We start from the raw sequence: 144,179 nt of genomic DNA on the forward strand, positions 1-144,179 counted from the left end.
CCACCTTTCTCCAAGAGCAGATGGTATCAGTTGCCTGGAGAGTCTGGCCATATCATACAGGGTAAAGGCTATCATCCAGAACCTTTTTTGCCTCTGTAACATGCCTCCTGAAGTGCTGACCCTCATGGATGGGGAGCTCGTACAGGTTATTGAGGTGTTGTATGTTCACTATCACGTACCCCAGATAGCAGCAGCCGTACCATCTAGCAAGAAGCCATGGGTAGGCCCGGGTGCTGCATCATCCTTCAAGGCACCATTTGCCATTGACACAGTCGTCCCAGGGTGCTGCTCCCACTCACACTGTCTGTGCCTCACTGATTAGTTGGACCCGTGCTCATCATATCATCTGCACTAACACTCCTTCCACTTCACTGTTGGCAGAAGGACTACTCTCTGAGTCAGGACTTTAGGATTAGACAAATCATATGCAGGGAAGTACCAGCCCTTAAAACACTTACTCCACTGAGGTTACTGAGACTAGAGTTCTCTAAGGTCATTCCTAAACAATTAGCTGGCTGAAATTATAACCATATAACCATATAACAATTACATCACGGAAACAGGCCCTCTCGGCCCTTCTAGTCTGTGCCGACGCTTACACTCACCTAGTCCCACTGACCCGCACTCAGCCCATAACCCTCCAATCCTTTCCTGTTTAGATTAGATTAGATTAGATTCAACTTCATTGTCACTGTGCCGAGTACAGATACAAAGCCAATGAAATGCAGTTAGCATCTAACCAGAAATGCAAAGAATAGTGTTATTTAAAAAATAACTGTGAATAAAAAGTGCTACAGCATACAAATATAGAAGTACTGAGACAGTACAATATGGGTGCAATACTGCTTAGCGCTGTGATGTGAGGTTCAGCAGGGTCACAGCCTCAGGGAAGAAGCTCTTCCTGTGCTACTGATGCGGGAGCGGAGGCCCCTGTAGCGCCTACCAGATGGGAGGGGAGTAAAAAGCCATGGTCAGGGTGAGATGCATCCTTGATAATGCTTTTCGCCCTGTCCGGGCAGCGTTTATGGTAGATGTTCTCGATGGTGGGAAATTGGGTGCCGATAGTCTGCTGGGCAGTTTTCACCACCCGCTGGAGTGCTTTACGGTCCGATACGGGACAATTGCCATACCACACTGAGATGCAGATGGTGTGTATGCTCTCAATGTTACAGCGGTAAAAGTCCATCAGTATCCGGACCCAGAGCGATAGAGCAGTGAAAGAAGTGCATGGAGTAAAGCCAGATCTAACATATAGAGAGGCTTTGAGGAAAGAGCAGCAGAATAAAGGGTATAAAGGTAGTAAGGTAGAAGGGCTAAAGTGTGTGTACTTCAATGCAAGAAGCATCAGGAACAAAGGTGATGAACTGAGAGCTTGGGTACATACATGGAATTATGATGTAGTGGCCATTACGGAGACTTGGCTGGCACCAGGGCAGGAATGGATTCTCAATATTCCTGGATTTCACTGCTTTAAAAGGGATAGAGAGGGGGGAGAAATGGGAGGTGGGATGGCATTACTGGTCAGGGATACCATTACAGCTGCAGAAAGGGTGGGTAATGTAGCAGGATCCTCTTTTGAGTCAGTATGGGTGGAAGTCAGGAACAGGAAGGGAGCAGTTACTCTACTGGGGGTATTCTATAGTAGCAGCAGAGATACCAAGGAGCAGACTGGGAGGCAGACTTTGGAAAGGTGCAAAAATAACAGGGTTGTTATCATGGGTCACTTTAACTTCCCTAATATTGATTGGCACTTGATTAGTTCCAAGGGTTTAGATGGGGCAGAGTTTGTTAAGTGTGTCCAGGATGGATTCCTGTCACAGTATGTTGACAGGTCGACTAGGGTGAATGCCATACTAGATCTAGTATTAGGTAACAAACCGGGTTAGGTCACAGATCTGTCAGTGGGTGAGCATCTGGGGGACAGTGATCACCGCTCCCTGACCTTTAGCATTATCATGGAAAAGGATAGAATCAGAGAGGACAGGAAAATTTTTAATTGGGGAAGGGCAAATTATGAGGCTATAAGGCTAGAACTTGCGGGTGTGAATTGGGGTGATATTTTTGCAGGGAAATGTGCTATGGACATGTGGTTGATGTTTAAGGATCTCTTGCAGGATGTTAGGGATAAATTTGTCCCAGTGAGGAAGATAAAGAATGGTAGGGTGAAGGAACCATGGGTGACAAGTGAAGTGGAAAATCTAGTCAGGTGGAAGAAGGCAGCATACATGAGGTTTAGGAAGCAAGGATCAGATGGGTCTATTGAGGAATATAGGGTAGCAAGAAAGGAGCTTAAGAAGGGGCTGAGAAGAGCAAGAAGGGGGCATGAGAAGGCCTTGGCGAGTAGGGTAAAGGAAAACCCCAAGGCATTCTTCAATTATGTGAGGAACAAAAGGATGATAGGGGTGAAGGTATGACCGATTAGAGATAAAAGTGTGAAGATGTGCCTGGAGGCTGTGGAAGTGAGCGAAGTCCTCAATGAATACTTCTCTTCGGTATTCACCACTGAGAGGGAACTTGATGATGGTGAGGACAATATGAGTGAGGTTGATGTTCTGGAGCATGTTGATATTAAGGGAGAGGAGGTGTTGGAATTGTTAAAATACATTAGGATGGATGGAATATTCCCCATCCCCAGATCCCTGGGGCCTGATGGAATATTCCCTAGACTGCTCAACGAGACAAGGGAAAAGATTGCTGAACCTCTGGCTAGGATCTTTATGTCCTCATTGTCCACAGGAATGGTACTGGAGGATTGGAGGGAGGTGAATGTTGTCCCCTTGTTCAAAAAAGGTAGTAGGGATAGTCCAGGTAATTATAGACCAGTGAGCCTTACGTCTGTGGTGGGAAAGCTGTTGGAAAAGGTTCTTAGAGATAGGATCTATGGGCATTTAGAGAATTATGGTCTGATCAGGGACAGTCAGTATGGATTTGTGAAGGGCAGATTGTGCCTAACAAGCCTGATAGAGTTCTTTGAGGAGGTGACCAGGAATATAGATGAGGGTAGTATAGTGGATGTGATCTACTTGGATTTTAGTAAGGCATTTGACAAGATTCCACACGGTAGGCTTATTCAGAAAGTCAGAAGGCATGGGATCCAGGGAAGTTTGGCTAGGTGGATTCAGAATTGGCTTGCCTGCAGAAGGCAGAGGGTCGTGGTGGAGGGAGTACATTCAGATTGGAGGGTTGTGACGAGTGGTATCCCACAAGGATCTGTTCTGGGACCTCTACTTTTTGTGATTTTTATTAACAACCGGGATGTGGGGGTAGAAGGGTGGGTTGGAAAGTTTGCAGACGACACAAAGGTTGGTGGTGTTGTAGATAGTGTAGAGGATTGTCAAAGATTGCAGAGAGACATTGATAGGATGCAGAAGTGGGCTGAGAAGTGGCAGATGGAGTTCAACCCGGAGAAGTGGCAGATGGAGTTCAACCCGGAGAAGTGAGAGGTGGTACACTTTGGAAGGACAAACTCCAAGGCAGAGTACAAAGTAAATGGCAGGATACTTGGTAGTGTGGAAGAGCAGAGGGATCTGGGGGTACATGTCCACAGATCCCTGAAAGTTGCCTCACAGGTAGATAGGGTCGTTAAGAAAGCTTATGGGGTGTTAGCTTTCATAAGTCGGGGATAGAGTTTAAGAGACGCGATGTAATGATGCAGCTCTATAAAACTCTAGTTAGGCCACACTTGGAGTACTGTGTCCAGTTCTGGTCGCCTCACTATAGGAAGGATGTGGTAGCATTGGAAAGGGTACAGAGGAGATTTACCAGGATGCTGCCTGGTTTAGAGAGTATGGATTATGATCATAGTTTAAGGGAGCTAGGGCTTTACTCTTTGGAGAGAAGGAGGATGAGAGGAGACATGATAGAGGTGTACAAGGTATTAAAAGGAATATACAGAGTGGACAGCCAGTGCCTCTTCCCCAGGGCAACACTACTCAGTACAAGAGGACATGGCTTTAAGGTAAGGGTAGGGAAGTTCAAGGGGGATATTAGAGGAAGGTTTTTCACTCAGAGAGTGGTTGGTGCGTGGAATGCACTGCCTGAGTCAGTGGTGGAGGCAGATACACTAGTGAAGTTTAAGAGACTGTTAGACAGGTATATGGAGGAATTTAAGGTGGGGGGGGGGTTATATGGGAGGCAGGGTTTGAGGGTCAGCACAACATTGTGGGCCGAAGGGCCTGTAATGTGCTGTACTATTCTATGTTCTATGTTCTATGTTCTATCCTGGGACAGAGGTGAGCTTTCTTGATGCTCCTCTGGAAATAAAGGTTGCGCCTTTTTGATCAGGATGGTGGTGTTCAGGGACCAGGTGAGATCATCGGAAATGTGGACACAAAGGAATTTGAAGCTTGATACACGCTCCACTACAGCTCCATTGATGTAGGTGGGGACTCCTCCTCCAGGATCCCCCAAAACATAAAACCCAACAGCCTTGCTCTTCATCATTAAAGGAGATCAGCAGTGTCACTTCTGCTACATGGGCTGGTGCCCTCGTGCTGACTCAGCAGTCTGAAGCATTTGGTGTGGTTTGCATACTTGCTTGCCACCTGTAGGTTATGTTGTAGGATCTCAGATTGCCCGTCGTCATCACCACTGCCATCAGCCTCCACCAGTTACCTACCAATCTGTAATGTAGGGAGACACAAACTCTCTCCCTCCTAGTTAGTTGATGGGTAGTTAGACACGTTATTCCCAGTTTCCCTGGTTACGCTACCCACCGCATATTCCCCAGTCGTCCCGCCCCAATCTCCCCCCATCCCTTATGGTTGCTGCACCCAGAGCTTCCCTGATTTCTCCTCCAGCGTCGGAAGGTCCAACACTGTTGAATGCCAGGACATTGGGGACCCACCCAGACACACTGGCCAGGAGTTCAGGAGATCCACCGCTTGCTGCAGCACAGCCAGCCACCCCTGAAGGCTGCAGGTCAGAGTCACTAGCTTAAATCTGTTGCTTCAACAACCCGTTAAGGCGTTCAATTAGCCCTACCGCCCCTGGGTATTAGGGGATGTGGAACATCCATAGAACGTCAGACTTATCTCCCTCCAAAAACAAATATAATCCATGCTAGTACTTTCCTTCTTTCAGAGCCTTCACAAGTAACTGTAAAAACAATTAATTTCCACAGTGGAAAATTACAACACATTTTCCAAAGAACAAAGAGAAAGAATAGATAACCGGGTGGGGTACTGATCAGTGAATACGCGGTGGGTACATGGGCCACCCCTGACACGTTAACACACTCACCACCTCCTTAAAAGATAAGAGCTCCTGCAAATTCACCTCACCGAGTAGCAAAACGTTTCAATCGGTCATCTATTCTTTGCACTCACATACACACTCTCACTCAAGTGAACTCACATGAGGCCACACTTCACACATTTTTAAAACTCAAACCATCCACACTCTGTTATGGGAGTGGGTACAGGATGAATGACACCCTCCCTACGGGGTCGGGGTGGGAACAGCTGCTGCTGAGACCCACCAGTGCCTTTTTCAGAGCCTCCAGCAAGGGATATAAGGAACCCTGAGTGGAATGTGAGGAATTATGCGGAGTGCAGAAGTTAGCAGGGGTTATTATAGGAACCTCCGGCAGGCTGTCACTATCGCCATATAAACATGGCGACCACTGGTGAAGGGTTCTGTTCCCTTCCTTATTAGGAACGAGCTTGGAGAAGGACCCTTCTCCCTAACTGGCCTCTTGCCGTCTCTTGCCCTGGTAGTGCTGTGACCACATGGTACAGAACTGGGAGTGGGCACCCCATTTACCTGCTCCTTTGGGACCCTGGCTCTGAGCAATGCCAAAAACATTTCCTTACAGGTCACGCGGGATCCCCCACTCCCCGTTTGCTTATCCAACTTCCATACCTGACTACGCGCACCTTCTCCAGTGTACTCCAATCTACAAACAAATGAATGGCTGCATTTACAGTATGCCCAATTGCTGATCCCATTCAAGGCAGTACCATGCCTTCATGTGGGAATCGCTGTCATAACCAAATGCCCTATCATAGCAGGTGTTAGTTTAGGATCCTCTAGTAGGCTATCATTTTCGCCATATAAACATGAAATTGGAGCCCATTGGAGAAGGGCTCTGCTCTCTTCCTCTACTCAGCAGGGGTGTCAAACTCATTTGAGGTCACGGGCCGGATTGAGCAAAATGAAGCTTCATGCGGGCCGGATCAGTCGGACGCGTGCGAACGCAGCTTTCGTTGCCTCCATTTTTTCAGCCTGCTCTCATGTGTCTCAGTCTCTGCTATAACTACAAAGTGTTTCACTTTACAAATTCCGTTTCTTATGAAGAAGACTGCCGAATAAACACTAAAAACCCTGAAAACCTGGTACCTGAATAAACTCAGCATTATCCATATCATACGCCATAGGCACTTCGATTACTGGGGCCAGCTTTTTAATAGTAATTAGATATTATCTCGCGGGCCAAAGATAATTCCACCGCGGGCCAAATCCGGCCTTGAGTTTGACATATATGTTCTACTGTGTTTCATTCTACCCGGGATTTAAATCTCACTCAAGAAGAAAAGGTACCTGACTTTGACTTTGTCTCTGCCACCTGATCCCATAAGGATTTATTGCCTTCATGGGGAACGAGTGGCATCCTCAGGGCGTGTTGATCATGTGTTGGGATGACATCCCCCCCTAGGATACCAATCTCTCTACTAGATAAGCTCACTCTGGTACCTCCTTATCTCATATCCTCAACAACCATGTGGCCAGAGGTTCTTCCAGCTTCTGCCTCTACCTATCCCCCAAACCCATCAGTTCCTTGGTGGAGAACTTCCTGATCTCTATCGTATCAGAGGAACCTATTGTACTCCCGCTCCCCACATTCCTTGTCCTCCTCCAGTCCTGTGAAGGTCAGGGAGGCCACAGGCTGAAGCCCCACCCCCCTATTCCAGGTAATGGACCGCATGGTCACTGGTCTGGCCTGAACTGCCTTGGGTGCATAGGAGCAAGGCCAATCATCTCAAGGGATAATCATAGGACTTACTCTCTCCTACTGTACTCTCTCCTCCATCTTCACTATCCATCCAGATATCCCCATCCCCATGGGACCATACCATGGGTAAGTTGGCTAATTTATTTTCCTACCTGACAGCAACAACTACATACTTCAATGTTTGCAGTCCTTTTGGTTATAAAAGGCACCATAAAAGGGTGTGTTCTTTTTTCTTTCTCAATGTGAAAAAGGCTTCAATGACAAAGAACAGCTGATGAGAAAAGATCTATCCCATATGGTTCACATCAAAGTTCATTGAAATGGTTATTATATTACAATGCTTGAAGCAATATGCCTCACTGTAATGAGTTGTATTTTATCAGTCCCAAAATATTCAAGTTGCTAGCAAGATGTTAGCAATATGCTGAGACATTAAAAATAAAGTTGTTTTAAGTGACTTAAGATCTTAGAAAGTGAGGTCCTGCTTCAGCTGAAAACCCCTAACATGTATTTTTCAGAAGTTATTTGAAGACTGCTGAAACCCCTGAGGACTGAAAATGGGCTAACGTTCTCACAGTATATAAGAAATTTAAGAAGGGTTACCACACTGACCCTGGTAACTATAGACCAGTAAGCCTAACATGTATTGCAAGCAAGATAATGGAAACAATAATAAAGAATGAAATGGAAAAGCAGCTGATAAGAACAGGTATGCTAGCAGAAAGCCAGCATGAGTTCAGAAAGGGGAAACCATGTTTTACTAATATGCTTTAGTTTTATGAAGAGGCAACTAAAAATTTATGTTAACAACAGAGCAGTTGACATAATTTACTTGGACTTTCAGAAAGCTTTTCACAAGGTACCCCCTTGGAAGTTAATAATCAAATTACAGGAGGTAGGGATTCAGGGTAAGCTGTGCTAATGGGTGCAGAATTGGCTCAAAAACAGAACACAATGAGTTATGGTGAGAAGATCATTTTCACACCCAGAAGATGTTAAAAGTGGGGTTTTGCAGAGATCTGTTTTGAGGCTGCTGCTGCTTTTACTTTAGGCTAATGACTTGGATAAATACATAAGAAATAAACTAGTAAAGTTTGTCGATGACACAAAATTAGCAGGACGGGCTGATAACATTCAGGCAGCAGAATCAGTACAGTTAGATCTAAACAAAATCCAAATGTGGACAGCTAAATAGCTGATGAAATTTAATGTAAGCAAATGTAAAATATTACATATAGGAAGTAGAAGTATTTAATAGACAATTAGGGATCTTGAGTTAGAAAATGCACTGTATGAGAAGAATTTGGGCACCCTGGCAGACTCATCATTATCAACATTTCGACAATGCATAGAAGCGATTAGGAAGGCTTATAGAATGTTGGGTTATATAATGCACACAGTGGAGTTCAAGTAAAGAGACGTTCTCCTTAATGCACTTGTGAGACCTCACCTTAAATAGTGTGTACAATTCTGGTCTCCAAATTGTGCGAGGGACGTGAAGTCTAGAGGAGGGTAACTAAACTCATTCTATGTCTGTAGGTTATGAGCTATGAAGAAAAATTGAAAGAATTAAATCTTTTTAGCCTAAGTAGACGTAGAATGAGAGGAGACATGATAGAAGTGTTCAAAATCATTATGGGTATAAGTAAAGTGGATGCCAAATGCTACTTCAAAATTAATGCATCATCAAGGGCCTGGGCCATAGGTGGAGACTGGTGAAGGGGAGATTTCAAACGAACATCAAGAAACATTTCTTTACACAGTGAGTTGTGGACACATAGAACAACCTGTTTTGTAGCTGATAGTAGCTGAGAGTAAACACGAGGAAATCTGCAGATGTTGGAAATTCAAACAACACACACAAAATGCTGGTGGAACACAGCAGGCCAGGCAGCATCTATAAGGAGAAGCACTGTCGACGTTTCGGTCTGAGACCCTTCGTCAGGACTAACTGAAAGGAGAGATACTAAGAGATTTGAAAGTAGTGGGGGGAGGGGGAAATGCGAAATGATAGGAGAAGACCGGAGGGGGTGGGATGAAGCTAAGAGCTGGAAAGGTGATTGATTGGCGAAAGTGATACACAGCTGGAGAAGGGAAAGAATCATGGGATGGGAGGCCACGGGAGAAAGAAAGGTGGGGGAGCACCAGAGGGAGATGCAGAACAGGCAGGGTGATGGGCAGAGAGAGAGAAAAAATAACAAACAACTAAATATGTCAGGGATGGGGTAAGAAGGGGAGGAAGGGCATTAACGTAAGTTAGAGAAGTCAATGTTCATGCCATCAAGTTGGAGGCTACCCAGCCGGTATATAAGGTGTTGTTCCTCCAACCTGAGTGTGGATTCATCTCGACAGTAGAGGAGGCCATGTATAGACATATCAGAATGAGAATGGGACGTGGAATTAAAACATTGACTTCTCTAACTTCCGTTAATGCCCCTTCTCCCCTTTTTACCCCATTCCTGACATATTTAGTTGTTTGTTTTTTTTCTCTCTCTCTGCCCATCACCCTGCCTGTTCTCCATCTCCCTCTGGTGCTCCCCCCCTCCCCCTTTCTTTCTCCCGAGGTCTCCCGTCCCATGATCCTTTCCCTTCTCCAGCATTGTATCAGTTTCGCCAATCACCTTTCCAGCTCTTAGCTTCATCCCACCCCCTCCGGTCTTCTCCTATCATTTCGCATTTCCCCCTCCCCCCACTACTTTTAAATCTCTTAATATCTTTCCCTTCAGTTAATCCTGACGAAGGGTCTCGGCCCGAAACGTCGACAGTGCTTCTCCTTATAGATGCTGCCTGGCCTGCTGTGTTCCATCAGCATTTTGTGTGAGTAGCTGAGAGTATTACCTTAGAGAACTTTAAATCTAAATTCAATAATTATTTCAACACTATGTGAATAGGAATTTGGCAAGGTTTGTTGAGCCAAATGGCCTGTTCTTGTCAAAAACTTACTAATGTTCCAATAATTGTCTAGGAAAGGTTGCAATAAGCACACAAACACAACAAAGTAACTTAAGCTTAATTTATTACCATAACATAAATAACACAAAGAAACTGCACAAAGTACTATGTAGCAAGTCACAAAGGTTTCCACAAAGCACAAAGATTTCAAGGCTCACAATTCTTAGTCACCACCCGATTGTTCAAGTCGGCAAGGCAAATGGAAATTCCAACTCACTTGTGAAACCACTGCTGGGTCCTAGGAACTGATCACAATAGCCCAAGCAGGGCTATTATAGGGGTATGAAGGAACTCCACCCCCCACTCCCAAGACTTAAGAGGGACTCAAATGTTTCATCAATTTCCTATGCCGTCCTGGGATATGAATGATAATATGATGGCAAGGATATAAAGGTAGGTTCCCATTTTTGTCTTTCCAACTCGAATGGACAGCTACCTAATACCAAAAGCAAATTTGCCAAAGGGTGCTGTGATAGAGGTTCTTGTTAATTCCAAAGCAGAAATCTAATTGTAAGAAAAGCACCGAGCTGGGAGATGCATCTCTTAGTTTTGCTTTACTTTAATGAGGCACACACATATGATGTGGTGACATATTGAGATTTGCCATTCACATCTTTTGCATACAACCTGTAATTAATTATTTAAACAAACAAGGAATGCTTAATGAAACTATGTATTTGCAATATTACTGAAATATTGAGTACACACTATTCCCATTATCAAATCAATTCCCAAAGTGTTTTCAGGTGACTGGGAAATGACCACGGGTCAGACCAAAGAGTGTCTGTCGATAATAGCAAAATGGAGCTTTGTTCATACAGCATCTGTAACTGAACCCCCATATCTCTGAATGCATATTTGCTCCCCTGTATATAGATCTGGCTTCCTATGTAATAAGGTGACCTCAGCCACAGTGTCCCCCAGGGCGATTCACTGCTGCTTAATGCCACGTGATCGCCAAAGGGTAATAGATACGTGTGGCCTCTGGTCTCCCTCTGGGATGCCAGGAATATGAATTACCCTTATAGCAACAGTGGAAAACTGGAGCTATGGCTGTTCACCTAGGCAACAGGCTGAGTAACACGCCATCCAGGATCCAGTCCACTCAAGTCTGCATCTAACCAGGGAACATCCTGCTTTTTGGGATTAAAGTTACATTCTGATTCAGGGGCCCGAAGGGTGGCCAGTCCATTGGACTGGGTTATAGAATGCAACCCACCAGAATCACAATGCTGATGGTATAATACATGAAGAACACCAATAGGTACACAATCATTTTTTTCCTTCTCCAACCCTGCCTTTGGCAGGGACAGGATCACTTTCTTTCTACTAAGATGGGAAGAGGGGCTCTTTGATACCAACTGCTGAGGCAGTTGTTAGCTGCTTTCGAGTAAAACACCCCAGTTTCCTCGGCTGCATGAATCTAGGGAAGACAATCTCCAGCCCCGCCAAACTCGTGAGACTGAGGCGCACTCGATCCCACTTCAAACGCCAGTTTGCGTGGATGCTGTGTAATTTGCTACCTGTTACAAATTAATGTCACAAAATTACAGACAGTACACTGCATACGATTAAAGGAATTATATTTATGAATCTTAACTAAAGGGCTAGCAAAGATTAAAAAAAAGAAAAGGGCCCATTCTAATTAAACAGACAAAGGTGCACAAGTTGGAGCTCATCTTGAACTTCTCTGTCACTCACGTGCCGGGCCCTCGGTCAGCGTGAAAGCACACACCACCTTCCGAATGTCACTCACAATTTATCTTGAACAAACGGCTCTCCCACTGGTTGTATGCTATGACCGATTCTCTCCAGCATCTTCTTTCTTCATTTCCTCTCGAATAAAAGAAAACCTGAAGCCCAACCTTATTGTCCCTCACCAAGAAAACCTCCCGTTAATTGGATGGCACACATTTCACATCATCCCTCATCTTCAACAATAAACCAAACAGGCTGAAAGCAGAACAGTAGCTCTTACAGAGCTGTTAAATGAAATATCTACAGCATAACAGTGAAGATGTGAACCAGGGCATTCATTCCTATTTCCATTCATTATGCGCTGAGGTCGCCGATTTTGCTGCCGTAATTCAAAAGCGGACTTAACTTGCACCCATTCCCGATCTACGTCTCACCCTTCAAGTTGGGCCTATAGTCTCTGCAACAGCCCAATCCTCATCTGGTCCTAACAGAACCAGAAAGACACCTCTCCACCATGAGGGACCCCCATTCCATCAATCAGGAGGCAGATTGTGTTGCCATATTGTGAAGATGTGAAATAGCCTCCGGAGGGGTTTTCCGGAGATAAGGACACATCCCAGTCCAAAGGGGAAGGATAGCAGGCACTTACAGCTCATATGAGCACTGCCCACGGCGAGTGTTCAGCTCCGTCAGTCTGATGAGCCTGCAGTTCAGCCAGGACCACTGGGTCCATCATTAATTACTCTAATTGAATCAATTCATGCACATTTTAAAACAGTTGAGAGACTCCTAAATCCATAAGCAGGTGAGCCAGCCGGGCAAGTTTACTCCTGGCTGCTGGGCTAAATCCCGTAACTTGGTGGTAGTGTAGTTACAGATAGTGATCTCAGTGGTGGTAGGGACAGCCGCTGCAGCTTGATTTTGTTCATCAGCTCTGTGTTCCTGTTTAACTTTTACATGACCGAGGGAGCCTTGATTACATTGTTTTCATCTCCATCTGAATCATCACCATCATACTAGATATCACCATCAGTCGGTTTAGACTCTGAGCGTTCAGCGTGCACCCACCCCGCCTGTGGCATGATACTTAAAATAGTGTTCTGAAAACTCAAGGAGGCCAACTCACACTGCTTGTTTCCCTCAGAGAGCTCAGCTGTTTCAATACTCAATCACCACAATGCAATCATAAAAATTCACCCTACCTGAGGCAGAGAATCCCTCTCATAAGGAAAAGCTATAACGCTATGTGCTTAATGCATTACAATACTACACACAAATTGTTTTCTCCCAACATTCGGAGGACCTCATTTACTCAGTACATTAACCGGCAATCCAAAACCTCAGAATTATCCGTCCATCGAGAGAACTGATAAGACTCAGGTACGGTATCACTCGCCTTGCTTGTCCGTCACCACATTTTCCTGGACCCTGCTCGCAGAGCAACAGGGCTGGATTAATCTGTTCCAAACTATTCGAATGTCTAGGAAATGTTGTAATAAGCATACAAGCACAGTAATGTAATTTAAGGCTAATTTGACTGCCCTGTTATCAAAGACTATTGGAGGGGGATACACAATGCCCTACAAGACATCTTTAAATGTGAAATACCCTTAGAGAGTAAGACCATATATTTTGGGTATATACCTCACAAATGGTTGAAAAGAGATAAATATTTAATGAATATACTATTGGTGGCTGGTAAAAAGACTCTTACTAGGAAATGGTTATCACAGGAGAGCCCAACTCCAAATGCATGGATGGAAATTACAATGGACATTTACAAATGGAGAAGATAACAGCATCTGTTAATCATAAACTGGAACAATTTGATTCATACTGGGAAAAATGGTTTAACTACATAATGCCTCGTAGGCCTGATTTTATTCTCACAGATCAATGAATATGTTGTAAAAAAAAAGAGATCACTCCCTACTAGTACATCGTTTTGTCCTTTTGCTTGTTTTTTTTTCCACTCTTTTCTATAAATGTATACCTCAGATAAATACTTTGTGGAGATTTTGTGATATATATGATTATAAGATATATATGTACAATGTCTGAAATACATCTTATGGAAATGTTTGATGATGAACTTCAATATAAAAAATAAATTACAAAAAAATAAAAAAGAAAGCAAAAATATACAATGTACCACACAGCAAGCCACAAATATTTCTACAAAGGTTTCTTCAAGGCACAAGTAGTTCAGGGCTCTTAGTTCATAGTCACCACTTGATTGTTGCTGTTGCTGGGAGAATTCTGAATTTCAATTTTCTCAAGAAACCACCACTAGGTCCTAGGCACTGATCACAATTTCTAGTCTTTGTTTGAAGTTGAACAAATCTGTGAAAGACAACCTCATAAATCTGAATTTCACAAGTGCAGAGACACAAGGGGACAAGCACTTTGATTATTTGTCTCGACACAGCCTGTCTTTTTCACAAACACACCCTGTGTCAATTAATACAGCGTTCAGCATACCCTCATGAATCAATGAAACATTGTAATGATCACTCCTCATCCATTAGTACTCCAATGTTTTCGACACAATATTCCTCAGATAGTTCAAAAGAAACAGTAAGTTCAAATGCAGACACTAAGAAAGAATTCATCAACCTACTTCTCAAAGTGACAAGCAGACATTAACAGGCCTGCAATATTTACTGTGTACAGACACTTAAGAGAAAAATTACCCATTAACAGATCCCACATGTAAGAAGATCAGAAAGAGCTAAATTATCATTTTTTCCTTCCAGACATTCTACCATTGTTTTACAAAACTTTAAATAACACACTCGGAAAGAACAGAATAAAACATGGCACAGAAAACCTCTGATAATATGACACCCTTAGGACTTTGGTAGAAACAGACTTGCAGATTTTCGCGACAATTATATGTTACTCCAATTGATATACAAACACACATTTAACCACGGATGCTGCCCAACCTGCTGAGTTCCTCCAGCATGTTGTGCATGTTACTTTGACCCCAGCATCTTCAGAGTATTTTGTGTTTACATATTTAATTCAGGTGCTTTTGTTATTGTAGAGTAGCATAATAAACCCTTTAGTGAACCAGAGAACTTTAAACACAGGAATAAGTCTTGACAAGTTTTAGGTACTGCTGACTTTAAGGGGAGCACAAGAATGAAATCCCAGAGTGTTTAAAGGGAAAAGGACTCCACTGAGTTTAAGGAGGGTGCAAGAATGGGGATCTGGTGAAGCAGCTGTCAAATTATCAGAATTCTAAACAAAAGCTGGGCAGCAGATTAACTGTTTTAATGTAAAAACACATCTACCTAATGGCCTGACTTTAAACAGAAAGAAGTTGTATGTACATATCATTTGTGAATCTAAAAATCAATTTTGTTGTCATAGATTTCATAGTCTAACCACAAAGGAAAGAACAGGACACCTTTCTCTGCAATTAACTGATTTTCTATACTTCAGACTCTGAAAATCCTTCTTGATTTGGGCTTTCAAATAAAATATGTATGGAATAATTTATCACTGACTGATACCAATCAGCCTATGAAATGCCAGCATGCATATAAAACAGCTGACTTTCTCTGATAATTGTATTTAGTTTAGCGATGAATACAGAAGCAGATGCTATATAAATTGAAAGTAGAAGAGGTAATTTTGAACCATGGCCAGCATAATCACTTTCAATGAGATAAGGTAATAAAAACGAGTTAGGGAAGCCAGTCATGATGAAGAGGAAGTAAGAAGAGGATAATCATATTTTGGCAGCAAATTCACAGTTAGTAAAAAAAACAAAAAGTCACGCTGTAATTAGTGCTGATTTACAAATGATGTTAATTCATTAACATTGATTGCTAATTGCAACTGTAAGCTTTTTCTTCCTACTTCAGGATATATATTCTTTACATTATGTGATGAATCATAAACAAGTGCTGTTTGAAATGGCTGACAGCAAAAGGTTTGAGGGATTGATTCTGGAGTCGGGCACTCCACCAAGTTGACAGTGCACCTGGCCAAGCGAGCCTGAAGGGAGGCTGTGACAACCTTTGCTGAAGCAGAACCTCTGACAGTTTTATGCATGATGTCTGGAGGCAATGCACACAATGTGTACAGCGTCATTAGCATTATTATAAATTTTGTTGTGACATATTCAGCCAGGGCCAGCTCTCAGAACATTCCCATCAGTCCCTGTAACCAATCCTCTCCCACATGACCATCTGCTCTCCATTGTTCACCTTTTAACTGTCTACAGTAACCATTTAATCTATCAACACAATGGCAGTTCAAAGTTCAAAGTAAATTTTATTATCAAAGTACATATATGTCACCATCTACAACCCTGATTCATTTTCTTATGGGCATACTCAATAAACCTATAAAATAAAAATCATAACATAATCAATGAAAGACCACTCAACTAGGCCTGTTGACACCTTGTATGCACAAGCTATGTAGTAAGTTCAAAGTCAAAACCACCTCTAGGACTTTCCACTATGACAATGTGGTTCTCATGCTACAATCTGTCTTACTGATTCAATTTGCCTTAAGTAGCTAGGGAGGGTTTTGTGCTTCGTATGCAGCTCGGTTTGATATGGTGATCTGACTTCCCCAGGAAAGAAAGATTAATCTAATTGAAGAATGACACCTCCCACAAGCAGCAGCAAAGAGTGGGAAAACATCTTTCATGTATTGAAGTGCATGTATACCTCCAAGAACTCTCAAGAACAGTGATTGCTACATGCTTTTTCCCTCACACAAAAAAAACAATTGAAAGAGTAACGTTAATCATTGATCTTTTGGTCCCAGCATTCTTATGGAAAACGCAATTGAATAAAAGGGAAGTTCAATTGCTTTGAGAATTAAAGCATTATGCAGAATGATTGAGTTTCAATTGTCAATCATCTTCTCTGATCAATTCCAGTTCATGTGCTCTCAGCTTTGCGGGTGCTGGAATCATTGGGAAATTAACTGGTTTGCATTTTCTCAGCTGGAAGGATAAATGAAAGTCATTGTGCTTAAGGAGGATAATGCTTGTTTTAAAATAAGGGGAATATGCACTTTGTTCCCTCACTTTACTCCCTGACCATCTATCTTCCTTATTTTCTTCCCTATCCACTTGCCAAAGTCACAGATCTTTCCGTTGAAAGGGGTGCCTTTGAGCCATCACAGGTTTCAGGTAAACGGTGCAGCCCACTTCATCATGTTGCTTCTGAAGGTCATTCAATTTCCCTTTACGTCGCAGTCAATTAATTACTGAGCCCATGAACAGCATGTTAATTATGAGTCTAATGGTATAAACTACAAACACAGTGGAAAATACAGAGGAGGTTAAGGTTCTTCCAGGTGGTCTGTTTTTTTGTCACTGAACATCTAGGACGCTGCTTCATCATCTAATTGGCCATGCCAACTCTTGTTAAGTTGTCCAAATTGTGCCTTCTGGGTGGTTGTACTAATGGTACTATTGGCTGCACCTATGGTCATGAGGAAGATTCTGAGTGACTTCAGACACCTTTTTGGGCTTGTTCATATCTTACAGGCTTGCTTATGAATAATGACAGAAGAATTAGTGTTAAAAGGAAATAATAAGGCAACAATCTGAGCGCTCCTGTTGTGATCTTTGCATGAGATCATATATAGCAGGTGTAAGTCCTTGTGACTCTATTTATTGCTTTGCTCATAAAAATGGAGTGTTACAACAATTCATTAGGTATAACCTCCACCAACTCAGAAAATGAAAAAAGATTCAAGTGTGCCATTCCCATTTCGCATTTTGAATTCTTAGTAACCCATATCATGAAGGATTCAGAATGAGGCTTGCAAGTTCTCGTGTAGAATCAGACCAAACATATGTGATACCTTGAGTATGGTCTGCATGTAACTAATAGCAAGCACCTCCAAGCATTGATCCAAAAAAAACTGCCACTTCTGCAGGTAATTCAATCTATTGGTGTCAATAAATTACAATGCTGCTGAATACCATGTTAATTATGACTCTTAATACATGCATATAAACACTGCTGACAACATACTGAACAGTTTTCAGGATCTGGTGGAAGGGTATATTGTTGCATATGTGGTTTGTCGGTGACTTCATTCCGTTTTCATATCCTCCTATGGTACATAAAAACAAGAAAGGAGATTGGTAGTTATTTTACTTCATCTAATCCTGGCATTGTAAGATGGACCATTGGGCTAGAAATAGTTCTCAGCCTGAAAAAAGGCAGACCAAAGTGAAGAGGATCCACTTTGGATTTATGAGGAACACTTAAGTACCAAAATAACGTTGAATAGAATTTGGGTTGTCCACTTGTTACAAGCTCCCATGGTAGGGAATTATCAGAGGAGGTCAGGTGAGCAGCAGTTTGAAGAGATATATCAAGAGGGATGTTTGAATGGTAGAGGGTGTTGTGGTTGAGAGGGTCAGGTTCGTAGATTTAGAGAGGATTAGAAGAGGGCTAGAGTGTTTCAGCTGATAGAGAGTATTGATGGTATCAAGAGAGTTGAGAAGGATTGTGAACCAGGAGAGGATTAGCCTACATTTTAGCAGGGGAAACATTGGGCTGGGGTAGTGGTACGTTAAGGGTGTTCAATGTTGAACAAGAAAGTACTGGATACCTGGGTGAGGATTGGGCAGGAGGTGATACTGGCAAGGAAGAAACTGAAACTAGTTAGCTAGGTGACACTGAGACCTTAACTCGAGTTTCTCTATCCAGAAAAATACCATCATTTGGCAGATACACAAAAATGAATAAAACCAAATGAATTCAACATTACCTACTGAAGGGCCGTCTCCTCACAATTCACAGAGCAAATCCAAAACTCACTGCAAACTGCTCAAACTAACAAAGAATGTGCTTTGGACAAGTTAACTAGTAAAGAGCTCATTTTAATAGCTGCATTCAAAGACCATCTCTCCTAGGATGGTGAGGTACTGCCCCTAAATGGTTGTCTTCCTATTTCTGACAATTTCAATCCCATTGGAGTAGATTCTCTTTTACTTTTCGATTCAGAACATGGAAGACCATATTACCATAAGACCAGAAGATACAGGAGCAGAATTAGGCTATTTGGCCCATTGAGTCTACTCTGCTATTTCATCATGGCTGATTCAATACCCTCTCTGCCCTAATCTCCTGTCTTCTCCCCGTAACACTTCATGCCCGATCTAATCAAGAACCTATCAACCTTTGCCTTAAATGTATCCAGTGACCTGGCCTGAAAAGCTGCATGTGGAAACAAATTCCGCAGATTCACCACTCTCCGGCTCAAGAAATTCATCCTCATCTTCATTCTGAATTCTGTTGGAAGTTCTATTCTGAAGCTGTGCCCTCTGGTCCTAGACCACCGCCCCCCACCCCACCCCCCGACCATAGGAAATCTACTCTCCACATCCACTCTCTCAAGGTCTTTTAACATTTAACACATCTCAATGAGATCCACCCACCCTCCCCATTCTTCTGAATTCCAGTGAGTAGAGGCCCAGAGGCTCCTCTTATGACAAACCATTCATTCCCATGAACTTCTCCTTTCTTGGAAAAGGAGTCCAAAACAGCTCACAATCCTCCAAGTGAGGCCTCACCAGTGCTTTATAAAGCCTCAACTTTACATCCTTACTTTTATATTCAAGTCAAGTCAAGTCACTTTTATTGTCATTTTGACCATAACTGCTGGTACAGTACATAGTAAAAATGAGACAATGTTTTTCAGGACCATGATGTTACATGACACATTACAAAAACTAGACTGAAATATGTAAAAAAAGCACAGAGGAAAAAAACACACAACAACGACACGGGACTACAGACCTACCCAGGACTGCATAAAGTGCACAAAACAGTGCAGGCATTACAATAAATAATAAACAAGACAGTAGGGTAAGGTGTCAGTCCAGGCTCTGGGTATTGAGGAGTCTGATAGCTTGCGGGAAGAAACTGTTATATAGTCTGGTCATGAGAGCTCGAATGCTTCGGTGCCTTTTCCCAGACGGCAGAGGGGAGATGAGATTGTATGTGGGGTGAATAGAGTCCTTCATAATGCTGTTTGCTTTGCGGATGCAATGTGTAGTGTAAACGTCTGTGATGGCGGGAAGAGAGACCCCAATGATCTTTTCAGCTGACCTCACTATCAGCTGCAGGGTCCTGTGATCCGAGACGGTGCAATTTCCGAACCAGGCAGTGATACAGCTGCTCAGGATGCTCTCAATACAACCCCTGTAGAATGTGATGAGGATGGGGGGGTGGGAGATGGACTTTCCTCAGCCTTCGCAGAAAGTAGAGATGCTACTGGGCTTTCTTTGCTATGGAGCTGGTGTTAAGGGACCAGGTGAGATTCTCCACCAGGTGAACACCAAGAAATCTGATGCTCTTAACGATCTCTACCAAGGAGCCGTCGATGTTCAGCAGGGCGTGGTCGCTCCATGCTCTCCTGAAGTCAACAGCCATCTCTTTTGTTTTGATCACATTCAGAGACAGGTTGTTGGCTCTGCGCCAGTCCGTTAGCCGTTGCACCTCCACTCTGTAAGCTGACTCATCATTTTTGCTGATAAAACCCACCACAGTCGTGTCATCAGTGAACTTGATGATATGGTTCGAGCTGTGTGTTGCAGCACAGTTGTGGGTCAGCAGACTGAACAGCAGTGGACTGAGCACACAGCCCTGGGGGGCCCCCGTGCTCAGTGTGATGGTGTTGGAGATGCTGCTCCCGATCTGGACTGACTGAGGTCTCCCAGTCAGGAAGTCTAGGATCCAGTTGCAGAGCGAGGTCTTCTAGTTTTCTCAAACTGAATGTTAACTTTGAATTTGCCTTCTTCACCACTGTCTCAACCTGCAAATGAACCTTTGAGAAATCCTATACATGGGCTCCCAAGTCCTTTTGATTTTTAAATTTTCTCTCCATTTAAGAAATAGCCTATGCTTTTATTTCTCCTATAACAGTGCATGACGATATACTGCCAGACGCTGTATTCCATTTGCCACTAGTTTGCCCATTTTCCTGATCTTTCTAAGTGATTCAGCAACCTCCCTGCTACCTCAACATTACCTGCACCTCCACCTATCTTTGTAATGCTTGCAAACATGGCCACAACGCTGTTAATTCTGACATCCTAATCATTGACATATATCTTAAAAAGAAGCAGTTTCAATACTAGTGGAACATCACTAGTCTCCGACAGCCAACCAGAAAAGGCTCCCTTTATTCTCTTTCTTTGCCTCCTGCCAATCAGCCAATGCTCTATCCATGCTGGTGTCTTTTTTTCTAATACCATGGGCTCTTAACTTGTTTTGCAGCTTCATGTGTGACACCTTGTTAGAACCCTTCTGAAAATCCAGTACACAACATCCATTGCCTCCTCTTTTTCTATCATCCTTAATATTTCTTCAAAGAATTCCAACAGATATACCAGACAAGCTTTTCCTTTGAGGGAACCATGCTGACTAAGGTGTATTTCATCATGTGCTACCAGGTACCCCAAAACCATATTCTAAACAATCAACTTCAACATCTTCCCAACTACTGAGGTCAGACTAACTGGCCTATGGTTTCCTTTCTTCTGCCTCTCTCCCTTCTAGAAGAGTGGGGGTGACATTTGCAATGTTCCAGTCCTCCAAAACTATGCCAGAATCTATTAATTCTTGAAAGATCATTACTAATACCTCCACAATCTCTTCAGCCACCTCTTTCAGAGCCCTGGGGTGTAGACCATCTGGTCCAGATAATTTATTTATCTTCAGGCTATTCACTTTCCCAAGCACTTTCTCCCTATAAATGGCAACTTCACTCACTTCTACCCCCGGTACTCTTGCAATTCCCCTGCACCAGTTCCTCAGCCGCACATTTATCTGCCAAATGCTCCTATTCTTACTTTCACTGGTGCCTGGCACAGGAGCCATCCAGAGATTACTACCCTGGCGATCCTGCTTTTCAGCTTTCTGTCTAACTCCCTAAAATCTCTCCTCACGACCTCCTCACCTTTCCTACCTATGTCATTGGTACCACTATGTACCAAGACTTCTGGTTGCTCCCCATTCCCCTTTAGAATGCCGTGGACCCCATCCGAGACCCTCGCACCTTGGAGGCAACATACCATCCTGGTGTCTCCATCATGTCTACAGATTCTTGTCTCTATTTCTCTAACTATGGAATCTCCTATCACTACTGCAGTCCTCTTTACCGCTCTTCTCTTCTGAGACACAGTGGCAGAGACCCAATCACTATGGCTCCCACTGTTATTTTGCCCCTCTCAACAGTTTCTAAAAAGGTATACTTATTATTGAGGGGAATGGCCACAGGGTATGTCTACTGAGTGGCCATTTCGCTTCCTTCTCCTGACAGTCACCCAGTTACCTGGCTCTTGCAACCTAGGGACGACTACCTGCCTATAGCTCCTATCTATCACTTCCTCGTCTCCTGACAGAGCCAAATGTCATCGAGCTTCAGCTCTAGTTCCCTAACAGTTTCTCTGAGGAGCTACAGTTTGGTACACCTGGTGCAGATGTGGTTATCTGGGAGGCCGTAGGTCTCCCAAAATTCTCACATTTACACAAAAAGCATAATGCTGCCCTGGATTCATTCTCCCTGCTCTAACTTTGTCCTAACTGACAAGGAATGAAATATAAAGAATAAGTAATGTTATGACCCCAGCCCCCTCCTTTGTGAGAATCGCAAGAAAGAGAGAGAAGCCTTAAGGTTTGGAATGTGGTCTGGCCTCTCAGCCAGACAAAAGCCATGGACATAGCCATTGTCTCTTGGAGACACCTTTGTGAAATGGGGACTGGACTACGTGCAAACCCTCAGGGCAATGTGGGCTGGGTGATGGGGAAAGATTGCCACACCCCACCCTGATTGACAGCTACAACCCTGCAAGTCCCGATAAAAAGGTGGGCTGCCGAGGCGGCCCCTCAGACGCACCAAGGAGACACGCTAAGAAGACACGATAGCGCTTCCCGTCGGAGCGGGAAGCCATTTTGAAGGAAGCCACGTGCGTTAGATTCCGGATCGGGAGTCTGTGGCTGAAACCAAAGGAAAAATCGTTTTTAACTAACAACAGGGATTTGCTTCGCAAAGACAACGGGCAAGTGTCCCCTTTTCTCTCACCAGTCTCTCTCTCCAACACGTGAAATGCCAGCGGTTCCAAAACGGAAAAGCCTGCAGATTTCTGGGTGACTTTAATATTTCCATTGGACTCAGTATTATCCCCTAGACAACGATAGAGCTTATTTCTGATTGATTATTACTATACCTGTGCTTTAGATTGAGTATTGACGACGTATATGATCTGAATGTTTTGTATTAACCATACATTTGTGCCCCTTTATAAATAAAAACGTTTGAAAATAGTACCATCAGACTTCAGCGGACCTCTCTATCTTTGCTGGTAAGTCACCCAGTTACAGGGAATGTAACAGTAAAAACTTACAGATACTTACCTCACTTGAGCCTGATGAGCCAAAGCCAAAACCTCAGCACTCTGACACTGGCCCACTCCACCAATGTCCACTCCACGTGTCCCTGTCTTATTTTTATTTACCCTTTATAATGAATTCCTTTCACTGATTGAGCGCAGTTCAAACTCCAAAAACTGCCAGAAAGTTCTGCTTTTTTAACCTTCAATTGTGGATCATTGAGAAGCCACCACTTCTCAAGCTCCTGGTCACTGAGTAGCCACAGTTGAAATTGCATGCTTGTGTTGATTGTAGAGGGGAGAACTTCCGTGTTGGGCTGTGTGAGACTGGATGAAGGTACTTGTGTAAGAGGGATAGGATAGAGGTGTGTGTGTATTGAAGTTCAGTATTTATAGAGCTTTTGAGATCCCTTTGATATATCTAGTGATGTCCTTTTTTGTAATATTGTTCATGTCTACGTGGGTTAGCTTTAAACATCTCAGTGCTTTCTCCCTGCTTTCTCTCCTCCATAAGAGACATAGTATACAGTATGTTATGCTGTATGGCCACCATGGGTAGTGTGCTTATAAAGACTGACACCCTTTGCTGATGAATGAAGTGCTGCAATAAATTGGTAGTGTTTCCACTGGGAACCATGATGGTCTCAACTGAACACTGTTGTCTGGGTTTAACAGCATTGAAACCTTAATACATTTGCTTGGACACGATCTTGGAATTTGGGGGAGATTTAGATCGCACAGCCGTGTAAATTTGGCAACAAAAATAGAGAACTCAACTTCCAAGCATGTATACCTCAGAAAATAAAACTCGAAGGATTAAAGAAATATTCAGTTTTCTTCTCGTAATAATAGAACTGAAGCTTCTGTCCAGGACAGTAGCTTCTCAGCTTCTGTACAAATCAGACTCAAGAATGCCAACAGAGGATCAAGACTAATTCTTCTGCTCTGCCAAGGAAGCTATTGATGTGTGTCATTTCCTTTCTTTTCTGTGATTTGTGTATGCAGATTTACCAGGAGGTAATAGCATGGTAATGCATAGAAATGTAAATCTAGAATAACTATTGCTTTATTTTTTTTTAAATGTCAGCTTCTTTCTTTTGCTTACCAAAGGGGAATTTTTCTATTTTAGGAAAAATATTTCCTGATAGAACTTGTCTTTACAACTGTTTCTAATACATTCCGCACTGTGCTACTATTAACTTTTAAGTCAAAACCTACATTACACTGTGGCAAATCTTTTTGAATAAAAGCTGATGTTATCGGTCATTAGTTCATTGCTCCTTGTGGGACCTTGCTGTGTGAAATTTTTAGCTACTTTTTTCATTAGTTCCAATGGCAACACTACATTGATTGGCCTAATCTCAAACAGTAACAAGGTGGTTTACAGGGAAAAAGTCATCTCTCTGACACAGTGGTGTTAAGAAAACAACCTTTCCCCCAATGTCGCAAAAACAAAGGAGCTGGTTGTGGATTACAGGGGGAATGGAGACAGGCTCACCCCTATAGTTGTGAACTTCCCATGATTCAGACATTTACGAAGACAGGTGTGAAAAAAGGGTCCGAAGGATTATTGGGGACCTGAGTCACCCCAACCATGGTCTATTCCAGCTGTTACCATCTGTGAAATGGTACCACAGCATAAAAGCCAGGACCACAGGCTCTGGAACAGCTTCTTCTACCAGGCCATCAGACTGATGAACTCATGCTGATTTGAGTGTATTTCTATGTTACATTGACTGTTCTATATATTATAAATTATTATATATCACTATGATTGCACATTGCACATTTAGACAGAGATGGATCGTAAAGATTTTTACTCCTCATGTATGTGAAGGATGTAAGAAATAAAGTCAATTTAATTCAACAGTGGCTACACTATAAAAGCACTTCAATGGAAGTGAAGTTCTTTGGGAAGTCCTAAGGTCATGAATGGTGCTATATAAACAAATGGTACACTGACTCTTTTTGCCAATGTGTATTTCATCAGTCAATCATATAAGGGGAACAGTCATTCAGTCGAGCCAAAATAATGTTTGCTTCCTTCTTATGACTCATTCAAGGTCAAAGAATATTTCCAAACCACTGCTTAAAATATTGGAAAAATACCTCTTCTTTCTGAGGAGGCTGAAGAGATCTGGACTATCCACATCAATATTCAAATTCTTCTACAGATGTGCAGTAGAGCGCATCCTAACATGCTGCATTACTGCATGGTACGGAAACTGCCCTACAATGCACAGGATGGCTCCACAAAGGGTCGTCAAAACTGCCCAGTGCATCACTGGCACCAGATTACATACCAGTAAGGACAAGTATACAGAAGGGTCCAGAGAAAGGCCAGCGATGTCATAAAGGATCCCACCCACCTTGCTCATGGACTGTTAGTTCCACTGCCATCAATGAGGAAGCTACATAGCATCCATGCCAGGCCTACCAGACTCAATTACTTGCCCCAAGCAGTAAGACTGTTTAACACCTCCACCTACTAACCCACCTCACTGAACCCCATCCCCACGACTACTACTTTATCATTTCCTGTCAGAGTCACCTTATGTACAAACTCCTGTTCCTAGTGTCAATTTATGTACACACAATCAATCAAAGTATACAAGTCATCTTATGTAGTTATATTCGTGAATTTTAATTATTGCACTCTTTATCTTATTGTCTTTTTTGTGCCGGACCAGATTAGAAGTAACGATTATTTAGTTCTCCTTTACACTTGTGTACTGGAAATGACATTAAACAATCTTGAATCTTGTAGCACGTATAAAAAATATGCTTCTTAACTCTAAGTTGAACTTGACAACAAAGAAAATGGAAAATTGCAGTCAGGTTTCTTCATTTATACTATGGAGAGAGAAGTAAGTGCATACATGATTAAACAAAGCTGAAGCCAGATTTGTAACATTGATCATTGCCAGATTTACTCCACTGGTCCAGTGACAGAATCTCAAACTGCTGCTCTCTCAACACAACACTGCCATCTGTTAAAACGTTGTTCTGCAATTCACTTCTCTCAGTTTCACCATTACTTCTATTCTCAATTAATTTTCCCTGGGTCTCTCACTTCCATTATCAATATCTAAATCCTAATTTAGAGTGCTCCACAACCTTGCGGTCTGAACAACAGTGCGTAATTACTCTGCCCTTAGTGGAACAGAAATCCAGTTAACCAGCTTGTTTTACCAATTTATGCTCACCGGTTCCTTTCATAGCACATCTTTAGATTTATGTGTTGATTATTTAAGCCATTCTATAATAGTGTCTAATATGTTTCAGGATCAGTGAGCAGGTGGCTTTAAAATAAATGTTAAAAGCTTCCAATTCCTAAATCTACTGCACACTGATACAAACATAGATGTATTTCAGGTAAAAGTCACATCTTGTGTGAATCAAGTTTCTACAATCTTACGCAGAAGAATTTTGAGGGAAATTGGCGCAGCTGCAGAAATGGCTAAAAAGCCTAACCACCACTCCCATTCCAAACTCCCAACACCAGCTTCTCAGACTGACTAATTTTATTAAAAGAATTCCTGCACTGCTTGATTTTACATGGAGTGGTTTTTAAATAGCCTTTGCAAAATTAGCACCAAGTTGAGGACAATTCGTATATACATCACTGATTGTGGTCAGAGCAAATCTTTGTCCATTCCAAACTCGAAATTTCTGTCAGTTTCATTTGATCATTATACCATCACTATTTTTTCAGTTTTGTGTCTTTTTTTCTCTCGATCTCATTTCAGTGTCAACGTTTCAAGAGAGAGAAAGCAAATTCTCTTCCACAGAATTTCTCTTATCTGCCTGTTCCCTAGTTTCTTTCATGAAGCACTTTCTCAGCTGCCAAACTATTTTCCCACTTTATCCATGGTTTGCCTTGTGTTGCTAAAGGTTTACTTTACTTCCCATATCTCAAGTTCAAAGTTCAAAGTAAATTTGTAATCAAAATACATATATGTCACCACATACAACCCTGAGATTCATTTTCTTGTGGGCAATCACAGTAAATAAAAGAAACACAATAGAACCAATGAAAGACCACACCCAATAGGACAGACAACAAACTGTGCAAATATAAAAAGAAAAAAATAAACTATAAATATTGAAAACATGAGATGAAGAGTCCTTGAAAGTGAGTTCATGGGATGTGGGAACAGTTCAGTGATGGGGCGAATGAAGTTGAGTGAAGTTATGCCCACGGGGGTCACGAGCCTGATGTTTAAGGGACAATAACAATTTCTGAATCTGATGGTGTGGGTTCTGAAGCTTCTGTACCTTCTTCCTGATGGCAGCAGTGAGAAGGGAGCATGGCCTAGATGGTGGGGTTCCCTGATGATGGATGCTGCTTTCCTCTGACAGTGCTCTGTGTAGATTTGCTCTGTGGTGGGGAGAGCTTTATTTATGACGGATTGGGCTATAGCCACTATTTTTGGTAGGCTTTTCCATTCGAGGGCATTGGTGTTTGCATACCATGTCATGATGCAACCAGTCAATATACTCTCCACCACAGATCTGTAGAAATTTGTCAAAGTTTTAGATGACTTGCCAGATCTTCATAACTTTCTTCAGACATGCTGGACCCAGGACAGATCCTCTGAAATGATAGTACTGAAGAATATTAAGTCAGTTACCCTCTCCACCTCTGATTCCCCAGTGAAGACTGGCTCATGGACCTTCAGTTTCCACCTACTTGGTCTTGCTGATGTAACCCCCTGGGTTGCCTTAGGCTCGCTCAGCTCGTTCTCGTCTAGGGGGAGCAGCCTTCGGCCCCGCCAAACTGGGTAATCAGCTGGTGTGAATGCTGTGTGATGTCCCCGCCTCGCCAAAGAACAGACAGGACATCATATACAATTAAATGATTACAATTTATAAAGATTACTATAACTAAGTGATTAATAATGATACAGTATATATGAAGGAAAAGAATTTAAAGAAAAGGCGCCAAACTTATCAAAGTCCAAACCACTTCATGCGCAACCGTTGGAGCTCAATTACTGAAGTCTTCTGGCCACCATTCGACCCCCTCCGAACTCCTCGACTCGCAGCTTAGGACCACCCAAAGTGGTCAAACAAGCACATCTATCCTCGTCTCCTCTCCTCGCCGAACCTTCTGGCTTCGGACCCCCGCCTGGGGTCCGTTCCTCACCCATCTTACAGCATCACGTCCTCTCTCTCTCTCTCTCTCCCCCTCGCACTGACTGCCCCAAAATGCCCGCCAATGATAGTTTACAGACTCAGAAGAAAGAACAACATTAATCCCAATTGGTTTACAAAGGAATACAATTCTCGTTATCAGTAAATTTTAACCCAAACAAGCTTTCAGCACTCTCTCGCAACAAAGAAGCATTTCTACTTTTAACAAAACAAAGAAGCCATTTTAATTAACATACGCAGTAACAAAGAAAAAGAAGAAACCCCGTTTACACTGACATTGAGTGAGAAGTTGTTGCACCACTCAGCTAGATTATCATTCTCCCTCCTATATGCTGATTCATCACTACTTTGATTCAGTCTGTGAATGTGGTGTTATCAGCGAACTTGAATATGGCATTGCAGTTGTGCTTAGCCACACAGTTATAAGTGTAAAACGCGTAGAGCAAGGGGCTAAGCACATAGACTTGTGGTGCACCTGTGCTGATGGAGATTGTGATAGAGATGTTGATGCCAATCCGAGCTGACTGGTGTCAGCAAGTGAGGAAATCGAGGATTCAGCTGCATAAGGTGGTATTGATCTTTAAGCTTATTGATTAGTTTTGAGGGGATCATTGTAATGAGTGCTGAGTTGTAGTGAATGGAGAACATCCTGATGTATGCATCTATGCTGTCCAGATGTTCTAGGGTTGAGTGAAGAACCAATGAAATGACATCTGATGTCGACTTGCTGCATCGGTGGGCAAAGTGGAGCAGATCCAAGCCACTTCTCAGACAGAAGTTGATATGTTTCATCACCAACCTGTCAAAACACTCTCTCACAATGGATGTTAAGTACTACTGGATGATGGTCTTTGAGGCAGGCTACTATGTTCTTCTTAGGCACAGGTATAATTGAAGCCTTCTTGTAGCAGGGAAGTACCTTAGACTGCTGAAGTGAGAGATATCGCAGTAGTTTACACATAAGTCATTGATTGACATGGAATTTTACAAAGTGCTAGGTTCATTGTCCATATTTACAAACCAGCAGATTGCTGGATGCCAATTTAACTGCTCTGTGCTCTGAGTTAGGAAGGCAGCTGCACTGCCTGAGTGTCAAGAACATAAAATAATAATGTTCATTTCTCAAATATACACAGATTTTGTTTTTGCAATAATATCACAGCCATATAGGTTGTGGTCCTATTGTCAAATAGGTCTTCTGATATAGAAGTGGGGTTTGATTAGTTTATACCATTTCAGTCAAATGCATTATTTTGATGGAGAATGTGTCAGACATAGAGTCTGAATAAATGTATTGTAGATTAATATATTTGCCTGACGATCATCTGTAACTGTTCAGTAGTCAGGAAGCGAAACACCCATAAAGAACTATGGTACTCTGCTATGCATTACCTATAAAATGTACAGAAAATTATTAACTTGAATATTGAAATTACATGCCCCAAGGTGATAACTACCTCTTTTGTGTTATTTACTAATCAGACATGCAGTCAATTCCTGTAGCCTCACATGATCAGCTGCTGCTGTGTTTGCATGAACTAAACTCGCACTTGAAGACTCTCCACTACAGGAAAGTACTGGTTGTTAAACAATGTTCCTAAAGACATTGGCTAATATTCCTTTAAACATCAATGCATTTACTAGATGGTATGCTTTGTGTTTAAATTTTACATATATTTTTGGTATTGGTTCATTATTGTTACATTTACTGAGATAGAGTAGAAGACTATTACAAATCTTCCAAACAGATAATTTTATATTTTTACTAAATTTGCCGACAATACTACATTGTCTAATCTCAAATAATAACAAGGCAGCCGACAGAGAAAAAGACATCACCCTGACACAGGGAAACAACCTCTCCCTCAATGTTGCAAAAACAAGGAGCTGGTTGTGGACTACAGGAGAAATTGGGGAGCCTAAGGTAAAAAAAACCCTTAGGAACCAGTGATCACAATATGATTGAGTTCAACTTGAAACTTGATAGGGAGAAAGTAAAGTCTGATGTAGCAGTATTTCAGTGGAGTAAGGGAAATTACAGTGGTATGAGAGGGGAGTTGGCCAAAGTAAATTGGAAGGAGCTGCTGGCAAGGGTATCAGCAGAGCAGCAATGGCATGTGTTTCTGGGAAAAATGAGGTAGGTGCAGATATGTATTCCAAAAATGCAGTAGACGTGCTGTACTTGGATTTTCAGAAGGCCTTTGACAAGGTGCCGCACATGAGGCTGCTTAGCAAGATAAGAGCCCATGGAATTACAGGGAAGTTACGAGCGAGGGTGGAGCATTGGCTGGTCAGCAGAAAACAGAGAGTGGGAATAAAGGGATCCTATTCTGGCTGGCTGCCAGTTACCAGTGGAGTTCCACAGGGGTCAGTGTTGGGACTGCTGTTTTTTACGATGTATGTCAATGATTTGGACTACAGTATTAATGGATTTGTGGCTAAATTTGCCGATGATACAAAGATAGGTGGAGGAGCGGGTAGTGTTGAGGAAACAGAGAGCGTGCAGAGAGACTTAGATAGTTTAGGGGAATGGGCAAAGAAGTGGCAAATGAAATACAGTGTTGGAAAGTGTACGGTCATGCACTTCGGTGGAAGATGTAAATGTGTAGACTATTATTTAGATGGGGAGAGAATTCAAAATGCAGAGATACAAAGGGACTTGGAAGTCCTTGAGCAAGATACCCTAAGGGTTAGCCTCCAGGTTGAGCTGGTTGTGAAGAAGGCAAATGCAATGTTGGCATTCATTTCTAGAGGTATAGAATATAAGAGCAGGGAGGTGATGTTGAGGCTCTATAAGGCACTCGTGAGACCACACTTGTAGTGTTGTGTGCAGTTTTGGGCTCCTTATTTTAGAAAGGATATACTGACTTTGGAGAGGGTTCAGAGAAGATTCACGAGAATGATTCCAGGAATGAAAGGGTTACTGTAAGAGGCACATCTGGCAGCTCTTGGGCTGTATTCCCTGGAAGTCAGGAGAATGAGGAGGGATTTCATAAAAACAATCCGAATGTTAAAAGGCCTGAACAGATTAGATATGGCGAAGTTATTTCCCATGGTAGGGAATTTTGGGACAAGAGGGCACGACTTCAGGATTGAAGAATGTCCTTTTAGAACTGAGATGCGGAGAAATTACTTTAGTCAGAGGATGGTAAATCTGTGGAATTTGTTGCCACGAGTGGCTGTGGAGACCAAATATTTGGGAGTATTTAAGGCAGAGATAGATAGGCTCTTGATTAGCCAGGGAATCAAGAAGTATGGGGTGAAAGCAGGGGAGTGGGGATGACTGCAAGTATTAGATCAGCCCATGATTGAATGGTGGAGCAGACTCAATGGGCCGAATGGCCTACTTCTGCTACTATATCTTATGGTCTTATGGTCTAAATACTCAAATGGTAAAATAGTACAGCTATGGCTGATAAGGGAAGTCAAAATTATTGTAAAAGCAAAAGACAGGGCATACAACAAAACAAAAATTTGTGGGAAAATAGAGGATTGGGAAGTTTTTAAAGACTTGTAGAGAGCAACTAAAAATATCATTAAAAGGGAAAAGATGAAACATGAAAGCAAGCTAGCAAATAATATCAAAGTGGATAGTAAAAGTTTTTTCAAGTATGTTAAAAATAAAAAAGAAATGAGAGTGGATATAAGACCGTTAGAAAATGAGGCAGGAGAAATGATAACAGGGGACAAGGAGATGGCTGATGAACTAAATGAGTATTTTGCATCAGTCTTCACTGTGGAAGACAACAGCAGAATTGGCAAGAAAGTGGCAAAGGAAGTACAATGTTGGAACATGCATGGTCATGCACTTTGGTAGCAGAAATAAATGTGCGGACTATTTTCTAAACAGGGAGAAAATCCAAAAATCTGAGATGCAAAGGGACTTGGAAGTCTTTGTGCAGAACACCCTAAAGGTTAACTTGTAGGTCAAGTCAGTGGTGAGGAAGGCAAATGCAATGTTAGCATTCATTTCAAGAGGTCTAGAATACAAGAGCAAGGATGTGATGCTGAGGCTTTATGAGGCATGGATGAGACCTCACCTTGAGTATCATGAATACTTTTGGGTCCCTCATCTTAGAAAAGATGTGCTGGCATTGGAGAGGGTCCAGGCAAGGTTCAAAAGGATGATTCCAGGAATGAAATGGTTATCATACGAGGAATGTTTGATGGCTCTGGGTCTGCACTCGCTGGAATTTAGAAGGATGAGTGGGTTCTCATTGAAAGCTTTTGAATGTTGAAAGGCTTAGGCAGAGTAGATGTGGTGTAACGAACCCCGTAACTGGGTCACTTACCAGCAAAGATAGAGAGGTCCGCTGAAGTCTGATGGTACTATTTTTAAATGTTTTTATTTATAAAGGGACACAAAAGTAAGGTTAATACAAACATTCAGATAATCTACGTCGTCAATACTCAATCTAAAGCGCGGGTATAGTAATAATCATCAATAAGAAGTGGCTCTATCATTTTGTCTAAGGGTTAAAAATATTGTCCGATGGAAATATAAAAGTCTCGCCAGTTCATGCAGGCTTTAGCCGTTTGGGGACCGCTGGGTTTCACTTGTTGGAGAGAGAGAGAGATTTTTGGTGAGAAAAGAAACTTGCCCAATCTTTAGGACGCAAACCGTTGAATCGGGAACGTGGGTTCCCCGTCGTTAGTTCGAAGTCCTTTTCGGTGTTATCAGCCACCTGTTCCCCAGGCCAGGGGAAATGGACCACACGTGGCTTCCGAATAGCTTCCCGTTATCACGGGAGCGATGAGTGATGGTGTCTCCTTCTGGTGCGTCGCTAGGGGACTGCCCCCGCAGCCCCTCTTTTATCTTGACTTGCAGGGTTGTAGATGTCAATCAGGGTGGGGTGATGCAATCCCCAGCCCACATTGCCCGAGGGTGTACACGTAGCCCTGAGAGCTGGCACATAGTATAGGATCGCAATCCACAAAGGTGTCTCCAAGAAACAATGGCCAAATCCGTTGCTTTGTCTTGCTGAGGATTCTCTCATTTCCTGGGTCCAAGACCCGAATTAATAGCAATCTTGCGATTCTCAAGAAGGAGGGGGCTGGGATCATAACAGTGGTAAGGATGCTTTCCATGGTGGGAGAGTCTATGACAAGTGGACACAGGCTCAGGATAGAGAGGCACCCTTTCAAAACAGAGACGAAGAAATTCTTTTAGCCAAAGAGTGGTGAATTTGTGGCCACATGCAGTTGTGGAGGGCAGGTTGTTGTGTGTATATAAGACAGAGATTGATAGTTTTGTAATTGGAAATGGCATCAAAGGTTTTAGGGAGAAGGCTGGGAACTGGATTTGAGGAGTAGAGAAAAAAAAGCAGACTCGATGGGCCAGATGGCCTAATTCTGATCCTATATCTTATGGTCTTACGGAATGGAGACAGGCTAACCCCTATTGAAATCAATGGAACTGGGGATGAGAGAGTGAACAGCTTTAACTTCATCTGCATCCACATCAACAAGGATCTCCCATGGTCATTACACACTGGCTGTGTGGTGAAAAAGGATAACAACGCCTCTTTCAACTCAGTCAGTTGAAGAAGTTTGGCATGAGTCCCAAAATCCTAAGCACTTTCTACAGGGGCATAATTAAGAGCATCCTGACTGGCTGCATCACTGCCTGGTATGGGAACTGTACTTCCCTCAATTGCAGGACTCTGCAGAGAGTGGTGTGGACAGCCCAGTGCATCTGTAGATGTGAACTTCCAACTGTTCAGGACATTTACAGTGACAGGTGGGTAAAAAGAGCCCGAAGGGTCATTGGGGACCTGAGTCACCCCAACCACAAACTGTTCCAGCTGCTACCATCCAGGAAACAGTACTGCATCATAAAAGCCAGGACCAACAGACTCTGGGACAGCTTCTTCCACCAGGCCTTCAGACTGATTAATTCATCCTGAATTGCATTTCCATGTTATAATGACTACCGTACAGGGCTACAGTGGGAAACTTTGTCACATGGTGCAAGCAGAATCATCTGCAGCTTAATGTGAAAAAGACTAAGAAGCTGGTGGTGGACCTGAGGAGGGTTAAGGCACCGGTGACCCCTGTTTCCATCCAAGGGGTCAGTGTGGACATGGTGGAGAATTACAAATACCTGGGGATACGAATTGACAATAAACTGGACTGGTCAAAGAACACTGAGGCTGTCTACAAGAAGGGTCAAAGCCGTCTCTACTTCCTGAGGAGACTGAGGTCCTTTAACATCTGCCGGACGATGCTGAGGATGTTCTACGAGTCTGTGGTGGCCAGTGCTATCAAGTTTGCTGTTGTGTGCTGGGGCAGCAGGCTGAGGGTAGCAGACACCAACAGAATCAACAAACTCATTCGTAAGGCCAGTGATGTGGGGGTGGAACTGGACTCTCTGACGGTGGTGTCTGAAAAGAGGATGCTGTCCAAGTTGCATGCCATCTTGGACAATGTCTCCCATCCACTCCATAATGTATTGGTTAGGCACAGGAGTACATTCAGCCAGAGACTCATTCCATCGAGATGCAACACTGAGCATCATAGGAAGTCATTCCTGCCTGTGTAAGTAATAAAGTCAATTCAATTCAGAAATATAATGACTTTGAGGTAGTACGAAGGGAAAAGCACTAACAGAACACTTCCTAATACTTGAAAACGAAAATGCCGAATAAGTTGATCCTTCATCCTTGACCCTTGAGAAAATAGCATTGCAGTTCCAATGAAGAAGTATCTTACAATTATATAGTGACCTTAACAATGATTACACCTCAAGGTCACAAGCACATTATCAGAGATATTTTGACACAAAATCTCATCAGTAGATATTACTATAGCTATCGAAACACAGAATCAAAGAAAATTAGTTTTAGGATCAATTTTAAGGATAGAGTGAATCAGCAGTTTAGGGCCAAAATGTGATAATTTAAAGTGTTAACAAGTCTTTCTTATCTCTATTAAAATTTTCAGCCCGGATTTATGTGCCATTTATAAATACATATTCACTTCATTGAAATAGGTCATGATTAATCCACTATGTAGATTGCTTCAGTAAAAGAGAAGGAATGCAGAGCTTATCTCTTCTGAAACGATAGGTTTGTAGAGGAAGTAAATACAATTGACCTAGAATCACCATCCATAAAGCGTGTATCAAATTCAACCTCTTGAGTTATCAATGCTTATACATACAGTATTTAGGATAGAAACTCAAATATGATGGAGCAAAGTGAGAAGGCTATTGATAAGTAATTTGTTGAGGATTTTGCTGCGCAGGTTGTGTACAGTAAAGCTTTTCTCAAGGTCTCCGTTAGTTACTGAGAGCTGATTTCAAAACTGATTCTGCAGCCAGTGAAGCTTGCCTTACTTTAGAAAATGTAACAGCTGTTCCTGCCTTCCAAGTTTCTAGCATATTTCACACCCCTGAAGATAATATTGCCAAGCTCAGCTAATCTATTATATACAGTATCACATTCTAAATCAGATGACAGATGCTTTGCTGAGGGTGGCAGATCACCTTCTCAAAATATTAAAAATATGCAGTTTCAAGCCACATCTGTTTTATTTAAAGTCTGTTGAATAGATTATGCTTGCAATTTGAAATATACAGAAACATCCAAAGTACAGTAAAACTCTACACTACATCCTACAAGCATGAAAATCGTCAGTGACCCTCGGAATATTACCAGCTATATATTTGCTAATGTTCCAGAATCTCAGCATGATCCTTCTATTCTGTGCCAATTGTTACTTACTAGTCACTTTGGGACAGATGGTAACTTATTAGTTGGCCCTGTTTTGTACATTGTTAGATTGTTGTTTATAATCAGTTTAAAGAAAATCTACTGAAAAACAATTACAGGAGCTCATGTTTTGTTCCTGAGATCTTAAAGTTAATCTGTTGGCTTTATTGCCTCACCCTCACACATCTACCCAGCAAAATGTTAATAATGGTAACGGAGAAGTCCAAAGCAGCAGAAGGATCAGATGTACGAACTAAAGACCTGTCACAGTTCTCAAATTTGAACTTGTTTTTCTGATAAAGAAAATTAATAATGGAGATATATTGCAACTCAGATTGTAAAATATACAATATATGTCAAGTAATTTAACTAGCCAATCCTGCCTTAACTTCATGTCATTTTCCAAAATATACACGGATAATTTCCAAAGCTAAGGTGTTGATTTTGAATGTGTTACAGATTTTGTTCAAGTGCCCTTCCCTTTTACAATAGATTTAATAGAACTAAAGATTTAACTGCTCTCTATAAAACTTTGGTTAGGCCGCATTCAGTTCTGTTGCCCCAGTGCAGGGAGGATGTGGAGTCTTTAGAAAGGGTGCAGAAAAGGTTTATCAGGATGCTGCCTTGATCAGTGTCCATGTCCTATGAGATGTTGATCGAGCTTAGGTTGTTTTCTTTGGAACAGCAGCTGTGGAGACACCTGACAGAAGTTCATTCTCCACATCAAAATAAATTTTATTCATAATAAATATAATTACAGAAATAAACTATGCAACACCTGTTCATTCTTACATTTATGGTCTATGCTTTTAGTACCATTTTATGACATTATTACATTTCTTAAAGCCAATAGCACTGTTGCCACTCATGTGGCTGCCTTGGGTGACACACTACTACAATAATAGAAGGGCTTCCTCACACAACGCAGCCAGTCTCTCTCCAGCGGTGGAAGAACCCCTCTACTGTGGTCATTTGCCACCAAGCCCTCGCAGGGGCTGCACCAAGCTTCAGAGTGAACCTGACCACATACTTCTGCAGCCTGGGATGTGACAGTCAGCAGCTTTGCTCTGCACAGAGAAGTTTATAAGAGTATGAGAGGCATAGGTGTAGTAGACAGTTTTTACCTTCTACTTAGTCATAGCATTTAATACTAGAGGGCATAGATTTAAGGTGAGTAAGTTCAAAGGAAATGTTTGGGACAGGACAAGTATTTTTACACAAAGAACAGGGTGCCTAGAATGTACTGATAGGGGTGGAGTGGAGGTAAATATGACAGAGGCATTTAAGAGGTTCTTAGATAGGCATATTTTTTTTGTTGAGTAGGCCCTTCAAGTCAGGCTGTTCAGCAAACCCCCAATTTAATTCTAGCCTAATCACAGGACATTGTACAATGACTAATTAACCTACGGTAATTAATTATTATTAACCAAGTCGGTCAGTCTTTGGACTGGTGTGGAAGGAAACCAGAGCACCTGGAGGAAACCCACACGGTCACGGGGAGAATGTACAAACAGCGGCAGGAATTGAACCTGGATCACCTCTTCTGTAAAGCATTGTGCTAACCACTATGCTACCATGCCAGCATGAATATACAGAGAATGAAGGAGTATGGACATTGCGTGGGAAGAAGGGATTAGTTTAGTTAGGTGTTTAGGTAGCAGTTTAATTAGTTCGGCACAACATCATGAGACAAAAGGGCCTGTTCTTTGCTGTACTGTTCTACGTTCTACAGTCTGGTAGCTGCTGCTATACTACACTGGGCATTTACCTTTTCTCTTATTGTTACTGTTTTAACTCAATCTCAGTAATCTGAATCAAGCCTTTTATACTGAAACATATTTCTGTATTCTGTGTCATACCTATTCATGTGCATTTATGTGCACATTTAGTCCAGTAACTTAGATGATGGCATTAAAAGAAGCTGTTATTCTATGTTTACAATCGCAGATTTTTAATCTTTACGGAAGGCAAAATAAAACAGGAGGGAAAAAAGCAGTTGACTCATCTCCATCAAAACCAACAGAGTCATCAGATATATTTCAATTAGATAGCCCCTATAAATGTTGAAAAATATCCCAATATGCCTCTCAGAAATATAATTAGTCAATTATTGGCACTGAACCAAAGGAGGGGATAATAGAAGATGCAAATAGATTTAGAAAGGGGAATCCAGAGCATGGGTCTGGAAGTGAAAGTCTGAAAGTGTACAGGCAATGCTACTGAAAGGGTCCAGACTTTGAAGACTTCAGGACTTCCTGGAGCTGCTGAACAGGGGGTTTGATGGGATGGTAAAATGGATAGAACAGTAGTGTGACAATTTTAAATCGAAGGTATCAAGAGACCAGGAGCCTTGGGAGCAGAGGATTGGACGTTACTTGGTACAGAAGATATGACCAGCACAGAAAATGTTTAAAACCAAACGTGAACAAGAGCAGCAGGAGCAGACTATTCAGCTGCCCAGCCGGCTCTGCAGGAGTTTAGATAAATGTCAGCTGATGGATTCGGAAGATATGACGCCTGCCAGAAAAGTTTTGAATATTTAAGTGTGGAGAAGGTAAAATTCTGGATGTTCAACAGAGCCGAAAGTTGGGCCAAGATAACCAATGTTATCATACTGGAAGTAAGTGACTTTGTGCTTGGAAGGATACAGGGCAAAGAACTCAATTCCTGGTCCACCACAATGCCACCAAGGCTGACAGCAACTTACTGTAGACCATGACAAAGACAGGGAGAGGGGCAGAATTGATGGCTTGATTGAAAATGCTGGCTTTTGTCTTCTTAATAATTAATGGGAAGAAGTGGAGTATTAGCTAGTTCTAAATACGAGATAAATAGGTTGACAGCATGAAAACAAACAAAAAGGGGCAGACAGGTTCTGTGTAAAGTTAAATATGCTTGGATATGTACACTCAGAGGCCACTCTTATACACCTTCTTGTTAATGCAAATACCTGATCAGCCAATCATGTGGCAGCAACACAATGTATAAATGCAGACTGGTATAAGCTGACAGAAAGGCAGCAGCAAATCAAATAGCCATGCATTACAATAGCGGTGGGCAGAAGAGCATCTTTGAATGCATAACACGTCAAAAACCCTGAAGTGGAAAGGCTACAGCAGCAGAAGACCATGAACATACAGAAATACAGTAAGTAGCCTCTTTATTCGGTATCCCCTGTACCTAATAAAGGGATTACTGATCATAAATGCCTTATGCTTGGATATTCCTATAAGAGGGCAGCAGAAAAGTGAGGAATAGAAGACTAAAGAGAAAACCTTTAAAGATTCCAAAGTTAACCATGCAATGGTGAAGAGTAACACCACTTTTTGAGACATTCAGGATACAGAAAGCCTGTAATTACATGGAAATGTAATGTCCTACCGTCAGACCCATTCTATTTATATACTGTCAAGTATTTTAAATCCCAGATGTGTAGTCTGATTGTACATGAAACTAGTTCCTTCACAATATCTTTTCAAAGCATGCGATTTTTTATGGCAGTCATACAGTCATTTTCCATTGCCAGGCAAAGAATCCAATGACACTTTACTCAGTAGGGTTGGAGAAGTCTCACAATTCATAAGGGCAACTGGGAGCAGTGAGCAGATGTTGTAGCCTGAACAATAATGAAATGTCTGCAACAATCCATTCTACATCCATCAATTAGGCAATGGAATGGTTAATCTCATGGGACAAGTATTTCTGCTAACATCCCATGATCAAATTTGCACGTCCAAAGCTTTCTATGGAGAAAGACGATGCTGATTCTCTGCAGTAAAAATATAAATCTATTTATAAATATGCTGGGAATAAATAGGAAATAAGGGTGTTATAATCTATCGAGAAATGGATTAATTAACGTAGGGCACAAATTCATAGCAAATGTCAAATGATCATCACTCAGCCCTCATCAGTGTGTAGGGATATGTTGACATTCCTATCTGGGTCCTAGATCAGCTGTAGCTCATTCCTGTACTACCTGTATCCATATGAACTTGTCTCTCCTGATAGCCTTTACCTTACTGTTTTGTTTGCTTATTAATTGAATATGATACTTACAACCTGGAGGTGCTTATAGAAATTATATGGAAGAAAATCGGGAAAATACATCATTGACTTCTAAGACACTCCAATTAAACCAGCCCCTGAAATATGCAGGCTCCTTGTTAATGAATGGATTATACCATTATAGTACCCTAGAGCTCTGATGAAACCCTCCCTCTCTCAGGAATTTTTCAATTTACTTCAGTAAATTCTGGCTTCCTTCCCTTCAGGGCTAAATTACCCTTGGACTGTCTCACACACCCGACCACCCAATGAGGGACATTCCTCCAGTATGGGGGCACATCCTCTGAGATGTAACTTCATTTTCATTACAAATTATTCAATTTGCATTGTAATTAAGGTTATTATCTCTGGTGTCCATTTTTAGCAATTTGCTATTGGTTTTAAATCATTGTAGTAATTAGGCCTCTTGTTCTGGGTCAGAAGGTTGTGTGTACAAGTCCCACCCAAAACAGGGTTAAAATTCTACTCTAATCATAATACATTTGGTCGCATAGCCTTTAATTATTTGATATTGTCCATATGAAATGGATTGAAATGAACAATTGATAAGATAATATTTGCCCTTTGTTTGCAAATGTTATTTTGGATGTGTGCCTCTAGGACCTGAAATTGTGTTTTACAATTGCAGTGTTTAAGAGGGTGAGTGTACTTTAAGAATTAATGACTCATTTAATATAATGTTTGATTCATTGTTGTAGCTGCCACTGCTGCAGGCTGAGTTGACCATTTTCAATAAGAGATTTATTTTCAGCAGGTCTGCCTTTGATATTTGCTTTTTAACGATTCCAAAGAAACAACAAACCCCAGATAGCCTTTCACAGCTGGCAAAACACTGTACCAGCTCTGTCACTGTATAAACAGTCAGTGGTTTTATTATTTATGAATGCTTCTGATATTCAAAATTATTTAAAAATCATTTATATTGAATTAAATAATTCAGATAATTGGAAATTGCTTTTTGAAAATAAAATATTAAATGGATTTTTAAAACACAAGGATAAATAAACTCATTGTGCTAAAGCAAAATCCTTTTTGAAAAAGTTACTTAACTTTCCTTTTGCCTCCTGATCCTTTGTCCAAAACTTCCCCGTGATTTTTATGGGCCTTGAATAGTTCAAGGCCTGACCTGACACAGGATCTCTAAGCTTATTTACTTCCTGATGATCAAAAAGAGAAGTAACAATAAGGGACACTTGAGGCTTAGAGAAACCTGGTGGCTTTGCAAATGAAAATGCTGTGGGATGCGGCATTTCCATCCATAAAGGGTTTTCTTGGAAGTTTAGTGGATGGGGCTTAGCTTGTCCAGATCCACCCTTGTAGCCTAATTATTTTAGGTGAAGTCCTGGTTGCATCACAGCCGGGTATTGAAACACCAATGTCCAGGAACTGAAAGATCTGCAAGATATTGTGAATACAGCCCAGTTTATTGCAGGACAAGCCATTGAGGATGTTGCCACAAGAAAGCAACATCCATCATCAAGGACCCCTATCATCCAGGCAACACCCTCTTGTCACTGCTACCATTGGGAAGCAAATAGAGAAGCCTTAGGTCCCACATCATCAGTTCAACAACAGTTATTATCCTACAACCATCAGGCTCCTGAATGAGCATGAATGACTTCACTCAACTTAATGCTGAACTGGCTCTAGAGCCCATAGACTGTCTTTCAAGGACTCTACAACTCATGATCTCTGTATTACTTATTTACTTTTTGTAAATTATTTGCACGACTGATTTTTTTTGCATATTGGTTGTTTGTCAATCTTTGTTATTTATAGATTTTTTCTTAAATTCTATTGCATTTATTTATTTTCCTGTAAACACCTACAAGAAAATGAATTTCAAGGTAGTATATGTATTTTGATAATAATTTTTTTTTGAATTTGAACTCTGAGTACTACTCCTTGTTGACCAGGTCCAAGTGGCTTTCATCATCAAGTTTTCTCTTTCCCGTTAAGGTAAGCGTTTAATTCAGGCAGGGTGCAAGAGGTGGAGCCATTCCCATACTCATTGTGTTTCTTTCTCATCCTCTCTCAACTTATCTTCTGCTCTTTATTACTCCCCATATTAATGTCTCAAGAATCAGGGAGTTTCGGGGAAACTTCTCTTTGCTCCAAACAAAAAGAAGTATTGCTTTAAAAATGAGTATGTCACCAGGTGATGGACAAAGTGGCCATAACAGTAAAGGCACTCTATCTCTGTGAATAGAGCACTCACGAACCATTATCTACTGAACCAATAGCATCGGCTCTTGGAGAACAATTGTTTATTCCATCAAGGTGAGAAGAAAGTGAATCCTGTTCCTGAGATTTGACTAGGTTGTTGCTTCAGTGGACTAACAAAGGGGTGCTATACCGTTGGCGATGTTCACTTTTCATAAGGGATGTTAAAATAAAGCCCCTTATTTCCTTTCAGTGAATTAAAAGGTCCCTAGTGTCTCTGCCAATATTCATCCCTCAACCAACATATCTGAAACAAATCAACTGGCTATTAATATATGTTGTTGTTTGTGGGATCTCAATGGGTAGAAATTACCTTATTTCCAACTCTAAAAATATTCTATTGGCTGCGAGGTGCATAGGGATATATTGAAGTTATAAAAGGTGATTATATAATTATAGGTCTTTTTTTCTTTTATGCATTTCTTCCTGAATTTCAATACTTCTGGAAGCTGAGTATTTTTACACTGTACCCACAGTTGGTTGCACACCTATGGTGAATATGTCAAACTATGTTTTTATTAGATGAAATAATCAGTGTTTATCAGATCATGTCACAATTTGATATATTTATAATTAGAACGATTGGTTTATGGTGACTGATTTTCTGAAATTCTGTCTGATTCCAGGGTTTCACTAGTACTTGGAATATCAAGCTCTGCTCTCTCATCTGCTTTGACAAAATTTGCAAACTAGCGACTTATAATTTCCTGCTGCTTTCAGACCTGCAGAGAATGAATCAAATCCAGCACATGAAGCCACAGTAAACTATTGCAACCAACAGTAGCCATACAAATTTAACATATTTCTGAATTCTATGTGTAGCCTAAAATACTTATTACCAACCTATTATACGTTGGGACTCCATGGTGTCACAGTGGTTAGCGTGACGTCATCACAGCTCGGATCATCGGAATTTGGAGCTAAAGAAATACCTTCTCGTCTCTGTTCTAAAAGGTCACCCCTCTATTCCGAAGTTGTGTCCTCTTCTCTTAGACACCCCACCACAGGAAACATCCTTTCCACATCCACTTTACCAAGACTTTTCAACATTCAATAAGTTTCAATGCGGTCACCCCTCATTCATCTGAATTCCAGTGAGTAGAGGCCCAGAGCCATCAAACATTCTTCATACAACAAGCCTTTCAATCCCGGAATCATTTTTGTGATTCTCCTTTGAACTCTCTCCAATGTCAGCACATATTTTCTTAGATCAGGGGCCCAAAACTGCTCTCAATATGTTGTGAGGCCTCACCAGAGCTTTATAAAGGCTCAGTGTTCCATCCTTGCTTTTGTGTTCTAGTTCTCTCAAAATGAATGCTAACGTTGTATTTGCCTTCCTCGCCACTGACTCAACCTGCAAAATAACCTGCACAAGGACTCCCAATTCCCTTTGCACCTCAGATTTTTTTAATGCTCTCTACATTTCAAAAATATTCTATGATTTTATTTCTTCTACCAAAGTGTATGGCCATACACTTCCTGACACTGTATTCCATCTGCCATTCCTATGCTCATTGCCCTAATCTCATAAAGTACTTCTGTTGCCTCTCTACTTCTCAGAGCTACCTGCCCCTCCACCTATCTTGGTATCATCTGCAAGCTTGGCCAGAAAGCCATTGATTTCATCATCTAATTCATTGGCATATAATGTAAAAAACAAGTGGTCACAACACAGACCCCCGTGGAACTCCACTAGTCACTGACAGTCAACCAGAAAAGGCTTTTATTCCCACTCATTGCCTCCTGCCAATCAGCCAATGCTCTATCCACGTTAGTATCTTTCCTGTAATACCATGGGCTCTTAAGTTGTTAAACAGCCTCATGTGTGGCACCTTATCAAAGGCCTTCTGAAAATCCAAGTAAACAACATCCAACAATTTTCCTTTGTCTATCCTGCTTGTTATTTCTTCAGAGAATTCCAACAGATTTGCCAGGCAAGAATTTCCCTGAAGGAAACCATGCTGACTAAGGCCTATTTTATTATGTGTCTCCAAGTACCCCCAAACCACATTCTTAACAATCAGCTCCCACATCTTCCCAACCACTAAGGTCAGACTAATTTCCATTCTTCTGACCCTCTACCTTCTTGAAGAGTGGAGTGACATTTGCAATTTTCCAGTCCTCTGGAACCATGCCAGAATCAATTGATTCTTGAAAGATTATAACTAATGCCTGCACAATCTCCTCAGTCACCTCTTTCAGGATCCTGGCATGTATACCATCTGGTTCAGATGACTTATCCGCCTTCAGAACTTTCAATTTAACAAGAACCTTCTCCCTATTAATGGCAACTTCACACACTTCTTCTCCCTGACACTCTTGAGCTTCTGGCATTCTTCTAGTGTCTTCCACAGTGACGACTGGTGCAAAATACATATTCAGTTTGTCCACCATTTCCTTGTCCCCAATTACTACCTCTCCAGCATCATTTTCCAGTAGTCCTGTATCTACTCTCCCTTCTCTTTTACACTTTATTCATCTGAAGAAACTTTTGGTATCCTCTTTAATATTATTGGCTAGCTTACCTTCATGTATGAAAGATGTTTCCACAGACTTCTCTACTGCTGACAATAGAAGTGATCATCTTGTGGTCAAAATTCACAGACTCTATCAGTAAACTTCAGCTAAAATGTAGGTTTGTTAATAGGTTTGAGTGGCAGTGGCAGTTACCTTCTTGTTGGAGACAGTGGTATGGAGGATGAAGACCCTAAATGTGGGCATATCAACCTAAGCTCTTAACAAATGACTTCTGAAGCTGAATAGCATGAAGAACAGGGAATAACATTATTAACATATCAGCACATTAACTTGTAACTTAAATTAGAATTATCCTTGATACACACAAATTTTTTTTGTATAAAAAAACCTACTTCATCCCCAATTTGTTAGTTATTTGCCATAGCTGTTCCTCTTTCTGCTTATTTGTTTTACTCATTAAAATATATTTGCATATATGTTTATTTTTTGTATTGGATTCTTAATTCTATTTATACTCATGATTTATTTTATGGGATCACACTCAATTGCCTCACCTTTTAATTTAAACTTGAATTGCAATTATTCTCTTTGCTCTAAAGCAACTTCTTGCCTTCCTTGTAAAACTCAGCAGGGATCCATGTGAGACTACAGTAGTAAAAAGTGGACGTGGGAATCAACGTAAGATCCCTCCTTTGGGATTTGTGTTGGAGTGTACAATCTTTCTAATCAAGACTCCACAAAACTTTCACAGTATTTATTGGACCTTAGAAAAAACAGCACAGAATATCTGCATGCAATAAGGAAAAACAGTATCTTGAATAATGTATTTGATAACAGTCTGCAACTAAACTGTGTAACTCTACCGATTACAAGGAAATTGAGAAATGAGGTGTGTAGTCTTTATCCTGAGTATCTTTGGGAATCATAATATAATTGTGAATGGGCCTGCATATGGAAGAGTACAAACTCTGAGCTAAGAGGATTGAGAAAAGAACATTCTGTATATTGATGGAAGCAATGGGAAACAGGAGGAAGAAGGGAACAAAAGATAAACTTGCAAGAAATAACAATATAAAAAGTGTAGCAGGTCGTAAGATGGCAAGGAAAATGGAAGCAACTTTGCAAAACTGGAAAAAAGGCTCTAAGTACGGGGGTTGGCCATTCAGGACATGAAGTTTATTTACTTAGTGTTACGTGAGTCTTTGGAATTCATTGACCAAAGAAGCTGTGGACTTGCTGAGGACATTGAATGATTGCTTTATGGATATTAAGGGAATCAACTATGTGGTCAGTGGCACTGAGGCAAAAGAACAGTCATGATTGTATTGAATGGAGGACGAGGCACAATGGGCTAGATCTCTCCTACCAGCATGCCAGCTCCATCTTGGGTATTAACCTAGAAAGTACCCAGGACATCTTCAAGGAGCGTTGTCTCAGAAAGGCAGCGTCCCTTATTAAGGAGCCCCAGCACCCAGGGCATGCCCTTTTCTCATTCTTACCATCAGGGAGGAGGTACAGAATTCTGAAGGCACACACTCAGCTATTCAGGAACAGCTTCATCCCCTGTGCCATCCTATTCCTAAATGGACATTAAACCCCTGAACACAACCTCAATTTTTAATTTCAATTTCTGTTTTTGCATGATTTTTAATCTATTCAATATACAGATACTGTAATTGATTGATTTATTTATTTCTTCTTGTTCTATATTATGTATTGCATTGAACTGCTGCTGCTAAGTTAACAAATTTCACAACACATGGCGGTGATAATAAATCTGATTCTGATTCACCCTTTGCACCCCCCAACCACGCCCCTGAGTTTGCTCTCTTAGGGTTGTTAGGGAAGTAAAATTTCAAAGCGTGGATAAATAAACGGGAAGTGACCTTAACACAAGTAAAGAATTGACAAAAGATTTAATTTGTTCTTTAAATTCAGCTCATTGTGATAGTTTGGGAGGTGCATCTTTATTATGGGTAATTAGTTTGGAGTTAAAATTAGATTAATTCTATCCCTACTAAATAAGAGCAAGATCTGCAGGACTATAAAACCCAGGTTTCATGTTCCAATTAACACTACACACAAACTACAATGAAACAAATGTGATGGATTTTTCTAAATAAGGCACTTCTCTTATTTTGTTGCAAACAGTTCAGGCAATTCAACACAAGCCTTCCCTTTGTCTGAGCCAACTCACAGCCAACTGAGAGCACACAATTGATGGTGGTTAATACGAAAGTGATGACTTCCATTTATCTTGACAGGCAAAAGAAAATCATATCTGAGGGAGCCAGAGACAACAAATGAGGAAAGGTTCTGACAAGATGCAATGAGCAGAAGGAAAAAAATACAGTAGCAAAGATTGTGGGAAACACAGATTTCAAAATTGGGAATCCAATTGCTTGCAAATGTATGAGTTTTAATTGAAATACTCAGTATTTCAATTAAAACTACAGGAGAGGTGAAGCATCCAAAATGAACTGCAAATAGGGATTTATTCAATCTTGGTAAGTAGAAACTGAGACTATGTTTTATTGTCTTTTGTTGATGATCCTATGATTGTGGACTAATCAAAAATGTGTATTTAACATGCCCAGTAACTGTATTATGTCACCCATCAGACAGATGATTATTTAACAAGTTGTTCACTGGAAAACAGATGAAGGAAGGTGATTAGTGGAAGAGATGTTTTATTTGCAATAATAGATGATTCAGTGGTATCTGGGTCACTTCTGTAGAGGATTGTCAGGCAAAGGCTTCAGGTTGTATCATAAAGAGCAAACCCCAATCCCAACCCTAGTATTTTATCAAAACAAACATCCATGGAGGAGAAAAATGTATTTAAAAAAAACATAATGCAACTCAATTTAGTACTCTGGATATTTACTGTACAGGTGACGACCACAAGACCTTTCAGTAGTATTTTTCAGTATTAGTAACCACAATCTATCTTCTAATGTATTCCACACCTACAATGTGGCTTATCCCATCTTCCCAATCCTCACTCTACCCCATTTCCACTAAGGTTCCAGACTTGGATCTTAATTTCAGTCAGATCAGTCAAAACTCCACACTCTCCTCTCCACCAGATATCACCATAATTTGATTATTGTTCTGACTGGTTGTTTCCATCCTTTGTCAGTCATTTCTTCTAATGAAAATGGGTGATTTGTATGCATGTTTGGTAATTAAATTAAATTGAACCATAGAAAATAGAACATGGAACCGTACAGCACAGTACAGGCCTTTCAGTCTGCCATGTTGTGCTGATCTTTTAACCTACTCCAATATCATTTTAACCCTTCCCTCCCACATAGTCCTCCATTTTTCTTTCATCATAATGACTAATATTCATGATAAAAGTAACCTATACTAATGACAAATAACTTCATAGCTCTTGATCATTTTTGACAAAGTTGAAGGAACATTCAACTTGCAAGACTTTACCTACTTCAACAAGATGTGGTAGTTGTCGAGTCTCCGCCCACCACCTGGAGATGCTCGTCACTCTTGGGACCCATGAAATTGACAGCCGGATTAGGTTTTAAAAATCAGACGATGAAATTACAAATAATGTTCAGGAAAGATGGGTAGCATTGGAAAGCTCTCACTTGAAATGGCAGCCAGAGGATCCTCTAAACTGGTCTCAATCTCTGAAAATACATAAATTGGTAAATTGGTTCATGTTGTCACATTTACTGAGGTAGAGGGGGAAAAGTATTCTTACATACCATACCTGCAGATGAATTTATTGAAACAGTGCATTGAGATAGCACAAGATAAAACGATAACAGTATGCAGATTAAAGTGTCACATTTATAGAGAAAGTGTACTGAAGGTGCTTTATAAGTTGTAAAATCATAATGAAGTGGATTGTGAGATCAAGAGTCTATTTTGTCATACCGTGTATGGTATGAACATACCATGTTCTATAGTCTTATAACAGTGGGATAGAAGTTGTCCATGAGTCTCATTTTACATGGTTGTGGGCTTTTGCACCTTCAGCCCAGTGGGAGGGGGAAAGAAGAGAGAATGTCTGCGGTGGGTAGGATCTTTGATTTTGTTGATTGCTTTACTGAAGCAGCAAGAAGTGTAGACAGAGTCCATGGAAGGGAGGTTGGCTTTCATGATAAGCTGTATCCACAACTCTCTGGAATTTTTTGCAGTCATGGGCGGAGCAGTTTCTGTACCATGAAGCATCCAGATTGGATGCTTTCTATAGTACACCAATCAAAATAGATAAGGTTCAAAGGGGACATGCCAAATTTCTTTCACCTCCTGAGGAAGTGCATAGAGGTGCCGTGAGCTTTCTTGATTGTGGTGGCAATGTAGCTGGACCAGGGCAGGCTTTTGGTGATGGTTACTCCTAGGAATCTGAAACTCTCAATCCTCTCAACCTCAATACTGTTGATATAAACAGGAACATGTGCACCGCTTTGCTTCCTGAAGTCAATGATCCAGCTGTTTTGCTTTGCTGATATTGAGAGAAAGTTGCTGGCATATTACCATGACACTAGGTTCTCTCTCTCCCCTTCCTATACTCTGACTCATTGTTATTTAAGATATGGCGCACTTTGGTGGTACAACTGCAAACTTGTAAATAGAATTAGAGCAGATTCTGGACATGAGGTCATGAGTGTATAGGGAGCAGAGAATGCAGCCTTGACTCACTGTTGAGAGCTGAATGGACTCACTGTCGAGAGGCAACAGAAAGCCCCAGAGCATGTTTGCACAAAAAAGTAAGTTAATGATGATCATTTGCCTGTGTTCAATTTTGTGAAAAATTCAGGACAAATCATTGTTTCCCCTTGAAATGTGTCTGTAAATCTGTGACAGCAGCACAGACACTGACATATTGTCTCATCTAAAAGGTAGAATATGAAGCAATACAGCGTTCCCTCACTTTGGAATGTGGACAAAGTGATTATGTGTCTGGATTGGGAATTGGCCACATGACTTTTTGACTCAGGAATGGCTGAAGCAGTGAAATAAAATTCTGCAGTTTTCTGCTACTTATTTCATTAGTGTGTATCATATTTATTATGGGTGTCAATTTCTGCACCCAGCCATTTGATTTATTTTAAAGCCAGTATTACAAGCACTATTAGAATAATGCAAGATGAAAGGGGAACCAGCTACAGACACTGCAAAAGCTCTTTGATTTAATGATGCCAATGCTATTTCTTAATGAGGAACCTCTGCTGGAAATGTTTAATGATTGTAGGATGGGAACTCATTCATGTCGTGCATGGCTTTTATGGGGAGTAAAATCTGTCGCATTTACTTCCTTGCAAACATCCTGTATAAAATAACTTTTAATCATGTGCTTTATTTACTTGCTGAGCTGAGGAACAAATAACACTAAATTGTAATGTCAATTAGTACATAATGCAGAGCTGACTTCTCTGGTACAATATTGGAGTATTAATATATGGCTAGGAAACAGTGTTAGCCATGTGAGTCAACTCCTAAGGGACACGACTGCCATACTGGGTCAATGCCATGTCAAAAGCGAATAGGGTAGATTCCAGTTAATTGGGACGCATCGGGACCAGTACATTTAGGCCCAATTAAGTGCTGCCCCAATCAGCTGAAGTTTCATAGAAATACTTAAAATAGTATAAAAAAGACAAACTGAGTAACAAATTATATATTTAAATAAAATACAGAACAAATTAGAACACTACCAATACTACTACACTACTATAAAAGTGTGTATCCATAAGATTCAGAATCGGGTTTTATATCAGAATCAAGCGAGCAATAAAGAAAGTAAAGGTAGTTTATAAAAATAAACTAGGACAAAATATAAAAATGGATAGTAAAAGTTTTTATAATTGTATGAAGTGGAAAAGGATGGCTAAAGTGAATATAGGTTCCTTGAAGGGCGAGAAGGGGGAATTGATATTGGGTAATGTTAGAAATAGCTGAGACTTTAAATGACTATTTTGTGTTGGTCATCATCATGGAGGACATGTCCAACATGCCAAAGAGAGATGTTATGGATCCTCGATACAATAGAGATCACTAAATAGGTAGTGCTGAGCAAACTTGTGGGCCTAAAGATAAGTAAGTCCCTTGGTCCTGGTGGAATGCATCCCAGGGTACTAAAGGAAATGGCAGAAGTTATAGTAGAGAATTTGGTGATAATTTACCAAACTTCTCTGGACTTTGGGCAGATCCCGGCGGATTGAAAGATAGTGAATGTCATGCCACTGTTTAAAAAAAAAGGATGTAGGCAAAAGGCAGGTAACTATAAGCCAGTTGGTTTAACAGCTGTAGTTGGGAAACTGCTTGAAGCTATCATTAAAGAAAAAATAGGCACTTGGAAAGAAATGGATCCATCAGGCAGATGCAGCATGGATTCAGCAAAGGCAGGTCCTATTTTTTCAGAATTACTGGAGTTTGTTGAAGATACAGCAAGTGCAGTAGATAAAGGGAAACAGATGGACATTACTCACTTGGATCTCCAGAAGGCATTCAATAAGGTGCTGCATAGAGTTGGGGGTGATGTACTAGCATGGACAGAGGATTAGTTAACTAATAGAAAGCAGAGAGTTGGGATACATGGGTGTTACTCTGGTTGGCAATCAGTAGTAAGTGGAGTTTTGCAGGAGTCGGTGCCAGATCTGCAACTGTTCATGATATACATTAATGATCTGGAAGACGAGACTGACTATAGTGTAAACAACAACACACACAAAATGCTAGTGGAACACAGCAGGCCAGGCAGCATCTATAGGGAGAAGCGCTGTCGATGTTTCGGGCCGAGACCCTTCGTCAGGAGTCAGGACAAACTGTGCAAAAGATATGGAGAGTCTGCAGAGAGATATAGCTAGGTTAAGTACGTGGGTAAGGGTCTGGCAAATGGAGAACAATGTTGGTAAATGTGAGGTCATCCACTTTGGAAGGAAAAATGGAAGATCATATTATTATTTAAATGGTAAAAATTTGCAGCATTTCTGCTGTGCAGAGGGACCTGGGAGTGCTTATGCATGAATCAAAAGATTTGTTTGCAAGTGAAGCAGGCTATCAAGAAGGCAAATGGAATATTGGCCTTCTTTGCTAGAGGGATTGAATTTAAGTGCAGGGAGGTTATGCTGAAACTGTACAGGGTACTGGTGAGGCTACACCTGGAGTATTGCATGCAGTTCTGGTCTCCTTACTTGAGGAAGGATATACTGGCTTTGGAGGTAGTGCAGAGGAATTTCACCAGGTTGATTCCGGAGATGAGGGGTTAGACTATGAGGAGAAATTTGGTCACCTGGAATTTGAAAGAATGAGAGGAGATCGTATATAAACATATAAAATTATGAAAGGGATGAATAGAAAGCTGTTTCCACTGATAGGTGACATAGAACTAGGGGACATAGCCTCAAAATGAGGAGGATCTGCTTTTCCCAGTGAGTGGTGAATCTCTGGAATGCTCTGCCCAATGAAGCAGTGGAGGCTACCTCTGTGTATATATTTAAGACAAGATTGGATAGATTTTTGCATAGTAGGGAAATTAACGGTTACAGGGAAAAGAAAAGTAAATGGAGATGAGTCCATGGCCAGATTATGCCATGATCTTATTGAATGGCAGAGTAAGTTCAATGGGCTGGATGGCCTACTGCTGCTCCAATTTTTATTATCAGAATCAGGTTTAATATCACATGTATATGTCATGAAATTTTTTAACTTTATGGCAGCAGTACAATGAAATATATGATAAATAAATATAGTGAATAAGTATGAAGTACAGTTAATATACTGTATATATGTCTATTAAATAATTAAGTTAAAATAAGTAGTGTAAAACAAAACAGAAATAAAAAGTAGTGAGATAGTGTTCATGGGTTCAATATCCATTCAGAAATCTGATGGCAGAGGAAATGAAGCTATTCTTGAATCATTGAGTGTGTGCCTTCAGGCTCCTGTACCTCCTCCCTGATGATAGCAATAAAAAGAGAGCAAGCCCTGGGTGAAGAGGGTCCTTAATGATGGATGTCACCTTTTTGAGACATCGCTCATTGAAGATGTCTTAGATTCTGGGGAGGCTCATGCTCATGATGGAGCTGACTGAGTTCAGAACGTTCTGCAGCTTATTTTGATCCTGTATCTTGGCCTCTACCATACCAGACAGTTAGAATGTTCTCCACCATACATCTGTAGAAATTTGCGAGTGTCTCTGGTGACATACCAGATCTCCTCAACTCCTAATGAAATATAGCTATTGCCGTGCCTTCTTTGTAACTACATTGATTTGTTGGGCACAGGATAGATCCTCAACAATGTTGACACACAAGTACTTGTAAGTGCTCACCCTTTCCGCTTCTGATCCCTCTATGAGAGCTGGTTGTGTTCCCTCCTCTTACCCTTTCTGAAGTGCACTATCAGGTCCTTGGTCATACTGATAATGAGTGCAAAGTTGTTACTACTAAGTTACTAACATGGTTAGAGCATTGGCTGATTGGTGGGAGGCAGCAAGTTGGAATAAAAGGATCCTTTTCTAGTTGGTTGCAAATGACTAGTGATGCCCGCAGGGGTCAGTGTTGGGACCACTTCTTATACTGTATATAAATGATTTACATGATGGAATAGATGGCTTTGTTGCCATGTTTGCAGATGATATGAAGATTGGTGGAGGGACAGGTAGTGTTGAGGAAACAGGTTGGATGCAGAAGGACTTGGACAGATTAGGGGAACTGGCAAGAAAGTGGCAAATGAAATACAATGTTGGAAAATGCATGGTCATGCACTTTGGTAGTGGAAATAAATGTGTGGACTATTTTCTAAATGTGGAGAAAATCCAGGAATCTGAGATGCAGAGGGACTTGGGAGTCCTTGTGCAGAATACCTCTTAAGGTTAACTTGTAGGTTGAGTCGGTGGTGAGGAAGGTAAATGCCATGTTAGCATTCATTTCAAGAGGTATAGAATACAATATCAAGGATGTATTGCTGAGGCTTTATAAGGCACCGGTGAGGCCTCACCTTGAGTATTGTGAACAGTTTTGGGACTCTCATCTTAGAAAAGATGTGCTAGCATTGGAGAGGTTCCAGAGGAGGGTCACAAGGATGATTCTCGGAATGAAAGGAACGTTTGATGGCTCTGGGTCTGTACTCACTGGAATTCAGAAGTATGAGAGGGGTTCTCATTCAAACTTTTCAAGTGTTGAAAGGCCCAGACAGAGTAGATGTAGAAAGGATGTTTCCCATGGTGGGAGAGCCTAGGGTAGGAGGGCACAGCCTCAGGATACAGGGGCACCCTTTCAAAACAGAGATGTGGAGAAATTTCTTTAGCCAAAGGGTGGTGAATTTGTGGAAGTTGTTGCCACATGCAGCTGTGGAGGCCAGGTCATTGGGTGTATTTAAGGCAGAAATTGATAAGTTCTTGATTGGACATGGCATCAAAGGTTACAGGGAGAAGGCCAGGAACTGGGGTTGAGGAGGAGGAAAAAAAGGATCAGCCATGATTGAATGGCAGAACAAACTCGATGGGCCAGATGGCCTACTTCTGATCCTGTGTCATATGGTTTTATGACACCTCTCAACCGGCTGATACATTTTGCTCTTGTACATCCCTTTAGATAATGTTGGGAGAGTTCTCCCAACTGCTTAACGTATTTTGTTGTATGAGATTAAAAATGGCAGTAACTGGAATGGTCTCTTCTAATTAACATCATTATTTGATGCGTCTTCGCTCTTTTGGTAGGCATTGAGGACAGACATGCTAATACTCTCAGCAGTACAATCATCCAGCACAGTACATACCTCAGGAGTGCATTTGTGGTACATTCCCAAGTTCATGCTATAAACAGTTTCTAAGATGGATGTTCCCGGGTGGAATTTCCACTTTCCAATATGACAACATTTACTGCAGGAGGTTAAAAAATAAGCTGGCTCCTGATGTCTGAAAACACTTGTCATTACTGCAGACTCACATCGTTGCTTTCTGTTTAGCCCCAATTGTAAGAGACTTCTTCAAAAGTGAGATTGCACTGATTGAGTCATGATTATCTTCCTTTTCTGCACCTTCTATCAACAGTTGTACAATCAGAAAATTGTGTTTAATCCAGAGGAAAAAAATAATGCATATTAATGCCCATGTCATCAGTCTCAGCTAATGTAAACTAAATAGAGACCCAGTCTTGGATTGTACAAGAATCCCTATTCAACTGTTTCCAAGCAACGGAACCTCCAATGGGTTAATGATTGATGGCAGAGTGGAGTGCATGAAAGGGACATAAATTGCAATTCTGATTCATTTAGCTTAACTCCTTTCCAACCAACCACTCCATCCATTGCATTTATGTACAAGGGCATGAATGCACTGGGTTCTGAAGTGACAACTCTAGCTGGAAAGGTATGATCTCCTTCCACCTCCCAAAATCCACCAGTAACTAAGCAAGATATGGCAGGTACTGCAGTTTGGATTACACACAATATGCTGGAGGAACTCAGTGGGTTGAACACGATCTGAGGGTGGGAAATGAATCGTCAATGTACCTGCAGTGCTGATGGAGGGTTATAACCCAAAACACCAACAATTCCTCCCTGCCCCCACTCACAGATTCTGATTGACCCGCTAAGTTCCCCCAGCAGATTGTTTGTGGGATAACCACTAGCCATTGCCCATTACATGCTAATGATAGTGGAATGAGTCAGATTTGCTTATCTAGACTGAAACAGATGAGTCATTAAAATGAAATTGCTCCACATTCATATAGCAGGCAGACCATTTCAAATGGAGCAGAAAATTCTCCATACCAACTTGGCATTTCAATCTCAACCAAAAACAATGGAGCAAAATTGCTTGTGGGGCATTGCTCTTTACCATTGGACTATAGCATTTCCAACAGGTTGAATTGACTGAAATGCTCTTTTGGCTGTGAGTTTCCTTGGGGCACAATGAAATCTTGAAAGGTGCTGCAACACCTTTCTTATACCTTTCTTTAATGAGACCATCCGTGAAGGCCGGAAGTCAGCACAGGCTGCAATGCAAGATGGGTTATCAGTGGTTCACCATATACCTTATGGAGTATGTGACAATGATGTCCATTTCACCTGCTGTCTCAGACACCAGGCATGGTGCTTCTCAAGTCAGAATGTGAAACTCTAATTGGATCAGATGTAAATAAATGTACTTCAGTGCAAAAGTACTCACATAGCTGATTACGTCCGCTGCAGGACAACAGCAGGCCATTGTAGTTACCAGCGTACCAAAAGCAGGTAACAGTTTAGAACATTACAGCACAGTACAGGCCCTTCAGCCCACAATGATGCTTATAGAGCTGCTTTTGCAGAAAGCCAAGCACGGTATATTGAATGTTCCTGCAGTTGTAATTTAGATTCAATTACTGCATAATATGAAGACCTATTAGTATCTAATTAATTAGGAATATATCAACTGATGCATTATAAGTAAGAAAAGTCAGGTGCCTAACTTTGAAATCATAGGACCAATTCCTGATGGTGTAGCCCAGAAATAGATTATCATGGATTTCCTCAACCAAGTTACATTATGTTTGCAATCTATAGGCAAAGTTAAAATATATGAGCAATTATTTTTTAATACTGCAAAAGTTGCTTTTCATTTGGGAGAGACTATAATGTTGATCCTTTGTGATTCAGAGCTCATCTACTTTCATAGGAATAAGACCAATGGGAGCAGTATATGGGATATTTTTATATTTTTATTATCATGAGGCCAGTCAGACTCACAGGTCTATTCTTCATATAATGGAACACTCTTCTGTAACCTACTCTGTATTTGAACACAGACAAGGACAAACATGAGATCTATCTAAATGCACACATTGCACACTAGACTTTTGCTTAACTAACTTTTATATCTTTACTTCTTTAAGTTTGAAATTGTACCTAACAAATGAGAGAATTACAGGAGCAATAATTACAATTTAGACAATATAATGGTTTTAAAACCGAGAGGATGTATTATTCACCCAAGTCATCATCACTTTCAAGAACTCCTTGATCACTGTGGGATGTAATGAGACGAATAGGTTTCCACTGTGAGTGTGTTTATATTAACCTTTTGGAAATGACTTCAAACTGACTGATCTAAGGCAATTCATAATCATCTGCAGTTTATCATTTATTCTGCAAAATTCAAACAAAAACTGGAAACAACTTTTTACTTCAGTGCACAATTTTACTTATGTTTTTACTGATACTTGTGTTGTTGGAAAGGAAGTAAGGAGGAATGCGGTATGGAAGTTAAATTAGAACTCTAGTATTCCTAAGACCTTTGCTAAAGGAATTTACATTCAGTTTAAATCCATAATTAAAATAAAAAACTAGTGATTAGTAATGATGAGAATAAATGATGTTGTAAAAAGGTCATCTTGTTTGTGGGAAAGAGGTCTGTTTTCTTATATGTGGCTTCAGACACACCTATTTGAATAATGCTGAAGACCCATCAAGTCATTCATTTCAGCAGCATTCAGGGAAGTGGTCTTCCATTGATGCCCAGACCTTGAAAAAATATCAAATTAAAACAGACACAGGAAACAAAATTATAGAACTTTTTTCTTCTAAGTTTTTAAGTTCTATATATGTATATCCTTCTAGAAAGCAATTTCCAAAAAACACTGTAGTATAAACATTGAAACAAAATCCCATCTTAACCTAATGCAAAATAGCATGGCTAAATACAGTGGCATGCAAAAGTTTGGGCACTCCTGGTCAAAATTTCTGTTACTGTGAATAGTTAAGTAAGTAGAAGATGAACTGATCTCCAATTAAAGATGAAACATTCTTTTCAACATTTTAAGCAAGACTAGTGTATTATTTTTGTTTTGTACAATTTTAGAGAGAAAAAAAGGAAAGGAGCACCATGCAAAATTTTGGGCACCCCAAGAGACTTGAGCTCGCAGATAACTTTTACCAAAGTCTCAGACCTTAATTAGCTTATTAGGGCTATTGCTTGTTCACAGTCATCATTAGGAAAGGCTAGATGATGCAAATTTCAAGCTATAAATACCCTGACTCCTCAAACCTTGTTGCAACAATCAGCAGCCATGGGCACCTCTAAGTAGCTGCCTAGCACTCTGAAAATTAAAATAAATGATGCCTACAAAGGAGGAGAAGGCTATAAGAAGATCAGTGAATCTTTTTCAGGTAGCCGTTTCCTCAGTTCATAATGTAATTAAGAAATGGGAGTTAACAGGAACGGTGGAAGTCAAGTTGAGGTCTGGAAGACCAAGAAAAGTTTCCGAGCGAACTGCTCATAAGATTGCTAGAAAGGCAAATTAAAACCCCCATGTGACTGCAAAAGACCTTCAGGAAGATTTAGCAGACTCTGGAATGGTGGTGCACTGTTCTACTGTGCAGTGACACCTGCACAAATATGACCTTCATGGAAGAGTATTCAGTAGAAAACCTTTCCTGCGTCCTCACCACAAAATTCAGCATCAGAAGTTTGCAAAGGAACATCTAAACAAGCCTTTTGATGCATTTTGGAAACAAGTCCTGTGGACTGATGAAGTTAAAATAGAATTTTTTGGCTGCAATGAACAAAGATATGTTTGGAGAAAAAGGGGTGCAGAATTTCATGCAAAGAACACCTCTCCAGCTGTTAAGCATGGGGGTGGATTGATCATGCATGGGCTTGTGTTGCAGCCAGTGGCACGGGGAACATTTCACTGGTAGAGGGAAGATGAATTCAATTAAATACCTGCAAAGTCTGGGAGCAAATATCACACCATCTGTAAAAGAAAGGATAATGATCCTAAACACACCTCAAAATCCACAATGGACCACCTCAAGAGGCGCAAGCTGAAGGTTTTGCCATGGCCCTCAGAGTCCCTCAACCTAAACATCATCAATAATCTGTGGATAGACCTCAAAATAGCAGTGCATACAAGACGGCCCAAGAATCTCACAAAACTAGAAGCCTTTTGCAAGGAAGAATGGGTGAAAATCCCCCAAACAGGAATTGAAAGACTCTTAGCTGGCTACAGAAAGCGTTTACAAGCTGTGATACTTGCAAATGGGGGTGTTACTAAGCATTGACCATGCAGGGTGCCCAAACTTTTTCTTCACGCCCTTTTCCTTTTTTGTTATTTTTAAACTGTAAAAGATGGAAATAAAATGTAATCTTGCTTAAAATTTTAAAGAAATGTGTCATCTTTAACTTTATGCCTTTTGTCTTTTACTCACTTAGCTATTCACAGTAACAGAAATTTTGACGAGGGGTGCCCAAACTTTTGCTTGCCACTGTATTTGCCAAAGGAATTTTCTTCCTAGAAACACAAAAATCCCTGATGACACTATTTCCTTTGAATTTATTGCACTGTCAATAAATGAAAATTGCACTACTTAATTATTAATTTCACAAGATATTGGTGTAACAAATCTGCTCTTCCTGCAGAAATCTGATCTAGGTCATTACCATGAAAATGTTAATATTTTATTTGAGATTTGTAATTGCAAATTTGAAGTGAACTACAAGATTGCCGAGATATCTACAATAAATGTTAAAATCTAACAAGCTACTATTTTTGCTAACATGATCTGGGGATTACCAGGTGTACCATGTATCATATAATTGACCAGCAAGCTCCTGTACCTGATGTTGCTCCCTCAGTATTTCAAAGTTAAAGTCACTGTAAAATTTATTATCAGAGTACATGCATGTCACCACATACAACCCTGAGATTGAGCAGAAGAGCAGCATTAAAATAAAGCATTCTTGGACGGTTTGAAAGATGATGTGAGAAATTTTCCACTTATTGTTTCATTTCTATTTTGGGACCAATTAAATCAATAGAAGCCCTTCAAATAAATGAAAATGAGAACTGTTATGTGCTATTGAGTCGTGTTGTGTTGTACTGAGTGGAGGATCTGTCGCACTGTTCACTGGCATTCACTAGAGATCAACAGATATTGAAAGACATTCACTTCTTTGCATGTTCAGTATGTTAAATTCTGTATTACTCACCTAACCAGGCTATACTAGGCAAAAGCTGCTCATCAGTAGAGACAAACAGTGGTTCTCAACAGAAAGCAAGTTTCTTCTTACCAGCTGTACTTCATAAATTGATAAATCAGCATAAATGTTTGGATATGCAGCTGTAGGAGAAAGCTGCTTCAATACAAAGTACTCCCCAAGCTCCATAACAGCACATATTCCAAAACACACTATTGTAGAGAATGAAGGCACATTATCTGTGGAAGCACTTTGCTGGAACAATGTAAATCTAACTTCACTAGCACATTCATTCTTCAGTGCTCTGTAATATCCTTGGTTTTATATACACTGTTGCATTGCCCATTCCTTTTGAGCAATGTTTCCTGTTCCTACACTTCTTGACTCCAGCAACTGATGGGAAGGAAAAGGCTCAAATCCATTGCTTCACTACTTTGTGAAAATATGATATTCTTTTCATTCATATTGAGGATGCAAGGGTGGCTACTTTAATTCTGATCTACCTCCACCATTCTAAGTATCTCCACCTCCACTATTCTGATCCCTAATAAGGTGAGGCTGAGTCATCTTCTTAAAAAACTATAGACTCTATGTTGAGGTTCTCACAGTGCTGTTAAGTAAAGTCTCCAGGGTTGTGACAATGATGGAATGAGTATAGTCCCAAGTCTGGATATTGTGCAAATTTGAAAGTAATGTTCTAAGGTAATAGTTATTTTGGTAGAAGTCATGTACTTCAGAAATACTGTTGTAAAGCTTGAGGAAAATGACAAAAGTACATCCTTAGAAGGCACACTTCAATGCTTATTTAAGAAAGAAACTTAGATTGATGGAGGTAGTGGATGGGATACTGAGTAAATGGGCAGCTTTGCCTTAGATGTTGTGATACTTCCTGATCATTGTATGTTGGATATCGGACAGTTGGAAAATGATGTTGGAGAGGTTGTAATGGGGGACAATGAAATAGCAGACAAACTGAAAAAGTATTTTGCATCAGTCTTCACTGTGGAAGATACTAGCAGTATGGTGGAAGTTCCAGGTGTCAGGGGGCATGTAGTGTGTGAACTAGAGAGAAGGTTCTCGGGAAACTGTAAAGTCCAAAGCTAGTTGTCATCTGAACCAGATGGTGTACACAACAGAGTTCTGAAAGAAGTGGCTGAAAAGATCATGGGGGCATTAATAATGATCTTTCAACCATCACTAGATTCTGGAATGAGTCTGGAGGACTGGAAAATTGGAAATGTCACTCCACTCTTCAAGAAGGGAGGGAGCCAGAAGAAAGGAAACTATAGGCCACTTTCTCTGACTCAGTGGTTCGGAAGACATTGGAATTGATGATTAAGATGAGGTCTCAGGGTATTTGGAGGCACATGATAAAATAGGCCATAGTTAGCATGGCTTCCTAAAGTGAAAACCTTGCTTAACAAATCTGTTGGAATTCTTTGAAAAAATAACAAGCAGGATATACAAATCAGAATCGATTGAAGTTGTGTACTTGGATTTTCAGAAGGCCTTTGACAAGGTGGCACACATGAAGCTGCTTAATAAGCATTGAGCCCATGCTATTTCAGGAAAGATTCTAGCATGGATAAAGCAGTGGCTGATTGGCAGGAGGCAGAGAGTTGGAATAAAGGGAGCCTTTTCTGACTGGCTGCCAGTGACTGGTGGTGTTCCAGAGGGGGCTTTGTTGGGACTGATTCTTTTTGCGTTATATGTCAATAATTTGGTTGATAGAATTGATGGCTTTGTTGAAAAGTTTGCAGATAATATGAAGATGGGTAGAGGGGCAGGTAGTTTTGAGGAAGTAGGATCCAGAAGGACTTAGACAGATTAGGAGAATGGGCAAAGAGATGACATATAAATACAGTGTTGGGAAGTGTACGGTCATGCACTTTGGTAGAAGAAATGAAAGGGTTGACTATTTTCTAACTGGAGAGAAAATACAAACAAAACTAAGGCAGAAAGGGACTTGGGAGCCCCTGTGCAGGATTCCCTAAAGGTTAATTTGCAAGTTGAGTGTCTGGTGAGGAAGGTAAATGCAATATTAGCATTATTTTCAAGAAGACTAGAATATAAAAGCAAGGATGTAATTTTGAAAATTTATAAAGCACTAGTGAGGTCTCATTTGGTGTTCAGTGAGAAAGCTCGGCCCCTTTATCTTAGAAAGGCTGTGCTGAAACTGGAGAGGATTGAAAGGAGTTTCATAAAAATGATTCCAAGATTGAATGGTTGGTCATATGAAGATTATTTGATGTCTCTGGGACTGCATTCACTAGAACTCAAATGAATGAGGAGTTGCATCATTGAAACCTATTGAATGGTGAAAGGCCTTAATAGAATGGATATGGAGGGGTTTCCTACGGAGGGTGAGTTGAACACCAGAGGACACAGCCTCAGAATAGAGGGGAATCCTTTCAGAACAGAGAGAAGGGGGAATTCCTTTAGCCAGTGCGTGGTAAAACTGTGGAATTCTTTGCCACAGGCAGCTGTGGAGGCCAACCCTGTATGTATATTTAAGGTAGTGATTGATAGATTCTTCATTGGTCAAGGCATGAAGGGATAGAAGGAGAGGGCAGGAGATTGGGACTGAGAGGAAAAGAGGATCAGCCACAATGAAATGGCAGAGCTGACTCGATGGGCCAAATTCTGCTCCTTTATCTTATGGCCTTATGGACTCATCTAGGACTGTGGAGAGTATTCTGATTTTGCATTGTCGATGGTGGAAAGGCTCTGTAGTCACTTCAACCAGAATATCCAACCTTTTATCTGTTTCTGTAATGGTATATTTATGTGGCTGCTCCAGGAAAACTTTCAGTTAGTGGTGATATCTAAGATATTGATGGTGGGGAATTAGATGGCGCTTCTTCAACTGGATGTCAAAAGGAGGTAATGATTTTCTCTCTTGTTGGAGACTGACCACACTTGTCACTACCTATTGCAGTAAATCTGTTAATCAGCTCAAAAAATAACTCACTGAAAATGAATCAAACTAAAGAGTTGCACTTGCAAGGCAAGAAACCAAAGGTACCAGTCAACAATCAAAGCAAAGGCGACCAATCAGATTTAAAAAATATAAATAAACAGGGAATTTCCCTGCAGAAAGTATTTCAAAATGAACCAAATTGCTCTTTTTTTTTTACTGTAGCTTTCTCTTTAAGATACTCCAGCATTCACTACTTCTATTCCAGTTAACAAATGTTCTTCCAACAAAATGAAAGGCCTTATTTTCCTATGGAATACATCATCCGCCACCTCCTGTCCCCTTGCAGATGAGTTGCAAGTTTAGTTTCCCATTTGTCTGTGTACCATCAGTACAATGATTGCGTAACACTCTATCCTCACATCAAAGTCGTTAACGTGGATTGTAAATATACAGATTTTTGTGACAACCCCTTTTATGAAAACATGCCATCCTGCTTTATTCCTGCTCTCTAGTTTGTGACTTAATGTTATCCTTACTGATATGGGATTTATTTTATTTATTCAGAGATACAGCTTGGCACAGCCCCTTCTGAGCCAATGGGCCACACCATCCAGCAGCCAGTTATCCTATCAACTGGTACTTCTCCGGCCTGTGGGAGGAAACCAGAGCATCTGGAGGAAGCACATACATTTCAAGTGGAGAATGTACAAACTCTTTACAGATGGCACCAGAGCTGAACTTCAAACTCTGGAATGTTCCGAGCTGTAATCGCGTCATGCTAACCTTGGCGCCCAAATATTACTGCCATTCTTGTGAGCCTTACTTGGGTTTAAAAAATCATTATGTGATACTGCAACATATAATGCTGTGCAAAAGTACTGTGTACATATATACATAGTTATTGTACCTAAGACTTCTGCACAATATGGTATTTGATGTATTGCACTATACTGCTGCTGCTGCAAAAACAATTCATGACAGAAGAGTGATGATAAACCTGTTTCTGGTATGGCAACACACACAAAATGTTCGTGGAAGTCAAGAGACCTGGGACTCAGCCTTCAAAACGTCGACCGCACTTTTTTCCATAGATGCTGCCTGACCTGCTGAGTTCCTCCAGCATTTTGTGTGTGCAGCTCTGATTTTCCAGAATATGCAGATTTTCTCATTTCCGATTCTGATATAGGTCTTTATTGTGGACTGTGAGTGGGAAGGGGGCAGGAAGAGGGGTATTATGGTTGAAAAAAAGGGGAAGGGAGAGGGTGGAAGTGGGAAGCACCGAGGAGACATTCTGCAATAAACAATACACTGATTGTTTGGAATCAAGTGACCTTGCCTGGTGTCTCAGGGCCGGCTATGTCAGCATCTGCACCACCTCCCACCCCTGGCACTCCTTCTCTGTCACCTGTTCCATACCCCTCCCATGGCACTCTCCCCTTGCCATTCTCAGCATCCTTTACTTCCGCCATATTTACATACACACTCTGTGCTCCACGTTGACAGATACAGTTCTGTGCAAAAATCTTAAACATTATGTATATATATATATACACACACAGACTTTTGCACTGTATGTCTATTGAGCATTCTAATTATATTGCATCCATTAGTTTCTTCCACTTGACATTGCTAAAGCAAGTGAAATTGTTGGCTCCAGGACTGATCTAGAGAATTCCTATAGTGTGATCCTGTGGCAAAGGAGATTGATAGTCAAACTGTCTATCGCCACAATAGATCAAAGGCAGATGCAATCTCAATGGCTCTCCACTCGGCTTTAGACCACCTGGACAACACAAACACCGATATCAGGATGCTGTTCATCGACTGTAGCTCAGCATTTAATACCATCATTCCCACAATCCTGATTGAGAAGTTGCAGAACCTGGGCCTCTGTACCTCCCTCTGAAATTGGATCCTCGACTTCCTAACCGGAAGACAACAATCTGTGCAGATTAGTGATAACATCTCCGCCTCGCAGACTATCAGCACTAGTGCACCTCAGGGGTGTGTGCTTAGCCCACTGCTCCACTATCTATATACACGTGACTGTGTGGCTAGGCACAGCTCAAGTACCATCTATAAATTTGCTGATGATACAAGCATTGTTGGTAGAATCTCAGGCAGTGATGAGAGGGCGTACAGGAATGAGATATGGCAACTAGTGACACTCAACATCAGTTAGACGAAAGAGCCGATTGTGGACTTCAGGAAAGGTAGACAAAGGAGCACCTACCAATCATCATAGAGGGATCAGAAGTGGAGAAAGTGAGCAGTTTCAAGTTCCTGGGTGTCAAGATCTCTGAGGATCTAACCTGGTTCCAACATATTGATGCAGTTATAAAGAAGGAAAGACAGTGACTATACCTCATTAGGAGTTTAAAGAGATTTGGTATGTCAACAAATACACTCGAAATCTTTTATAGATGTACCGTGGAGAGCATTCTGACAGGCTGCATCACTGTCTAGTATTGGGGTTGGGGGTGTTACTGCAGAAGGTTGTAAATTTAGTCAGCTCCATCTTGGGTACTAGCCTACAAAGTACCCAGGACATCTTCAGGGAGCGGTGTCTCAGAAATGCATCTTCCATTATTAAGGACCTCCAGCACTCGGGGCATGTCCTTTCCTCGCTGTTTCTATCAGGTAGGAGGTACAGAAACCTGAAGGCACACAGTCAGCGATTCAGGAAGAGCTTCTTCCCCTCTGCCATCCAATTCCTAAATGGACATTGAATACTTGGACACCACTTCACTTTTTAAAAATATATAATATTACTGTTTTTGCACGATTTTTAATCTATTCAATATATGTATACTGTAACAGATTTACTTATTAATTTATTACTATTATTATTTTTCTTCTATATTATGTATTGCATTGAAATTTCACATCACATGCCGGTGATAATAAACCTGATTCTGATTCTTTTTTAAAGCAAGGAATGATTACAATCATTCTACTAATCATATTTTGATTACTGTACCATTATTGCACATTTTATTGATAATCCTTAATGCAGGGAACAAGGTGTTATTAACTATAGTTTCATTCTTAATGAAGGATTTAATATCTTCCATTTTGAAATTCTAGTGGTTACCTTAAATGTTAATCCAAATGTTACCCACTAATTATCACCGACAGTGATCGACAACCATGTTGATGTCACTGCTGAAGAAGCTCATCAATGCCTCTACCTCCTCTACTTCTGGCTAAAAATATTTGGCACGCCCCCGTCAACCCCAACTGATTTTTTTTAATGCACCACAGAAAGCATTACATCTGGATGTTTGACAGCTTAGTATGGCAACTGCTCCGCCTGCGGCTGCAAGAAAACTGCAGAGAGTGGTGGACATCATGGAAACCAGCCTCCCCTCTATGGACTTTGTCTCTAGTTCTTGCTGCCTCAGTAAAGGAGCATAATCAAAGGCCTCACCCACCCTGGACATTCGCTCCTCTCCCCTTTCCCATCAGGCCTGAAAGCACGTATCAAAGGTTTAAGACAGCTTCAATCTCACTGTTACAAAACTCTTGAATGGATCTCCTATATCATAAGACGGACCCATGGCCTCACAATCTATCTCACTATAATCTTTATCACTTCATTATTTACCTGCATTGTGCTCCTTTGGTAGCTTTTACACTTTATTCTGTATTGTTATTCTTTTACTTTGTTCTACCTCAATTGCTGTGTGGGCGGCACAGTACCATAGTGGATAGCGCAGAGCTTTACAGTACAGACGACTGAGGTTCAATTCTCACTGTAAGGAGTTTGTACGTTCTCCCCATGATTGCATGGGTTTCCTCCAGTAGCTCCGTTTTCCTCCCGAAGTCCAAAGACATACCAGTTAATAGTTAATTGGTCATTGTAAATTGTCCTGTGATTAGGCTTATATCGGAAGATTGCTGGGTGCTGTGGCTCAAAGGGCCAGAAGGGCCTATTGCCCACAGTATCTCAGTCAATAAATATTTGATCTGTATAAGCAGTATGCAAGACAAGCTTTCACTATATCCTGATACATGTGTACAATGTACTGTGTATGTCATCAAAATGGCTTCTTTGGTTTGGTAGAGTAAGAATGCTTTTATGTTTGATAAGTGTTTTCTCTCGCAGCTGTTTAGCTTTGGACTTGCTGATATGGGGATTGTATTCATTTGTTAACCAATGGGGAATGTTATTTTGTCTTGTGAGGCTGGGAGCTTGGGGGGGTTTCGCGGTCTTTTGAGGGGAGGTGGGAAGGAGACGCCGAGGAAGGTGGACGTGCGCTGCACTGCTCGGTCGACCACCGAGGACGTGGAGGTCGGAGGAAAGTGACGAGGGGTCGAATGGTTCGATGGTTGAGCTCCAACGATGTGCACTAAACTGACTGAACTTTGATAAGTTGGCGCCTTTTACTTTATTTTCTTTTCCTTCATATATACTGTATTGCATAGTACTCTTTTAGTTTTAGTAACATCTTTAAAGTGTATTCCGTAATGGCATCTGGTGTGAGTTTGATATTGTGTGTGTACCCGTGGCATAAACTTGATTCTCACAGCACCTGTGTGTATGGGAGGCGGGGTGGTGAGTGGCTGGATCTCCTTTTCCGCTAGACATATACCAGCCTGTTGGGTAAGTGTTACACATGTGACAATGATAAACAATGAACCCATACCAACATGCTTCTTGGTGCTGCTTCGTCTATGGATGTGATGATGGGAACAACTTCAAAGTGTTTAAATGTCACTGAGAGCCTCTGCAGCAACATGGAAGCGTAAGGCAACAAGTCCATTACACTTCCCATCTGGTTGTCTTTCCATTGACTTTCTAAATGATTATGCAAGCCCCTTGTGGCTTTTTCATTGACAGTGCTCTGTTTCTGGTGCTATAATCCCTGTCAACGTGAGCATCATCTCTGAAACACGAGATCCCTGGACTGACATTGTGGGAGGGAGATCTTACTGTAGCGTCCACTTGCTGAGTCTAAGAGGCATAACCAGAAGATGCCACATTTCAATTTCTTTTCTTTCAGTCTTGCAAGAGGATTCTCTATTTCAGGCCACACTAAATGCCAAGGTCAATCTGCTTCCTGCTCTTATTCTGGATGACAGATTTGGGTTTGGAGTCAACCCTGACTCCTGTTCTATTTTCAAGATAATTATTGAGACAATCTCCAATGATTTTATTGATGCCTGGAATTACTTTTGGAGAAACCCTAATTTTCAAGAAGAAACTCAATTATTCCTGACTGGGAGATTCCTGACAAAAAAAGAATAATAAACACACAGACTTTCACATATGTATGGGGGGGGTTACAGGGTCATTAACAAGTCAGCTGGAGAAAGAGAAAACGAGAAGGTGATTGGACCAATCACAATTCCTGATGGTTTGGCATAGGGCATGCCAAGTGACTTTGGCCATGCTGCCTTCTCACTCCTCAGTCAGATTCTGGTAATCCCTTCTTACTCACCATAGCCCTAGTTCTTATGCTTCCTTTAAACTTACCTTGTTTATTAGAAAAATTATCATCATATAGTATACCATCTGAAAATATAGAGAAACTAAAGGTTGTTATAGCATTATTGGGAATCATATTCAAGGGTCCAGAAAATCAGCCAGTTCAATGCCATGAAAGTACCAAGTATACTGGATTATTGGAGTGTTACTGTGTCCACTTTGGCTGTAAAAGTTATCTCCCATGAATGATGGGTAAAGTAGCTTGAAAATTTACTGAAGTAATCACAGAGTGAGATGAAGTCCACTTTTACCCATCATGGGTTCTCAGGCTGAGGAAAACTCTGAACGGTACCCAGTTACTTACCCACAATGAACAAGAATCACCAGGGAAAACCTACTAACTAGCTCACTTTTGGTGGCCAACCTAATAATGCCTGGCCTGTCAGCTCTGCTACTTTGTATTCTTGCAGGTTTCTGTTTTTATTATTTATTCATGATATGTTACTGACGAAGTGGCACTTCAGATTCCATTCTAAATGGACTTGAGGTGAACCTTTCTCTCCATCAGAATCAGAATCTGGCTAAATACATTGGCATATGTCATGAAATTTGTTAACTTAGTGGCAGCAGTACACGATAATATAGAAAAAAAGTAAATCAATTAATATGTATATTACATACTTAAATTTAAAATAGTGTAAAAACAGAAATAATAAAAGTGAGGTAATATTCATTTAGGAATCGGATGGCAGAGGGAAAGAAACTGTTCTTGAATTGCTAAGTGTGTGCCTTCAGGCTTCTGTACCTACTTCCTGCTGGTAACAATGAGAAGACGGCATGTATTGTGTGATGGGGGTCCTCAATAATGGACGTGGCCTTTCTGAGGCACTGTTACTTGAAGATGTCTTGGTACTACGGACGCTAGTACCCTAGATGAAGCTGACTAATTTTACAATTTTCTGTAGTTTCTTTCGGTCTTGTGCAATGGCAACCACCCCCAACCTTCCCCCGTACCCGTGATGCAGCCTGCCAGAATGTTCTCCATGGTACATCTATAGAAGTTTTTGTGTGTTTTAGTATACAAACCAAATCTCCTCAAGTTCCTAATAATATACAGCCTCTGTCTTGACTTCTTTAGAACTCCATCGATATGTTGGACCCAGGTTAGATCCCCAAAGAACTTGACACCTAGGAACTTAAAATTGCTCATTCTCTCCACATCTGATTCCTCTATGAGGATTGATTCATGTTCCCATGTCCTACTCTTTCTGAAACCCACAATCAGGTATGTAGACTTACTGACATTAAGTGTAAGGTTGTTGCTGCAACACCACTCAGCTAGCTGATATAGCTCGCTTTTGTACACCCTCTCATTTCTATCTATGATTCTGCCAACAATGAATCAGAATCAGGTTTATTATCACCAGCGTGTCGTGAAATTTGTTAACTTAGTAGCAGCAGTTCAATGCAATACATAATATAAAAGAAAAACAATAAGATAAAATAATAAATAAAATACAGTATATGTATATTAATAGATTAAAACTCATGCAAAAAAAACAGAAATATATATTAAAGAAGTGAGGTACTGTCCAAGGGTTCAATGTTCATTTACGAATCGATGGCAGGGGAGAAGAAGCTGTTCCTGAATCATTGAGTGTGTGCCTTCAGGTGTCGGTACCTCCCACCTGATGGTAATAGTGAGAAAAAGGCATGCCCTGGGTGCTAGAGGTCCTTAATAATGGAAGCTGCATTTCTGAGACACCGCTCCTTGAAGATGTCCTGGGTACTTTGTAGGCTAGTACCCAAGATGGAGTCGACTAAACTTACAACCCTCTGCAGCTTTTTTCGGTCCTGTGCAGTAGCCCCCCCCCCCAAACCAGACAGTGATGTGGCAAATTAGAATGCTCTCCATGGTACAACTATAGAAGCTTTTGAGTGTATCATCAGCAAATTTATAGATGACATTTTTGCTATGTCTAGACACACAGTTATGGGTATAGAGCAGATAGAGCAGTGGACTAAGCACACATCCCTGAGGTGCACCAGCGTTGATCATCTGTGAGGATATATTATTCAGTTTGTGATGTGAAGGTGCCCCATGGTGTTGTTGGTTAGTTATCCCAATGAGAAAGAAGGCAACTAATACATGGGAGGTGACTTGGATAAGCTTTTGGAGATGACAGTGTCTGCATCTAATTTCTGGCCAAAACATCCATCCTTGGGAGGTGCTCTCAAAGAAGCCCTGACAAATTTTTGCGAAGCATTCTGCAGTTGGTATACTGGCCAGCCCTCAAGGAGAATGGAGTGAATATTTAAACTGTGGATTGAATGACATCAAGCAAACATTCCGTTCCAAGGTCAACTTGACCTTATCTTTTGCACACGTTTTAGACTCTCCCTTCACTGGGAATGATGAGGTCCATGCCATTAGTTATTACATAGTTCCTTCCATTCCTATTTGGATGTGGCTTTGACCTGATGTGTTGGCTGTGGAATTACTTAGCTTTGTCAATGACAAACTGTTTCCATCACTTAGCACAGCACAGCCATCTCTGCACAGCTGTTCATCAGATTGGTGCCTCAGCTTTAGATACACCTGGTCCGATCCTGGCATGTCCCCCCACATTCCTCATTGAACAAGGGAGCCTCTCCAGCTTAAATTGAGGAAGATATCTAACAAGGATTGTGGTGGCATATAATTCTACTGATGCTAAAACTGCATGATAAGCATCACTTTTGATAATGTGAATCTGCTGTGCAGCTAACTCATTTAGCAGGTTGGTAAAGCCACATAACATTCTCATTCTGAAGATAAGATTTAGCTTCCACAAAGTTTCATTGGTAAGTGTACTGCAGCAGGTTGATCAATAGAATGAGTATCTCATGTTAGTTCTCTTCTGTCCAGAAACAGGACCATTGATTCTTTATATGAGAGGACAGGAAGTAGTCATCAGCAGGTTGCTGCCTGGTTTGACGTCATGCAACTTCACAGGTTTCAGGACACACTCTCCAGACTGTGTACCCTAGTGCCAACAGTGCTATTGAACTTCCACATCATGGGGCAGACAGAACATCCTCAGGAATTATGTTGGAGGAGTTTGAGGTGTCATCTTGAAATTATGATTTTGTAAGCTCAATTCAGGATTAGTTTTCATTTTTGGGTTATTTCCAGATATTAGTGACAAGGACTTTGCATTGCAAATAGGCTAAATGTCTCTTTGCCAGTGTACACACGTTCAATGCTGAGGTCAATGGTCCTGTTTTGTTTGAAGTCTACCTTGTTGTGATGTATGGGGTCCTTGGTCTTATTAGAGTATAGTTACAATCCAATGACATTGGCATTAGTCTATAGTAATATATAGGCCAGACTGGGAAATGCTGGAATATTTTCATATTCAAAGCCCTGAAATGTTTATATTACCAAAAAAAATAGTTTCATAACCCTAATGCACAGTCTTTAACCCAGATTTATTTAATTGACTGATATAAATGCTCCAGCTGTCACAGGGGATTACATGTTTCATCACATGATCACCATCTTCATAGTTTATTAGTATAAAGTATGCAAAGGCAAAAAATATCTTGGAAAATTAGTATTTTTAAACATGCCACAAGCTTTTTCTCCCCTCTTTATTATGATCACAGTGACAACTAATTATGAACTTCACTTCCCAAGGAATTAGTCTCCCTCATGGTCACTGGGACAGCACTCAGTAACTGCCCAACCAGAAGCACCATCAGAGTCCAGTCAATCGAAAGGAGGCTCACCATCTCTGGACTAATTAGAAAAGACAAGCAAGCCCACTAAGATTAATTTCTAAACTCTGTGAGGTTCCAAAGCAATCCTGAAGGATTGTCTGCCCCAGCAGTGGTACTGACCCACCTTTGCATGTACTGCTTTCTCTGTTCTTATGTTGAGGAGAAAGGAAACAAGGAAATACTAAAAATAGAACTGCAAGAATGCAAAAGCATATATCCTTATTTCAGTGATGCTTTGTTTGACCTTCACAATATTCATGGAAATGCTCCGCTGGAACAGAGACTGGAGTCACGTCTCACTAGTCACAAGAATAATAGTGTTGGTAGCCATGTGTGGAAATGGAAAGGAAATAGAAGGGCAGAAAGTAATTAGAAGAAGGAGATTTGGATAGCTTCCACATTCAAAGTGATAAATCTACTGTCATGCTGTTTTTTTTCAGGCCATCAAAACAAGCAGAGATTCTTAATTTAAGCTCCAAGAAAATAGATTGAATATTCACCAGCAATTCCAACATTAGCAGAGAGCACGTCTTAAATTCTTCGGCTGCTGCAGAGAAAATAAAAAAAAAACATTTCTTTCCATTTAATATGATTTTTAAAAAAACACTAAAGGGTCAAATATTTACATACATGGCCCATTATAAAGAGTTCACTTAATTAGCGTTAGCTTGTTACCTGCACAATTTCTGCACAAAGCCAACCAAAAAAAAACCCCATTATTATATTAATTGAACCCGGCGGCATTAAAACACAGATTTTGACCCTCATTTCTCCTTTCAGGCGATGAGTGACACTTGGCCAAAAGACAGCACAAGCATTTCTGCACTGCAGTGCAAAAAACCCAGAGGCTGTAGGTATTTTTAATATATGTAAACTGCTCCAGTTTATCAAATCAGTTACCTCTCTCCTCACTCTTCTCTCTCTCTCTCTCCCTCTCCCGCTCCACCACCACCTTCCCCCCTATCTCTAGGACGCGTGTAGTTCTTTCTTGGGAGTTTTTAAAACACCGAAGGGTAAGACTTCAGGCAGAACTCTGTATTGTTACACGGGTGCTGTCACGTTCGGTTCCGCCACCACATTCATTGGGACTCAGTTCCCCCAACACTTCTAGCGGAAAAATAACGCTGAGGGGCAACCCTAACTACAACAGCTTCCCCCCCCCCCCATGCCCAACTCCCCGGTATTCTCACAGCAACTCCTCCCCACTCACACACTTCTTTTGTATCCCCGACCGGCTTTGCAGATGGGCTTCTGCTCGTCTGGGCTTTTTGATAGGCAGCGGGCAGCCACCAATCACGCGCTCGGAGTCCGCCGGCTGCTGTATTATATAGTCCCAGGTGCTCGCTGACACAGGCACTGGAGGAAGAGCTCCTTTGGCTTCTTGTGCTCACTCAGCTGTGAGGCAAACTCGCGTGCTGTTGCAGCCGGGGAACAATTTCTACGGGCAATGATCATGCTGGGAATGAATTTGAAGCTTCCAGCTTAATTTTTCTTTCGCGCAGAAGCTAATGGAGGAAATTCTGCTGAATCCTTGACAGTCGGGAGAAACTGCTGGGTGTTTGCAATTAACTAAATGAATCCTTCACAGTGACTGCACATAAGCCCCTACCGAGTGCCCCAATTCACATTACAGGCAGTTTTTCCACTCCATGTAGGATCTGCAGTTGGATACAACACTTCGGCTTAGTTGGGTAAGGCACCGCTATCCTTTCTCTTTTACGAGTGCTTTGTTTTAGACGTGTAATTCCTCGAGCAATTATTAATTTGACCACAGTTCTTGTTAGCTGGAATGATCCTCTACTAAACAGAGGCGTGCTTGCCCCCACCCGCCTCCCCTAATCTTTCATTTCCATTTAAATGAGGCGACATTGTAGAAGGAGCTTTCTTGCCTTTATTCAGAAGGAGGAATCTAAAGGGACAATGGGCCTTTTAAAAGATGAGTGAAAAGCCCAGTATGGGCCCTATGTTTCCAGGATCGGGGAGTCCATTGTCACCTTTTAAAGCTGGCGAGGAGACTGGGCTGAGACCTTCAGCTTCGCTGCTCCGTGTCCCACCCTTGAAAGCCGGCAGCGGCGACCTCTTGCACCTCAGCTCAGCTCCAGACAAGTGGGGGAGGTGGGGGTTCCCGGACAAAAGGCTGCTAACAAGTTGCGTCTGTGAATATGGCCATTAACTAGCTGTCAGTGGGTGACAGGGGCCCAGACCTGGTATCAAACCAAAGGACTATTCACGTGGAATCCCCTTCCCTCCCCTCCATTCCCTTGGAAGGCATTCTTGGAAGAGGGGGAAGGAAAAGGGAGTTGGGGGGGGGGCGGCATTTGAACATTGTCGTGATTTAAAAGAAGTCTGAGTATCCAAAAAGGGTATAAATCTAAAGGTATGCAAACAAGCTTCGCAGCTGCTATGGTTCTCGTAATATAGACTAACTCTGTATGTAGTACTAACGTGGTTCTGCTTTCACTTTGTGTTCCCTTGCTCTCGTTCCTCTTGGCAGCTGTTCTTCTTGGGGAAAGAATGATGTAGGTGGGGAGATGAGGTGCTACCCTGTGAAGTACTTCACATCTTTAGGACGTCTTCTTGCTTATTCACCTTTCCCGCTCTTAAATTTTACTGTCCCTTTTTTTGATTGTACTGTAAAACACCGATGCACTTTCCTTAGCGGGCTTTCCCGTCAACCCGGTTATATTCCATTTAACTGGAAATGTTAAACAGCGATCATAAAATAAAAGACCAAACACCACTTTTAAGTTTAATGATGAAATGCCTGCGACTCTTTTTTTCAGGGCGCTGGGGTTTTTGAAAGAAAACACAACACATGAAACAGTTTAGTTGTGCGTTCCTGATTTCTGGGAAAACTGTTTGTTTTACTAAAACAGTTTATTCTTGTGTTAATTTTGGGACCTCCCGATTTTAATCTTAAAATGTTTATGTTCACAGATTGAAGGAGATGGGAGAGATTTGCTGAGTGTGTTTTGAATTGATTCTGCAAACTCCTGAGTCTCTTTACTTGGACGCCCTGTTTTAAGTGCCTTGGTAGCTATGACCCAGGTCATCTTATCAGCCGCGGCTGCAATTATTCATAATGGCTTCCCATAGCATTTAATACATCCAACAGTGGCCAATTTTTTTTTTGGCTAACATGGGTCTCTAATTAGAACAAAAATTCATCCTGGTGTTGCTTGAGATTAACACCCAATGCTAATAGTGGCTAATTACTGCAACCTTTTTGGTATCTTAGCTCCTGAATATGTAAATATATGAAAAACTATGCAGTATATCAGTCATCAGTTCTGTACAATTTTGCAGTAGAAGTAGATATTTGCATGATTATTGTGCTCAGAAATTTTCACTACTTTAAAATTTCAGTTCATACATTGCTGTAAATTGTGAAGGTTTTTTCAGACATTATTTTCCTATTAGAGTTTTAAGATGTTGCTTTGCACTTAACCACCATTAATAATCTGACTGTCAAATGCTAATTAGATGATACTAATTGGTTTTAAAAACATTTTTGTCAGTGCCTGACTGCCTTTCGTAGTTAAAGGGTTAATAAAACGGTTGTTTCAAATAATAACTTCAGTAATACTGTGCTCCCCAGTATCAGTTTTAAGAACGTGCATTTCAGATGCCTCCTATTTCTCCCCCAACCCCCTTCAATAAACCTACTTTGTGACGTGAGGCAGGTGCTGCATACAACTCTTCATTCGTATATGAGAAGTTTTTTTTAAATACTTGAGATTAGATTTTATGATACTATCAGGCCCATGTGTAGTATGTGTTTTGTCTTTGGGTCAGAGCATAGCACTCTCACTGGGTTGTGGGCTCCAGGCCCATTTTATAGACGTGAGCACAAAATCTGGAATCTGCAATGCCTGAGATGCTTTTGTTTCGATGAGACTGCATCTGCTGGCTTCGATGTATGTAAAAAGAAACCAAAGCACTATTTTGAAGTGTAGACAAGTTACCCCTGTGCCTTTGCCAATGCTTGCTTCTCAATCTCACCCACAGACTTTTTTTATTCCTTCAGGGGATGTGTACATCACTGGCAAGGGAAGTATTTGTTGTTCATGCCCAGATGCTCCTTGAAATCAAGCTTCTCCACCCCCCCCCCCATTTCAGAGGGCAATAGGCACTGACCATCCTGGTGTTCACAAGGACCAATCTGAATAAGGATGGAAAAGTTCCTTCCATGAAAAATGTTACTGAATCATATTTGTACTAATCAGTTATTCTATTGAGAACAGGTGCATGTATTTTATTTTGGGTATGGCTTCAATTTTGTATTTTCCTCTTGCTTTGTGGAGGATTTGTACTGGTATTGGCACTTTCGCTGTCATGTGGCAAATTGCCATTTGTACGTACTTGCTGTGTGCCAGTTGGTTGTTACAGCAGTGATTGTATTACAAAACTATTTGAGTGGCAGTGCATCCTAATGCACTGAAATCCCGGAAAGTGCTGTAAGATGCAATGTGCACTCCTACCAAACAGTGATGCAACTAGTGACATTGTCTCGTCTAGCAAATTGTATTTACCACAGCATGTTCATAGATTTTGTATATCGCAGATTCCTGTGTAGGTTTGGCTTAGTGAGCATGGATTTTAAAGTTTAGATTGTATTATTGCTACTACTACAGAACTCTTTCCCTACTGTCAATGTGTGTTGGGGAGGGAATACTAGCTTGGTGCTATTGAAGTTGCTTTTTGAGCTATTGATTTCAGGCTGTGAAGCCTCGGTTGGTTAATCTGTTGAAGCATTGCACTCTGAGGAAGCCAGTTCGTTGATCTTGTCTTGCCATTCTGTGACACTGTTATAGTGCTGAATAAATATTAATGAAGTCATCTGAATTGCTTCTGACTAGCTTTCTGTATTGGTGCAGAGAAGATTCAGCAGGGGTAGTGAATCCAAGTGACCTCTATTTCAGGAACCAGGCAAATGCAGCTAGTACTAACTAGATATAGAGGAATATGACTACTACTCTCACCAGGCTCTCTAAGGGTGCTGACTTGTGTCATGAAGCACTCTGCAGTGCAATAGATGCCCACTTTTCCTTAATAAAACACTGGTGCCAGGGTAATCTTGAATCTCTTGTCAGCAACTCCCCACAACCGGGCACAGACTTTTTTTTTTGCAACATTGCATGAATGGACTGCCTTTGGAAGTTGCAGAGTAAATTCATTTTCCTTTTGTGTGCATTAAGGAGACTGTAACCTCTTTCTCGGATCAGTGCTAGAACAGAAGCTTGAGTGGATTAAATAATCATGAGGAAGGGTTTAAGGAAGCCTTTAAGTTCAATGTGGATTATCGAAACAACGTTCTATAGTCCTCCAACCTCCATGTCACTTGTACAGCAGGCAATCGCTTGTTCACTCTAACAAAGGCCTATTTCTAATGTGAAGGACTTAGAAAGATTAGCACTAAATTTGTCTTTAACATTTTGAATCTTGTGCTATTACAGTTCTGTATAAACTATTTGGGATCTAAATTTATAGAAAATGAGTTAGTAAATTGGCCAAAGATAATTTAAAAAAATTGACAGTAACATGCGGTAAGAATTCGAAGGCTAACTACTTCCTTTTCCACCCCCCCCCCCTAAATTTTAAGAAGAAACTTGGTGCAATAGGAAGCATATTGAAATACCAATGGAAATTATCATGGCAGTATATAAACTCTTCGTCTCCCAATTCTGCCAAAACCCTAATCCCAGTGACCCTATGGATGGATATCTGGTGCAAGTCACTAGCCAATTTTTTGCTTTTAGTTGTGGTGATTCAATTAAATTAAGGTGCAAATTCAACTATTAATGAAAGTGATCAATCTTTAATGAGAAAAACAACAAGACTTTTCTTAAAACGGCCTGAAAGATCATAGTGATTTAAAAGCAACGGGAAGGGAAGTATTGAGGAGGAAATGGGCCTGTTTCTTCAGTTCCCCATCCCCCTTTGCTTTACCATCGCACTTTTTACACAATATCTTTTTTTTATTAGCAGATTTAGATCATCAATATTGTAGGGTGTGCACAAGCTGCAGAATGTCAACTATTTGAGATATTTTTGGTACTGTTTGATCTAATACTTGGTAACATGACTTTTTAAACTGTTTCCTGTTCTGTTGAATAATTGATTGCTGTCTGCAAAGCATTGAATGTTTGGTATTCTCTTCACTATTTTCTTTACATGCTCGGGGTTTGAATGGTCTCCCTTTTCTGTTTGTTATTAAAACCGACTTTTTAAATCTTAAGTGTTTGATTTTTCAATTCATTGGTTAATTTTTTAATTAGCTGAAGAGAAGTGTCAGCATGAAACACGACCTTAAACACGTTACAATGCATGTGTCTGGTTATCCTGCTTAGCACGTGCACAGTGCTGATGTCTCTTAGTCTTGAGATGGACAGTGGTAGCCTTTATAGTGCTTGATACTGATAGAATTAAATGTAGACACGATGCTTGATAGTCCAGCATTAGTCTGGGTTAATCTGACTTCAACTCGGCAATGCTCAGCAGGGAATGGAGTGATTAGTACCTCTGAGAATGGTTCTCCTTACCTTGTAACCTGCCCATTTCATTTGACAATTGGTTAGTATAGGTTGTTGGAAGTTCCCTTGTTTTGTCACAAATACTTGTGCATCTTCCACTCAAATTTCAGTAATGCCTTTGGCAGCCAACCACCATTCCAATTTGGGAAGATGCAATCAATCAGGAACCCTAATGGCTGTAACTAGGTTAGCTTTGAAATCTTTTTTAAGTGTATCAATTAATGGAATTTGGGAGTGCTTCAAGCAAATCGCATAGCTGGTTTCAACTTCTTGCTGAGCCTCCGCTCACTGAGCGACACAAATCTAATCGAAACAGGTCTATCTATGCAGTAATTTGGTTATGGTGCTTAAGACCATAAGACACAGGAACAGAATTGTGCCATTTGATCCATGGAGTTTGCTTCACAATTCTTTCATGGCTGATTTATTATCCTTCGTAACACCTTTCTCTTTGCTTTAAACCCACAACCTTTTACACCCTTGCTAATAAAGAACCTATCAACCTCTGCTTTAAATATATACAATGTCTTGACATCCACAGCCATCTGTGGCAATAAATTCCAGATTCCCGGTTAAAGAAATTCCTTATCTGTTCTAAAGGGAGTCCTTGTAGTCTAAGGCTGTGCCCTCTGATCTTGGGCTCTCCCACTGTAGGAAACATCTTCTCCAGATCCACTTTATCTAGGCCTTTCAGTATTTGGTAGGTTTCTTCTAAACTCTAACAAGTACAATCTTGGAGCTTGTTAAACCTTTCATTCCAGGGATCATTTTTGTGAACCTTGTGTAGATCCTCTCCAATGACAGCACATTCTTTCTTGGACAAGGAGCCCAAAATTGCTCTTGATACTTCAAGTGCCTTCTGACCAATGCTTTATAAAGCCTCCACATTGTATTCTTTTGTATTCTAGTCAGTATAAAGTAAGAAAACTAGTGAGCAACTGTTGCTACTTTCTCCCCATGCTGTTTTCTCACTTGTTATCTCCTACACTGCCTTGGCAACAGAAGCCACAAGGAATTCCCATTTGGGTAGCTCCATTCCTCAAGTGTAGGCCTAGGAAAGTCCCAAGAAGAATGACTCTAGAGACTGAGGAATTGAGGAAACAAAGGAGAAGCTGCTCCTATGGTGCAATTGTACATGATATGTATATAGTTGCACTTTGCATTTATAATCTTTACTTTGTGTAGGAGACATTAATTCCCTAGTAATGTGACAATTGAGCTCATAGATTGGATGCTGTTAGAATTAATTTAACATGGCTGGCACTCTGACCACAAAGGCATTTGTTGAATTGTTTGACAGTATCAAAGCCTGTTCCCATGCTCTGTCTCTGACTCACTTCCCCATTTATTCAGCATGGTGAGTTTAGCTACCAATACCCCCTACGATGGATTCTGATTACTTGGGGTACATTGGGACCAGCATGTTTTGGCTCAATTAAGCAGTTGCCCCAATTAGCTGAAGATCCATGGAAATAGTTAAAAAGGCTGAACTACTGTTTAACTGAATAACAATTTCAGTATTTAACTGAAATACAGAACAAATTAGATCACTACCAATGCCTCTACAGAATTATAAAACTCCGTTGATAATCATGAGGAATCAAGAGGAATTCATCTGTTATTTTAACTGCAAATGAACAAAATCGGTGCAGACACCTGTGCAGATAATGGACTGCATTCATACACTGCTTTAGACAACTGCATCCAAATCTTCTTTTTCATTGTTACATTCAAGATGATTAACTTAAAGTAGTGATTTAGTTTCATTTTCATCTGTCCATTTTTGACATCTCCAAGCTTGAATGCTTGAAACTGTGAGCAAAACAATCACTAATTCTTCCTGCTTATTTTTTCGCCGACTAACAAACACGTGCAACTAATACTATTTTAAAAACTGATCACTCTAAGCATGGTGGGGTACGTAATGGCCACGCAACTCAGCAGCGATTTCCTGCCCCAATTAAGCAGCGTATTGCCCCCCCCCCCCCAAGTAAGGGAATCCCAGCTATCTTCTCGATTAGTTTTTGTTTTAAAGAGTTGTCCCAAATAACTGGCTGCTCCAATTAACCAATGGCCCAATTAACCAGAATCCACTATTTATGTGGTGGATTCCCCTCTTCAAATCAAGGAGAAAATGCCCCAACTAGCAAAGTAGTTTAAAACACAATTTGTTTATTTTTAGTGATGTGTGTTTAAAAACAAACAACATTCTTAAAATGCATTTAAAACTTGGAGGATTTCTATCTTAAACATTTCCAAATTACATACCATTTCTAAAACATGAAGGACATACCAATGACGCAGATAAACGAATTGTCCATCGCAGAAATCTAAGCCAGAGGAGTGGAATTTAGTTCACCCCGTGTTTCTTTCATGCCTCTTGATGTTCCTTGCTCCATTCCTAATGAGCCTGAACTGCTCTCTATGATGGAGAGTCTTGTCCCAAAGTCTTGACTGTTTAATCTCTTCCATAGATGCTACCTGACCTGCTAGATTCTTCCAGCATTTTGTGTGTGTTGCTTGGATTTCCAGCATCTGCAGATTCTCTTGTCTTTTTGTGCTCTCCAGATTGTACTGTTTCTTTCTCTCTTGGATGACTTCTCACAAATATATTTCCTCTGATACCCCTTTTCTTTAAAAAAAGACTTCTGTGATTGATGACCTTCAGAAGTATCTACTGGTGTGTTGCATGAAATTACATCAGAATAAGCTGTCTGTTACCTGGCCCCTTTTTATACAGCAACATCCCACAGAGTCCCAGTGATGGATTACTCGACTGTCTGGTGGTTGAGGTAATGCAAGAAGACAGTTTCATGCTCTTGGTGATGAGTTGAATCTTTTAATAGTTACCTAAACAATTGAGGCTCTGTGGGCCATGCTTCCTAGCTGGCCTTTACAAATAGGAGATGCAGTTAATTTTTACTGAGCTGTAACATCAGCTCGTAATATGTTCCAATTCTGAAGCTTGGATTGCATCTACTACACTTTGACTCTAATTATATTGCTAACTAATGCCAGGCTGTACTCAGGTGTCTTTGGTAACAAACTCCATGTAAACAGACACTGGATCATCTATTCTAGCTGTCACTGCTGATTATTAGCCGTCCCCCAGAGTTTGCATCAAAAAAATCATGCTGACATAATACCCAAAGGTAACCACTGCAGCTGCATAAACAAAGCTCTAGATCTGTGTCAGAATCCATTGAGATATGACTCAGTAAACTGAACCTCCTGATTCAGTATAGGCCTGGTTACATTCATACCCTAGATCCCAGACTGGGGTCCACGGATCTCTCGGTTAATGGTAAGGCTCCATGGCATAAAATATTGAGTATCCCTGCCCTTGATAAACTGTCCTTTATCCTCTTGTTTCTGAGAAGGCTTAAATTACAAGGATTATTTTGCTTAATATGTATAACTGTTGCCCCACATGTTGGTATTGTGGAAGTTAGAGACTTGCTTGTATTTGCACTCTGCTTGGCTTGTACCGCTCAATTCTTCAACACCTTAGTATGTAACGGGCATCATTTGATGCGCTTTCCACTTCTTAAGTGTTTCTGAACAGTAGAAGTAAGCCTTCAAACTTCTGAAGCCACACTTTGGAATCCAATTGCTGTATGTCAGAATTGAGTTTAATATTATTGGCATATGTTAACTTGTTAATTTGTTACTTTGTGGTAGCAGTGTAATGCAATAAATGATGTAGAGGAGAAACTAAATTACAGTAAGTTGTATATACCAATAGTTAAATAATTAGTGCAGAACAGAAGAATAGTGAGATAATGTTCATGGTTTCAATTTCATTCACAAATCTGATGGGTGGGGTGGGGGGGGGGGAGCTATTCCTGAGTCACTGAGTGTGCCTTCAGGCTTCTGTACCTCCTTCCTGATGGTGACATTAAGAGGTATGTCCTGGGTGTTAGGGGTCCTTAACGATAGACGCTGCCTTTTTGAGGCACAACTCCTTGATGTCTTGGATATTACAGAGGCTAGTACGCATGATGGAGTTGACTAACTTTACAACTTTCTGTAGCTTCTTTCATACCTGCGCAGTAGATTCCACCGCCCCCCCCCCCCCCGACATACTAGATGGTGATGCAGTGAGTCAGAATACTCTCCACAGTACGTTTGTAGGAATGTTTGAGTGTATTTCAATTCATTTCTAATGGGTCAGTTTAAAACCTACAGGGATATTGCAGATTAATTTCTGTAAGGTGTATAATTGGTCTTTAGCAAGGGGCTAAGCTGGTTTCTCTTGCCCATTCTTGTGTGCCACCCACTTGGCCATGCATTTTCTTTCCTTCATTGCTTTATCTCGTGACAATGCTGACTGTATTCATTGTTCACTCTGCTCCTGGTTTATTTACAGGTGAATAAAAAATATAATTGAAGAGGAGATTTTTACAAACTGGAACTGCAGCGATTTGACTACACAGTGGGGACTGTGCGTCAGTTTTTGAATTTTTTCCCTTGTCATTGAGTTGCACAGATTTTCAAAGCAACTGAATTACAAAGCAACTAAAGACTAGCTTAAATCTGAATCAAATGTCATTTGTCCATGGCATTGCAGAGTTCTAATTCAAAATGAAATTCTTCATTGAGTAAATGAGATTTAGCAAAGATCTTGTTTATTGCTGAAGTGTCGCAGTTAAAGATGGGGAAGAAAAATTAACTTGTCTTTTTTTGTCTTGTTTTGTTTGAAGCAGCAGTCGTGCAAGATAAATGCCATGCAGATAAATGCAGTTGGGGAACTGCCTTTTCCCTGTGTCAATTACTCGATGTTATTCCTGACTGCATTGGGGATCTTGAGGGGTGCTTAAATTCAATCAGATGCCCGACACATGTTTAAATCTTTAAAATGGAACTTGGCACTTATTTTTCTAGTATCATGTCATTGGAAATTCCCAACTGTGCAACAGTTACAGTTTGGACTTTTATTCAACAATTCCTGTTCAGTGCCAAGTTTGTTTGATAGCTGAGCATTTTGTTTTAAGAGGTTACTTTATCCCTGAAGGATAACTTGGAGAAAACTACTTTTCTGCTGGAGATAATTTCAATGAATTGCCTGAAAGTATGATCTACCACAGCTGTTTTTTCTACTTGCACCAATTACTGTCATTGTACAACAGTTTGAAGAACATCATTACTTTTCTGGCTGTTTGTTGTAATAATGCAAACCAGATCTAATCCCCCTCTGTCTCCCGTTAGCAAAGAAACTTCTTCCTTTTTACTTCTGTATTTTTTCTTTCATAAAAACAACTTTGTCTCACTTGCTTCTCCTGTGTCCAGTTAATGCTGTTTAGCTGATGTCATTCCTATTTGCCTGAAGTAGAAGATAAATGTAGTAGTGACATTAAGTTGAAAGACCACATTGTTCTAGATATAATTTAAATTGTGCTTGCTGGGTAGAGCCACTAAAACTACTGTATGGTTTTACAAGTGGATGGAAAGTAGCAGTCAAATCCTGTGCCCCAATTGGTGGCTGGTGTAGGGGGGAAGAATAGGAGCTTAAAAACTCTTGGACGATCTGCTATGTGAATCAAATTATATGATGTTTTTTATTAAAAGTCAACTATTTGAAAGAGTATCTGGGAGTTTGAAGTCCACTTGGTTTAATTTTTTTAATACTTGATTATATTAAACTTAAAGATGATACTCATTTTGGATATTTCTTTGTTAACTTTAGAAGAATCCAGCAAGGTTGAGATGACTATTTTCAGGCATTTCCACCAGCTTCAATAAATACCCAAAGACTTGGACAGGTATTACAAAAGAGTTCTTAAAAGGGACTGTCTGCAGAATAATCAAATATTACATTAGTGAGTGATGGCACAGGTGATGTTGTTAACTAATATGAAGTATATAGTAAAATTTACTACTCGCAAAAGATTAATGGTTTTCATTTAACAGGTTCTTAAAACAAACCAAAAACTCTAGAATTGTTCTATAAATGCAAGAGATTCTGCAGATGCTAGAAATCTAGAGCAGCGTACACAAAATTCTGGAGGATATCAAGCAGGTCAGTCAGTATCTATGGAAGGGAATATCGATTGTCCTAACTTCTGATAATTTCTAGCACCTCCCCCTCACTTTTTCAATTGCCCAATTAAGTCCATAAGGTATAGGAGCAGAAGTAGGGTATTTGGCCCATTGAGTCTGCTCTGTCATTCAATCATGGGCTGATCCAGTTCTTCCAGTCATCCCCACTCCACTGCCTTCTCCCCGTACCCTTTGATGCTCTGGCTAATCAAGAACCTATCTATCTCCTCCTTAAATACACCCAGTGACTTGGCCTCCACAGCCGCTCGTGGCAACAAATTCCGCAGATCTACCACCCTCTGACTAAAGTAATTTCTCCTAATCTCTGTTCTAAATGGACGTCCTTCAATCCTGAAGTTGTGCCCTCTTGTCCTAGAATCCCCTACCATGGAAATAACTTTGCTATATCTAATCTGTTCAGGCCTTTTAACATTCTGAATGTTTCTGAGATCCCCTCTCATCCTCCTGAACTCCAGGAAATACCAGAGCTGCCAGATGTTCATCATGCGGTAACCCTTTCATTCCTGGATCCCCTCTTACCCCTATTCCTCCCACCTGCCTATCATGTCCCTCTGGTGTCCCTTTTCCCTTTTTTGTCATGGTCCACTTTCCTCCTATCAGATATCCCTTACCACCTCTGCCTGTCACCTCACCTTGCCTCACCTACCAGCTTGTACCCCTTTCCCTTATCATACCTTATTCTGGCTTCCCCCCCCCCCCTTCCTTTCCAATCCCGACATAGGACCTCGGTCCAAAATATAGACTGTTTATTTCCCTCTACAGATGCTGCCTGACCCTCTGAGTTCCTCCAGCACTTTGCACGTGTGTTTAATAACAGCTGATTATTGAATAGTTTATTGCTTGCAGCAGGGGAAGAATGGGAATAAAGTATCTTGCTGCAGTGATGCGGATTTAAATTGAAGGGAGGAAAGGTACTTGGGTTACAGCAGTGCAATTGATTCTTGCTAATGTTTGGAAAAGCTTATCTAGGTCAGGGGGAAAACTTGTCAAAAATCTGGATGTAAGTATGAAATGTGCAGTACTACCCTGCAACCTGTACTTGCACCATTCCTATTCTTGGAATATTTGCTCAGATTTTTTTTTAACATGGGCCATAATAAACTGCAAAATGACTGTGCAAATGAATGTGCAAATACTCTGCAAATATTGTTCACATAAGATAATTCCTGTATACCCTTTGTTGGAAAGTAGACTTGCATCAAACTTGCCTCTTTCATATTTGCTTTTTTTTCCCTCCAATATTATTTTTTAAAGGTGGAGTCTTTTCATTCAAAAGCAAGACATTTGTATCAAAGTTCAATGTAAATTTATTATTGAAATTTGTCATCATATTCAACCTCAAGATTCACTTTCTTTGGAGCATGATCAGTAAATCCAGTAACATAATAGAATCAATGAAGGGCCACGCCAACAGGGCAGACAACCACAGTGCAAAAGACAAACTGCAAATACAAAAAGGGAGGAAAACAGTAGTAATAAATACTGAGAACCTGAGTTGAAAAGTCCTTGAAAGTGAGACCATAGGTTATGGGAATATTCTGCGATGGGGCAAGTGAAGTTGAGTAACGTTATCCTCTCTGGTTCAAGAGCCTGAGTGTTGAGGGTTAGTAACTGTTGCTGGATCTGGTTGTTGAGTTCTGAGGCTTCTGTACCACCTTTCTGACGGCAGCAGTGAGAAGAGAGCATGACCTCTCTTCTCACTGCTGATGGGCGTCCCTGATGATGGATGTTGCTTTCCTGCAACAAAGCACCATGTAGATGTGCTTAATGCTGGGCTTTACCCATAATGGATTGGGCCATATCCACTACTTTTTGTAGGCTTTTCAGTGCAAGACATTGGCATTTCCATTCCAGGCTGTGGTGCAGCCAGTCAATATACACTACACTACACCACAGATTTATAGAAGTTTGTCAGATTTTTTTTTTAGATGTCATGCTAAATCTTCACAAACCTCTACAAAAGTAGAGGCACTGGTGTGCTTTCTTCATAATTGCAGGATAGGTTCTCTGAAATGTTAACAAGGAAGGAATTTAAAGTTGCTAATCCCCAATGAGGAATAACTCGTGGATTTCCAGTTTCCTCCTCAAGTCGATCATCTCCTTGATCTTGCTGGATGGACATTGAATAAAAGGTTGTTGTGGCAAAGCTCAGCCAGATTTTCAGGCTCCCTCCCGTGTGCTGATTTGTCATCACCCTTTGATTTTATATATACAACAGTAGCATTGTCAGCAAACTTGAATATGGCATTGGAGCTGCACTTGGCCTCGCAGTCAAGTCAACATTTATTGTCATTTCGTTCATAACTGCTGGTACAGTGCATAGTAAAAATGACACAACGTTTTTTAGGACCATGGTTCACATGACACAGTACAAAAACTAGACTGAACTACGTAATAAAAAACACAGAGAAAGCTATACTAGACTACAGACCTACACTGGACTGCATAAAGTGCACAAAAACAGTACCGGCATTACAATAAATAATAAACAGGACAGTAGGGCAAGGTGTCAGTCCAGGCTTCGGATATTGAGGAGTCTGATAGCTTGGGGGAAGAAACTGTTATATAGTCTGGCCGTAAGAGCCCGAATGCTTCAGAGCCTTTTCCCAGATGGCAGGAGGAAGAAGAGATTGTATGAGGGGTGCATGGGGTCCTTCATAATGCTGTTTCCTCTGCGGATGCAGCGTGTAGTGTAAATGTCCATGATGGCGGGAAGAGAGACGCCAATGATCTTCTCAGCTGACCTCACTACCCGCTGCAGGGTCTTGTGATCTGAGATGGTACAATTTCTGAACCAGGCAGTGATGCAGTTGCTCAGGATGCTCTCAATGCAACCCCTGTAGAATGTAATGAGGATGTGGGGTGGGAGATGGACTTCCCTCAGCCTTCGCAAAAAGTAGAGACTGCTGGACTTTCTTTGCTATGGAGCTGTTGTTGAGCGACCAGGTGAGATTCTCCATCAGGTGAACACCAAGAAATTTGGTGCTCTTTACGATCTCTGCTGAGGAGCCGTCGATGTTCAGCAGGGAATGGTTGCTCCATGCCCTCCTGAAGTCAACAACCATCTCTTTTGTTTTCTTCACATTTAGAGACAGGTTGTTGGCTCTGCACCAGTCCGTTAGCCGCTGCACCTCCTCTCTGTAAGCTGACTCATCGTTCTTGCTGATGAGACCCACCACGGTCGTGTCATCGGCGAACGTGATGATATGGTTCGAGCTGTGTGTTGCAGCACAGTCGTGGGTCAGCAGAGTGAACAGAAGTGGACTGAGCACGCAGCCCTGGGGAGCCCCCGTGCTCAGTGTTATATATTATAGTCATAACTATAATTGAGTAGAGCAGGAGCTAAGCACACAGCCCTGTGATGCACTTGTGCTGCTGGAGGTTGTAAAAAATGTTGCCAATCAAAACTGACTGGGGTTTGCAAGAGAGGAAGTTGAGGATCCAATTGCACAAGGGGGTATTGAGGTCAAGGTCTTGAAGCTTATTGATTAGTTTACATGGCCTTTAGTTTATAGTGAGAACATACTGATGCCATGGAGTACACTGGAACCAATAAATTATCCCACATGTTGTGAACACTTTTTTTTGGATAATATCTTTAGCTGTCCCAAGTTGATCCATAAACATTGACTAGATAAAATGAATTGTACTCCAAGTTATTCTAATGGATCAGTGTGCATAAGTTTTGTTTTGACTGTGGGTGCAGTGCTAATTTAAAACTACATTTTTTGTTGTTCATGGGACAAAGCAATAAGCTCAGTGTTCATTGGTCTTCAGTTGTTCCCTACACTGAAGGATTACTGGACTATTTCTGAGGCATAGAAGGATCTGGAGTCATCTAGGTCAGGTGCAAGGATGACAGCTTCTTTGAACCCGATGGGATTCCATGAACCGATGCCTCTCTTTAAATTTGAGATTTATTTGGCATGAATTTGAGCTCTGTGCAGGTTAGGGTCAGGTTCCAACTTTAATCTGGATCACCTGTACCCTGTCTTTTTAATCTACCAGACTGGAAGAACTTGCATTTATTTTTCACACTTTCTTGCCCGCTTAATTATCCTGTCAGTGTACTTTCTGATGCCTTGTCTCTGGATTCTCATCTTAAACCATTGATTATAGACCCTGCACTGATTTCTGCTGTAGTCACATCCTCCTAATGTCAAATGACCTGTTAACACTTCTTAACTGTGCCAACTTATACCCCAGCTTGTTATATCCTAACTTTGAGTATCTTATAAAAGGCCTTTAATATTAATGTGTTACATCTGCTCGTTTCTAACACCTCAAACTTGAATAATTTGAGTGTGAATTTTCCTAAATCAATGATGATTATGCTAATCCTGTTATCATTTTCTAATGCCATTACTATTTTCAATATTTGGCAATAAATTTTGGTATTTAACCTGCCACCAAGTTGTTGAATCTCTAATCTCTGTTTTCTCTTGCTTCTTAAATAGTGAAGTTGCATTTGCTGGTCCTGAGTTCAAATCCAGTCGGGTCCTAACCTGGCGACAGCAGCATCTGCACAGAAGAAAGGCCTGGCAATCTACTTCTGTATCTTACCATGAAAACCCTGTGGACAACTACACTATCCATAGAGTGGCCGGGAGTCAATGATGACTTGACGGTGCTCAACAATTGAATGAACAGTCCATGAGAATGATCCTATAATCCATAGGATTTTGAAAATGAGAACCAACACGTTCACAATCCAGTACATCAACTTCAATCTTTAGAATGGGTCCTGGGGATTTGTGGGATTGAAATTCCAATTTCTCCCGTGTTTTGATTACATTCAAGCTGCCCCCTCCATTCACATTGCTAATCCACAGGGAATCACTATTCATCGTCACATCTATTAAACCAAAATTGTGCATTTCGACAAGATTAGGGACTATAAACCTAAGTAGATTCAAAAGATCTACTTGCTAAATCAGACTAAATTGTACAGTGAGCAAACAGTAAATCTATAGACCAGCCTTTAAAGCCAATAGTCTTAATTACAAAGAGCAATTTAAAACTTGGCATGCAAATAGAAAGCTTACTTTCCACTGGTTTGGGCTTTCTTGACTCGGCAGTTATAGATTCACTTGCTAGATATAATTGCTCTGACTAGTCAACTGTACTATTATATATTTTGAAAAGGATTTTGCATGTCAAACTAGTTGGTCTTAATGGGGTAGATCATGGATTACCTAAGATCGTGCCATTCACTGATGTGATCCTGGCATGGTCCTATGCTGGAAGTTCTGACTACCTGCACTTCCAACATTGGGATGAGTTTCTTCATAGTGCAGGCATCCATTTGGCACAGTAGCTCGGAAAAGTAGTGAGTGTCTGCATGACTACCCCAAGCTCACCAGCTGTCAGTGCTTTCAGTGAAGCTGAAAGCTTGTGAATATCAAAGCATCACAAAATAGATTTTAAAAAAAATTTCTTACACAATGCAGAAAATGAGTCAATGCCTTTTGACTACCTCATTTAATCAAAGGTCTGTCTGCCATTCTCTGCTAACAACTGTTTCTTCCCATTCACTTCATTGAGTTGATCTGTTTAATCTGGTGCAAAATGCAAGGCCGAATTCTCAGTCTGCAATTTGGAAGTTTGTTCTAACTCCTTGAACTCTCTGGGCAATTTAACAATGCAGAGCACATGTCTAGGTCCACACACTGCCTACCCAGTGGGTATAGATGCAAGGAAATGGAACTTTGAGATCAGTTTTCTTTCTTGCAGATGAGCTGGCAACCTCAGCTGATGAACCCCATCTGCATGGAGCAACTGGTTTTAAGACAAGAGTGACCCTTTGAGCTGCCCCTTCTCCTATCAGTAGAAATAATTCCATTAGACTGGACTTCGTTGTTAGATGCTTGCCAGGTAGTAAAAGATTATTCCCCATTACTGATGTTCTCTCTAAGGTGTGCACGCACAGACATTTTTTTGCTACCAGCTCAAACAGTTGTCGCCCTGTACCTCGTTGGCATGTTAAGTATATTTCCTGATCATACATAATTACACTTCCATTTTCTGTTTCTGATGTGGGCAGTGTTGACGGCACAGTTTGCAATGGATTTGTCTGCAGGTTTTAGAACTGGCTTATTTATGTGGTTTTTATTGAAGAAATTATTCACACATGCACACATTGTTGTCACTGGGTGAAAAACTGCACAGCACAAAATTTTTTTGCACACACTAATCATTGCAAAGTGGAGGGAGCATTGCCCACAACTCTTGCTTCCCTCCCCCAGCCTCCACACAGGTATGACAACGTTTAATATATTAAAGCATGCATAAAGAAACTTCATCAAGCAAGGTAGCAAACTGTCAGAAATGTTTGAGTTGTCAAGATCACTCTCATTTTTAATTTTGGCAAATAGAGCAACTGAGGCTAAAAGATCTCTATCACTGAAAAGGATGAAAGGTGAAATTATGCCATGGAGCCTTTTTGATCAAAACTGATAAGGAACACTGAGTTGGTATAATGCTGTGGTGGGAGCTGTCCTCACAATAAGTTCCCACTAAGGGGAACTGCAAGTCCTGTGCCGTGTTCAACCATTGCATCAGTTTGCAGATCAATACATCAAATTTTACCAGGACATGTAGCAGCTGATAAAGCTGAGGCAGAGGTTGACAACAACTGTGGTGATTTAGTTTGTTTGTTCCCTGCACCTGACCACGGAAAAGTGAATATTTTCAAATTGTGAACCAGCCACTTGGCTGGGCAAGTAAACAAACATTCAACAGACAGTCACTGTAGTCCAATTCTAACTTGATGTGAGAAATTTTGGACACTTAATGAAATCAAAGTTGCAACAGAGCAGGCAATTTCAGACCAGTGCATAACAGATGAATGGAAATGTATCCAATGATGCCACAGTAATCCAAGGCATGCAAAGATCTCACATTGCAACGACTGTATCGCCAATTTTGCATTAAGTGAAATGTAATCGCCAGTGTGACTCCTTGTAAACATCTTCAGTTAATCAAGGAAACATTATAAACTAACAACTGTTAAGTGAGAACTTTGGTTCCCAGGTACAATTACCTAGTTGAACACGGTGTGATTGCATGCCATTCTGAACTATATCAAATCAGCTAGATCCATTATGATTCTCCAAGGGCCATGAGTTAACATTAGTGTTTATTTTCTAGATCTACATTCTCGTGACTTGGTTGTCATTGTTAACAATAGTACCAAATTCCCAATTGGGGAAAATTGTCAGTTCCACTTCTGTTAACAGTGCCTTTCCAAAGCTTGATCATGTCTGTGCATCACCGACTATGCTGTCTATTACGAGAGCAGGCAATGCACAGCTGGAAAGCAAAGCAGCAAGAACCCTGTAACAATTTCTATAGAGCAACAAAGTGACACCACTTTCAGTGTCAGGACCACAGCCATTCTTTTCTACAAATGTTCCAGCGGGAATGCGATTCAAATGATTGATTTCAGAGAGTATGGGCATGAACAGTGATTCAAATAAACATAAATATGTCTCCTGGTGTCAGCTGGCTGCTGATGTTATGAAGCAGAATAACATCTAGTGACTAACACTTGTCATTATAGTTTCCATGATCATGGTATTGCAGATGCTTCTGAACATATGAAATGCATTCTGCTTCAATCCACTCAAAACATGTTCACTGTCAGCATGAAATGAATGAAAGCAAGACTGAAAGAGGAACTGAGCACATTCCATTGTGCTGTAGCCCCATGACCTTGTGGATGTGTCTGTGAAAGGAAAGCTTCCTTTCAAAGAAAACGGAGATTCGTTTGGATCATTTGGTTAACCTGGAGGGATGCAATTTTTTTCCTTTTAAGTGTCCTTGCCCAATATCTTAAATGTAGTAATAAAAAATAACTTCTATATATTTTGAGCGGGTGAGTTTATCAGATTTTGTTCCCAAATTGAACCAGTGGTACTAAACCCATTCATGAAGGCAGTCAGAAATCTTGAGGCTGAACTTATTTAAAATTATTTGAATTGCATCCCAAATGTGGGGAAAACACTACTTGTGGTAGTGATCTACTAATTTAAAAGTTTCCTTTCAGGTGAGGCATATAGCACAGCAGTGTAGTGGTTATTGCAAAGCTTTACAGCACCAGCAACTTGGGTTCATTTCTTGTTGCTGGGTATAAGGAGTTTGTACATTTTCGATGTGACATTGTAGGTTTCCTCCCATATATATTCCAAAGACTAGTGGATAGTAAATTGTGACATACTTTATGCCACGTTGGTGAGAGAAGCATAGTGACTCTTGCGGAGTGCTCCCCAGCATATCCTCAGGCCGTGTTGGTCACCGATGCAAATGATGAATTTCGCAAACACTAGTTTCTGTGAATGCTGGAAATCCAGAGCACCACCCACACACAAAATGCTGGAGGAACCCTGTAGGTCAGGCAGCATCAAAGGAAAGGAATAAATAATGACTGTTTCAGGCGGAGACCCTTTATCAGGATTGCAAAGGAATGGGTGATCATCAAAAGTGGGTGGAGGAGGAGTAGAAGTTAGGTGAGAGGAGAAAGTGTGTGGGTGGGCAAAGGGGAGGGACGAAGCTGGAAGGTGGTAGGTGATAAAGGGTAGGAGGGAAGTGGACCATGGAAGAAAGGGAAGAAGGGCACCAAGGGGAGTTAATAGACCAGCGAAGAAAAGAGTAATGACAGGAGCCAGAGTGGGGAATGGAAGAAGGGGGTGGAAATTACTGAAAGTTAGAGAAACTGATATTTATGCCTTCAGGTTGGAGGCTATATGTGATGGTGCTGCTGCAATCTGAGAATGGCCTCGCTGTGGCTGTAGAGGGTGCCATGGACTGACATATAGGAATGGGGATTGGATTTTTTAAAAATATACGTGGTGGGGGATTACTTTATTGAGCACCTGTCTGTGACTGGTCTCACCAATATAAAGAAAGCTACATTGGTGTACTGGATACAGTAGATGATGCCAACAGATTTGCAGGTTAAGCATTGCCTCACCTGGAAGGACTGTTTGGGGCCCTGAGGGAGGTGGTGAATGGGCAGGTACAGCACTTCTGTTTGCAGAGGTAAGTGTCAAGAGGGAGATTAGTGGGGCGGGATGAATGAATAAGGGAATCCTGTGGAGAGTAATGGGGGAAGTAAAGATGTGTTTGGTAGTTTGCAACTGTTGAAGATGGCAGATGGAATGTGGTGAACTGGTCAGGTCTGTGCCACAGTTCACTAAGTTTTGTTGTACAGTACATGTGACAAATAGCTAATCTATATATTTTAAATTTCTTCTTGTATCTTAAAAATTGTTTTGCAGGCAATACTTTTAATAAACTGGGCTGGTTCAGTGGCAGATCCAAGCAGAATAAACAAAAGCTTGAAGAGCTGAGTGTAAATGAAGAATAGGTTCCACTAAATTCACCTTTACATTCCATTTGCTGCTCATTTATGAGTAGATTTCAAGAACTGTTTATTTCAAATAGGTGCCTACTTGGACATACCATTTGTTATCTGATCCACATATTCAGATTGGATCTGTCTCTTAATGATAAGCGGTAGATTCATATGGTTTGTGTCTTCAACCAGTTGCAATAGAAACATAGAAAATAGGTGCAGGAGTAGGCCCTTCGGCCCTTCGAGCCTGCACTGCCATTCAGTATGAACATAGCTGATCATCCAACTCAGAACCCTGTACCTGCTTTCTCTCTATACCCCCTGATCCCTTTAGCCACAAGGCCATATCTAACTTCCTCTTAAATATAGCCAATGAACTGGCCTCAGCTGTTTCCTGTGGCAGAGAATTCCACAGATTTACCACTCTCTGTGTGAAGATGTTTTTCCTCATCTCGGTCCTAAAAGGCTTCCCCTTTATCCTTAAACTGTGACCCCTCGTTCTGGACTTCCCCAACATTAGAAACAATCTTCCTGCATCTAGCCTGTCCAATCCCTTTAGAATTTTATACATTTCAACAATTTTTATACGTTTCAATCCAGACTAAGGTTTTACTACCATTTAATTGTTGACTTTCAATGAATTTGGGAATTAGGTAGGGGTAAGAAAGTGGGAATGTACCAGTTTTAATTCTGATTTTTCAAGTTATATATTAAGTTGGATGTGTAGCATGTGCTAACCATTTGTTTAGGAAGCCATGTATCTGAGATACTAGCAGTATTGTCCAGTGTTGAATGGTCACAAAAATCAATAGGGATATAATTAAGTGAATAATATTGATCTAGTTGAGAGAGATGATTTTAAAATAAGGTTAGATGAAAACATGTTGTGGATCTCAGATTTGTAATAATCAATAATTCTGCTCTTTAGCTGCAGTTTAGGTGGTGATATCTATGTATTGATTATCCTAATTTGAATTTTTTGTTTGTAACTAAGCCTTTAGAAACCGTTCCGGGATCCGTTTTCTTTAAAGGTACAATCCAGTTCAGTTTAACGGTGTGCAATGGTAGGATGCAACCTTTTTGTCTGTGTGCGAATTAATGTCAAAATCGTGGTAATTTGACATATAACAGATTTCGTTATCTGAATACATTACTTTTTAAAGAGAAAACTTTATTTTTCTCAGGGTGTTGTGAGGATTCTGGCTGTGAAGGCTTTGCCTTTAAGGCCTCATTTTGAAGCTCTCTGAACTAATAAACCTCTACTCAGTAACACACTGAGTTTGTGTGCAGATTCCCTGGTGCGATATTAAACTGGGATATGGTCCTTTGGCTTGGTTGGTGGTTAAGATGTCTGAACCAACTCTCCCAATGCCTTGGTCTATGTTCAACCTTAAATCTACACTGCAACACAAGGGTATTACATGTGAGAACTTGCTGAGTAAAAGATGGCCCACGATGTTTACCGTATTGCAGTGGTGGTTATTACACCAGCTTAATGTATAGCAGAAATGCCTCTTAGAAAATGTGTTTAAAGTGCATTGTCTGGTACTTTGCAAATTTTGCACAGTGGAGTTTACCCATTCAGTGTTTTGATCTTTGAATGGAAAGAATTAATATTGATTTTGTAGCTTTCACAACTTCTAACTAGCCGAAGAACTTTACAACAAATTAAGTCATTTTGAAGTTAGTAATTTTGGAGAATGTGCTGAAAGTTTGCGATGAACAACCAGACTCTGATTTTTGGCTGATATAATTGGCTAGTGTTCTTGAGAGTATTGATGTCCATAGTTATCAAAATAAGTGTCAAGAAAACTGGCTGATTGTATGAGGTTGGACCTTGTATAACATTTCATCAGAAAGGCAAAACCCAACAGTAGAATGGCACACTGTCCAACCTTGTAATGGTGCCATGCGATTTTTGTGCCTTTGCTCTGATCCTCTGTATCTTCTGGCCAAGAAAGATCAGAAGAACCACACCCTACTCCTTCAGTGTCATCAAGAGGCCACAGTCACAATCATCATGAGGAAACGTTGGAGATGGATTGTGCACATGATAGGAAAAGACACCAACTCCATCGAGTCAGCACAGTTGGATCGCTGAAGGATGGAAGAAATGCAGGAGCCCAAAGACAAATTGACGTTGTACCGCAGAGACAGAAATGAGGACTGCGAGCCACACCTGGGGCAGCATAGCAAAGGTAGCCAAGGACAGAAAGAGGGAGGACCTTCATTGCTGCCCTAAACACAAGCAGGTGTAAGAGTCTGCAGGTATCTTTCTACAGATGCTACCAGACCTGAATTCCAGTACTTTGTTTTCTTTTTGTTTCAGATTTCCAGCATCTTTTGCTTTTATTTCTTTCCACATTGTATTGAACCAGTAGCTGAATTGGTGCCTTGTGTAGCTTGCGTTAAATTTGCATGTGGAAGCTTATTATTGCAAGCACCATATGACCAATCACATGTATATTGACTTTTGTGCCTAATGTTTCTGAGCATGTGAGAATATCAATGTTTTTCTTGATGTCTAATAAATCTAATCTGGAAAGAAATTGGCTTCCGATGGATACCTGGGTTGCTATAGCCTGCATCCATAACAGAAGCAGATGGTCTATGGTGAGGCATCCACCTGAAACACAGCCTGGTGCATCTAATACAGAGGCTAAGATCTGTATCCTGCAGAGATGGTGAACAGATGGAGAATTCGCGACTAACGGTGAGGAGATGATATGCCAACCTGCCTTGGTGTAATGGAAGCCCATCTTGGTATTGCTCTCCATACTGCATTGCAGCAGGTGCAATATGCAGCAATAAAAGGAATGTGAACAAGAGGAAGAGAATGAATTAAACATATTTTACAATGCACTTCACAGAAACCTTGCCTTTATAATCATGATTTTTCTTGGAATTGCTAGCTCTTGTACTGCCTCAGAATAATACTTTTTAAAAAAAATAGCATATTTTCTATTGACCCCTCTCAGTAAGTAGTCCATTAATTTTGAATAATTTAAATGGAGAAATTTAAGAGGGATACCTGTCACACATTATTAACTCCTTTAAGTAAGATTACAGTTAATTATTAATCGTTAACCTACTGCCTTAGTTTATACCCCGGCAAGATTATTCAAATGTTCTTACAGCCTCCTGAAATAGCTGACAGTTTAAATTAAAGCTATCTGCATCACTACAAGCACTCTAATCATTGTTTAAAATGTAACCTTGCAACTACAGAACTGTTATCACTGAAAACTCTTGAAATGCATAGCACAGGCATTTGGATCGTTGCTGAGTATGTTTGGGCTACTGACACAGTTGTGCATCTACGTGTTTGCTGAGCACTTGAGTAAAAGCAACACTTGTTGTCTTGTGCTGGCATAGTCACTCTAAATAAGAAGTCCATTGATTATATTTTCAAAGCAAATTTTGAGTGAGGTGCATTGTATTGCTAGAAAGAGGAACAAATGATATCTGGATATACATCTTGTTTCTACCTACTTTGTGTTGCCAAAATGAAGAATTGATCATTATAGAAATAGTACAATGTGCTTATTCCACGCACAACAGCACTGTGAATACATTTTGGTGTTCATCACAGCATGTCCCACATCTTCAGTGGATGTTTTGGCACAAACATATTTGAAAGTCCTTTATTTGAATGCACGTAGTATTAGGAATAAAATTGATGAGTTGATGGTACAAATAATTACATATGGTTATGATATTGTGGCAATTACGGAAACATGGCTGCAGGGTGACCAGGACTGGGAATTAAACATACAAGGGTATTCGACAATTAGGAGAGACAGGCAAGAAGGAAAAGGAGGTGGGGTGGCTATGTTAATAAAGCAAGAAATCACTGCAATAAAGCAAAATGATATTGGCTCAAAGGATCAGGATAACGAAACAATTTTGGTAGAAATAAGAAATAGTAAAGGGAAAAAAGCAGTGGTGGGAGTAGTCTATAGGCCTCCAAACAGCTGTAACTCAGTTGGTCGGAGCATAAATCAGGAAATAGTTGGGGCTTGTAATAAGGGAACAGCTATAATTATGGGGGATTTTAACTTTCATATTGACTGGACTAATCAAGTCGGACACGACAGCCTTGAAGAAGAGTTTATTGAGTGTATTCGGGATGGGTTCCTTGAACAATACATTACTGAGCCGACAAGGGGGCAAGCAGTCTTCGATCTGGGCCTGTGTAATGAGACAGGACTAATAGAAAATGTCCTAGTAAAGGATTCCCTTGGAATGAGTGACCATAACATGGTCGAATTCCATATTCAATTAGAGGATGAGAGGGTTGGATCTCAAACAAGTGTACTGAGCTTAAATAAAGGAGACTATGATGGTATGAGAGCGGAATTGCTTAAGATGGATTGGGAAAATAGATTAAAGGCTAGATCGGTACTTGATCAGTGGTGTATATTTAAGGAGTTATTTTACAACTATCAAGAAAAATATATTCCACTGAAGAAAAAAGGGTGTGAAAGAAAAAATAGTTATCCGTGGCTAAGTAAAGAAATAAAGCAAAGTATACGACTAAAAAAAAAAGGTATATAAGGTAGCTAAATCTAGTGGGAAGATTGAAGATCGAGAAGCTTTTAAAGATCAGCAGCAAATAACAAAAAGATTGATTAAGAAGGGGAAGATAGATTATGAAAGTAAATTGGCGAAAAACATAAAAGCAGATAGTAAGAGTTTTTATAGTTACATAAAAAGAAAAAGGGTGGCTAAAGTAAATGTTGCTCCCCTAGAAGATGAGACTGGGAAATTAATGGTAGGGGACATGGAGATGGCGGAAACGCTGAACGAATATTTTGTATCAGTTTTTACAGTAGAGGACACTCAAAATATCCCAACACTGGATAAACAGGGGGCTCTAGGGGGAGAAAAGCTAACTACAATTCAAATCACCAAGGAAATGATACTTGATAAATTAATGGGACTGAAGGTGGATAAATCCCCTGGACAGGATGGCTTGCATCCTAGGGTCTTAAGGGAAGTGGCGGTCGGGATTGTGGATGCATTAGTGATAATTTTTCAAAACTCGCTGGACTCGGCAATGGTCCCGGCAGATTGGAAAAATGCTAATGTAACTCCTTTATTTAAAAAAGGCAATAGACAGAAGGCTGGGAATTATAGGCCAGTTAGCCTAACATCTGTGGTTGGCAAAATGTTGGAATCGATAATTAAGGAAACAGTAACAGGGCATTTGGATAAACATAGCTTAATAGGACAAAGTCAGCATGGCTTTACAAAAGGGAAATCATGTTTGACAAATTTGTTGGAGTTCTTTGAGGACATAACATATAGGGTAGATAAAGGGGAACCAGTGGATGTGGTGTATTTGGACTTCCAAAAGGCATTTGACAAGGTGCCACACCAAAGATTATTACTTAAAGTAAAAAATCATGGGATTGGGGATAATATTCTGGCATGGGTGGAGGATTGGCTTTCTAGTAGAAAACAGAGTTGGGATAAATGGTTTATTCTCAGACTGGCAGTTGGTGACTAGTGGTGTTCCGCAGGGGTCGGTGTTGGGACCCCAACTCTTTACAATCTATATTAATGATTTGGAGAAAGGGACTAAGTGCAACGTATCGAAGTTTGCTGATGACACAAAGATGGGAGGGAGTGTAATGAGTGCGGAGGACATTGAAACCCTGCAGGGGGACATAGATAGGCTGAGTGATTGGGCAGACATTTGGCAGATGAAATATAATACTGACAAGTGTGAGGTCTTGCACTTTGGCAGGAAAATAATAGAGCAAGTTATTATCTAAATGGAGAGAAACTGGAAAGTGCTTCTGTGCAAAGGGATCTGGGGGTCCTGGTGCAGGAAACACAAAAAGTTAGTATGCAAGTGCAGCAGGTGGTCAAGAAGGCCAATGGAATGCTGGCTTTTATTGCTAGGGGGATGGAGTATAAGAACAGGGAGGTCTTACTGCAGTTGTACCGGGTATTGCGTGCAGTTCTGGTGTCCATATTTAAGAAAGGACCTACTGGCTCTCGAGGCAGTGCAGAGAAGGTTCACTAGGTTAATTCCGGGGATGGGTGGGTTGATGTATGATGAGAGGTTGAGTAGATTGGGACTCTACTCATTGGAGTTCCGAAGAATGAGAGGCGATCTTATTGAAACATATAAGATTGTGAAGGGGCTTGATCGGGTGGATGCGGGGAGAATGTTCCCAATGATGGGTGAAACTAGGACTAGGGGGCATAATCTTAAAATAAGGGGATGCCGTTCCAGGACTGAGATGCAGAGAAATTTCTTCACTCAGAGGGTAGTGGGACTGTGGAATTTACTGCCCCAGAGAGCTGTGGAAGCTACTACACTCAATAAATTCAAAACAGAGATAGACATTTTCCTGGATAAAAATGGCATTAGGGGATACGGTGAGCGAGCAGGTAAATGGACATGAGGCTAGGTTTAGATCAGCCATGTGATCTCTTTGACCAGTTTTCGATAGCCTGGATGGGTCGGAGAGGAATTTTCCAGATTTTTTCTCCTCAATTGGCAACTCGGTTTTTTTCCCCCGGGTGATCACATGGGTTTGGGTGGGATGAATTATAAGATAAAATGGCCGGCATGGTGCCCTGTTGGTTGGCACTGTTGCCTTGTGGGATTCGGTGAAAACTAGAGTTAAGATTGGATCAGCCATGATCTTGTTGAATGGCGGAGCAGGCTTGATGGGCCAATTGGCCTACTCCTGCTCCTATCTCTTATGTTCTTATGTAAATGAGAATAAACCTTTATCCATATTGAGTAACTACTCTACTCAATAACCAGAGGGGCAGGCTCACAGAATAAACCATGTATCTGCCTCACAGTACATCTATGTAACCCTTCTAGTTCCTATCTCTCAACCTTTTTAAGCCAGATGAAGAGATATCATTTATTTCATGAGCCCATTCCCACTAGTCACTGGGCAGAGTAGTTCCAGCTCAATTTGCCGAGGAAACCAGCAGCAAGATGCACTACTTCTGTAAATAATATTGTTAGTTCAGGGCTCTATTTGACCATGTGAAGGTAAAATACCAAACTTGTGATAATAGTGTCTTGTCAAGATCAAGATTGCACCAGCAAACAGCGATTTTTCAGGCGACATCTTCCAGATAGCCAATCTCTTCAATTATTTCACTTTCTCTACATCTTCTGCTTGTTCATTTTGTTTTGATTGTGTTTTGGAAATTGTTAGAGACTGTGACGAGGAATTGGATTAAATGATCTAGCGCTCTGCTGTGTCTGGAGAGGACAGGGAGCATAAGCTGCTTCTTGGAGAAACCATAAATGGACAGTGGGGTAATGAACAATTCTGCTTCAACGTCTCGGAGTGAAGCATCAAGGTGAATGAAGAGGAGTTCAGCGGTTGATGTTGTGGATGCTGTGGGGTTGACAGTGGTTTGAAGCCAGGTCAGTGGCATTCTAACCCAGTACGGTGGTCGCTCTTCATGGAAGGGCTGAATTCATGTGGCCGATCTGTAAGTTTTTTTTTGTGTGCGAAGAAATTGCAGATTTGACACTATTGCTGTGGATTTTTTCTGCGAGGGAGGGGCTTGGGGTGTTTGATGCTATGGTCACTGTTATTTGCGAGGGAGGGGCTGGAGTATTGGGGTTTTTGCAGTTACAGCTGCAGTTTTCAATGTAGGTGCTGTTTTTTGTGAGGGGGTGGGGATGGGAGTTTTGGGGTTTGAGTTTTGTTTTTCTTTTTCTGCTGGGAGGGGCATTGACATCTTTCAACAACTTGCATAGTTTTTCATTATTTCGTGCCTATCTGGAGAAGACGAATATCAGTTGCATTGTACATGCATACTTTGACAAAAAAACAATTGAACCTTTGAATCTGAAATTGTTAACTTTTCCCCCTTCTGGAGAAGAATTGTCATCCAAAGTAAAATTCTCGAATAAAATCTTGATTTAATGTCCAGATTTTGAACAGGCCTTTGGTATTCTTTGCTTTGTGCGTGGTCATCTGTTGTTTGGGGTCATCCATGGATGTTTGCATCCCAGCTGTCTACGTGACATGCAAGCCAGGGCAGTACGATATGGAGAGCAAGCTATTGGAGGCAGCAGGCTTCCCTTCTCCGCAGCTGATGGATCCAGTGGAATGGCAGATACTGCGTTTGGTTCCAGCAGGAGCCAATCAGTGTTGAACTCAACATAGGACTGCCTTTAGGGACGCCATCTCTGAATCTTTACTCTGTTCATTCCTGAATCTTACTCTGCACTGAACTGCCAACCATGGCTGACAGGCCTCATCTGTCCGAAGTACATAGTTAACATTGTACATGACTGCATTTTATTGTCCTATCTATTAAGAAGACATGAGTTTATATATGGTAGCAGTAAAATCTAAAGGGATCAGGTGCACGTGGTACACTAAGATGACCAGAATGGTCCTTTTGAGCTTAGTACCACTAATCTACAGCAGTAGTAGCTCATGCAGCCGAATAGACTTAGCAGACTTTTCTTTGAATTTGTTTTGTTTTTGCCACTGAAGCTGCCTGATCTGGCTATAATTTCTGTAATTTCCAGTTGGAGGTATTATGGGTGCCAATATTCTAATAGTGTACAATTTTGCAATACTGTGTGACATGCATGCATACTGGAAATGCCATGTGCAGAACAAGACAGATCGTGACATTCATGAGCAAATTTGCTTTTGCCCTGCTTTTATGCTTGCTGTACCAGCTTTATTCCCTTGCCCTGCTGCTGAGAGCACTCACACAAAGTTCTGAATTTAACAGCAGCAGCCAAGTCCCTCAGCTGTTGCTTAACCGCATCAGCAATGACATTGAAAGTATCAACAATCTGCTGGAGGAGCACAACTCAAGCAGCATCGGCAGGGAGGGAAAAAACTGTTGGGTTAAAACCCAAGACCTTTCCACAACGCCATCCCATTCCACCCCCCTCCCTCACACAGCTTGCTGAGTTCTTTAAACAGATTGTTTGCTGCTCCAAATTCCAGCCTCTGCAGTCTTTTCGTTGAAAGAATTAAATTCACTAAAGAGGAGCATTAAACTTGCAGCAATGAGGAGTAAATAAAGCCATTGCTGGAACATACAGCCAGAGCCATTGGGTGACCAATATGCAGTCTTTAGTGGCTGTGTTATTAGGAATGCATAACCTTGGAAAATTAAAGAACAACTGAAGCACTGAACTGCTGCTTCCCTTGCACTCAGTCTCCGCCATAAACTGAACAGCTATGGGGTCATCTCAAGCAGGCATAACGACCCAGTGTGGTGTGGACACTCTCCTGCTATTGTAAAAAACCAAGTTTCATACACAAAAGGTGTTCTCAGTTGCTGACATCCCCATCGTGCAATGATCCTTCAGTGCACATGGCTTCCTATGTGCTAGTGCTAGTTTAGAAATTGGTGATTTACATTAACTGAAAGCGATTTACCCTCAGACTGTTATGATCTGAGGAGTTGAAATGGGGAATATTCACCCTCAGTGTTCTGTAGTTTTCATTGCCCTGGTTTCATGGTCTCGGACAGCAGATGCAATTGTAGAATGCATTCCATCTCCCATGTGGTGCGTAACTGGGGCTGGATTTGACCTGCTGTCACTGACAATGTCAACCATTTTGTCCTGACAGAAGAGCATAGGTGAGCATTCGGTAACATTACAGAATTGAATGCCTGCCGTGGTTGCATGGCGACAGTGTTTGGAACCTGTGTATATGGATTTGTGGCTTGGACTGCTGGCATTATTCTTTTTAGTAGGAGCTCTGATTCAAGTTGTGTTGGGAGGAGTTGGCTGTCCTGCACTAGATCCAGGATATTGAGACCTGGTTGCTGGGATTCTTTTTTATTGTTGCCTTTTCTCATTGACACATGTTTGCCCTGATTACACCTTGTCTCCACTCCACACCCTTCCTGTGGGTAGACATCTCACTATTATTCTCCTCCCACCACTGTGCAAAGTTGAAGAAATGAGGCTTACTTTGTGTCATGGTTGGCTATCCCTTTCTGCCATGTTTTCCAACCTTGGAATTGTTTACAGCAGTACTTCCACCCACAATGTACTTGTGCTTGTGGGGCACCTGCCAATGCTTGAAGATCATTGACTGGTTCTAGCCTGACTTGAGCTGTCCTGAAATGTAGCTGGTGTCTCTAGTTCCAATTGAGTTCTGAGCAGGAACTTTCCATATGACCTCCATTAAGCATTACCTCGTTATACATCCTGCATCTGTCCTTCAACCTTTTGAGGTACATACAAATTGTGCCTCTGTTTCATTCAAGCTAAATTCTCTGCAAACTGAAGATTCTTGTGATATTGTTGAGGATTTCTGCTTCCCACCTGACTGGTGCTCCACCTGCAAAGTAAAGAAGCCCAGGCTTCCAACAATGTTCCATTACTAGTCACTGAAAAATGGAAATAATACATTACTTAGGTGGCCAATTCTCTAGGTAGTCTCTCTTTCATCTTGAAAGCAATGACTCCACTATAGCTTGTAATTAGGTCATGTTTAATGTGGTAAAGTTTTCCAGTGTGGTAAAATGTCCACATGCATTTCATTTGAACTTTATCAAACAACATTAGCCACTGAGTACATGGATGTTCAGGCCAGGATAAAGGAAGGAAGGAGTAAAAGAATGTCTTTGAGTGAAGTGGTCAAGGGTCGAGGTCTTGGAGGGAATTCAGTATGAAAAGGGGATGGAAAGTCTTGCACAATTCAGTGCTTCCATTGAGGTAGGTATCAGGGGTTTGGTGCACTAGTGTTGTAGCAATGTGGTTTCCTACAGTGGTTTGCTGCAGATTTCATTTTCTACCTGAGATTTCTTCATTTCAACTGAGCTAACGTGATGACGTGGATAATTTCACAGGAATACTATTCCTCCTGAGGAATGTGTGATCAATCCAAATGAGTTTCTTTTTAATTACTTCAGTAAAGCAGCTGAAACACTATAGACTGAGTTACTTGACATTGAAATTCTGTGAATGTTTCCGATAGCAGTAGAATCCTAAGGAAATTATGTTTTTCTCTTGGTGTCTTGTTGTATGTGATCATGATAGCCAATCTACATTTGGAAAAAATGAGGACCTCTGCATCTGTAGTTAGCACCTTAGTTAACCAAGTCAAGAAAAATAATTTATGTAATAACCTTTGCATCTTTTGTATTTTTCTTGGATCAGTCCATTTCTCCTGCAATATTTCAGTCTTCTAAACTCGGACTTGGGCAGAAAAGAAACAGCAGATTCTGAAACCCCAAAAATCAGGAAAGAAAAAGAACTTCTGAAAATTGTGCAGTTTGAAGGGAAACCCATAAGGAAGGAAATTCTGTGGCACCTGCCCATTATTAAAATACTAGGCATCCAATTTGTAACTTGTTGCAAACAATTAACATGTTGAAATTCAGTTAAATGAATCATTGGTAAGCTATTAAAACTTGAAGCACTTCCATGCATTGCTCAGTCATGTTGGAAATGCACCTGAACTTGTTAATTGTATAACATAGTAACTGCACTACTGCACTGGGAAATTTTACACATAATTTGCAGGCAAGACTGCATGCCAGTTAAATACTATAATAACAAGCATGTTTCTGAAAATGATGGTGCCTATGTAAGTACTAAATCATGATTTGGTATGTTTCACCAGACCCAAGTTGTTAGGTCATCTGTTGCTTCATGTTCATCAAACATGTAGCAATAGTACACAACAGATGGGACAACTGTGTGAACCATCTGGCACTTTACCTCACTTAACAGCAAATCCACTTCATCAGCACTTGGATAGAGCAGGGGTTTTTAGAGCAGGGGTTCCCAAACTTTATTTTATATACTATGAATTCGCTAACATTAACTGGGGGGGGGGGGGGGGTGTCCATGGGCCCCAGTTTGGGAAGTCCTGACTTAGACATTCTTAATATCACTGAAATATTAGTGCCAGATTACTCATTTGGATAATAATTAGTTATGGAGAAATTTAAACTGCAATACCTATTTTTAGTGCTTTAAAGTTCATATGTTCATCTGAATGGAACTTTTCTGAGCACTTTCCTATAACGGGGCTGTGGGGCTTAATGTCCTCAGCTTCTTGGTCATTGTGTGGTTTTGTCAAAGTACTTGGTAGGGGCTGGGAGATCTCGCAAGTTAATTTTTGTCGGGTTGAAGTGTGGTGTGGGATTGTGCCAGCTATGGCACAATTGGCACAAAAATGCTTTGACCCCATTAGCAAATCAAACAACATTTGTCTTGTATTTTTGATTCATGTCAGAAATTGGCATTTGGTGAAGTCACAGTCCTTGGCTGTTATTCATGGTAGAGATATGGGTATGTCCCATTCTCATTGCACCTCACCCAGTTACCATAGAGGCAACTCATGGCAATTGAGTCCCGTACACTATTCTGCACTTTTTAATGAGATTTGATCTAATTTAGATAGATAGATAGATACTTTATTCATCCCCATGGGGGAATTCCAACTTTTTTCCAATGTCCCATACACTTGTTGTAGCAAAACTAATTACATACAATACTTAACTCAGTAAAAAAAAATTACTCAATTTGCCTCATAAGCATAGAGATCACAGTCATAATAGCTGATCTTGCCCTATCTGCTTACTTTTTTGCTCCTGTCTAAGCTACTGGCATCAAAGTCCTGTTGAAGGGTTTATGTCCAAAACATCAACTGTACTCTGTTTCCATAGATGCTGCCAGGCCTGCTGAGTTCCTCCAACATTTAGTGTGTGTTGCTTGCGTTTCCAGCATCTGCAGATTTTCTCTTGTTTGTGACATCAGTTGTTGCATTTTTACCTTCATCCCAACTTATTGTGATCAATCTCGTTTTTCCTTTATGGCTAAGTACCATTCCTCCACACTGAAGATAGACCACTGTTTACCAGCAGATTATTGGCTAATCACCACACTCTCTCTAATGGAGAGGGTACTGACAAGTGAGACTTTCTTTTTCAGAATCAATTGCCCAGTTTAACTCTCTCTAGAAGAATGGTATTCAAATTGCATCTGTTCTCACTTAGAAACTGAGGAAATCTGCAGATGCTGGAAATTCAAACAACAACACACACGGCGGACCGAGCGTAGGTGTTCAGCAAAACAGTCTCCCAATCTGCGTCGGATCACTTAGAAACTCCTGTTTTTGGGCACCAGTAGTCTACAGTGATACAGTTACTGTTCATAACATTTGATAAGGAGATTCTTGCTGAGTGTGAACATAATTTTTGATCTGATTGTTCTGTCCTGTGCTGAAATGACAAGTTAATTCAGGGAAAGGGAACTTTGCACAGGTACAGATGCACTATAAATAAATTCCAAGTCTGTAGTTTTTCTACCAAATTGTATCCTGAAATAATTTCAATTTTTTTTATTTCTTGAAACGGTTTGAATCAAACATTTACTCAGATACCTTTTTAACACAAATTTAGATTAATTGTGTATCAGGGTAATAATCGCAATATTTTGCTATTTATTTGGGACCAAGGCAATTCTGATGAATATTAAGTAATTTAATGTTTCTTAGGATATCTAAACTGACAATGTGCAAAATTAGATTTCCATCTATAGTGTATTTAAGCAATGGGTACATCACAGAACAAATCTTTTTCTTTTTCTATTTGAAAGTGTTGGTTTTATGTAATTTTTAGCTCTTTGACATTTATCCATTAAAGATTTTTCACTTGAAAATGTTTAAATTTGAGTGAGGCTTTGTATATCTAGCAGCTTAGGATGAATAATCAAGTGGTGTTTTTTGTGTTTCTTTTTAATCTATATTTTAAGCAAAACATGACCAGCAAATGGGTGGTGAATTGACTATTCTGTACAAGTACAAGCAATCCCCCTTTCACATATACAGTGGATTCTGGATATTTGGGATACCTAAGAACCAGTATATTTGGGCCCAGTTAAACTGCTGCCCCAATTATTCAAAGTTCCATAGAAATAGTTTAAAATGTTTTTTTTAAAAAAAACAAACAGCTGTTTAATTGAGTACAAAATGTAATTAAACAAAAAAAAAAGAACAAATTGGAACACTTGGCCATCTTGGACAATGACTCCCATCCAGTCCATAATGTACTGGTTAGGCACAGGAGTACATTCAGCCAGAGACTCATTCCACCGAGATGTAACACTGAGCGTCATAGGAAGTCATTCCTACCTGTGGCCATCAAACTTTACAACTCCTCCCTCGGAGTGTCAGACACCCTGAGCCAATAGGCTGGTCCTGGACTTATTTCCACTTAGCATGATTAACATTATTATTTAATTATTTATGGTTTTATATTGCTATATTTCTTCAGTATTCTTGGTGCGGCTGTAATGAAACCCAATTTCCCTCGGGATCAATAAAGTATGTCTGTCTGTCTGTCTGTCTACCAATGCTGCTACAGTACTACAAAACAGTACTAGTTCCTAATAAAGGAATTCATTCAATGCAAACTGCTATGTATGGGTGTCCAGGGAGAGGTTGCACCTCAAGTGAAGGGGCTTGGCGTCTCCATTCCAGGGCAGCTCACTCTCCGTTGATCCCCACCAGACAGTGGCCCCAAATAGTTGTTTGTATGTGACAGTAGCCACTCCAGTACACCACTTCGACTGGTGTGATAAACTGAGAGAGGGTAGCCAGCCCAGCTTGTACTCCCGTTAAAAGGCTGGCGGGGTGGAGGTGCATCCCGACCAAAGGAGGAGTTAGGTGTTCCTTCCCTCTGCTAGCCTGCAGATCTCCCACAAGTAAGGTGTAGCACCCGCTCTCCCCCCACCCCTCCCCGAGGGAGCAGATGGAGGATGAGTATGTGAGCAGCTGGTGCCAGGCAGACAATCTCTGAAGAGTATTGATAATGGCTGGGGTCACCTGTCTTGTAAAGACACTGCCCAGAAGGCAAAGGCAAACCACCTCTATAGAAAAATTTGCAAAGAATGACCGTGGTCACCTACGTCGTACAACATTTCACATGATGGTGGTGAAAATAGGGGCATACCTTCCCTAGCATGTGAAGTCTGCTCTGGCAGTGTGGGGTGGATGAGATCAACAGGCAAGAAGGTGGTTCTGCAACACTTTGTGGAGAATGAAGGGCATGATGACAAGACACAGAAGTCATGGTCATGCACTGCAACCGAGGACAACCCCAGTTCATGTTGACTACTCGTACCACCAGGCCTGAATTTAAGAGGTTGAGAGTGGAACTGTCCTAATGGCTTTTCCATCTTAAAAACTCTACTGCACAGGTCTCAATCTCATTGTTAGATATGGACAGCCAACACTCTGCCGTGTTCTTTTGACTGTAAATAAAATTAGCAAATACTCCTAGTATAGATAACAGACTACCTCCATATAATGCCTTTGACATTTGCATCTTCCAAATTTTCAGTTTCATTGTAACATTCAAGATGATTGTCTTTTACCTTCAAATTCGTTGTAGATTCGAACAGTGAGTAATGAAATCATTTCGTTTTCATTCCCAGCCAATTCTAACGTCTCCAAGCCTGAATGTTTGAAACCGCAGACTGCAAAACAATTCTAAATTGTCTTCCTGCTTATTTCTTGCCAACTATCAGTGACAAAAATAACTGCTTTTTGAATAGAAATACACACAACTGATGCTATTTAAAAACTACTTTAAGGTGCTGTGCCTAACTGTCACACAAGTGCATGTGACTGACAGTAATTAGAAACTATTCAGTAGCAGTCTCCTGCCCCAGTTAAGCAGTAAGGGGAACCCTGGGCATTTTCTTGATTAGGTTTTATTCTTTAAGAGTTGTCCAAAATAAGCAGCTACCCTGATTCACCAATGGCCCAATTAACCAGAATTCACTATTATCTGTACTGTACTTCAATTTTTTTTAATAAATCTGAGGATTTGATAAAGGTTATAAGGAAAATCTCTATCTGTGTATGTGAAGTATTTAACTGTAAAACTTTTTAATGCCTTAAGGATGGGGGAGGGGTGGCGCCTTGACAATTTCTTTATCGCTGCAACCTGTTAATGAATCTTTACATGCAGCTGTATTAAAAGGTTTGGCATACTAATGTGATGTGGATGTGATTGTTCCTGCTACAAGGCTGGTAGAGAGAAATAAAATTGTTTGTTTTTCAAATTGCTCCCAAGATTGAGAACATAACAGTGAGGAGCGATAACTAACAACCATCAGTTAAACGAAGGCCAGTGTTTGGAGTAAAGAGTGACATGGTTGGGACCAACAACGACAGATCATGTTACAATGTTGTTGCACCCAGGGGGGCTTTTACTTCCCTCCAAGGAAGCATTCATGTCATTGTTCCCTGCTGCTTAATGCAAATAGGCAGAGCTCTTGGAGTGGCTAAGTTAATCACCCATTCTAAAATACAGGATGAATTGCAGTGAGATGCATAAAGCTTGGATGTCAGCAATGTCTCAACGCGTAGCCCACTGGCACAAGTTAAGGTTGTGAATTAATTTCCTGTTCACTAATTGACTCGACAACACTCCAGTTTAATTATTAAACTACCTTTTTTTTGAAGGATGTAAAAGATCCCAGAGATTTCAAGCAACATTTCTGATGTTTCCTCACCTGAGATTATCTAGTCATTATTGCTGCTCTTTCAGGAAATTTGGTGCAAATTTATTGTGTTATTTCTTTCATTCTTTAATTGGCTATTGATGTGAATTGGGACATTGTGGTAAACATTGTGCTGTTTAAATGCATATAATTTTTTCTGTTAGCTTCAATGTAATCAGTACATTAGTTCATCATTTGAGATTGATTGGTGGAGAAATAGAAAATATTCTCCCAACTCAATGAGCAACTAATATTTTCTGAGAATGGAAAAACCATGGGCCACAAAGGCACAGGAAGGTTTTCTCCTCCCTTGCTTGTGAGATGACGACATCCATTTTGCATGACTTTGGCTTTTTGATTTCTGCGCTTAGATTCTTCAAAATATCCAGCAGCAGAGCACCGATGTAACAATTTCTATGCGCTAATGTCTTCAAGCACAGCATCTTTACCAGGTTAGACTTTCAGTGGGATCAGTGACCATGATCAAATAGATGCAAAGGAATGATAATAAGGGAACAGTTCCTACAAAAAGTGATGAATACGGTACAATTCATCTCAGGTCGAATCCTCCCCTCCTTTTGAGTGCATCTACAAGGAGCACTGCCACAAGAAGGCGGCATCCATCAAGGACCCACACTACCCAGGCCATAAACAGCAAATCTGCAGATGGTGAACACCCTAGCAACATACACAAAATGCTGGGAAAACTCAGCAGGCCAGGCAGCAACTATGGGGGATAAAAAGTACAGTCGACGTTTTGGGCTGAAACCCTTCGGCATCTAAGTCTTGCTCTTTTCTCACTGCTGCTATTGGGAAGGAGGTACAGGAGCTTTGGGTCCCACACCACCAGGTTCAGGAACAGTTACTGCTCTTCATCCATCAGGCTCCTGAACCAGTGTGGATAACTTCACTTTCTTCAACTCTGAACCTATTCCACAGCCTATGAATTCATTTTCAAGGACTGTGCATCTAATTGTGTGTGTGTGTGTGTGTGTCTGTGTGTGTCTTTTGCACATTGGTTGTTTATCAGAGTTTTGTGCGTGGTTTTTCATTGATTTATTCTTCTACTGTAAATGCCTGTAAGAACATGAATCATAGAGTAGTGTATGGTGGCATACGGTATACTCAATAGTCACTATCAGATGCACCTGCACACCTCATTAATGAGAATCAGCCAATCGTGTGGCAGCAATTCAATGCATAAAAGGTTGGGACATGGTCAAGAGATTCAGCTGTTCAGTGGAAACATTAGAATGGGGGAGAAATGTGATCAAAGTGACTTTGGCCATGGAATGAGTTTTGGTGCCAGGCAGGGTGGTTTGAGTGCTGCTCTCCTAGTATTTGCACACAACAGTATCTAGAATTTACAGAGAATGGTGTGAGAAACAAAAAACATCCATTGAACAGGAGTCCTATGGGTGAAAACGCTTTGTTAATGAGAGAAGTCAGAGGAGAGTGGCCAGACTAGTTCAAGCTGACAAGATGATATTAACTCAAATAACCATGCATTACAACGGTGGTGTGCAGAAGAGCATCTCGGAATGCACAACATGATGAACCTTGAAGTGGGCGGGCTAAGCAGCAGAAGACCATGAACATACACTCAGTGGGTACTCTATTAGGTTCCTCCAGTATTTAATAAAAGTGTACTGATTGTATGTTCCTTTGATAATGTACTTTGAACTTTGCAGTAATTTGCATCTTTAAATTAGTTTACAAATATTTCAGTGCTTTAACTTTCAGTTTTTGAAAGCCATGTCATTCTTCTGTATGCTTTGGCCTTGCTACTTTTTCTTTTTCTCTCCCACACAACACAATCAGTTGCATAAGCCGGGCTCTGACAATTTGTAGGGCCTTTCCTTTAAGGACTCGAAGAGCACTTTGCAATTTTACACTGAAAACCTACAATTAGTGAGTTTGGAGTTTTTCAAATGTTACAGACAGGACTGGGTGATATACTGCTGCAAGAAATTCTGGGTTAGTGAGTAATTACACCCATTGATCTTTACATTGCACCAAAGGATATTGTCCTTGTAAAGATTTATTTAGTACTAAGGCCTCTGCTTGTTAAACACCATCTCAGTTCCCTATTAATTGGGTCAATAATAAATGGGAGGCAAGCATGGCGTCATTCCAAGCTTGCCTGCTAGAGTTGTGGAATCACTTTCCCTTTGTTGTGAAGTGTGACCACCCCCATCCATAATTTGCATGTGAATAGCATCTTTATTATAATGGATCCAAAGCTAGAATTGGGTGTGCATGGTTATGCAGACAGCTCAGTTTGAAATGCCCCAAGGCTGCAGTAAAATAGGAATCATGCTGAACCATCTATAAAAGAATATAATTTACAAAAAGGAAAATTAGCTCTAAATTGGAGAGGAAAACACATCCAGAAGGCAATGAAGTAATATTCATCATTGGAGATTGCTGAATGACGTGCCATTGAAGTGAAATCCGTGTGGAGTTGCGTTTATTGTTTTGGAGGACTGTGAGCAGTGTGCTGCAGCTACTGCTGACGAGGGAGACATAAAATTATGCTGAATATGTGCAGCTGATTGTGTAAGAAGCCGAAGTCTAACTGGAATGGTATATGTTGTTAGAGTTTTATTTCCCTGTGCATTGTTGTAATGGATTTTAAGTTGGCCTAAATGTATTTCCAATGTCATGGCATAGTGCATTATTTAAATAGTTATTGTCTTTACAATCCATTTTACTGGAGGTTTGGCATTGGGCCAGCTGTTTACTATAAAATACTAGGCCAGCAATGAAAATTGGACTGCAACCCCTCCAGCAATGGTGGAAGGTAAAAGGAGCAGAGGTACCCTGACTCCTCCTAGTGCTGTGCAACAACATTACCTTTATTACTTGCTATTGTACTCAAAGAGCTTGTCCTTGGTTCTTGGACATGAACAGAACTCTGTCCATTCCCATAGTAGTACATTCCCAGTGTTCATTCTTCATTCAGTGTCCAGTCTTCATTCCCAGTGTTACTTGGCAATGAATCTGGATTTGTGCATAATTTAGAACAAGTCATATTTTGTATCTCTCCTATAGTTTTTATCTTGCTATTGTTCTTTATTTTGCTATCTTTATCTGAATACATGATGATTTTACAATATGCACATAATAGTCCAGTTGCATGCTACTTATTGGGGAAAAGCTTTTAATTTGGGGGGGGGGCTGAAGTTGCTGATTCAATTGACACAAGCCTACAAGCCTCAATCTATTCAAGGTGTTGTGCTTTACAACTTATTTTCAGTGTAAAGACCTGCACAGTTGCTGCCAAAATCAGTCTCGACAGTTTATTTTGTGATGTAAATGGATACTAGCATTTTCTGTTGCCCACAATCATGATTTGAAAACTCTTACAAGCGAAGGATAGAATTTTCAATTGCATGTAGTTTCTTCAATGGAATTGTCAGCCATGCAATTGCATAAGGCCATTAAAATTCTCTTCAGAATTCTAGTTAAACATTTTTTTAAAAAATCTGTTATTTCAAGGTTAAAGAATCAAAATAATTACTGAAAGATTTTTTTTATTCTGCCCTTGAAGTGGAGTTCATAGATGTTTTTGATGGTATAAATAAGCAGGACAAGGTAAATGGGAGACATGGATTTAACATGGTCAACAAAAGAACTGGATACAAGGAAACAATTTACAGTAAGCTATTTGCAATTACTGGCTGATTAAAGCAGATTTCATAGCAACATTCAAGAGCAATGGCAAAATATTTTCAAGGGAAAAGAGTGGTAGAACTATGAACAAGCATAAGTGAGTAGACCTTATTGGACAGTTTCACCACAAAGTCATCACTGACAATATGGACTAAGTGTCCCCATATCTTGTGTCATTCTGATTTTAAATTTTGTCAGATGGTATTAATTTTGCCAAGTTACTGATCTACTATTTTGTAATTTTAGCCCACATAACCAGAATTTTCTTTCATTAGGTTGCAGGGAACTGCAACAGTCAGTGTACACTAAAATTGCCGCTATTAAATACAAAATAAGATCTGTTGTGGGTGTTGACTTTAGGGTTAACCGTTGGCACAACATCTGGCGTTCTGTCAAATAGAGCTGTCCTTATTTACCCTGCTGTGTCTATTTAGGAGAAAATGAGGCCTTGTCTTTTATATAGGTTGGTATCATCTGCACTACAGTTGTCTCTATTGTCTTGAAGGTCTAGCATAGATTGTTTGAGATTTAGAACTGTGACTTTCAAACTGAGCGCTGCTGCTCAGCTCCGCTGAGAATCGGTGCTTGTGCATTAAAGCTAATAACCTGGCAGGTTAGGAATTTGGGTGCTGAACTAGCATTTTTTTTTTGTTTAAGCTATTGGAAATTAAACTTATTCCAACTTTAATCCACTTTATTTAAATATTGCACAGTGTTATGTTTCCCAGTGAACCTGGCAAGTTTGAAGTGAGCATGGGGTCTAGGCTCCTAGCATGTCGAAAGGAAGCATGGGGACTGGAGCTTTGATGTTGGATTATGTCAGAGTGAACCAAATGTCGAACCTTCAGGATTTCTGAATGGTTCTAAAGTGAATTTTACAGTTTTACTTTACTAGAGAATGATATATCTGACTGTGTGGAAACTTTCTTCCCCAAGTTTATAGGAAAGGAAGCTGAAATGGTTGAAACTGCTGTGACATTTGAAACACCGATAGTAAGTGTGGCGAAGGCAGGGGTGAACTGTAGAATTGCTGGGACTTGGAAATGAAGAATAAATTATTGCAATATTCAATACTGAGGTGCAAAAGGACTTTGGGAGTCCTTGTGGAGGATTCCCTCGAAGTTAATTTGCAGGATGAATCATTGGTGAGGAAGGCAAATGTGATGTTGGCATTCATTTCAAGAGGACTAGAAAATCGAGGATGTAACATTGATGCTTTATAAAGCACTAATGGAGCCTCACTTGGAGTATTGTGAGCCACTTACTAAGAAAGAATGTGCTGACATTAGAGAGGGCTCAAAAGAGGTTCACAAAAATGATTTCGGGAATAAAGGCTTATCGTATGAAGAGCATTTGGCTCTGGGCCTGTACTCACTGGGATTCAGATGAATGAGGGGTGACCTTATTGAAACCCATCGAATGTTGAAGGGCCTTGTTATAGTGGATGTGGAGAGGATGTTTCCTATGGTGGGGGTGTCTAGGGCCGGATGATGCAGCTCACAGAATAGACATCCTTTTGGAATGGAGATGAGGAATTTCTTTAGCCAGAGGGTGGTGAATCTGTAGAATTCATTGCCACAGGTGGCTGTGGAGGCCAGGTAATTGGATATATTTAAGGCAGAGGTCTATAGATTCTTGATTAGTCAGGGCCTGAAGGGTTATCGGGAGAAGGCAGGAGATTGGGGTTGAGGGGGAAATGGATTAGTCATGAGGAAATGGCGGAGCAGACTCGATGGGTCAAATAGCCTATTTCTGCTCCTATATATTATGGTCTAATATTTAGACCCCACTGGCAGCAGCAATATAGCCTAATAGAGCAACACATTTTACAAATGATATAATCATATACTGCTGAAGATTCCTTTGCCATTAATATTTATCAATGCCATTTGAGTTTCAAAGCATTTGAAGCCTCCCTCTTGACACGTACAGATGAGGTGGGCCATCTTATTGCCATTTCTACGATATTGCTAATTGTGGTCAGAATGTATTTTCTTTAAATCTAGAATTAATCTGTAGAATCTTGCTCCATATTTAATGCTTCCATAAAATGCTAAGTATGATCTTTGTTTCCTCTTGTCATTTTGCAGACATCACAGGTGCCAAGACAGACTTGACATCACCGATAGTTACAGGTGAATGAGAAAAGCGAAGACACAACTGAGGACCAAAATTTCTGGCTCTTTGAAAGCCCAACACTAAATGCATCAGGTATACCACTGTATCCACAGCTCTCTTCTGCTGTTACCTTCTACAACCAGTGGTTTTGAATTGTTGAAGTCCCCTGATAATATTAGTTTCCGCAGAAAAGTTTGATTTTTAAAATGGTGAGGAAGAGGATTAGTTTCCAAATCTGTCACATGATGATGGGTTTTCTGACTATTTGCCTAACTGAAGCAGCCCTGCAGCGTAGCGAGTGCCCTCAGCTGTGTGTTTGTGAAATCCGCCCATGGTTCACCCCACAGTCAACGTACAGAGAAGCCGCCACTGTGGACTGTAATGACCTGCGGTTGACCAGAATCCCCAGCAACCTCTCAGCTGACACCCAGGTACTCTTGCTTCAGAGCAACAATATTGCCAAGACAACTAATGAGTTTGAGCGGATGTTTAACCTCACTGAACTCGATCTCTCACAGAATAATTTCACCACTATTCATGACGTGGGCTTGACCAATCTTACTCAGCTCACCACACTGCATTTAGAAGAGAATCAGATAGCAGACATGCCTGACTATTGTTTACAGGATCTTGCCAGCCTCCAGGAGCTCTACATAAATCACAACCAGATTAGTAGCATATCAGCCAAAGCCTTTTCTGGTTTGAGGAATTTGTTGAGACTACACCTAAACTCTAACAAACTGCGAGTGATTGACAGCCGTTGGTTTGAATCTACACCTAACTTGGAGATTCTCATGATTGGGGAAAATCCTGTAATTGGGATCCTGGACATGAACTTCAAACCTTTAAGCAATCTGCGAAGTCTGGTTCTAGCAGGAATGGAACTGACAGAAATTCCTGGCAATGCTTTAGTAGGCTTGGACAGTCTGGAAAGTCTCTCCTTCTACGATAATAAATTGGGAAGAGTGCCTCAGCTTGCACTTCAGAAGGTGCCGGCCTTAAAATTCCTGGATTTGAACAAAAACCCTGTTCACAAAATTCAGGAAGGTGATTTCAGAAACATGCTTCGCTTGAAAGAACTTGGTATCAACAACATGATTGAACTTGTTTCTATTGACAGATATGCCTTGGATAATCTCCCTGAACTTACAAAACTGGAAGCCACAAATAACCCTAAATTGTCTTACATTCATCGCTATGCATTTCGGGAAGTTCCGTCCCTTGAAAGCCTGATGCTCAATAATAATGCATTGAATGCCCTTTATCAAAAGACTGTCGATAACCTCCCTAATCTGCGTGAAGTCAGCATTCATAGTAACCCAATCAGGTGTGATTGTGTTATCCAGTGGATGAATTCAAACAAAACAACCATTCGCTTCATGGAGCCCCAGTCTATGTTTTGTGCGATGCCTCCAGAGTACAGAGGTCAGCAAGTCAAGGAAGTTCTCATGCAGGAGACTGCTGAGCAATGTCTTCCAATGATTGCACATGAGACTTTCCCAAACCATCTGAACGTTGATGTAGACATGACGGTCTCCTTAGACTGCCGTGCTATGGCAGAGCCTGAACCTGAAATCTATTGGGTCACACCACTTGGCAGTAAGATCACAGTGGACACCCTATCAGATAAATATAAGCTGAGCAGTGAGGGGACACTTGAAGTGTCTCACGTTCACGTCGAGGACTCTGGCCGATATACGTGTGTAGCTCAGAACTCTGAAGGAGCAGACACAAGGGTTGCAACTATTCGAGTAAATGGGACCTTGCTGGATGGAACTCAAGTACTGAAAATCTACGTAAAGCAAGCTGAATCGCATTCTATCTTGGTTTCATGGCGAGTGAACTCTAATGTTATGACATCAAATCTGAAATGGTCTTCAGCCACCATGAAGATCGACAACCCTCACATCACGTACACTGCAAGGGTTCCTGTTGATGTCCATGAATACAACCTGACTCATCTGCAGCCTTCCACAGAGTATGAGGTGTGTCTAACCGTGTCCAATATCCACCAACAAACTCAGAAATCGTGTGTCAACGTAACTACAAAAGGTGTGACATTCTCGCTGGATATCTCTGACCAGGGAACCAGCACCGCTCTTGCAGCTGTTATGGGATCAATGTTTGCCATCATTAGCATAGCTTCGATAGCTGTTTATATAGCCAAACGCCTCAAGCGGAAGAACTACCATCATTCATTGAAGAAGTACATGCAGAAGACTTCATCTATTCCCCTGAATGAACTTTATCCACCACTTATAAATCTATGGGAAGGAGAGAGCGAGAAAGACAAAGATGGTTCCTCTGATGTGAAACCTACACCTGTCGATACATCAAGAAGCTATTATGTGTGGTAACTGGAGGAATTTTGCTTCTAGTTAAGGGAGCACCAGACTTTTTTTGCTTTTTTCTGCAAAAGTGAAAGTTCAGAACCTTTTTTGTAATTTGACTTTGCTAACTTGTGGCAGAGCTGTGAGGACAGGTGGATATTTCAGACTTTTAGTATAGCGTATCGCCTTTGTTGGATTTTTTTTTAAAAGAAGGCAGCTCCATTTATTTTGCTAAATGCCCCAGTTACTGCGCTTGATTATTCTTTTAATCTCTCTCCATTGCAGAATTCTCAAAAGTAATCAGTGGTAGTCCAGGTACATGATTATAAAAGAGCAACAAGCCTTTGGAGGGGTACTTACTTGCTGAAAAGCTGTTTACCTTTTAATTATCAGTCACTGATGCATTTCCATGTTATAGTTTTTGTTTAGAACCTTGAAGCTGGCAAATGGGATTAGACCCTTCATTCTTCTATTGAATGCTGTTAGCTAAGTTGTATTGTTGTATCAACTATAATTTTCTTATTTTTGTTTCAAATTTCAAAGCCCAAACACCTGTAAATTTTATTTGCCACCTTTGCTTGAATTAGTTTTACAGCTTAGAAAAGTGTGTGGTTAATATTTAATAAAACAGTAATAGAATTAAAGTGCTTTAAAATGCTACTTAAGGTACATTTTAGGTGATTTTACTAAGGGACTTTAGCTGCCAGGTTTTTTCTGAATGTCTCTAACTGCATTTAGTATCTATAGTTTAACATAATGAATTTTATTGTGAGAAGTAGATTGTGAAATGAGAACAAAACTACATTAAAATTTTGATCTTGATTTTTATAGAGCTTTGAGTCTCTGATTAAAGTGTTCTTCTGAGGTTTTCCCTATTGTCTCTGCAGATTTCCTACACAGTGTGACATTTGACAAATTGAGTTGCTGATGCTGTCCTCCGATTTCAGAAAAAAATTAAGCATTATCACTAGGAATGGGTCTGACACCTGGCAACTTCAATGAATCATTCCAGATAAAATTGTGAAATTGGGGCTAGTACTGACGGACCATAATTCTCATAGTAGGAACCAAGGTTAAATAATCCTCAATCTCTAAGGATAAACATGGAAAACGCAATTCTTAATATTTATGTCACTCCCCTTGAGTGAAGCCTGAAGAGTTGGCCACTGCTTGAAACTAATATACACCTTGCTGATTTTTGGCCCTAAAGATAATTAAAGCATGTTGAAAAGTATTAATCCTCCTATGTTCACAAATTTAATCTTGCTTCATGAAGCACCTCTCTGCCTAAACAAATGCAATAAGCATTAACTATGTTTTTGTCTGTAGCAATAATCTTAAACCCTGTGCAACAATAGGGTTTTGCAGGTTTACTCTTAGTAACAATTGTTTCCGTTTTTGGCAATCAACAGGCTCCTACCTCACAACAAGTGATGAAGCTAAACATGAAGAAAGGATATTTTGATGTTTGACCTTTTATTTGCATGCAGTTGAATGATCACCAACAATGGCACTTGCATACGGTTGGGATATTTTATAAATTGAGGCTGAAGTTAGTAAATGCACTGATCATCCTCTATCCTAAATGTCCATTGAATTTGTGCCAAAGGCAAGATCTTGTGGTTTTGTTCACTTAATCCATTTAACTCTGCTCATGGACAGAAGTACATTCCTACCTTTAAGTGGCCAGGTCCCTCATTTTCCCTTTGGATTCTGTTTGAACTGATTGTATCCATCAAGGCACCCTGGATTTCACCTGCCATTGGACCTTAAATTATTTCCTTGTTTTCTATCCAGGCTTTTTCCAGTTATCACTGTTGAAACTGATGAGGAGAAGATAGGAAGACAAAGGATTCTTGAAATCCAGCTGCAGGATGGGATTATAGTGAGCAAGAATAGCTATACCAAGCAATTGAATCGCATCTAACAAATACAGTGGATTCTGGTTGTTTGGAACACATTTTGGCCCTATTAAGTGGCTGCCCTAATTAGCTAAAGTTTCATGGAAATAGTTAAAAAGGTATAAAAAAATAAACTACTGTTTAACCAAGTAACAAATGATGTACTTATATGAAGCAGAACAACACTACAGTAATATAAAACTGTATTAGTTCCTAATGGTTTTCAGTGGAGCAATTCATCCAGTGTACCTATGCTGCTGTTTTCCTTTTGACTGTAAATGAACGAAGTCAGCTCAAACACTTAGTGCTGATAATGGATTGCCTATATATAATACTATTGATGATTTTATCACCCAGGTCTTCATTTTCATTCTAATATTCAAGATGAATGTCAATAGCTTCATAGTTCCTAACTTGTTGAAGTAGTGAAATCATTTTATTTTCATTCTCAGCTGTTTCTGGCAAATACAAGCCTAAGTGGCTGAAGCCACAGTGAGCAAAACAGTTCCGAATTGTCTTGCTGCTTATTTATCACCAACTATCATTGACAAAAATCACTGCATTTTAGACAGAAACGCACAACTGACACTAGGCCAATTCTCTGCATGCTTTCAAGAAGGAGCTAGATAGGTATCTTATGGATAGGGGATTCAAGGGATATGGGGACAAGGCAGGAACAGGGTATTGATAGTAGATGATCAGCCATGATCTCAGAATGGCGGTGCAGGCTTGAAGGGCCGAATGGTCTACTTCTGCACCTATTGTCTATTTTAAAAACTGCCTGCTTTAAGCATGGTGGAGTATCTTATGGCCACACAATTGCATGTGTCTGATGCTAGTTAGAAACTGTTTGGGAACAGAAACCTGTCCCAATTAACTGGCACGGTGTCCCAAATAAAGTAATTTCCAGTCTGGATGAAGGGTTTCAGCCAGAAAGTCAACTGTTTATTCTTCCATAGATGTTGCCTGGCTTGCTGAGTTGCTCCAGCATTTTGTGTGCATTGTTTCAAAGGGAATCCTGGCTATTTTCTTGATTTGCTTTTGTTCTTTAAGAGTTGTCCCAAATAAGCAGCTGCCCCAATTAACCGGAATCCACTGTAAATGATGAATTGGAAATCCCATTACTAGCAATACCTTATGCTGACTTTGAGGCTTTTTACAACTACTAGCTTCAATAAGAGTACAGTGGCAATGTACAGTTAGGTTGCTGTCCATTGACCCAGAGACACAAGTTTGAAACGTTATCATATTTTGAAAAGTTGAATCTGGAGTACTAGCACTGGCATTAGTAATGGTATCAACAACATTACTGATTGTTATAAAAACTTATCAAGCTTTGTTTTGGGGAAGGGAAACTGTTATTTTTGGATGATAAATGCTGATATTGTCACGATACAGTAAAGGAACATTATTGCTATCAAAGCAGAGCCCCAGGTTTATTTCTTTAACATATCAGTACCATTATGAAAGGCACAAATTTCACATTTGCTGAAAAATTAAAGGATTCCAGGTCTGTTTTATTTTTTTTAAAATGGTTTGAAACTGAGATATTGCTAATTGTGATTGGCACAGCATAACTGTCATGAATGTTGATTTTTGGTTTAATAAACATTTGTCTTTTACAATATTCATAGGTAGCCATCACTTTGTTCTGAATTCACTGGAGACACTCTCTAATGTCTTTATTGCTGAAGGGAATGGCCAACAAGTATAAACTGGGAATGAAACTTTGCTATCAGTTGTTTCTTTTTCTGTGGGGGTGGTATTTTTAAAAAATTATTTTGGTACTTCCAGACTTGTGAAGGTGTTGCAAATGGGACATTGGATTGCTTTGTTGTTGGAGCAGATTGATTTTAAAGTTGATACCCTGATTTAAGCTGGGCTGATCTATCTGTTCAATTCAGAAAGCTCAGTTCTAAAGCAGAGCAATGAGGTTCATATTTGATTGACACCTTTTAAAATACTTTATCCTTTTGGATTGTTTACCTTCTCCCTTAATTGAAAGTATCTGTATTGTATTTCAAATTCACCAAAAGGGAATTTGCTACTACCAGGCACAAGTATTGTTTACTGACAGAAAGTAGTGGCTACTTGAAAATTTTGCTGGTACTTTGCAGAAAAAATTCTTCAATGCAAGATTGGTCTATTCGCTGAAGGTAATGACCAATTATACAGTGTTTCTTTGACCCTGCATTTCATATCATCTATTTGTCACATTGCCATTTGTTATCTGGGTCATTTGATTATTATTTTGGGAGGGTGACTTTTTAATCTCTGCAACTATATTGAATTTGAAATAAAATTTGGCACCTGATGTAAGCATGTTCCTGCATGCAAAACTAATCCAAAATAGTGGTTTACATGAAGAAGAGTATTAGCGTTTGCTGTCAGTGCTTTTGTTAAATTGACAGCATCTTGTACTGACAATGCATACAATGAACTGCCAAGGTGAGTGTCAGAGAAACTCTGAACGGTAGGCTCCTCTACTGAAAATCAAAATGTTTGCTGATGCATTCAACACATGGTTTTTAATAAAACACCGAACTGGAAAGCATTAAACATCGAGTGAGGAAAATTTTGATAAGTCATAATTTTTGCTAAATTAAAGTGCAGTGTCAGACCTGCCATTTTGGGGGAAAAAATCGCCATTTTAAAAATTTTACATTGGAAATTGTTGCCCTCCTGTTGGGTCAACAGGAAATGATGGCAGCTGCACTTTCTTGGAGCTGCAATTAATTGGTGGCTGCCGTGTTTCATTAACCATATAATGAAAAGGATTTCCCTGGAAAGCCTCTAAAGCCAGGCCAGCCTCTCGTGGAGCACAACCTTTGCCAGCTTCCAACTCAATTTTTCTTTTGGATCCAGGCATCTGGATACTGATTACCTCATTTCCTTGCAATCCCCTTGTCAACCTCTTCCCTTCGCAGTCAACAATTCCTAGCCCTGATTATTCAATTACAACTCTAAACCTAGAGGACAGTTCTGTGTCTTCAAACACTATCCACGACCACTCCCATTTGCTATGATTCTGGTACTCCCAGGCTGTCACTAGGCCTTGGGAGCACTAGACCCCCAGACAATCAGAGCAGGCAATATAATATTTGACCCTGAAAGTGTGCAAGGCATTGTGGCTTACAGCAAAACTGCAGGGACCTCAGCTGCTAGTTCACAACCTTAATAACTGATTGCCTATCAAGTAAATTTGCCCCATTATTATGGGGTTCTGCAATAACTTGAGCTCTATTCTGATAATTCATTGTCTGTATCCCACCTATATATTTCAATCTTTTTTTCTCCAAGTTCTAAAATTCACTTTTTATTTCCTGCTTTTGACAGCGATGGTTGGAGAATTCATCCATCTTGTTGTTTATTGTTTATGCTTGGTCAGTTCACTGTTATTTAGATAGACTTGGGATGCATGGCAAGTGCCAGAATGGAGGAAACCTTTAGGTGTTAACATTTGGCACTTTACTGCTGGTAAATCCTCTTTTTGATGTTTGCAATGTAAGTACCCATCTGTTTCTGAAGACGTTAAACTTGAATTCCTCAATTTCGCATTGGAAAGGTCATCAGTGTGATAAATTTTGCCTTGGCCTCGTGGATTTCTCTTCTGTTGTTGGAATGTTCTAAGTGGGCGTTGTGTTTGGTACTTGAGACAAATTGGGAACCGACAAAAATAAAACTAAGTTTGCATCTTAAAAATCTCCTGACAGCAGCAACAATATGGCATTAGAACGATGTGTCTGCAAGCAAACTATGTGGATAGTTGCTGTGGACGTAGTGGGCAGAATGACCTGTAGCCTTAAATTACAGCTTCTATGACAGCTGCAGACAGCTGATTGGGGCGGAGGGAAAATGAGTGGTTGGGAGTTTGGCTGAGTGGATGAAGTGATCAATGGACTGGATACCCTTTAATCTGGTTGAATGGAGATCTTGGGCCTCAGATGTTCAAGAGTCATTGAGAAGGTGGGATAACAATGGAACCTGCAAAATTGCAACATTTACTGGTGTACAAGACGGGTAGTAAGATTTATCTGGAGAAGGTTGAAATATATGGAAATGATTTATTATATGCACTGAGGTATGGCGGTAAAACTTGCAAGCTGTTCATACAAACTAGTTCACTGCATTAGTGCATTGAAAAGTACAAAGTAAAACAATAAGAGCACAAAGTGAAGCGTACAGTTGTAGGAAGTGCAGTGCAGGTAGGTATTAAGGTGCAAGGGCATGAATGAGGTAGACAGTGGCCAAGAGTCTATCTTGTGCAAACTGCAAATAAACACTGTCCTTGACCCTGTGGTACAGGTACATGCTTTTCAGGCTTTTGTATCTTTTGCCCAATGAGAGGAGTGGGGAGTGTCTAGAATTGGTGGGTGTTTGTGATGCGGGGTGCAGTCTTGTTTCTTCTCACTGGTAGACACTCCATAGTGGAGGCTGGTTTCTGTGATGTGCTGAGCTTGTTCACACACTTCTGTAGTTTCTTTCAGCCACAGGCCGACTAGTTGTCATACCAAGCCATGATGTTACAATTAGAATGCTTTTATTAGTGCATCAATTAAAAGTTGGTGAGGGTCGATAAGAATATGCCAAATCTCCTTAACCTTCTGAATTAGTTGTTGGTGTAATTTCTTGCTGTGATATCAATGTGGTTGGACCAGGACAGGCTATTGGTAGTAATCACTCCTAGAAATCTATTTGACCTCAGCACCAATGAGGTAAACAGAGGCATTAGTGTGAGTCCCCCTCCCCTCTTTCTGATATATTGTTATTTGAGATACAGCCACTGTGAAGGCATAATCTGCAAACTTGTAGATAGAATTTGAGCAGAATTTGGCTGGCAGTGGTAAGTATGCAGGGATGAGAGTAGAGGGTTGAGGACGTAGCCTTGTGCAGCGCCAGTGCTGAGGATGTTTGTGGTGGAGGTTCTGCTGCTTATCCTTACCGATTTGCTATCCGGTAGTCAAGGATCCAGTTGCAAAGGGGGGTGTTGGAGATAGTGTTGCTTCGAGTTGTAGTATTGAAGGCTGTGCTGTAGTCAATAAAACAATGGTCTAAAGCAGGTGCCTGTACTGCCCAGATAATCCAGATTGATGTAGGCCAGGAGAGATTGCATCTGCGTTGTTATGGCAGAGAGGGTATAAAAATTGTGTATCAGTGGGTCATGTGAATCTGCACATGGATGAAGTGGTGTTGCACTTTTTTTAACAGCAACATTTAGGTGCAGAGTGGAGGTGTGGTCCATATTGACATTGTTTCATGTGCAAATACTGTACACGTGGGCTGTATCCGGATATTTACCGGATAAATGCTCATTACAATGTAATTATGCACCATCTAGATTTACTTAATGTATCCTTCTCTATTTCAGGAGTGTCACATTCCTCCTAGCCAATCTGTTTCCTCGCGTCATCGTAGAAAATTAGTGGTGAATTTAGTAAGACGAGTTGAATTTTTTCAGGTTCAGATTTATTTATCACGTGTACATTGAAACACAGTGAAATGTCATTTACGTTAACAGTCAGCATAACCTAGGGGTGTGCTGGGGGCAGCCCAAGTGTCAGCATACATTTTGTCACTGGTATAGCATATCCACAATACTCAACAGGGATATCGCAGAATACAAGCAACAAATTAACAACCTCAAAACAACTTATATTTACTTATATTCATATCAATATTATTTTCCCTCTCCCTCATCTCAGGGCTTGACTATTTGGGTTTCAAATTCCAGGCTACCAACCAAACTTTGGGCTCTCATCTCCTAACCAGTTCATTTTTGTTTAAAGTTTCACCTGGTATTCAGCTCCAGTCTAATTCCTCGATGTGGATGGAGTATGAATGGTCAGCTGGGCCAGAGGAAACCTGAGTGGTGTTTCATTAATGCTGGATCAGAGAAATAGGAGGGACTATTTTCCAAGAGAATAAATGCTGCCATTAAACACAGAAGTGTGTTGAGCACGAGCCCGAAATTGACACATCACTCATCGTTCAAGCAATAATGGATAAGTGAATGGAGGGAGCCATGTAGTGGAAGGTTAACATCAGATCCTTGCCTTTCAGAAGTAGTGCACATCTTCTGCCTTGCAATTAAATAACAACCAAGCCTCAGATTTGGGGCCCTGCACCTCTTCAGCTAGCTCAAATTACCAGAACTTGGGCCATTGTGTCAATGCATATTTGGTTGTCATTTGTGGTAGGAGGGTCTAAAGTTTTTGCCCTCGTTGAAAGGCTCTTTGTCGTCCTGTCCTTTAATGTGGTACCTAACTCCTTGAATTCACTTTGTCACCCTTCCCCTTTAGAATAGCTTGGACTTGATCGGAGATGTCCCTGAATGGCACCTGGGAGGCAAAATTCCACTTAGGAATCTCGTTCTCATCCACAGATCTTCCTGTTACTTTTTCCCCCTTACCAATGAATCTCCTATCATTATGCTACTACTCTGCTTTCCTTTCTCCACCACCGCCTCACCCCCATCACCCTCTTCCCTCTTCCTCTTCCCTTCTGAGTCACGGAGCCAGACTCACTGCAGCTTCCCCGGTAGGTCATACCACCAACAGTATCCAAAGCAATGTACTTGACATTGAGGGAATGGCTGCAGAAGTACTATGCACTGTCTGCCTATTCCTACTCTTCTTCCCTCTCCTGACAGTCACTCAGCTGTCTGCCTTTATTTAGGTGTGTCTATTTCTCTATCCTTGGTCCACTCTATCAATGGCTGCTCTGTTTAAACCTAATTGATCTTTGCCTAATAATTCAATAAGTCATCAGAATGTGGTGACTCTTTTTGTGCAGCTTTGAAGGAAATCGTCAAATATCCCCATTTAGGACCATTACAGCTGAAATCCACAGTCACAGCCATTGTTACTTAAGTAAGTAACATAGACTTAATATGGTCTTTTTTTTTTAAAAATAATAATAATCGGTCCTCAATGGTAGACCCTGGACCCCAGACTGCAGACTCAAGTCACAAGTGCAGTTTCTCCTTAAGTAAAAGGAAATGTGGAAAGCATACTGAGCTGCAGGTAAGATTGAAACGCAGAGCCCTTACACCCCCATTTTCTACTCCCCTTCTGGTGAATTTAGTCCCTGGAAAATAAATCTGAAGACCTCTGAGCAAGATTGCAGTACCAGAGGGATATCGGCCACAGCTGTGTACTTTGCTTCACCCCCACCACCACCATTTTGGACTTGGTGCTGCAGCTCAAGGGCTTCATCATCCATTGCAAAGACAGGACAGTGGAGCCACTTAAAGGTAGGTGGAGTGTGTTTATGATTAACTCATCATGGTGCCCAGATGTGGCGGTTGTTTCAGTGCTCCTCATCTGACCTCAAACATCTAGAGGTTGGGTCATCTATTTTATCTACTGAGAGTCATCTAGTGGGGCACATTCCACCCCTGGCTAATGGCACTGGGAGAGCTGAGCACAGTGAGCAGTTACAAACGATGCACCATGATGCCTTCCTGATCACTGTGGGGGTTTCCAACAAGGCCAGCTTAAAGTCTCTGACCGACTAACAGAGGAACCAACGTACTTGACCACTGTTACACCACCATCAAGAACGTTTACCGTGCCATCCCACACCTGCACTTTTTGGAAAATCCAATCACCTAGTTGTACCTCTACTTCTAGTTTGCAGGCAGAGACTGAGGTCCTCAACACCAGTGGTGAGGTCCAAGAAGGTATGATCAAGTAGGTGGTGGAGGACTACTTTGAATCTGTGCATTCAGGAATTCATCTTTGAATCTGCCACAATTGCTACTGACTTCATCAAGACTCATGAGGCTGAATGTGTGCCTTCTAGAACGTATCAGACATCCCTAAACCAAAAGCCATGGATGAATCAGGAGTAGATTTGTGGCATTCAAGTCCAGTGATCCGAACTATACCAGGAGTCCAGGTACATCATATGGAAGGCTATTTTAAGAGGAAAAATGTTCCAATTTGAAATTACAGACGGAACTGGATGCATGTCAGCTCTGGCAGGGCGTGTAGGCTATTACTACTTACAGTTTCTAAGGGGTGGCAATCATACTAGTCCCCAAGAAGAGCAGGTGAGCTGCCTCAACCAGTATTGCACAGTTGCACTCAGATCTACTGTGATGTTGGTCATGGCCAGAATGAATTGCCAAAGCAATGAGCTGGACACTGCACTTCTCCTCTCACCCCAGTAGGTCTATAGCAGATGCAATCTCACTGACTCTCCACTCAGCCTTGTATCACTTGGTCAATAGCAATATCTACGTTAGGCTGCTGTTTATTGATTACAGCTCAGTGTTCAACACCATGATACCTTCAGTTCTAATCAACAAACTCCAAAGCCTGGGCTTCTCTACCTCCATCTGTCACTGGATTTGTGGGCTTGCTCATAGGGAAACCATAGTCTGTGCAAATCAGAAGTGATATCTCCATCATGCTGACAATCAACACCGTGCATCACAGACGTGTGCTTAGCTCACTGTTCTACTCTCATGTCTGCATGGCTCCAGGCACTGTTCAAACAACATCTACAAATCTAGTAATGACACAACAATTATTGGCAGAATTTCAGATGGTGACACAGTAGCATACAGGAGTGAAACAGATCAGCTGGTTAGAGTTGTAACAATAACCTTGCATTCAACATCAGTTATACCAAGTAATTGATTGTGGATTTCAGGAAAGGAAAGTCAAGGGAATACACACCAGTCCTCATTTGAGAGATCAGCAGGGGAAAGGGTGAGCTATTTCAAGTTTCTGGGTGTCAACAAGATCTATCCTAGATCCATCCGATTGATGCAATTACAAACAAGGTATGACAGCAGCTATCTCTCTTTAGGAGTTTGAGATGATTTGATATGTCACCAAACACTCTGAGAAAACTTCTATAGATGTACCATGCAGAGCATTTCTAACCGTTTGCCTGGTATGGAGGGGCCACTGCCCAAGATTGAGTTTGCAATTTTCTGCAGCCTTTTACAGTCAGCTCCATCATGGGCATCGAGGACATCTTCAAAAGGTGATGCCTCAGAAAGGTGTCATCTGTCATTTAAGGATCCCACATGACTCTGAACATTTCAGGATGTATATTGTATACATTTCTCTGACATTAAATGTACCTTTGAACATACCATTAAGGTAGAGGTGCAGGAGCCTGACAACACCATTCAGTCTTAGGAACAGCTCCTTCCCCTCTTTTTTCAGATTTCTGAATGGACAATGAATCAATGTACGCTGCACTTTGCTCTTTTTGCAATACATATATAAAATTAAATGTTTAACTGTAACTTATAGTTGCGTAATGCACTGTACCACTGCCATGAAACAGCAATATCCATAAGATATGCCAACGATATTAAGCCTGATCCTGATTCGAACCCTTCTCAGGACCACAAAGTCCCTCAAGTGCCAGAGATCTGCCTTATTCTTCTAACCACAAACCTAAAGCCATCAAACGCTCCTCATTCATTAACCTTTTAATCCCTGGAATTGTTTTGAACCTCCTCTGAACCCTCTCCAATGCCAGCATATCTTTTCATGGATAAGGGGACATAAAACTGCATGGGCTGACTAATGCCTTACAAAGCTTCAACATCACATTGTTGCTTTTGCATCCTAATTCCCTCAATGAATGCTAACATTGCATTAGTCTGTCTTACCACTGACTCAACTTGCAAGTTAACATTTACGAAATCCTGCTCGAGGACTCCCAATTCCCTTTTCACCTCCCGATTTTTAAAAATTTGCTCTCCAGTTAGAAAATATTCTATGCCTTTATTTCTTCTACCAAATTGTATGACTATTCTTCTCTACACTATATTCCATGTGCCTTTTCTTTGCTCATTCTCCCACCTGTAAACCCTTCCGCAGACACCTTGTTTCCTCAGCACCACCTGTCCATCCACCTATCTTTGTATCATCTGCAAACATGGCCACAAAGCCATCAATTCTGTCATCCAAATCATTGACATATAATGTAAAAAGAAGCCGTTCCAGCACTGACCCCTACGAACACCATTGGTCACCAGCCATCAAACAGAATAGACCCCTTTTATTCTGACTTTTTGGCTGAGTAGTAGGAGGCAATCTTCTAAGCACGCAAGTGTCTTTCCTATGAGTTCTTATCTTTTTAAGCATCTTGTCAAAAACCTTAAAATAAATCCATGTAAACAACATCCACTGACTCTCCTTCATCTATCCTACCTGTTACTTCCTCAAAGAATTACAATAAATTTGACAAGCAAGATTTCTCCTTAAGGAAACCATGCTAATTTTGGCCTCCAAGTACCTTAGAACCTCATCCTTAATAATTTACTCCAACGTTTTCCCTACCATTGAAGTCGAGCTAACTGGCCTATAATTTCTGTTTTATTTTTAAGCGCCCTTACTTCTTGAAGGGTGGAGTGACAATTTTCCAGTCCTCTGGAACCATTCCAGAATCTAAAGATTCTTGAAAGATCATTACTAATGCCTCCACAATCTCTTCAACTGCCTACTTCAGAACACTGGACTGTAATCCATCTGGTCCAGGTGACTTATCTACCTTCAGGCTTCCCAACATCTTCTTAATAATAGCAATGACATTGGCTTCTGTCCTGACACTCAAATTTCTGACATCCTGCTAGTGCCTTCCACGGTGAAGACTAATGCACAATACTTAAAGTTGCTCGGCCATTTCTCTGTCCCGTATGATCAGTTGTCCAGTGTCACTTTCCTTCAGTCCAGTATCTACTCTCACCTCTCTTTATTCTTTATAACTGTATATCTGAAATAACTTCTGGTATTGTCTTTTATATTATTGGCGAACGTACCTTAATATCTTTTCTCTCCTTGTGTTTTTTTTGTTGTCCTCTGTTGGTTTTTAAAAGCTTCCCACTCCTCTAACTTCCACTAATTTTTGCTATATTGTATGCCCTCTCTTTTGCTTTTATGCTGTCTTTGACTTCCCTTGTCAGCCACAGTTGTGTCATCCTCCCTTTAGAATACTTCATGATGGTGCTGACTGCAGTGATTTGTTAGCTGAAACATACTTTAAGATCACCATAAAGGAAAACTGGGGAAGTGAATGGAGGAAAATTTGATGTGATGGTGGAACTATTTAAGTCTGTATACACCATCCACAAATATTAGTTGATCCTGACTGCAGTGACACTGCCGAATAGCTGACAGTTGCTGCACATGTGGTTCTTCAGGGCAATACTTACGGATCTTTGAATTTCTTCAGATACTAATTATTTCTTTTATTTGTAATTTTTTTTTATTAAAGTTCATCAAACATTTGCATAAGATGTATTTCAGACATTGTACATATATATCATATAATCATATATATCACAAAATCTCCACAAAGTATTTATCTGGGGTATACACTTATAGAAAAGAGTGGGGGGAAAAACAAGCAAAAGGAAAGAACTATGTACAAGTAGGGAATTATCTTTTTTTTTACAACAGATTCATTGATTTGTGAGAATAAAATCAGGCCTATGAGGCATTATGTTGTAAAACCATTTTTCCCAGTATGAATCAAATTGTTCCAGCTTATGATTAACAGATGCTGTTATCTTCTCCATTTTGTTAACGTCCATTGTAATTTCTATCCATGCATTTAAAGTTGGGCTCTCCTGTGATAACCGTTTCCTAGTTAAGAGTCTTTTTACCAGCCACCAACAGTATATTCATTCACCATTTGTCACAAACGCAATATTCCAGGGAATGTGGAGCTATTGTTACATTGTAACAAATGGATTAACCAAAAGTGGATGACTCAAAACCACAAAACAAGTAATGCATTAATGGCAAAATAGTCTGTTCAAGTTGTACCTGCTTGAGAGGCCAAAAATTTGTGCAACGGTTTGTCAGTTTCCAGAAACCAGCCCTCAACAATAGTGGTGTGAAGATTGAAAGCTCTCATACACTGCAACATGATAGATATGTGCAAGTTTAATGATAGTCCCTTGTTTGAACATTACTAGAAAGATGTCTATCAATTGGAAGGTGATTAGCAACCCTGTTTGTTTTCATCCTGTAGCCTGAAAGTGGTCTGTACACACAGTGGCCCCTTTATTAGGTACTTCTGTACATCACTTGTAACGGGTTATTTGAATTACTGTCACCTTCTGTCAGCTTCAACCAGTCTGGCCATTCTTCTCTGACCCCTCTCATCAAATTTCTGGTTTAAGTTGGCGCTGGTGAAGCCTGGTGACTACTTACTGGCAGCAAACAAAACAAAGAGTACATCTAAATACCTTTACTAATAAACACATTTTCTTGCAAATGATCACTGCAAAAGATGGAGAGGTGAGGCTGAGTCGAGGGTCGAAGTGGGCGGGTGCAAGGCAAAGTATGAGCGAGCGGAGGGAAGGCAGATTCGAGTCTTGTCCACCTAAACTGTGAGGGAGGTTTGATGGATCCAAGTGCCAGGCTGATTTGGAAAGGTCAGGTACAATCACAGGGTATACGGATGTGACAAGGTTTGGGTCCTAGTGTAAGGAATGACCCACAGTTTGGATGATTTAAGGGCCAGACGAGAGGGATTGAAAAGGCAGGGTATCGGAACAAGAGGCAATAGTCTAGCTGGTTCTTGCTACTCTGAGACGTTTACTCGGATCTGCACTGAACTGAGGCTGAGACTGTAGCCTGCTCTAGGCTTCATGTCTATGGACTTGTTTTTATTCTGAATGCTATTTGCCTACTGTTGAGGAATTAAATACAGTTTTGATTTTCTTCCTTTTACATTGGGTGTTTGACAGAGTTTTTAAAATAGATTTTTGGGGGGGGGGGTTCTTTGTTATGTGGCTCCCTGTAAGGAGACAAATCTCAAGGTTGTATAATGCATGCATACTTTGATAATAAATCTATTTTCAACTTTGAACTCTGATTAACAAAGCATTTTCACCCACAGAACTGCTACTCATTGAATATTTATCTTTCGCACCATTCTCTTTAAACTCAAGACCGCTGTGCGTGAAAATCCCAGGAGAGCAGCAGTTTCTCAGATACTTGGGCCATCCCATCTGGCACTAAAAATAATTCCGTGGCCAAAGTTACTTAGATCATATTTTTTCCCCATTCTGTTGTTTAGTCTGAACAACTGAACCTCTTGATCATGCCTACGTGCTTTAATGCAGTGAATTGCTGCCAAATGATTCGCTGATTAGATAATTGCGTTTACAAGCAGGTGTACCTAATAAAGTTGCCATGGAATGTATATTCAGCCAGTGCATTGGATTTTGCCCCTTCACGAAGCCCACTGCCAAATACAGAACATTGTTTTGCTGATCTGGGACATGGATCCCGTAAGGAAAATTTGTGGTAGGTTTATTCTAAGTTTAAGCTGTTATATTCATAGCCATATCAAGTTATATAAAATGGTTTTGCACTGTAATTCTTGCATCTTGACAATCTGAAAAGTAATTTAAAATACCATTCAAATTAACTTATTATAATTTCTATATGTTCGCCTTAGGTTTGTTCTGCTTAAACTGCAATTTGACTGGAAAATTGAAAACTGCCTCTAAGAATTTTGGCACAGTTTTGAACAATGCAATTTTAATAGGCCCTCCAAGGAAGATTGAAGGAAATACATGAAAATTCTCATGGTCCCATCTGTAATAAAGAACATAATATTACATAAGAAAGCAATGGGGCTTTTGAGAGTAATGTTGCATTGCACATCCTGATCAACTGAGAGGCCAAAAACCACAATTCAAGTATGACAAAGATCTCATTAATCTTTAACTATGGCATTTTGCTTCATTCAGATTTTCCATAAGCACAGAATAAAATGGAACATTCAGTCTTCTCTGGAGCAGATCAAGACTGAATGAAACTCTACTCCACTTATTCAAACACCTGAGGGAAATAAATAAGCAAAGAAGATAATCTGCCCTCAGATTGTTCCCTAATTCTCCAAAGTGATCTATCAATAGTGCAGTGTATCAAATCCATCATTATAGATACTTTATTCCTTCAGTTACTCTCTTGGCTGAAATTCTATGGTCTTTGCTGCTCAGGAAGTGATTAGTCATTTGTATATACTATTCTGAAAGTGTAAACAGGGTTGTTGAGTGTGGCCATTCTCTCTCACAGTTATCTCCAAAAAAAGGCATTTGTTTTAAAACTTGGGCAATGAAATATTATTGCCTAATTACCCAATGCTGCCATTTACCACCCGATTGCTCATTTATGACAGTCATAAAATGTGGCTGTTCAGGCTGTTCAACCTGTTCTATCTTTATTGCATTGATAAGCCCTTATGTTTTTGAAAAACAGCCATCATTGCAAAATGTAAGAAAACTGTCATGTATATTATTGAACTGAAATCCAGGGGTCCAGATAAATAATCCACTATGGTATTTACATTTTCACTGACGGTAAAAAAAGCTGAGTATAAGTGATTCCAATCCCTTGCCAAATTGATCTTAATACTACAGTACTGTGATGCATTGTCAGAAAGTGTGCTATCAAGCCAGCTGGAATTGGGTAAGGACAATTGAGTTTCACAGAAATATTTACATCTTACGAATGAATTAGTATAAAAACTGAACTGTAAGATGAGTAAACACTTCCTGTAGATGAGAAACAATAGTGAAGCGCAGTATTTGAAACCTCCTTCTACGGTCAGACAGCTCATCATGCAGGAATACTGACCACAATGTACAAGCATTTAGAAGAACACCTATGGAGCTTTGCATATAATTTGCATGATGTAAGAAAGGTGAATGTATAACAACTAAGGTCATACCAACAAATTTTCTGTGTATCATTTTCCTTATTAATCATTTCAGAAGTGCCTTCCATGCATTCATCGATGTATGAATCAGAATGCTTTATCATGCAGACAAGGTGTAACAAATCACCATCTATCTGAGAATGATACATTACCTTTCCATGGTTTATCTGGTTGATACCTCTGCATCAACTTTTGTGAATTAGAAGCCTATTTGTTCCGGAAATGCCACCCCATGCAGTTTCAAGTGAATTTATCTTTTTAACATTATGTCCACATTTATTAAAGAAAATAGTGTCTACAAGTGCATCATGAGGTATTTGCCTCAAGTGCCTCCAAATACATTGAGCTGTTTTTCTATAAAAGCACCCAATGTATTGTTCAAATTCATAGAAAGTATAAGTTGTTGAGTGAGGATTCCTTTTCTTAAAAGAGGGTAGGAAGTCATTTTGAAGCAAAAGGGGAGCTTACAGAGAAATGAGTCGATCTGAGTCTTTTTTTTCTCTTCTCCAATTCTTTCAAAGACAATTACTCTCTCAACTGCGGTTTTCAATTACCCAGATGCTCAGCAACCCTAGGAGTGATTGGCAATTCTAGGCAGTAACTTTTCAATAATACACTCTAAAAATACAACTCCCGATTGACTGAAATCCTTGCTCTTGTGGTTTTCTCCAACCTAACATAAATAGATATTCAACAAAATATTTATTTTGAATTGCTATGATAAATTGATTCATGATTTTTTACAATATATCCCAAAAATCACCTAGCACCATTAAAAATTACCTCTAGGGCTCTTATTTCAGATATGGCAGAAATTCTTCCTGTGGCACTGATATTCTGTTCATAGCTGGTTCTGTGTTCGTTCTTGAAGAAGGATCTCTGCCCAAAATGTAAAATGTCAACTGTTATTCATTTTCACACATGCTGCCCGACCTGCTGGGTGTTTTGGCTGTTTTGTTCTGCCTTCATATGATTGTTGGGTGTCCAGAGCAATTTAAAGCTGGCTAGCAGCTGTTAATGTAGAATGAGTGTATGGAGGGTGCCTCGAGGAACAGGAGTGAGACACGTGGTATAACTGCTGTGTCGCTGTAGTCATCATTCGGTGCCTTGAATAAATCATATCTCAGTAGAGCCCCACCTCATACTGAATATATCAACAGTGCTTTGCAGAAACCTGTGTAGTGACCCAGCATGAGTGGTCAATGAATTTCTGAGTTAGAAAATGCATTAAAAGGAGAGTATGAAAATAGCTAGTATTGAACACTGGGCATGATGAGGTGTTCTCAAAGCATGAATAGATCTGGTGATTTCTTGTGGGTGTTCTTTGGGCCAATGTTCCTGTCTGCATCAACAGCATTGAGGTGGAGATAATTGATAGCTTCGAGTTCCCAGCTGTGGACATTGGCAATAGCCTGTCCTAGCACAACCAAACTGATATCATGGCCTAGAGAGCACACCAACACATTTATTTCAAAGAAATTTGGCATGTCCCCATCAACTCTGACCATAGAAAACACTTTGCCAGGGTGTACAACAGCTTGGTATGGCATCAGCTCTGCACATATCCACACAAAACTGCAGAGGGCAGTGGACACAGTTCAGCATATCACAGGGATCAACTTCCCCCTCTATGGACTTTGTCTCTACTTTTCACTGCCTCAGTGCATAATCCAAGTCCTCATCCACCTCAGACATTCTCTCTTCTCCTGAAAGCATCTGCCACCAGGCTCAAGGACAACTTCTATCACACTGTTATCAGGCCCTTGAATGGAGCTTTTGTATGATAAGATTCAATCTTGGCCTCACAATCTACCTCATTATGATCTGGCACTTTATTGTTTACCTGCACTGCCCTCTATCGGTAGCTTTTACACTTCATTCTGCATTGTTTTTGTTCTACCTTATTCTAATCAATGATTTGATCTGTATGAACAGTATGCAAGCCAAGCTTTTTACACAAACTTTACATTTCAGATGTGACAATAATAAACCAAAACCATTACAAATCTGCAGCAGAGGGCATAGGACAGGGGAAGGAGATGATGTATAATATGATTTTTCTGCTAGTGGTAGACTTGGAGGCATTCACAACACCTGTGACTTCACTGTGATATGAGCTACAAAAGAAATAATGTACAATGATATATTGTGATTCCACCAGAAAGATATAAATTGCTTACAATCATCTGCAGACAAGAGAGGGCAGGTGATTAGTTTACGGTCTGAAGTAAGAGGTTAGCAATGACATGCAGCTGTCAAACATTGGTTGATTGGAAGTTACACGGTCAGTAAGTACATATATGCACTGGTCCATGGGGTGTATTCAAGTGAAATGATTGATTCTCTAGGTCTGATGTTCAAGGGAGATGTAGGATTGCTAGGTGCAATTAATTTGCAGCATAGAAGTAGGCCATTCAGCCCACTGACACTATGCTGTCTGTTAGAACACTCCCATTAGTCCAATTCCCCCACTTACTTTCCAACAACCTATTCTGTCTTTCTTTGCCTATCAACTCCATGCTGACTCTACTGCTATCCACCAACACCAGGGTTCTTTTAATATAACCAGTTAACGTATCAGCACATCTTTGTGATGTGGGACCTGGAGGAACCAAAGGATCATGGAGAAACGTGTGCAGTCACAGAAAGGAGGAGCAATTTCACGCGGACTGCAGCCAGAGGTTGGGATTGAACCAGGGCCACTGGCACTGTGAGTTAGCAGCACTACCTGCTGTAGAATACGTACACAATGCTGGAAGAACTCAGCAGGTCAGGCAGCATCTGTGGGAAAAGAGAAGCCACCATTTCGGGCCGAGACCCTTCATCAGGAATGGGGGGGAAGAGAGGGCCGAAACCCAGTAATAGAGATAGGGGAGGGGGTAGAGCCTAGAGGTGCCAGGTGGAAAACCAATCAGAGGAAAGATAAAGGGGGGAGGGGGAGGGGTAAGCATGAAAGAGCTGTAGAGATAAAGAAGCAGAAAGTTGAAAGGGGAGAGAGGCAGAGAGGGACCTGGGATAGGGGAAGGAGGTGGGGGGGAGGGAATTACCGGAAATTAGAGAATTCAATGTTCATACTAAGGGGCTGGAGGCTACCCAGACGGTAGATGAGGTGTTGCTCCTCCAACCTGAGTTTGGCCTCATCATGGCAGTAGAGGAGGCCATGTACGGACATATCTAGATGGGAATGAGAGGCAGAGTTGAAGTGGGTGGCAACCGGGAGGTCCTGTCTATTGTGACGGACGGAGCATAGGTGCTCGACGAAGCGGTCCCCCAATCTGCGTCGGGTCTCGTCGATGTAGAGCAGGCCGCACCGGGAGCACTGGATGCAATAGACGACTCCAGCAGACTTGCAGGTGAAGTGTTGCCTCACCTGGAAGGACTGTCTGGGGCCCGGAATGGTGGTAACGAGGGAGGTGTGGAGACAGGTGTAGCATTTGGTTCTCACTGTACTACAGCAGGTAGTACAGTGTGAACCACTTTTGATCTGGATCCAGGCTGGGCGAGCAAGATACAAGGAACACGACAGGTGTGACGTAGGTGGCATTTCCTTCTTCATCTACGGCTTTGGGTCTGGTGAGTTTAGAGGAAACTTGGGAAAATGCTTGGTTCACAAGTGCCCGAAGTGCAGGGTGTTCTATAAAGATTAATGATTAGATTTATTTGTCACCTGTATGTAGAAACATGCCGGTTGAGTCAATGATCAAAGCAGTCCTGTGCTGGGGCAGCCTGCAAGTGCCAGCCTGTCACCACCATCGGGGAAAGTGGCATCCGAAGAACACCCTTCAGATCTGAGCACCACTGCCATATTGGCTGCCAGGAGTGTTACTGTTACTCCTGTGACTGTGGCGCCCAACTTCAACCTCTGCAACATGGTTGGACCCTGCATTAGGACGTAATCCCATTTTATTCTTTTCCTCATTCCTATCAAGTGCCACCAGTTAGTTGATGCCTTTTGAACCTACTAAATATTGAAAAGATTAGACAGGGTGAATGGGGAGATGATGTTTCCAGTAGTGGGAGAGTCTAGGACCAGAGGGCACAGCCTCCGAATAGAAGGACTTCACTTTTGAACACATGATAAGGAATTTATCATGGAATTTATAAGGAATGTGTCAATGCGAGGAGCATTCGTAACAAGGTGGATGAATTGAATGTACAGATAGTTATTAATGAATATGATATAGTTGGGATCACAGAGACATGGCTCCAGGGTGACCAAGGATGGTAACTCAACTTCCAGGGATATTCAATATTCAGGAGGGATAGACAGGAAAGAAAAGGAGGTGGGGTAGCATTGCTGGTTAGAGAGGACATTAACGCAATAGAAAGGAAGGACATTAGCCTGGAGGATGTGGAATCGATATGGGTAGAGCTGCATAACACTAAGGGGCAGAAAACGCTGGTGGGAGTTGTGTACAGGCCACCTAACAGTAGTAGTGAGGTTGGAGATGGCATTAAACAAGAAATTAGAAATGCGTGCAATAAAAGAACAGTAGTTATAATGGGTGACTTCAATCTACATATAGATTGGGTGAACCAAATTGGTAAGGGTGCTGAGAAAGAGGATTTCTTGGAATGTATGGGGGATGGTTTTCTGAACCAACATGTCGAGGAACCAACTAGAAAGCAGGCCATTCGAAATTGGGTATTGAGTAATGAGGAAGGGTTAGTTAGCAATCTTGTCGTGCGAGGCCCCTTGGGTAAGAGTGACCATAATATGGTGGAATTCTTCATTAAGATGGAGAGTGACATAGTTAATTCAGAAACAAGGGTTCTGAACTTAAAGAAGGGTAGCTTTGAAGGTATGAGACGTGAATTAGCTAAGATAGACTGGCAAATGATACTTAAAGGGTTGACGGTGGATATGCAATGGCAAGCATTTAAAGATCGCATGGATGAACTACAACAATTGTTCATCCCAGTTTGGCAAAAGAATAAACCAGGGAGGTAGTGCACCCGTGGCTGACTAGGGAAATTAGGGATAGTATCAAGTCCAAAGAAGAAACATATAAATTAGCAAAAAAAAAAGCAGCACACCTGAGGACTGGGAGAAATTCAGAGCCCAACAGAGGAGGGCAAAGGGCTTAATTAGGAAAGGGAAAAAAGATTATGAGAGAAAGCTGGCAGGGAACATAAAAACTAACTGTAAAAGCTTTTATAGATACATGAAAAGAAAAAGATTGGTCAAGACAAATGTAGGTCCTTTATAGTCAGAAACAGGTGAATTGATCATAGGGAACAAAGACATGGCAGACCAATTGAATAACTACTTTGGTTCTGTCTTCACTAAGGAGGACATAAATAATCTTCCGGAAATAGTATGGGACCGAGGGTCTAGTGAGATGGAGGAACTGAGGGAAATACATGTTAGTAGAGAAGTGGTGTTAGGTAAATTGAAGGGATTAAAGGCAGATAAATCCCTAGGGCCAGATGGTCTGCATCCCAGAGTGCTTAAGGAAGTAGCCCAAGAAATAGTGGATGCATTAGTGATAATTTTTCAAAACTCCTTAGATTCTGGATTAGTTCCTGAGGATTGGAGGGTGGCTAATGTAATCCCACTTTTTAAAAAAGGAGGGAGAGAGAAACCGGGGAATTATAGACCGGTTAGTCTGACATTGGTGGTGGGGAAAATGCTAGAGTCGGTTATCAAAGATGTGATAACAGCACATTTGGAAAGAGGTGAAATCATCGGACAAATTCAGCATGGATTTGTGAAAGGAAAATCATGTCTGACGAATCTTATAGAATTTTTTGAAGATGTAACTAGTAGAGTGGATAGGGGAGAGCCAATGGATGTGGTATACTTAGATTTTCAAAAGGCTTTTGACAAGGTCCCACACAGGAGATTAGTGCGCAAACTTAAAGCACACGGTATTGGGGGTATGGTATTGATGTGGATAGAGAATTGGTTGGCAGACAGGAAGCAAAGAGTGGGAGTAAACGGGACCTTTTCAGAATGGCAGGCAATGACTAGTGGGGTACAGCAAGGCTCAGTGCTGGGACCCCAGTTGTTTACAATATATATTAATGATTTAGATGAGGGAATTAAATGCAGCATCTCTAAGTTTGTGGATGATACAAAGCTGGGCGGCGGTGTTAGCTGTGAGGAGGATACTAAGAGGATACAGGGTGACTTGGATAGGTTAAGTGAGTGGGCAAATTCATGGCAGATGCAATTTAATGTGGATAAATGTGAGGTTATCCACTTTGGCTGCAAGAACAGGAAAATAGATTATTATCTGAACGGTGGCCGATTAGGAAAAGGGGAGATGCAACGAGACCTGGCTGTCATTGTACACCAGTCATTGAAGGTGGGCATGCAGGTACAGCAGGTGGTGAAAAAGGCAAATGGTATGTTGGCATTCATAACAAAAGGATTTGAGTACAGGAGCAGGGAGGTTCTACTGCAGTTGTACAAGGCCTTGGTGAGACAGCACTTAGAATATTGTGTGCAGTTTTGGTCCCCTAATCTGAGGAAAGACATTCTTGCCATAGAGGGAGTACAGAGAAGGTTCACCAGATGCAGGATGGCAGGACTTTCATATAAAGAAAGACTGGATGGACTAGGCTTATACTCACTGGAATTTAGAAGATTGAGGGGGATCTTATTGAAACATATAAAATTCTAAAGGGATTGGACAGGCTAGATGCAGGAAGATTGTTTCCGATGTTGGGGAAGTCCAAAACGAGGGGTCACAGTTTAAGGATAAAAGGGAAGCCTTTTAGGACCGAGATGAGGAAAAACTTCTTCACACAGAGAGTGGTGAATCTGTGGAATTCTCTGCCACAGGAAACAGCTGAGGCCGGTTCATTGGCTATACTTAAGAGGAAGTTAGATATGGCCCTTGTGGCTAAAGGGATCAGGGGGTATGGAGAGAAAGCAGGTACAGGGTTCTGAGTTGGATGATCAGCCATGATCATACTGAATGGCGGTGCAGGCTCGAAGGGCTGAATGGCCTACTCCTGCACCTGTTTTCTATGTTTCTATGTTTCCATTTCTTTAGCCAGACGCTGTGAATCTGTTGAATTCATTGCTATGGATAGCTGTGGAGGTCAAGTCATCGGATATATTTAAAATGGAGGTTGATCAGTCTCCTGATTAGAGGGAGAAGGCAGGAGAATGAGACTGAGAGGGAAAATAAATCAATTATGATCATATCGAGGAGCAAATTCGAAGGGCTGAATGGTCTGCCCCTGTGTTTTATGTTCATTTTGAATATGTTCTCCCTTTTCCTGACTGCATCTTCATTGTAGTAACTTTAAAGAAAGTTACTAATGCAATAACTTAGTGCAAATTTGGTTCCTGATTATTATGTGGCTATCTATTTAAATATGTTACAAAAGTCCCATCATGAATTTTCCATGAGTATTAGTTCTTAGCCATTCTCCTGATCCTTTCTTGCTTGTTTAGAGGTTTAATACAAGATCTATGGATCTTGCTGATTAATTCACAGGTTTTTCTCCTCCATTTCCGTATAGTGCCACAGAAGAGATAGATAGATAGATAGATAGATAGATACTTTATTCATCCCCATGGGGAAATTCAACATTTTTTCCAATGTCCCATACACTTGTTGTAGCACAAACTCATTACATACAATACTTAACTCAGTAATAATATGATATGCATCTAAATCACTAACTCAAAAAGCATTAATAATAGCTTTTAAAAAAAAAGTTCTTAAGTCCTGGCAGTTGAATTGTAAAGCCTAATGGCATTGGGGAGTATTGACCTCTTCATCCTGTCTGAGGAGCATTGCATCGACAGTAACCTGTCGCTGAAACTGCTTCTCTGTCTCTGGATGGTGCTATGTAGAGGATGTTCAGGGTTTTCCATAATTGACCGTAGCCTACTCAGCGCCCTTCGCTCAGCTACCGATGTTAAACTCTCCAGTACTTTGCCCACGACAGAGCCCGCCTTCCTTACCAGCTTATTAAGACGTGAGGCGGCCCTCTTCTTAATGCTTCCTCCCCAACACGCCACCACAAAGAAGAGGGCGCTCTCAACAACTGACCTATAGAACATCATCAGCATCTCACTGCAGACATTGAATGACGCCAACCTTCTAAGGAAGTACAGTCGACTCTGTGCCTTCCTGCACAAGGCATCTGTGTTGGCAGTCCAGTCTAGCTTCTCGTCCAACTGTACTCCCAGATACTTGTAGGTCTTAACCTGCTCCACACATTCTCCATTAATGATCACTGGCTCCATATGAGGCCTAGATCTCCTAAAGTCCACCACCATCTCCTTGGTCTTGGTGACATTGAGACGCAGGTAGTTTGAGTTGCACCATATCACAAAGTCCTGTATCAGTTTCCTATACTCCTCCTCCTGTCCATTCCTGACACACCCCACTATGGCCGTGTCATCAGCGAACTTCTGCACATGGCAGGACTCCGAGTTATATTGGAAGTCAGATGTGTACAGGGTGAACAGGACCGGAGAGAGTACGGTTCCCTGTGGCGCTCCTGTGCATGTTCTCCCTCTACTTTCCATTTTGTTACAACATAAAAGATTTTATTGGCAGTGAGTCATCAGATAATCCAATGCAGCAGATGAACCATTCTATCTGGATTGTGGGAATGATTGGGATATAGTGGACTCTGGTTAATTGAGTTACGATGGGACCAGTAGGTTTCGGTCCAACTAAGTGGCTGCCCCTATTAGCTGAAGTTTCATGGAAAAGTTATAAAGGTATGTTTTAAAAAAACAAACTGCCATTTAATTGAGTAACAATATATGTATTTAAATGAAATACAGAACATATTAGAGCTCTAACAATATTACTACAGTACTAAAAAACTATATTAGTAATGGTTACTGACAGGAATTCAGAATTGGGTTTAATATCACTGGCATGGCATTTGGTATCATTTTTGCAGCACAGCAATGCAATACATAATAGAAAAATACTAAATTACAGTAAGTGTGTGTGTGTGTGCGTGTGTGCGTGTGTGCGTGTGTGCGTGTGTGCGTGTGTGTGTGTGTGTGTGTGTGTGTGTGTGTGTATATAATTAAAAAAGTAGTGCCAAAAATAAGAATTTTAGAAGTAAAGGTAGTGTTCATGGGTTCAATGTCCATTCAGAAATCGGATGGCAGAGGAGATATTCCTGGATCATTGAAAGTGTGCCTTCAGGCTTCTGTCTGAACTTCTTGATGGCAGCAATGAGAAGCGAGCATGCCCTGGGTGATGGGAGTCCTTAATGATGGATGCCAGCTTTTTGAGGCATCGCACCTTGAAGATGTCCTGGATACTATGGAGGCCTGGCCATGATGGAGCTGACTTAAGTATGCAACTCTCTGCAGCTTATTTTGATCCTGTGCT

At 40.8% G+C, this 144,179-nt stretch overlaps 1 protein-coding gene and 1 long non-coding RNA gene across 3 annotated transcripts; one reads left to right on the forward strand and one right to left on the reverse strand.

The window, feature by feature from the left end:
- Positions 1 to 36,814: 36,814 nt before the first annotated feature.
- Positions 36,815 to 72,992, reverse strand: LOC140741896 (uncharacterized). Its single transcript, XR_012102160.1, has 4 exons — positions 72,886 to 72,992; positions 72,172 to 72,218; positions 48,078 to 48,279; positions 36,815 to 36,924 (listed from the first exon to the last, which is right to left on the reverse strand). It is a non-coding gene; the product is annotated as an uncharacterized lncRNA (long non-coding RNA).
- Positions 72,993 to 73,022: 30 nt separating this feature from the next.
- Positions 73,023 to 119,065, forward strand: lrrn1 (leucine rich repeat neuronal 1). Of its 2 annotated transcripts, XM_073072435.1 has the most exons (3): positions 73,023 to 73,362; positions 89,998 to 90,138; positions 115,886 to 119,065. In XM_073072435.1, exon 3 carries the CDS (start codon positions 116,120 to 116,122, stop codon positions 118,268 to 118,270), a length of 2,151 nt encoding a protein of 716 aa, XP_072928536.1. In that variant the 5' UTR covers positions 73,023 to 73,362; positions 89,998 to 90,138; positions 115,886 to 116,119; the 3' UTR covers positions 118,271 to 119,065. The 2 variants fall into 2 exon arrangements, with proteins under 2 accessions (XP_072928536.1, XP_072928535.1); XM_073072434.1 differs by lacking the exon at positions 89,998 to 90,138.
- Positions 119,066 to 144,179: the final 25,114 nt, after the last annotated feature.

This window comes from Hemitrygon akajei, chromosome 19 (genome assembly GCF_048418815.1).
Source record: "Hemitrygon akajei chromosome 19, sHemAka1.3, whole genome shotgun sequence".
In the NCBI taxonomy this organism is placed as follows: Eukaryota; Metazoa; Chordata; class Chondrichthyes; order Myliobatiformes; family Dasyatidae; genus Hemitrygon; species Hemitrygon akajei.

Bases quoted from the DNA above. Each gene is read 5' to 3' on its own strand.
- lrrn1 (XM_073072435.1), top strand. From the start codon at position 116,120: ATGGTGAGGAAGAGGATTAGTTTCCAAATCTGTCACATGATGATGGGT.